General features: G+C 34.7%; 1 protein-coding gene across 2 annotated transcripts; it reads right to left on the bottom strand.

Moving 5' to 3' along the window:
* Nucleotides 1-70,823: 70,823 nt before the first annotated feature.
* Nucleotides 70,824-127,390, bottom strand: LOC123546797 (fibroblast growth factor 18-like). 2 transcript variants are annotated; one of them, XM_045333362.2, is made up of 5 exons: nucleotides 126,219-127,390; nucleotides 103,228-103,282; nucleotides 90,410-90,635; nucleotides 85,616-85,719; nucleotides 70,824-76,369 (listed from the first exon to the last, which is right to left on the bottom strand). In XM_045333362.2, the coding sequence occupies exons 1-5, from the start codon at nucleotides 126,254-126,256 to the stop codon at nucleotides 76,016-76,018; spliced, it is 777 nt and encodes a 258-aa protein (XP_045189297.2). In that variant the 5' UTR covers nucleotides 126,257-127,390; the 3' UTR covers nucleotides 70,824-76,015. The 2 variants fall into 2 exon arrangements, with proteins under 2 accessions (XP_045189297.2, XP_045189296.2); XM_045333361.2 differs by lacking the exon at nucleotides 126,219-127,390 and adding an exon at nucleotides 112,462-113,130.
* Between the last annotated feature and the right edge of the window lie 16,789 nt (nucleotides 127,391-144,179).

Here is a 144,179-nt window from a genome sequence, read left to right as displayed (position 1 = left end):
TTTACCGTACTGCATATTATTCCATTTTGTCTTTACACGATAGAAAAATTTATGAATATATATACTTACTTTTTATTTATCATTCCGCAATATAAGTCATAATATAAAGGATGTTAGTTCAGAAGCACATTTGAAGTAGTTTTTTTTTTATGATTTATCAAAGGTATGGTGCCAAGTATCAAGGTGCTCATCATGCATAATTATGCAGTTAAACTTGAATGACTGGAGCCAAACTCAATGAAAAACTATTTGATTGTGGAGATATTGTCAACCTATGAAATTCTTATTTTTAAGAGCTATAAGATTGTCAAATTAATGTTGAATTTATCTTTGAAATGCTAAAAGGTCAGATCATCTACCTCTTTTTATGATGTACTTGTATAAGTAAATTATCAGGCTCGTACGAATGAATAGATATGCAAACATTTGCAAGTTTTTCTTCCTAGTTTTTTGTCGCTCATTCTGTTATAAAATGTTCATTGGTATCATTCAATTGTAGCTTTTTATTTGTTTTAGGAACAATATACCATAAAGATTTATTTCTCTTTAGAATCCATTTGTAGATTGGTGGATATGGGCCATTCTGAAATTATTCTGCACCACTGCAAATAGGGGTGTTCAAACTTTCCCATGTGGGAACTTTAGAGCAAAGGTTTTTACAAGTGTCATTGCTATTGATTTATTTCTACCAAGTTTGGTCCACGTACCACCCCTAATATTTGTGTCGATGATATTACGTTACAGATCATATTGCAGGACATTGTTGCTGGAAAAATATCTATAGGAAATTTTGGACACATATCTGAATGCATATCACCGAAATTCCAGAAATGTCACGAAAGTCTTGATTAGTTTATACACATACTAAGTTGGTTCGCTTTGCAGAATAATTCGCCACCACTTTTGCCCAAATTGAACTCTTCCGCAAGACGTATTACCATTGCCGGTTCTGCCGCGTATGAACAAAGGAGCGTGACGACCTACCATTTGGCGCCATGCATGCGCGAAGGAACAGTTTTATCATATTTGATATAAACATTAGATAAAAGACATATTAGAATCGAAATAATTTATAGCAAAACCGTGTTTGAACACTATTTATACACGCGGGCGGTTATACGTTGTTCGAAATCATTCCACTCGGGCTGCGCCCTCGTGAAATTATTATGGCCGACCGTGTATAAAAAAAAGTTTTAAAACACAGCTTTACTTTAAATGATTTCTTAATGAAGATTTGATACATTTTACCGTGTGTGTAAAAGGATTTCCATATTATAACTCGATAAACACAACTATTTTGTTAATATTTGAGAGAAATAAATAAATTCACATTTATTTCAATAACGGTAATTACACCGTAAAATATGATTTCACGGTTGGGATGGGGCGTAATTTCTGGTCGATATCGGCAGTATTGAAAAACATTTTCTTCAATGTTTAGTACAGAGATCAGAGAAAATTCAATTTACAAAAACTCGTAAAAAGAGACGTGTGTCTAAACCTAACTGTACCTAATTTTGACAAGCGATACAGTTGTCTAATATTTACTTTAATTACCTACTCTCTGAGGAAGCAAAAACACATACCATGAACAGGGTAACTGAACTCTGGCAACTGTTTATACGATATGTGGCTGATTGCCATTTACGATTACTACTACTGATATTTCTTTGACCAATTTTGTAACCCAAGTAGGTATTATTAGTTTAGACTTGAAATACCACTCCTGAAATCCTTCTCGGGGTACAAAATGAGCAAACACGATATAAGTCTTCTTGCTAGATGAACAATTATGATATTTTCATTTTTCTATTTTTCTTTCAAATTGATTGAATCTAATATTAAAATCCGTAAAAAATCCGTTGGAAGCATAGAATGCAACATAGAAAAATAACAGCAGACTCGGTTTGATTAAGTCTGTTCATGGAAGGTAATGAAATGTGCAACACCTCTAACGCCCCCCTAGCATCGGCTTAAGCGATACTCTATTACACATATGTTGAATGGACTCCATGATCCCAAAGGACCAGAAAATAAAAAATCACTGAATTCAAGTACGGGGATACTTTTTCAAATGCCACTGCCATTGATTTATTACTACCAAGTTTGATCCGCATACTACCCGCGGTATTTTTTATCGATATTATTACGTTACATGTCATACTGCATAAAATTTTATCCACATATTCATAATTTCGTCCCTTATACGCAAAAAAGAAGTTCTTTGTAATTTCATAAAATCAAGCGAACTGTGAAACTATTTCCATGTGAACAACCAAACAAATCAGCAAAGATATACCTTAGCTATATAATAGCTGCAGGGACATCGCTCCATATTATGAGATGTTAGAACGTCCTAAAATCAAAACGATCGGGATTTGAAATCCATGTACCTGCTCCATAAAGCAATTTTAGAACGAAATGGGAACATAGACATGCACTTGCCTCTTAGATACCGATTCCACGTACCGCTTAAAAGTTTGATTTGAACGCCACAACGCTTTAAATCCCAACCATGTTCCTAAATTAGAAAAAAGTACAGGCACACAAGTTCATCATGAAAAACCCATTCAAAGAACGTGGCCGACCGTTCAGAATTCACATGGGAATAGGAATTCACGCAAATGCAAACACGTACACAACGACTGAGAACATGCACACATATACATAAACAAATTTAAAACTTGAAGATATAAACATCAAATGTACCACTGCACTTTAATACAGAAAACATCATTTCAAATAAACTGGCTAATGTATTCACTTTATATAATCCATTTTATATTATGATGTTATTAATCAAGCGATTTCATATTGGCCTTGTTATTTGTCTAAGGGTTGTCGTATTGGACCGAGGACAAATAACTAGGCCAATATGAAATTGCTTGATTAATGATAATTTTAATGCCCCCGAAGGGAGGCATATAGTTTTTGAACCGTCTGTCAGTCTGTCTGTCCGCAATTTTCGTGTCCGGTCCATATCTTTGTCATCGATGGATGGATTTTCAAATAACTTGGCATGAATGTGTACCACAGTAAGACGACTTGTCGCGCGCAAGACCCAGGTCCGTAGCTCAAAGGTCAAGGTCACACTTAGACGTTAAAGGTCATTTTTCATGATAGTGCATTCGTGTCCGGTCCATATCTTTGTCATCCATGGATGGATTTTCAAATTACTTGGCATGAATGTGTACCACAGTAAGACGACGTGTCGCGCGCAAGACCCAGGTCCGTAGGTCAAAGGTCAAGGTCACACTTAGACGTTAAAGGTCATATTTCATGATAGTGCATTGATGGGCGTGTCCGGTCTATATCTTTGTCATTCATGCATGGATTTTAAAATTATTGGGCATGAATGTGTACCACAGTAAGACGACGTGTTGCGCGCAAGACCCAGGTCCGTAGGTCAAAGGTCATAAACTCTAACATCGGCCATAACTATTCATTCAAAGTGCCGTCGGGGGCATGTGTCATCCGATGGAGACAGCTCTTGTATTATTCAACTTTTGAACATTGGCGGTAACACCATAAGAACTTTTGAGTTACCTTACGGCAGTTATACATGTTGACGACAAAAAAAATGTGTTAAAATTTAAGCATTATCATTTTAGCCAGTAAAACAGAACGGATTGAAAGTAGGTATGTGTGAATAATTTTGAGAGATATATGCCTCGACATAATCAGTAATAACTGGAATTTATCGTATCTGTTTTCTCTAGTGGGTGTCTTACCATTTGCGCTGTGATATAAACTGCTTTAAATGTCATTTCTTTGTAGAATGCAGGCAACGAGACACAACATTGTACACATATGTGTTGATCAAGATAATATAACCAACCAATCACATATTATACACCCCCATGCCTCGTTTTATTCTTATCCGAAATCGTTTGCAGTTAACAACTGACATTCGAGTTCGCAACCAATATGATTTATCCATTTATCGCTATCATTATTGCACAAAAAATCCATACTATATAAATGTCTGTTTGAGATAAGTCTCATCCTTTCGATTAATCTCGAGTTTCCGCGTATTTTCTCAATATCTATTTCCTTAAAAATTGTCAGAACTTCTTACAGGAACTTGTTTGTACACAATAACGAATAAGCCGAAGGTATCGTTATTACCTACAAAAAACGTACATCGAAATAATACGTCCGCTCAGTCTTACCAAAGAAGTATATTATTGGCCTTACTTGGTTATTACATGGAATTTTGTCAAAAATGTGAAAACTTATGTAATGTATGATTTTTACGTAAAACAAAATGGCGTCATTTAAAAATCTAACGGAAGTGACCTCTCCGTAGGCCTATTGGCCCTCTCTTTTGAATCAATCAGAAGCTTGAATTCCGTATTGGCCCTGTTTTCTCGTATTGACCCTGCTTTTCCCATATTTGCTCAGTTATGCTTTGTATTAGCTCTACTTGTTTCATATGATGTGCGCAATTGATCTAATACAGTGTGTAATATTGTAAAGTTGAATAATAATAGACATTGTCGGTTTATGTAAAGTCTGATTGTGAACATCGAATGCGGACTGTCTGGGGAGCGTTTCAAAACATATTTATTCATTTATTTGTTTGTTTTGGTAAGCGCCATTTTAACAGTATTTCACTGTTTCAGTTGTGTAACGGCAGACAGTTGGCCTTAAAAGGGTTCCTGGATTGTGTAACCTGTTCTCAGCAAGTAACTGCCAAACTCCTCAAATGAATAAGAGGTGGTGGACGAGTGATTTCAGACGCAGTTTTTAATCAAATCGTCAATGCTAATATATTTTTTCATTGATTGCTTATTGCTAAAGTTGTAACATTTGAAATTAAAAAGAAAGCCCGATATTGATTTAGAAACAATTGTCCATATACCTGTTTCTTTTTGCAAACAATGTCATGAACCAGGCTGTATGGTCTGTTTGGTTGAAATAAGTCTGACTGAAAATGGTCAGTAGTTTCTTGAATTTTGAGCATATATTACTTTTATGAAAACTATGAGACGACTGTTGCTGTTTATTCATGGAAAATGTTAAAATGTTACGAATAGACAATTTTTGAATTGCTTTAACACTGTGATAAGTCACACCCATTAACTATACATACTGAAATTAGACTGACCGGAGATCATGTAATTATAGTTTGGTGATCATTTGATGTTCACTTTAAGTTAGTGTGTTTTTAAACTATCACTATTTGTACGCCTAATGGATGAAACTGGTAGAACCCGTGCATTTCATTTTCAGTGACTAAAATTATGTGCTTAAAGTGCGCAATCCTTAACAAATTATCGTCTTTTTATTTTATATTATTATTTTCTCGACAATCTCTTATACATTAAAGTGCTAGTCAAAGCCCTGGGCGGATCTATCATCATTTTTTTGAGAGATATTTCAACAAAAAGTCCTAAAAGTCACTTGATTTTTTCTCCCTTGATGAGAAAGTTATTTTTTCGGAAATAAAACGGGGAAGTTAATGTTAACTTACAGAAACATATACTGAATACTATGAAACGTATGAACGGTGTTATGTGAACTTTAGTGTAAAAATCACAGGATCATATATCAGTGAAAAATTGTTTAACGGCAGGACACGTACCTAGGTTTGCTACTAATTTTATTCAAACATGATTTTAAGGGTAATAACTCCGGAAACAATATTTCGAGCGAGACGTGCCAATGATATGCTCAACAAGGCTTTATACCAATCACTTCCTACTATCATTGAAATATGGACTAGAATTTTAAAGTGAAGCGTTGACAAAAATCTCTAAAACAGGGTTTTTTCCCCCAATAAACCTACCTCCGGTAAAAGGAGATAATCCCAAAGCAAAAAAGTATGTTTTTTCCTAATTCTAAATTTAAAATTCCCAAGTGAGTGTTACCTTTTAGGAATGTTGTCGTTTTAAAATAGTTTTGCTAATTTGTATGTATTTTCTTGTTTAAAACAACAGTTATACTGTTGAACAATTATTGATATCGATCATTATTATTTTACACAAAACATAACTTTACATAGATTTTGTTTAGTTGCAAACTTTCCCAATTAACGTAAAATCCATAATTTATTAATAATTAGGCCTGCAACTATCATTCCTAAGAAATTTCAGTAAAATCACACAAATAGTATACTAGGAGAAGAAGTCCGAACAAATTTTGTTCAATAAAATCATCGGAATAATGGACATAACTCCGGAAAAATATTATTTCAATCACTCCCGTAAAGCTTCTCTGAAATCTGGGCAGAAGGACTGGAGATGAATTACAGAAAAAAATCTCTTCATAGACTCTATGTATAATAATCAAAGGGTCATAAATCAGTACAAAATCATTTAAATATGAACCCCGTAATACGTGCTCAGCTAGAATTGATGCGGATCATTCCTATGAAATTGTATTGAAATCCTACCAAATATTAAGCAATTCGGACAAATTTTATTCAAAAAATACTTTTATGGGACCATAACTCCACAAAAAAATCCGAGGATACGCACTACAAGGCCTTATACATATCATTTCTAAACCCTAGCAGAGGATTTTGTGAAGCTCGATCAAGCTATATGTAGACAGACAGACATACGGACAGATGACGAAGGCATAAATAAGATGTATCCATTGAAATGGGATACATAATTTATGGAATTTTGTAGATTAACTCTCTTTTTTTAAAGAAAACTTATTCTAAGTATATTTATGAAAAAAAACTTTACCCATGCTTGGTTAAAGTAACTCTTCCATAGAAGCATTGAATATCACCCAGACTCACTTTCATTCAGTGTGTTTATATAATACTTAAATGACGTTCTGACATAACCAAAGTCAGCTACAGTGAATGAAATACAAGTAGAAGACCCCCAGGATTTACAGCACATTCACAGTTCATTGTCTGTATCAGCTTAGGTCGACAGAGTCTAATAAAAAGTATTCGCTTGAAAGTAGAACGCAAAGTATCCGCAGAAACATTTTGCGTGTACACAATAATTATATACCAAACACCAAGAAATTTTGCCGGAGAAACTAAGGTTTTTGTTTTGTTCTTGTGTTACCTCTCCCTCATTTTCCCTAATTATGCCTCATTATTACGTGATGTTCCTAATTTTTAATATAAATTATGAGACTAGTTTTGCTCCTGTACCAACTATATACGACAGACATTGGTTTAAAAAATATTCATTTTCAAAAATGCATTTCATACAAACATATAATGTGAAAGGATTGAGGAGTAAGCTAAAAGTATGTATTAAAACCTCTTTCCTGTAGATTGAGAATAATACATATTTAACAACAAAATTTTCAAATTAATTACAAAATAGTACACATACGATGTAGTAAATAGTATCTCTAACCAGGCAATATAGTACTGTTACAGAAATGTAGAAAATCAAATAAAAATATACAAAAATATATACATCGGTACGGTAAAGAAGGAAGAGAACGATACTAATTGTTGTACTAAAGACAATATAAATATTGTAGCTGCTGATCTTTTCTAACAACAAGTGGATAATAGATTGAGATATTTATTAGAAAAATCAGACATAAATAAATATAAACATATACAACGGTAAAATTCAAGGAAAAACGAGCGGTACTATTTGTTGAACTAGAATTGATTATTTTAATGAAGTACTTTACAATTGACAAGTGAATAATTGATCAAAACTATCAGTCAGGAAAAGGAGGGGACATGGTCACATTCTAACTGAAAATGAAGAAGTAGGTTTGCAATCGATTTTGACACTACTGGTATATTTCAGTGTAATTCAATGACTCATTTAAAAATGGCAGTTGCCTTTGGTTTGTGAATTGTGTGTAGTAAGATTGGATTCATAGAATGGCATAATTTAACCATTCACTGAAACGTTTTGTTTTCTTGATGTATTCTTAGACATACTTGAAGATAAGATTTTTATGCCAGATCCTAAGTTGTTGTCGCCAAATAACAGTGTAAAGAGTGAGACACACAGTAGTTATACGTATGAAACAGTAGAGAACTTCCCGACGATCGGTATCGTTAACAAGCAAAGAAATAGAAAGTGGTTCCGGTGACTTCGCAAAGTGGACTTTGGACGATAATTTTACGGAAGAGATCTTCTTTGAGAGAGCTACACTGTGTTCTAAGTCGTGTGTGCATGATTTGAAGTACCCGATCTCCAGTATAGTAATATTCAGGAATGTTTTGAGTTAAATCTTTGGTCCTGTTTTTGAAAATAGATAGGGACAGTGCATCTTGTACGTCTTGTGGAAGTGAATTCCATTCCCGAATAGAAGAGGGAAGGAAGGAATTTGAATACAGCTGCGTGTTGTAAGGTAAGCTTATAGTATTTTGAGAATTCCTGAGGCTGTAATTAGAAAAGTCACCGACATTAACTGGAACGAGGTTAGAGAGGGAGTGAGTAAGGCGGAGAGAGATTATTTTGCATTTTGTAGAAAAAAATAAGTATGTTTGCGTCGTCTAGATTTTAAGGGTTCTTGTCCAGTTTCTTTGTAAAGGCTCGCAATAGATACCAATTTCGTAGCTCCAGTTACCTCTAACTGGATTGCTTTAAGATGTGATTCTTCATAATTTGTAATATTATCCCAAACAACATCTAAATATTCCAGTAAGGGTCGTATGAAAGACGTATAAATAGTTTCAAAAGATTTCCTGTCAGTTATGAATTTAAGTTTCCTCATTATGTTTATTCGTTGCCATGCTTTCTGCTTTATATTGTCAATATTTTGGTGCAAGGTCCCATCATTAGAAAGTGTTAATCCAAGATGTTTATGTGTGTCGAGGTGGCGTCGAAAGTTAGTATTGGAAAATCGGCGGCTCACAGAATACTGTCGGACTGTTTACAAATGAACCGTGTATTAGCAAGATGGGTGCCGCGTTCGCTGACAACTGAAGAAAAGATCAACCGCGTAAATGCATGACGCAAGTTCTTGTTGCGGTATCGCAGAGATGAACACTTTTTGGACAAAAACAGTAGCATTGATGAAACGTTTTTGCATTATCATGCCGGAATCAAAGCGGGAATCGAACGTGTGGAAAACTCCCGGGACGCCACCACACAAGAAAGCTAAAGTCCATGGGTAAAGTGATGTACATGGTGTTCATAGATAGCAGGGGTGGTAGTGTTGAAGGCGAAAACAGCCCATTCCGTGTATTATTCAAAGGTAATTTATTAGAAATAATTATAATAGTAATAATTAATGATAATAATAAAAATACATGTAATGATAATAAAGATAATACAGTTAGAAAATATATTGAATGTACATGTACTTGTTATACGTTACTAATATTTGTTATTTTCAATGTAGGTGGTGAGGCGTGATCTGATGCATGCAATACCGAAGAAACGTCCAGCGATGGCAGACGATCTAGAAAATGTGGTTTATCATCATGACACTGCTCCTTCCCATTACGCACCAGATACAGAACTTGAATTTGCGATTTTGGGATTTCAACGAGTTGAACACCCGGCATATTCTCCAGATTTGACGCCGCTAGATTTTTCATATTTTCCGCAGTTGAAATCTTATATGCGTGGAATAAAAGTTTGAAAGTGACAGTGACATCAGACGCGCAGTGAATGCATTTAATAGATCTTTAAAGGAAGAATGGATGAAGTCTATTAGAAATGGGTAAAACGCCACGAGAAGTGTATTGCCCACAATGGAAAACGGCGTTGTGACATTTGCGGTAAGTGTCGTTAATAACGTTGCGCGGTGTGCGACGACCATCACTAACACATGTTTATTGTTCTTAATATCTCTCTTATTATTAAACTAACACCTTGGAATGCTGTCTGGCGTTTACTTAAATGTTGTATTAAATGTCCACGTAAGTTAAATTGATTTTAATAATTTTGATATTGCATAAACAATAACGTTCGCTTTTTTCTGGAACAACACTCGTATACCAGTATCATAAGCTAGTCCGATCGAATTTTAAATATTAGTGAGAACCATGGGTAATAAATTAAAAGGGCGATAGAATGTCCCAAACTTTTTGTTGGAAACTCTTATTAATAACATATTTTATAACTGTACAATATGTACAGAAAGAAAAAAGTGACTAGACCATTTTATGACACGAACGGTATTGGCTGATGAACATTAGCGTGAAACTGTTTCAAATCCGGCCAACAGTTTCCGACAAGATAATTTTTCGCATAAATAAATATGTAAACATAGTGGAGGACGGACTGATCACCATAGCTCACTCGGAGCACGATATAATTCCGCCTCGGTAGCTTAATGGTAGAGCGCCCGCTCTGAGTGCGGGAGGTCGTGGGTTCACTCACTGCCCGCGTCATACCAGAGGCTAGTAGCTTCTTCTTTGGCGCTCAGAATTAAGAGGCTAGAATTAGGACTGGTCAGCCCGGTTACAGTATAATGTGACTGGATGTTGTATCTTGTCCCGTGTCACAAAATAATTTTGATCATTCTAGCAATATTTAGCTTGATGGTAACTTACTTTTGCGCAAGGGTGTGACGATCTGTTGAAAGCGGTGTGAAATATAGACTGTATAGTAAATTGTGTGCGCACGCTTGAAAAGAAAAGATGACCAAAAGGAAGCAATACTGTTATCTATAATATAGGGCAAAAATTTAATGTTGTTTAATTTACATTTATATATTGACAAAACGTCTTTCAACCACATTTTGTTTTAGTTCACACCATGCTATTTGATTTGTACTTAAAAACCTGTATGTTGATATTGGTGAATATCTGGACAGGTGTTTGAAAAGATGATAACTTAATCAAAGAAAATAGTTCTTTTATTCGTCAGCGTTTTATCAAAGGCATAAAAATTTGCTTTATGGTAATGCGGTAATTTATTGAAATTTGATTTGGGCATGTTGATATTTTCTCTTTCATATAAAGTAATAAACTCAACACTAGACACGTTTTATATATTCAAAATTTCTTTTATATTTTGGATCATTCGCGCTTGGTATATAAGTTAAATTTAAATAAATACCAGTACTGTTCTTATTCAAAGGTAAATAGTTTACATTCTTTCATACAACAAAGAATGTTTGTTGTCTACCCTTTCTTGGTTCGGATAGAAAATACACACGTAGTTTACTATACTGTAAAACACATGTCACTTTAATAAATTATATACTTACTTACTTACTTATACTTGTTAGTTTTTTTTTTTTTAATTCTTAAATTATAAGTAGTAATTGTTCATATTTTCAAACATGAAATATGGGTCTAGCTTACCTTACGGAAAGTAGATCGCCCTTTATAGGAAGAACGCATGTCCTTTATTTTTTTTATTATAACGTAGGAGCGATTCTGCCACACAACAATATTATTTAGATCTGTTCTTGATTAGTACTGTCCGGGACTAGAAGACCAATGTCAACTTTTATTATATACCTATATTCAAAAAGTCGGATTCTATTTCACAAGTAAGTATGAACAGGCAGAAAAAAATCCGTATTGTACCTTTTGCATTGAATGTTGCCTGAATACTTTCATTGAATATGCATGGCCTGACACATTTATATAAATAGCGCACATAAAACCATCATTCATTTCTTTATAACAGCAACAAAAAATTAAGATTTCGTTCGATTACAAAAAACAACAACAACAATTAAAAACAAAAAGGTGGATGTATATAATTAAAGGGCCATTACAACAGTAGCTAGATCTTTTTCTTTTTGACATATATATATTATTTATTTAGACATACCAATATACCTGTTAAATATACTGACCAACACATAACTTTGAAACTGTAAACAGCGTCATTCAGAAATTTCACTCGGCTTGTGCACAATACACAGGGAGAATAAATTGAACACTTTCATCCATTTAGCAAGACCGATGCATAAATCTTCCGTAGAGCTAAAATACCTATGACACCTTATCAAGCAATCTGACTTGCCAACTTAGTCACATGGCATAGGCCATTGTAGGTTATTAAATCGAGCTTAATACGGCTGCGCCGAAAAAAGGTCAAGAAGCATTAATGAAATGGTTGAGTTTGAAGGGTTGTCCTTGTAGGTCAAACACAGTGTTTTTTTAGTTCTCTATAAATAAACAGAAAAAACTGTTGCGTGGTTGTTACTGCTGTTGTTGCAGTAAAAAACCGTTGCTTATTCCAGTGAGCACACCATACTTTGTCTCAATGTGTGCTGGTCGACAAATTCCTTTACAACTCTTGTTTTTTTTTGTTGTTACCGTTTCATTCGATGACGGCTTTTGTGCTTGAACATCGTATTTGCTTTAACGTTTTTGCAAATACTAGTAGAGTTGACTGTATTTCGAGCGGAAATAACAACACATTTCTAGACGTAATGACTAGAAGAAGTAAAGACTACGCGTCTTTTGAACATTTTTGCAGAACCCGTTTAGTGTACGTGAATATTGCCTATGTTTTAAGTCATTACAGACAAGTATAACAAATCAACGTATCTTATATACACGGGCTGCAAACACCATGTGTTCAAATAGTTACTATAAAACAACTTTTAAATGCCCGACTGCCGTGGACAATAGCCGTTACGATCCAAGTACGAAGATAAATATTACCGGGAAAAATTCAGGACCTTAAACTAATTTCAACATAAAAGTTCATTGATGATTTATAATCTTTAGTTATTTATTCAATTCAGGAAAAAAAGTCCTCAAAAGAAATCCAAGCAAAACAAACTCTGAAAATTATTATTATCACTATTAATGATATTTAAGGGCAGCTTCCTTTAGATTTCGAAGAAACAAAATATTGCAAATTTATCTAAAATAAAATCAATTAAAGGAAAATAATGTATCATTTCTTTATTCACATGAATGTATTACATAATAAAGAAGTAAAAGAAGTATTTTATGAATAACTGCGGTAACTGTTTATGAATTTCAAGCAAATATTGATGTTATCAGTTACCCCACCAATCTGCAATTGCATTGTGAAACGAATCCCCTATTAATATATATTTTTTTGTTATTTCTGACATTAAGAAACATGTTTTGTGTTCAACCTTTTTAACTTAAATTGCCGACGAATTTGTCTTAGAAATATGCATGTATAAATTGGGTTAGAAATACAGTGTAACTTCCGAAAACCGGACCTTCTGAAAACCGGAAACCTTTGAAAACCGCACGAAACTCAAGGTCCCGTTTTTCTTCTGTTCTTATTTCTATATATTTTTAACCTCTGAAAACCGGAACTTCCGAATTCTGAAAACCGGACGATTTTTGAAGCACCGTTTATATTTTAACACTAAAATTGACTTTTGAAAACCGAACAGCAAAATATTTGCTGGATTAAAAGTGTCACCTTATAACCCAGAAACGCTGTCAATATGTTCTTTTCTTTATTTATTAGCGGTGCGCATTTATTTTGACACGCTATATAATCACAATGATCATTTGATGCAAAAGTAAGGAAGTAATTATCGATGATTTTCATTTATATTCAATTGATGAAAACGTGATGAATTAAATAACTTATGTGTTAAAACATTCTTAATGTTTGAACGAAAGAAAGATAGATGTTTTAAATGATTAGTTACATCGATTAAACAATGCATAATCAACATTAATTAAAATTTAATGTTGAGGAACTCGGGACTCCAAAGATGGTAAAACGAAAGTGGAAAATGTTTGCGTAAATGCTATTATCAAAGATCTGCTGTTTCTTTATATATTTGTTATTTATGTATTTATTATCCTTAATGTAAATTGTAAAATTAAAAAGGATAAAAATCTCCTTCAGCCTACGTGTAAGAAAACATAAATCTTGTTCACCACGCGCTACTAACTTTCAAACTTCTGAATTCCGGAAACTTCCAAAAACCGAACTTTTAGGCTGGTCCGGAGGTCGTTCGGTTTTCGGAAGTTACACTGTATTATGTTCTGAATTTTGAGTGCTATATGTCCTGAATTTTGACCTCCCGGTAAAATACTAAACGTAGCCTACCAATTCTTGTTAGAAATCATAAAAATATTTTCCTGACAAACATTTTTAGTATGGTATACCAGTAGTAGAACAACACAGCATATGGTAAACAGCAACGGCCACGTATATGTATTGTCGTCGTTTCTTCGGAAATCCAGATGCAATATCTCACAAAATATGTGCCATAATATTTTTGAGGACTTTTCTCTATGTTTCATTTCCTTACATACTACTTATTTCACACCAGAAAGTTTATGTTGGAATTAGTTCAATCCTTAAAAGTTAAAATGACCTGTCTAATGGCCAGACCACGAACTATAAATTCCGAACGATAAATTCCAATTTCTCCCAGTAATTGTACTAGGGTTTGGCAAAAAGAAATATACATAGCGCTTAATTTGAAGAAAAATATTTTCCAGGCAAATTTTTTTCTTTTCGTTTTCTCATGAATTATGATTAGCGGAGAATAAAAACCCTTAAAATATGTATTTCATACAATAAAGACGCAGTGAACTTTGTTGGCAAATTTAATTCCATTGAATTTTGTAGTTTTATAATCATTAGACCTTTTGTTGACTGCTATATTTTCCTAATAAATATCACTGTGGTTACAGAATAGGCGAATAGGATGAGTCAAATACAATTTATTATAGAAAAAAGAAAGAAATGGCACTCTAAGACTTTATATTATGGATAAGAAAGCATTTTAAGAAGGCAAGCGCGTTGAATATATGTGTGCCGTAATATTGAAACTAAAAGTAACCCAACTTTGAGCTTCAATAATGCAGGCACATGAAATTGTTGACGAAGGTCCGATAAGAGTCACCGTGCTTCAAAAGGACACGGTACGTGTTTGGTACAGGCTTTACACACTCAGCTTATTACTTTAACAAAATACCATACAGTATATATTTTGGCGGCGAAGAACGTTATGATAACCACAAATTATGTACGGTAATTTTGATTTATATACATTAAGTAGCGACAGAATAAGTTTGGAATTTGATCTTTTAACATCCTAATTATGCCACACATAAAGATAGTCATCCGCTTTTGTAACCCAGGGTGTGCGCTTTCTTGGGGCCTCTTATTAAACCTTTCATGCTCAATATCTTTTTATTACCGATCTTGTTTTATAAAGGACCGCAAAATTAATAAAAAAGTCATGTAACTTTCGATTTATACGCTTATTCAACTTGGGAGGTCTCCGTTAAATTATGAACTCAGAAGTTTTATGGCATTTCGTTATAATACTGTCTAAGGTTATGGCCCTTAAATAAGCGTAATTGTGACTTAATAGTAAACAGCTATCGCGACATCTGAAGCAATATCGCATCAAATTAAACTTCGGGGGTGTTTAGGAATTTGGTCAATCATTTTAGTTAATGCAATTTCGTTTATAAAATGTAAAATAAAGAAATGCTGAAACTTTTTTCTATGTCATTTTGTACAATTTTCGTGTTGCGTAGGCCTATGTATCCTCATATAAATTATTGAACTATTTGCATATACTTTGAACTTGTTACAAAGATACCTAATCGGATTGGATTGTAAAATAGCTCTGGGAGAGCTTTTAAATTTGCGTTTTCCTTTCCCCTACCATTTAACACACACGTCTAGAATGCCACGCCTCTACACTCTAAACCCGCTGAATAGGACTCTTAAATCGTTACGCAGTCTGGTGAAATACAATTTTAGGTTTTGTTTTTGTTGTTTACATGATTTAGTTTATGTTCATTTTGAGTATACATTAATTTGGTACACACCCATACATAACTGTTGCTGGATAATGGTTTGTGGAAGCTTTGTGTTTGAAATCTGGCATTTCCTTTTGCATACTTATCATTGACTATGTTTATAAATTAGTTACAACAGACCGAGAGAACGGTTATCGAAAGCAAAGAAGTAAACATGAAAGCAGCATTTACGACTTAAAAACGAGATTAGCAGATACTTACAACGATGCACATTCTTCTTACTATTTTGAGCTAAAATGAGATGTTTTTAATTAACTCTCTATGTTTTAATAGTCGTTACCCACCTTTTCTAATGAAACAAAATAACCGTGATTAATGATTTGGATTGAAATGTAAATTTATAAGATAAGAAATCACTAAAATTCAAATCAATAAACGTCTATCTTTAGAGCAGGAATTTGGATTCATTATAAAGTTATGAATTCCAGACTTAAATCAAATATACTTACTTGAAGTTTTACATCATTTATTATGATGCAAGTTATGTTTTCAATTAATTTATTGAATGAACATGAAGAGCAGTATTCAGTAACGGAAAATTACATTTTGGTTAATAAATTATATATCTATAATGTAAAATGTATTTAGTACTTAATCTTTATTGATCTGCATATCAATTGTAAGTGCCTGCGTAAAAACATTTCTTAATTGATTTTGAATGTTCCTTTTGCAGTAAAGAGGGGCGTGAGTTAGCTGTAGTCGCATCTGCCAGTTAAAAGCAGTGTCAATTACTTGAATCGAATTTTGTGTATTTCATATATTTTCACCCTGTGAGAAGTATATCTGATATGTTTCGTTTTGAAATTATAGCATACATTCCACTCCAAAAGTTCTACCATTCACCTTAAACAGGCTGTTTGTTTTCTTGTTTTTAAATATCTTATAAAATATACAAACACATGATGAGAAACACGGACACGCTTGTGCATTATTATACATTTTCACAAAATAAATGGCGAACATTACGCTACCAGATGACCTTCGTTATCTGCTTACAAAATCGTATTCTGAACGAAGAAGTTTAAAACCCGTAAAATTGAGTTTATATAAAACACCAAGTAGTTTGACATGCTCTCTATTAAAGTGAAAAGTTTTAAGTCGAATCTTTTTCCTTGGTTAGAACTTAATATCTTAGCTCGTTCCTTTCATGTTACCATGTCAGGAACTTGGTCAGCTGTTTTACTAGGACGCAATTTTATTTATGCGTATAACGTATACCCAAAGGTAACGTACACAGTTAATATTTGCTACAAAGAAATACTACAATTTCTGTCAAGAAGAAATCCAGTTAACCAGATTCAATTCAATTGTTCATTGTTTACATAACTAACAAGGCGATCGGTAACACCGACGAATGCCCGTAGCATAAGGGGCTTTTCAGTCACGGATTATTTTTGAAAAAAATCTGACTTGGAATTCGCTTGAAAAAATATTCTGGCTTCAATTTTTGAACAAAAATAATCTGGCAATCAGATCACTAAAAAAATCTGGCTACAGGTCATATTTTTTTGAAAAACAAAAATCAACAACAACAACAAACAAACAAAACAACCAAACAATTCATTACTCTGAAAGCCATATTCTTTACCTTTAATGACACTAGCAGGCGTAGAATGACTTTTTTGCAGGTTGATATTTACCAGGTAAACATAACGGATTCTGACTGGCTGCCTTGGTCTAGAGGCGTAAATATTTTTAATAAGTGTGAATAATGAATAAACTGTTGACTAAATAATACATGAAATTGTACAATGAAGTAGTCTGGTTTGCTGGCAGAAAAACAAGGGAAGTTTATGCTTTGATGAAGGTGGAGCCTAAGGATTTAGTTCATATAATACATTTTCTTTTTTTTCTCAGAATAGAAATTCACAACTTGGTGAAGTGTTTGATGTGATTCAACTCCTTTATTTATGAAGGAAATTGCATAAAAATTGGCAGTCTGTTCTTTTGAAGGGTGTTCTATAAAAGTATATCACAGATTTTTTTTATAAATGAACACATTCTTGATTTATAACACTTTTAATTCATTGGGGAAGGAAACGGATACCCAAAAATAATTGATTTGTTTGTAACTTTTTTTGTGGCAATTTAGGGAAAATGTTTGATATTCTTTGGTTGTTTATGGGCCTCCTATACTGCACACAAAAAAAATGGGCTTATTTGAAGTACCGTTGAGAGATTTGAATCTGTTTGAAGATAACAATTGACTTTTACATATTTTGTTACCTTAAAAAATTCATGATGCATAAAATATTATTAAAATAGTACTATGTATAGTTAAATCTTTCATGCTACACATCATGTTTATTCTTTTGAAATGTGGAGAAATATTATGTTAAAACAGATCACCCCTCTACTCCTGCTAGTGTCCTTAAATAATATCTAAGGGGATGGAGAGCACCATGCTTTGTGTATATATATATTTCCTTCTTACTGATAAGTTTATCCTATTAACTCACTAGAATTCAGCAGTTGGCTTTTGAAGTTTTCAAAATCATCTATTTTATTACTGCCTACAAGGGTCTCGAAACCCGAATAAGAATTCCTTTTTAGTTTGACTATTCGATGTACAGGTAGAGCTATTGTTCTCACTCAATTGTCAGTAACAACTCAGATCCCCTTTCTAAATTCCAGTTTGTTAAGTTTGCCGATTGTTTTCTTGTTTTGGGCAAACACACTATTTTCTGCCCATTGTTGTCTTGTTTAGGGCAAACATATCATTCTAAGTGGGGACGATACGCCGTTTTTTTAAAGAACTGCACACTGTGTATCATTGAATGTAACATGTGCACATGTTGAGTTCTGCTCAACCAGGGCTAGAGAGCGTCCATGAACAGGCTCAATCAAACCGAGCCTGCAACATATTCATTTATGTCATGTTCGGCGACCTATGGTTTTCCACTTTTTATTGTCTGTCGAAGGCGGAGGAATATAGTTTTGGCATTGTCCGTCCGTCCGTCTTTCTGTCGTCCGACGTCATTATCTATGACATGGGTTGGGTATTTGAATAAAAGTTAATTGCTGCAGTGAAATGTCACCACCCTGCAAGTGCCGGTCAGATTGCTTGAGTAACACAAGATTTACGGCCCTTTGTATATTAAAATGCATATATAGTTTTTATTCCATTTTCTGTCCGTCTGGAGTTATACTTCAGACATGGAAGACTTTCAAAAACAAACATGGTAGAAATGTTAACTGTTGCAATTATATACATAGTACATATATAGAATTTTTATTCAATTTGTGTTCGTCAGGAGTCATATCTCAGAATTGGTTGGTAAGATATTAATAAAACATGATAAAATTGTTAACTGATGTGAAGAAATGCGGCCCTGCAAGTTTCAAATTGCATGAGAAAAAACAAACAAACAACAACAAAACAACCCAAACAACGAGACTTGCGACCCTCTATGGCATGTCAAACGTTGCTAAATTATATATGTATGTTATTAATTATTGTATGTTTATTAGTGTTATTCAATGTCGTGTCATTCATATTCTAAAATTTGCTATTGTTATTGTATATGTCGTTATTCTTATTGTCGATTCGATATTCTTATTGTAAAAGTCATTATTGTTATTTTATATTTCGTTATTGTTATTGTAGTGTTTTATTCCATTTTCTGTGTGTCCGGAGCATACCTCAGATATGGTTTAAAGAACTTTAATAAAACATTGTAATAATAATAACTGTTACTTGGAAATGAGGCCCTGCAAGATACAGTCAAATTGCTTTAGGAACACACGTGTTATGGGCCTTAGTACTTATATAATGTTTAATATATAAGGTATATAGGTATGTAACTAATGGCATTTTAGGGTCAATTTTTGCCATGGGATATTGTAACCAAGCATAGTACATATATAGTTTTCTTGGTTTAAAAAATCTATGTACGGTATGCGTTCTGGTCATTGGGGTCGAGGTCAAGGTCATTGTTACTAAAGATATTTTTTCGCTTAATAACTTTAGTAAGGACTAGTTTTTTATCAAGGTCAAGATCACTGTTACTAAAGATAGGAAAAAAGATTTCGTCTGATAACTTCTGTTAGAAATGAGGTAAGCAGACTTAACCTGGTAAAGAGGCAGCTTTTATAGAGACTATTGTTTTGTTTCATTTTAGGTAGGTTGGAACAAGGTCATTCTTACTAGATATAGAAAAATATTTATCCATCAACTATTTAGTAAGGAAAGAGTAGCTTTCAAAGAGACTGAAATTCATTGTCATTTTATAAACAGATAATACTTCTTCAAGGGTGTTCGACTAGTATGTTACCTCAGCAATCAGTTGTGAGAATGGATTCAATCTTTACACTCTTATTTACTCCGATGAACTGACTTGCAATGAACAGATTCAATAACTATTTTGCTTTGATTTACAAAACTATACCTATTTTTCAACTTAGCAATTTTGGGTTAAGACTTTGTATGTAAGGCGGTATCTCAGTATCCATTAACGGAAATGGATTAGTACTTAACACACAGTTGATGAACTGCCAAGTACAGATTATATAACGCATTTTTTACAAAATAATGTTCAATGTTTTTGTATTCATTTTTTTTCTTTCATTGCTGCAATGTTGCTAAATAGTAGAGCGTTGCTCTTGTTTTCCAATTCAAATTTGTCATTAAAAACCTCATACCAATAGTAACTGACACCCATAATTTTAAAGTTGAAATCCGCTAGAATAAACACATTTCAAATTTTTTTAGGGAACACCTCCATACCCCCGCCTACAAAAATGATACATCACTTTCAAAAAGTCAGTTGGCCATTTTATTGAAAACAGCTTTCAAACACGTAGACAAAAATGTAAGTAATGATATTTATAACTTTAAGCTCTTATAGTGAAAACATCAGTTAGAATATAACCTTTTTTGAGGTAAAATACTTGTGAAACTTAAGTTTTTGACAGAAATTTCTTTATTTCAAAACTCAGCAGAATGCAGAATTTAACATTTAAACTACCGAAATTTACTAAGCGGGGTGTGTGTGGTGGTTGGGGGAGGGTGGGGGGGGGGGGGCGTACTCCAACCTGCAGAATGTGTTCCCCTTCCAATAGTCTTTCCCACCTTAGCCCCCAAACCTTGGAAAAAAAAACACATACACTTATGATAAATATACATATACGAGGACTGTCCTATTAAATCGAAGTCATTATGAATAGCATTGAAAATAATTACCATCAGTTTACAAGGTGTTCAGTAATTTAACATGGCATTTAGGATTTACAATAAAATATGTTTCAGAATAATTATTATACACATAGTTTAAGTGGAGCACATAACGGCTACTGGCCCACGTCGTTACGTCATTACCATAAATTACATGTAACATAATTTGCATGCTTTCTCAAAGTACTCTCGCACATCATGCTCAATAAACTTTAAATAGCCGAGGAACCCATCACACACTTATATAAATCTTAGGCATATTTAAAGAGAATTCCTATAGTTTTTTTCCTTTTATAGAATTTTTTTTAATTCACATATATGATAGGAAAATTTGTGCTGAAAACAATGAACAAATAAAAACAATAGGTCACCAAGCTTGTTTTTGTGAAAAATTGTTTTGAACACACCCACTGTTGCTGAAAATGCCAGCGATTTTTCAGCGTTTTCCTAATTTTCTGCTTTTTTTATAAATACCAACCAAAATATACATCAAGACAGCACAATGCGGTTTTTTCTTTTTACAGATTTTATTATATACTTATTTGATATTATAGTCATATTTGTAATACTATATCCTTGCAATAATGGGTACAAATGAAAAAAAAATACTGTTTCATATTTACTATGGTGAACTTTTTTCAATGAAAGATACCCATAGTGAAGAATATTTTTTAAAATTTTGAAAAAACTCTTCCATAGAATTTTTTCCTGTTTTGCTTGTGTATAGATAATTGTATTGTGAGCATAAAAATGGCTAAAAATGTATGGGTCACCAGGCTAAATTTTATGTTAAGACCGCTTGAATGCAACACCTGTTCGGACGGAAATGGCGCGAACCTGGCCAAATTACATGTATGTCTGTTAGAAGTTAAAAAAAAGTTTTAAAAATTCTTAATTCTTTCTATAATTAAATACTAAATAATCTGAAAGGTGATATTGTCTTATCAGTACTAAGTCAATTATCTTACATTATATGAACAACACTGTCTTTGTACTAAAATGCGATGTGGAAACAACCACAAAAATAGCAAGATACCTATCAGGCATGATACTTGTCAATACAACATAAACCAGTATCAACATTTGATTACTGATAAAACTTATCAAACATGTTATTTCATTCGAGATTCCTCATATTTAAGATTGTCTGTAACATGTTTCAACAAATGTTGACTTCAGTTCAGTTTTCCATAGAAAGTGTCGGCTGCGCAGAAAGATGCGCATAAAAACTATAGGAATTCCCTTTAAAGTAGTCGCTGTACAGTTGAACAGTTCCAGTATTTCGGGTACTACTCGCGTTTTGCCCACTGTCGGCGTTTACGACCTGTATTGTTACCATCGTGGCTTTTAAGTCGCTTTTGAGCATAATTTCTGAATGTCCTATAGAGAGTCTGCAATGCCACTTACAAAATATTATCCGCAAAACATTCTGATACCTCTCAACATGTTGTATTTATAGAGGAGTTATTACGTTCAGTATCTGACGCCTTTCTGGTGACTTCTTATAACGTCGCCATTTTTACAGAATTTAGATTAAGGTTTTACATTTATTTCAGTCTCATCTTTACACATTACAATATAATACATACCTGTATATAAAACATCATAACAAAGTGAATAGTTATTCAATAAATTGAATTTTAAGAGACATCTTACAAATAAATAACATTGTACATATTTATACATTCACAGGTTAACCTGAGGAGTAATTGCCAGTTTATGGTGCTAAAAACAAACTAAAATTAAGATACATAAATGTATTAATCAGTTGTTACATTTACAGACGTAAACATTTCTTCTTGTAAACTAAGGAAACAGGTTTATTCTTCTTAGGAAACTATTACCAAAAAAAACCTAAAGTTTATCTGCATGAGTCAATGCAGCAAAATTATTAACAACACTTTCAGTCTGATCAGTAAGGGTATTTCTAAAATAGAAAAAGTGGAAACTCCACAGGTCGCACAACACGACAAAAACGAAAATGTTGCAGGCTCGGTTTGATTGAGCCTGTTGACATTCTAACAACTTCTATTACATGACAGCATGGACAGAGACGCCTATCTAATTGTAAACCTTCATATCGATCAGTCTCAATACGTATCGGTACTACATCGCATCTAAATTTGCTGAAAGCATGACTTAAAGGCAGAATCATTTTAAACTTATCTTTAAACTTGCTATAAGTTCTTAGTTTATTACGGCCTCTACCTGATGAGCCTGTATGTGCATTAACTTTTAAAATCCAATCATTTTTGAAATCGGCTAACCAACATAACAATATTAGCTTTAGAGATTGGTGTGATAATATTACAAAAATGATTCAACTCTAAATCATTAAGCTGTTTATATACCCAGTAATACCAGTATTTGCACTGACCTGACATGGAAGAGGCCCAGATTGCTATCCGTTTGTTTGTTCTTGTTGCGTTAGTACACGAATTGTGTGACCAAAAGTTAATTATCGACTTCCATTGCCTTATATGCATTGGTACCCATCCCATTTCACTGGAGACTGCAACTGTTGGTGTGTATTTCCCAACACCAAGATAGAACCTCACTGCTCGGTGTTGTACGGCAGAAATGAAAGTGTGTGATTTATGCCAGCCAAATTAGCCGCACCGTTTGCAATGACGGGCCAAACAACAGAATCATAAAGCTTGGTAAAAACATTATACGGTAAGCCCCCATTAATTTTACACTTTGCAATGGGCAATCCTAGGGTAGGACTAGTACTTTGAATCACCATGTTAGCAGCCTAATTAAAATCAAGGTGTTCATTAGATATGTATACTAGTCTAAATAACTAATAATATGATCACCGCATGTGAACTTGTGAGATGAACGAATCGTAGATTCTGTACGGAAATGGACAATATTGCATTTATTAGGATTTATAACCATATCAATACGACCATACCAGTTATTCAAAGCATTTAACAATGTTTGTAAACTACGTTCATTTTCAGCTAACAAAACAATATATTCAGATAAATATCTTTTCATCACCAGTATCACTGCCAATGTTCAGAGATTTCAAAAATACAGCTAAGTCATTGATGTACAAATAAAATAACAGAGATGATAAAATACACCCTTGTTTAAGCCCACAATGAACACCAAACCAATCTGTTGTGTGACTATTTATCCTCACAAATGATGAAACTGTTGAGTACAATGATTTTATAGCATTAAACATTTTACCATGAATTCCTGCTAACTGCAGTCTATTCCATAACTTCATTCTGTTTATAAAATCGTAAAATTTATATGATGTGTTTGTTCAGTGGAAGTTAAATATGTATACTGTTCAACAACTAATTATGTTAATTACTTTGTTTGGCAACGTGTCATCAGATCATTATACTCTAACGTCTATATGAACCTTTAGCGGAATCATGCGTTATTATTATAGTTTGAAGACGGATCACAAATTGTGTTGTGCCTTATGGGTTGCGCCGCTCGCGTGTATCAGTCCTATTTTTTTGGATAAAAGTCAGTTATGGTTTCTTGAATATACACGAAATAAACGTTTACCTAAAACAATCGGACGTCAATAAACTTCTAATATTCCAAGAGTGTACGATTTATTTGGGCTTACTGTGAATTCTAATGCACTGTCTGATTCAGGGTTGCAAAACATTAAGCATTTTTGATTGCCTTAAATTCAGACCTATATTCATTTAAGAAGAAATTTTCTGCTCGTTGCACTCGTAGTATATGGCATCAGTGGTATAGTAATAAACCTAAGCCCAGGAGAGACCAGGCGAAAGTGTTACTCACCTATAAAAGACATTTTGCTTCTCCTCCCTTCCTCTACCCACCAGTCTACTCGTAGCTTGCATTAGGTCTAAATAGTTATGACATTAAATTTTGTTTGATCGAAAAGTAATTTTTGTTGAAAAATATAGCTGAACTTTATCAGACATGTTTGCTTGAAAATTAAAATTAACATCAGATAAGCCATATAGGTGTGTATAGGGCAGCCATTGGCATAGTTACCTAGTAAGTCTTGCATGAAATTGACAGGTATAATCTATTATATTGATAATTCCAAAAACGTGTAGAATGAATATTAAAATATACATCAAAAATGTACCAGAGCTGTTCTACCATTCATTTTTTTTTTCAAGGTAAAATGTTCCCGACCCCATTAAGTTGTCACTGAACATACATTTACTGGCTATACGCCATGGTGGCTCATTCATCTTTAAGGTATCAGTCATATATCTATTTATCTGTACATTAATAGCAGATTTGAAAGCATTTGCCTATAGAAGTATATTGCACTGGTCAAATTTAGGAACTATAATTTGAGGCAAATTGCTTCTTATTTAAACATCTAAACAGAGACTTGAATTTGCTGTTGCAAAACAACGCATATTATTCAATAAAAAATGTATATCTTTTTCGTGCTTATTAGTTTTTGAATAACGAAATAGTAAGAAAAGAAGAAACTATAGTTTACTCTGAAAAAAATATTCTGGCCTTCAAGTTCTGAAAAAAATTCTGACTTTCATAAAAAGAAAAAACAAGAATTATTTGCTCCTAGAAAAATCCCAGGCAGTCCTTCAAGTTCAAATGATTGGCCCTTAATTTATTATTTAAAAGCAATGATAAATATCCCAGGGAAAGCATCATTGCAAAACACACACCCATTAATCCGTAAAAAGGTAGTGTGTACTAAGTGTGGATGTATACACGATTGATACACGAGTATAGAAAGAAAAATAGACAAAGTGAATTACATTGTAATTACACAACGAAGTCAAAACAAAGGAAGGAACACAGTAGGGCACCGCCTTGGAAGAAAGGTCAATGGCAAAAAAAAAAAACAATGGGGAGTTTAACTAAACCTAGCTCTTGACCTCCACATGTTCCAAAGTTACACGACAGTGTAAATTAAAATTATCCCTGCCGGGTGAATCATTAACACATGCAGTGGAAACAAAAGAATGCTTGTGTAAAATATAATAAAAGCAAACAAAATGTCAAGTAGAACGATACATGCACTCAACGCCGTTGCACAAGAGAAACGGCTTTATAGTGGCCCGTTGAACCAGGCCATGAAACAAGTTTCAAAGCAGTTAAGTCCCAGTTGGCATTTAAAACTTGAAACCTTTTACCTATTTTATCAGTAAAAATCATGCAAAAGCGTAGCACCCCTCTGTAATTTTTTGTGCTTAAAGGGAATTCCTATAGTCTTTTATGCGCATCTTTCTGCGCAGCCGGCACTATCTATGGGAAATTGAAGTGAAGTCAGCATTTGTTGAAACATGTGACAGACAATCTTGAATATGAGGAATCTTGAATAAAATAACATAATTTTTGATCAGTTTTATCAGTAATCAAATGTTGATACTGGTTTATATTGTATTGACATGAATCATGCCTGACATGTATCTTGCCATGTTTGTGGCTGCGTTTTGACAGCGCATATTAGTACAAAGACAGTGTTGTTCGTATAATGTTAGAAAATTTTGTAGTGATAAAAATATCTCCTTTCAGATTATTTAGTATTCAATTGTAGAAAGAATTAAGAATTTTTAAACTTTTTTTTTAACTTCTAGCAGATAACATCTAATCAGTTTGGTCAGGTTCGCGCCATTTTTCTTCCGAACAGGTGTTGTATTCAAGCGATCGTAACATAAAATTTAGCCTGGTGACCCACACATTTTTAGCCATTTTTATGTTCGCAATAAAATTAATCATACACAAGAAAAACAGGAAAAAGTCTATGAAACAGTTTTTTTTCAAAATTTAAAAAACTATTCTTCACTATGTGTATTTTTCATTGAAAAAAGTTCAAAAAGTGAATATGAAACAAGACTTTTTTTCATTTGTACCCATTATTGTAATGATATAGTATTACAAATATGACTATAATATCAAATACGTATATAACAAAATCTGTAAAAGAATAAACCTTATTGTGCTGTCTTAATGCATATTTTGGTCGGCATTTATAAAAAAGCAGAAAATTATGAAAATGTTGAAAAATCGCTGGCAGTTTCAGCAAAAGTGGGTGTGTTCAAAACAATTTTTCACAAATACAAGCCTGGTGACCCATTGTTTTTATTTGTTCATTGTTTTCAGCACAAATTTTCCTATCATATATGTGAATTTGAAAAAATTCTATGAAAGGAAAAAAAATATAGGAATTCTCTTTAACAACAAAATGTATTGTGTCTCAAAACAAGCGTTCAAAAAGTCTCCAGAACTTCAAAAACTTTTTTTCAGTCCTAGAACGACAACGATATCCCTTGAAAATGCTTTCAGTGGAGCAAATATGTAAGTATACACTCTCTATGGATAACTGTTTCGTACGTGATAACTGACAAGTAATCGTGACTTCATGAGGAGCCGCAGTGAAAATTAAATCTGTAATAAAGTTTGTCCTGACGATCCACGGGTCAAAGATTAAAAGAGACTTTCCTTCCCTAATCCGTGAGGTAGATATGTACCAGGCAAAGGTGTTTCTAAAGGAAAAATGACTGGAACTTTCCAAAAACTTTACTTTATTTTACCTGTCATACAGAAGCAATCAACCGACTTATTCAGGTATATATACATATCTAATGTTCTTCCCTGAATTGCATTTTTGTATGCAGTTTTGAAATTATAAATTTATATATGCCTGTATATTACAGTTTGCTAAGTATATCCAAGAAGATGCTATTGAATTGTATAGCAGATTTTAATAACTTTAGTTTTGTAAATACGCCATTAAATGCCATTCCGATGGCTCAGAGCGAAACTAGTCTAAGTATATATAGAAATAGAAGCAGATAGACTAGTTTCGCTTTGAGCCCTCGATTTAATCTATGTCACCGTATATCTGTATAGTCGAAGGTGTAATTTTTCAACAGTCGTATAATTGCTATAGAGAAAAAAAACCTAAAAGTTTTACCAGCCATTCGGATACTACATTTACTGATATTTTTGTATATGAATAAATTTGATATTCTTGAATTGAGGCGAAGTTTGAAATCTCATATATATACATATCTATTAATGTTTTCTATAATTAACTGAATTCCTAAATTGAAAATGTTGCTATTAAATATTGCTCTAAGTCTAACGAATGTAATTCTGTATAACAAATACTCGTCTTGATTTTGCTATTAACTAAAACGGTGCATTATAATTCAATTGTTTATACTTAACATGTTATGGGCCGGAGGCTTAAATAAAGTTGTAAAGTAATTACTTGATGCGCCTGTTCGTTTGATGCTTTATGGCCCCCATTTTTACGCCTGATTTAAAAAAAACGGACGTATTATTTGATGGCGCGTGTGTCTATCCTTCCGCGTGTCCGTCCGTTATATTTCTTGTCCAGAGCATTCAATAAAAACATTCAAGGTATTAATTTCAAACTTGGCTTATAGGTTGATATGCAGAGCACATGAGCCATGTTGGAAGGTCAGAGACCTTGACCTTTGACATACTGACCTCAAAGTCAATAGGGGTCATCTGCTGGTCATGACCAACCTCCCTATCAACTTCCATGATCCTAGGCCAAAACGTTCTCAAGTTATTGTCCAGAAACCGTTTAACTGTTTCAAATCCCTGTGACCTTGACCTTTAACCTACTGATCTCAAAATCAATAGAGGTTATCTGCAGGTCATGACCAACCTACATAATAATTTTCATAATCCTAGGCCCAATCGTTCTTGAGTTATCATCTGGAAACCGTTCAACTGTTCCGGGTCACTGTGACCTTGGCCTTAGACCTACTTACCTCAAAATCAATAGAGGTCATTTACTGGTCGTGATCAACCTCTATATCAACTTTCATGATCCTAGGCCCAAGCATTCTTGAGTTATCATCCGGAAACCGATTGGTCTACGGACCGACCGACCGACAGGCCAACCGACATAGATCTGCAAAGGAATATACCCCACCTTCTTCGAAGGGGGGCATAATAAGTCATTTCACAAGTCTGACGAGAAGGAAAGTGTTCATGGTAAAGGGAAGCTCATGGTATGTCCAAATAGTTCCAAATCGGGGGATTTTAATTTTGGTCTCAGGTAAAATCTCTCGAAAATACATGACCCGTAGCTTTCTCGTCATTTTATATAAGTTTTAAGATTATTCTTCAAAATCTGTCTGAAATGGACCTAGCAATCTTTGAACAATGTTTATTGCATATCTTATGTATAGAGAATAGGATTAAATACATGCGTTTCTCTGCCTGAAACATATCAGCGCATTTCGACCAAAATGAATCAGAGTTCATGCCCTTACAACTATACTATTACACAGGGTTTTGGCCGAAAGAAGTAACATCCATTTTCCAGTAAGATTAATTAAAAAAACACAATGTAGTGCTGTTTAGACATGAACGTAATTGTAGGCAATACTTATTACTGTTTATAAATCTATATCTATATTGAATGAGGGTAAGTTTCCTATGAAAATGGATGAAAACAGACACAGAAGAAAAGTCCGGCGCTCCTACGTATTGCATTCTGCAGTCGCCGATCCTCTAACTCCTACGTTTTCGGTCAGTTCAGTCGTGAAACGCAGTATGTCGGTCTCCCAATAATTTACTTCGTCATCTGTGGCTGAAACCTGTTACGGGAATGTATCAGGGATATCATGGAAATAGTAATATCGTAATTTTCCGGAGAACGTACTTGAATGATGATTTTCTTTCCTCAGCCACAGCATTGTTTACTTTCGAAAGTTCTCAGAAGTAATTGAAAAAAATTGCTTAGATTTGCTGAAAAATGCATAGCAATGAGTATTCTGCAACGTCGGAAGCACGTCTTGCATTGCATGTCATCATTGACATTAATTTCTAAATAACAGAAATTATCAATTTCCTTTTCCAAAATCACTAAAACCGCCTGATTTGATCACTAATCCAGTTTCTCAAAGTAACGACTGGACACGGTAGGACCGTTGAAATTAATTCTATGGTACACTATAAACCTAGGTTAAACTTACCCTAACCTTTAGTGTATTATACATTCAATGCGTGCTTACATCCAAAAGGTGGGAATTAATGCTAACCCTTACCCCGTTAGGTAGTATATTACACCCATAATGCGTCCGTACATACAATAGGTTGGAATATATGTTTGTGTTTAGCGCAAATTATTAATTGGCGCGATTTACCAAACGCGTAAAGCATATAACCAATCTTTCCATTGGTTATCTGCGCGCCGATTTACCAGCCGTTGCGCTGGATAGATATTTGTCATACCTGCCCTGCGCAATTTACCACACGTGCAGCGCAAATAACAAATGTAACTAGTAAGTAATTTGCTTTGCGCGTTAGGTAGTAGATCGATTTATTAATACATTTCAAATGCTCAATGTCTTGATATATCTTGTCATTCTTGTTATTGAAATTTACAAATATGCTTCTTATTGTTTGCAGGCGACATTGCTTTATTTTCATATTCTAAGGAAAGCCTTCTGTCGTTTCTTAACCAACTGCAAATATATAGTAACAATGGGCTTAACTGTAAATGTTGATGAAATAGTCGTTACGGTGTTTAAGTCAGGGAACAGATTAGAGAATGTGGAATTTGTATTAGAGCAATGAACAAATGAAAGTTGTAAATACACTTACGTATTTAGGCGTTTCGAATGGAAACTATTTTCAAAAATCATTGTCTAATTAGGCAATAAAGGTGTTATATTTTTTGAATATACGGTTTGATAAAGCTGCTTTGAACGTTGTAGAAAAGGTAAAACTTTTCAATTGCATGTTTGTACCAATTCTGTCATACGGATCAGAGATTTGGGGATTCTATAAAGCACCCAATATTGAAAAAGTACATTTCAAATTTTTGACAGATTTTTGGTGTGCGAATGTAATGAATGAAATGTTATTTGCTTGTATGTATATCTATTATGGTAATATATGTACAGCTGATTGTTCATTCCAGCCATACCGTATATGACTCATATTTTTGTGTGATAAGTGTATGTACCGCAACATTGTTATTGGCAGTGAACATGTATTTGCTTTTTTTGCCGAGTAAATTTGATATGGCTTAAAAAAGGGTAATTCTACAGCAACCAGTCACCAAAGTTCAATATCTAATATTTGATACAACATTCAATAAAACCGAAACATGCGTGAATGTGTGATTTTCTTTGGCTAGCACATGTCGGCCTTATGATTATTAAATCTGGTATCTTTTAGGCTATTTTTCTGTTGTTTATTTTTTATCATGTATTATTTCTGCTTTACTAGGGCACACAAAGTTACATTTGATTTTACCAAAGTAGGCATATCCTTTGACGAGCTAACATGCTAAGATAAAAAAAATTAGAAAAAAAAACCCAACAGAAAGCAACAACACTTTCAACACAAACCACACGATACCTGACATGTGCGATTAGAGTGAAAAAAAACTTCAAATGATATTTAAATGAGGGATAATTTTACATTACGTTCAATTAAATCAAAGCGTTCGTGAAGATGTGATCTACCGATGAAATTAAGTGACTTTCACAAAAATATGAAATCCCATATTTATATTTCGTTCTTTTTTCGAAAGTTAATATGTCAAATTATATTAACATATATAAACACTGTCACACTAAGATAACACACCCTATTACCTGAAGTCCCTCACGCCGATTGATGGGTCTGCAATCGAGAACGCCGAGTAGCGGTGTAAGTGTTTTGATCAGCTTTCCATTAAGATATTCTAGTGCAAGCACACGTGTAAATGCCTAAACATATTATACAATAAATCCTGATCGCTATCTTTGCGAATTAAAAAAGAATTCAACTGTTAATATTTGGCGATTACTGAAAATGATATGAAATTTGTATTCAACGCACAGTTCAAAGTGAAAACAATAAACTTTGAACATTTTTACCCTACACGTCAAGCGATCAACCGTTTGGGGATAATCCTGACATGTTTTAAGTCTGTCCGTACTTCTGTACCAACGGTCTGGTCCTCCAAAGAGACTCAGATATTGACACGTACGAAAAACTTTACCGCAGAGGGTCTTTTTTAAATGCTGTCCACCACGCCGAGGAATCAAAATATATGATGCCGTTTACAACAGAGGAGAATTTGATGTAAAACATTGATTCTGGCTGTGTGTTTCGCTTTATAGACCTGGAAGGTCGTGGAATTATTTGTATTATGCATTGTTTACCTACGTTTAATTTTCATTGCCAACTACATCTATAAAACAGTGATAATCAGTGACGGTTGTATTACAGTTCTGCGCAAAATGTAATCAGATTTGTGAAGTCAGTATTCGTCGGAATGTTTTAATATAGGTCTTCAAACTTTGGATATTGAAGGATAATCATCTTTAAAATAAAATTTCGAAATTTTGCCAAATTAAAAGGACAAAAATCGTCATTTACGACTTACATTGCACTTACAAAAGACCATCACAAATACTCCGCGCCTGTGGGCGCGGAGAATAAAAGTATTTTTTAACATAAATGATTTACATATTTAAATTTGACGTAGTTGATTCCATTATATATTCTTAGAGCCTTAAGACTTAAACGTTTCCAAGCATCAAAAGGTTTCTGTATAGTATATTTTGATTTCATTATAATGTGATCCACCTTTGCACCGCTAGGAGTTAACAGCTCCTCAGCTATTGTTAACAGGTTTTACGACTTTCTTAGGCAGCGTAAAAAGGTTATCAAAATTTGCAGTAAGAAAGAAAGCAATATTTACCCCAGATACTGATTTAGAAACATGTTTTGCAGAAATTGCTAATGATGCACGTTCATTTAATTATTTGGAGCTAAAACTAGATGTGTTGTTAATTAACTCTCTATGTTTTAATAGTCGTTAGCCCCCTACCTAATGAAACAAAATAACCGTGATTACTGTTTTGGATTGAAATGTAAATCTATAAGATAAGAAATCACTAAAATATAAACCAATAAACGCCTATTTTTGGAACAGGAATTGGAATTTATTATTAAATTATAGATTCCAGAGTTTCGTGAAATGTACTGTTTACAAATTATATATCGTTTAGCTACAATAATGCATTTTATCTTATCAATTGATTTTGTTGAATGAATATGCATTTTATATACAGAGAAAGAAGAGAATGTTCCCAGTCAGGTTACTGTATAGTGTATCCTCACCTGGAACTGTAGTTTTTGTTGTTGGATTATTAAGCACAAATAAGATGCTTTGTCTTCATGGAATAATTTAATCATAATTGGATGCATTGGATAATGAGGTCTTAACCATGTCAATTATCACTTGCCCATTACCTGTTTGGGTTCAAGCCTCATTCGGGTGTACATATCATTCATGATATATGAGGAAGCCATTCAGCTGGCTTACGGAAGGCCGGCGATTCTACCCATCCGTGCTGAAATAATGCATTGAGGGGCACCTGGGCGGTCTTCCTTCACCATCCATCAAAAGCTGGCAATTTATTTATATATGATATAACCTTTAGAAGCATTGACCACAGAGCATCACACTGCAGAGTAGGCCAACAACAAAATGAAACCGTAGTTTTGTTGTTGTTGTTTTTATGTTGGATTTAACGTCGCATCGACACATGATAGGTCATATGGCAACTTTCCAGCTTGAATGGTGGAGGAAGACCCCAGGTGCCCTTCCGTGCATTATATAATATGCGAGTTGCTTCAAATAAACATAAACAAGTACAGCATTTAAGGTTATTTTCGAGAATCTTTAAAATAACTTATTATAATAACACTTTTGAAATTGTACACATTTAAAAAGATTAATTATTAATAAAATAACAAAGTTGAGACAAAATTGAATAAAACAGTGGCACAATCAAATAATTTCATTTATCTTTATATCTAATAAAATCTGTTGAAGGCATATAATGCAACCAAGCAGAATTATAGCAGACTCGGTTATTGAGAGGTAATGCAAAATGCAACGCCTCTCACGCCCCCTAGCACCGGCTTAAACGGAACTTTATTACACATATATTGAATGGACTCCATGATCCCAAAGGACCAGAAAATATAACAAAACTGAACACTATACCATTTTTGACTAGCAAAATATGAATTAATTTCACATGTACCACCTTCAGTATAGTTCTTCGCATTTTTTATGGTTAATTTGAGATAGTCAAACTTTTGTTTCAAACTGCATTTTTGTAAGTGACAAGCGAACTAATTATTTTGACATGACCGTTTGCCAAGGTCTAAATAATAAGGGAATAACAAACGTTTGAAGGGCAATTAGAATTAAAATTTTCATATGTTTGTCAATTATTTATTGCGGAATCTTACGTCTATTGACATTTTCCTATTGAAGATACTTTCAAAATCAAACTAGGATTATATGAATATTTCCTGGATAGCAATCTAAAATTTATGCGAGTAGTCTTTATGACCAACATTTGTCGGAAATTGACCGACGTTTTATTAAATGTACTCAAAAGTGTAAATACTTAATTTTCTCAGAAATATTCAATTACAGTTGAATGTTTTTATCTTTTAATACTAAGTGTTCAGTATTATTAATGTAATATTTGTGTTTGTATTAATAGTATAAACATGGCTGTGCAATTTCACAAATACTTTTGTTCAATATTAATTCTATTAATCTGCATTTAAGGTCATATCAGTACGTAGCTAAATTACTTGTTTCTAAATCTGTGATATCATATGATGTGATAACTTAGGCACTACATGACTTTCCCTTGGTTATGCTACTAATATCGAGGGCATCTTTTTTTTTATTGTGCTATCCTTGGTATTTGTGTGCATGACATGGTGATTAAAAGTAATGTATATCATTGTTTTTATTATTGATGATATGCAATTTGTTATTGCCATGCTGTGTTCAACATTTGATACTAAGTAAATCTATCTATCTATCTCATAAAAGCCCAATTTTCATTCTAGCTAAAACAAAACATTGGTGTTTATTTATTATTTTTTAGTGAAACTCAAACTTACTTGTTTAGGAAATTCAACAATTTTATGTGTTTATGTGACTTAAAAAATGAGGTGTGGTCGTAACATTAGTCGTACCAGAAGATGGCATGAATGTTTTTAAATAAAATACGACATACAACGTGTGCCAGATTTCAAATATGTACTTCACGTAACGTTTTAGATATTGGTAAAAAACTAAGTGTTGTATTAGAAAATTTCTTAAGTGTATGTTAATATTTTATGCAATTTTTATATGTGCAATGTCTTTCAGTTCACTTTGAAGGAGTGAGTTATATCAGATACGTTACCGCAAACTTGTAGTTATGATTGCTTTTAATTTAAAGTTAAACCTAGTTTGAGTTCATATTAGACAGTTGAATACCTCATAAATTTTATTACTAATAGTGCAAGACATTACAATTATTTGCACTTTGTAATACAATTACTCATGTAGTTACATATTTGAAATAGTTGATACATGTCTGTACAGTTTGGATAAAGCAAAGCTTCACATTCAAGACGAATTGATTCAACTGGTCCAACTTTCGTCCTTGGCTCAACTAATGTTATAATGACGTTTAATTCGTATATTGTTTCCTTCTAATTTCAGTATTTAGAATACAAAAAGATAAGTTCAGAGTAATAAACATCATCATTAGACAAGTAATAAAAACGGTTCTCTAGCTTTAAGAAGCAAGATTAAAGCAAAGATGTTCATCTTTTATGTCACGAGTACGTATAAATCAGGGCTTAATTGTTTAGTTTTCTTAAGCCAGTTTCTATGCAACTACTGTATGGAAATATAAGGAGCTTTGTGTACAAATGGAAAGCAGTGAGACGGAGAACAATAACTAAATGTTAGATAACTGTTTGCTTATTTCTCCTTTTGTACAATATTTTAAGTTTTCGCAAGTATTGACAATTTTCTAATTAATATTCCTTGACATATACTGATAGATGACAAAAAAGGGGAAATGCCTTTTTAAAAGAAGATAACTCTGTCTTTAATATTTATCAACACTCTCTCCCTGACCTTTGTTTCACTGATGTTTTCTGATTTTAAATAGATCTGAGCTGGTTGAATCTTACCTGCTACAATTACAAAGTTACCCATTCGCTGATTTTTTTGTCATTCGCGTTCTATATACTTCATTCTTGTTTGGCACACTTCATAAACTCGTTCAACTTTAAGCACCATGTTATGAAAAACTGAAAATATTTGTGTTATACCATTTCTTTAGTTTAGCAAATTAAACACATCTCAACATTATCTGCTGCCAAAAGATATTAAGGTAAAGGATATACTGAGAACTACGTTTGCAGGAGTTAATTGTAGTTATTACAATTGGCTGCAAGGAGTGGTTGAAGACTTGTACTCTTCAGAATATTTAGGGATTATATTTCGGCATTATCATCTGCATTTATGCTAAAATGATATATATTGTTCGAGGTATAAATGCAGAATAAATCATTGTTTCAAGTATCTATATTGACAGAACATCCTGACATCATTTATTTTTAGTTTAATCATTTCCATTTTGCATTACCCTTGAAGACGGTGTTGTTATACACACAAAAAACCCCACATTGCATCAGAGTATCCATATTTGCATATTTATAGTGTCGTTACTTAATATTAAATCAAGCAAGAAAAAATGTTCTAAGATTAATATTTTCCCAAATATTTAGTGGCCCGATCGTGTGTCTGTCCGTCACTAAATTGTGTACATCTGTATCATTTAAACCCCTATAAAAATGTTAACTGATACTTTATCCACACTCAGGACAAAACTTTCGGTAATTTCCGTTCAAGGTCAAGGTCGCTTTATGAGATCGAATGTCAAATAGATTATTTCTGTCTGCTTTATATTGTTAAAAACCATGAATGAATTCAAAGGTTGACGACCTGTACAGTGCAACATCTGGGGGTCATGTCACTTTAAGGTGAAGGTCGCACAGTGAGGTGAATGGTCGAATAGGGATTATATACTTATGCTCGCTCTGTACACCCTTTGTTTTGAAATTACTTTTCACAAATTGTAACCATTATACGACTACCAGCGGAATGCACAGTTGTGGCATGTCGGTTCAAGGTCAATGTCATAAGGTGAAATGAAAAGTCACATAGAAATTATTCGCGTCCGCTCTTTATCTTTAACCCTTGTAAGAATTTTCAAACGAACTAAAAGGAATGATAATAGTGAGACAATGTGCTGAGCGTTAGTTGATCATGTCAGTTCAAGATACAGGCCACACGTTCGGATAATATTTCAAGGTCGTGCGATGGAAAATGTTACATGCATCATTATATAATGTACTTAAAGAAGGAACGGACAGTAATTTCTGGCAATTTCAGATAGCGGGCTAGCTTTTGCTACATCGTTGTTAAAATGTTGGATTAAGCAGCGCAATAAAATAAATTATGAAATATATTTCAAAAGATGTATAATGACAATGAGTGAGGTTGTTTTGCATGTGCGATGGTATATTTGACAAAGGACTGTTTATTGTCACATTATGACGGAGTGATATTAATGTTAATTGAAAAAAATGGAAATACGGCATAAAAAATGCATGACTTTCAAAATTTTATCCTGCCCACCTGCGACTGCATAGAACGAGACAAGATCTGCAATAAAGATTAGGAAAAGTGAACAATTTTTGATAATTTGCGTTCGTTATAATTACATCAATTCATTTCAAAGTCAGAAAATTCGTTCGTACCTATCGTATATATTAGGCTCATACCATAATAAAACGATTTCTTGTCTGTATATTAAAATTTCAGAGGCACCGAAGTAAAACATTTAGGTAATATATACAACTCATTATCAATAAATTTATAGGCTTTAAATTAATAAAAAAAGTTTTAGATGATATTGTTGCGGAAGACAGATAATCATCTTTGCTTTGTGTTGTCTAGATAAAAAAAAACATCATTTGTAAGTGGTTACCATACATGCATAATAAAAACCCCATCAATAACCGCTATCAACACAGTATTATTTATTGCAAAAAACCCCTGATAATCTGTACAATCAGTCCCAACTTCTTACTAATTCTAAATAATAAAACCTTTATCAAGAAACCATCTACTTCGATCAAAAAAGTAAACCCCACACTTTTAAAAAAAAAATCGGGATGTTGTTAAAAGTAATCGTCATAAAAATATTACAGAATGTTGTAAAAATATAGTGTTTGCATAATTGCAGAACATATACTTTGTACTTTCACAAAGCGTAATTGTTAGACGTTTGAATTATGTCTCTGCGAGACATAAAGCCTTTTTAAACATATACCTTTAAGACTTTTTCATCGTGAATATAAACGTGTGTACAAACGTGCAGAAAAATATATCATTGAAGAAATTGAAAATCCAACCTAGTCCTATATATAAACGAACACACGCTAAGTTACAGGGAAGGTAGTTAAGTCGTTTCTTAGGTAAAGCAACACGTTCAGTTTCAACGTTTCAACTTTATTGGCCTTAAGCAATTTACAATCACAATTAACTTACGGCAAAGACAACTATATACATGAATGTAAACATAAAGACAAAGGTCAAAGAACATAACTGAACGTATGTACAAACGTGCAGAAAAATATACCATTGAAGAAATTGAAAATCCAACCTAGTCAAGAAAACTATATACATGTATGTAAACATAAAGACAAAGGTCAAAGAACATAACAGAGTAATGTTACAAAATCAGAAGAAAAGTAAATTTTCAAGAGTATTTTTTCGTACACTTAATGTGTTTGGACCATATCCAACTGTATCGTAGGCAATATGTAATGAAATGATATTCTGACTCAATGGCGTATAAATTGCATACTTGACACAATATGTTGTCCCTTTCTACATAAACATATCTCAGCATCGTCAGCTTGGTTTTTCTTTCACTCCGTCTATATGTATGCGCGTGGAATTTTTTTGCTAATGGGGAGTCAAATTTCAGCACTTTCTACTTTCTAACGATTTGAAAATACCTGAGCTTTAGCACGACATGTCAGCTTTTTATGCCGCCGAAGGGAGGCATATAGTTTTTGAACAGTCTGTCGGTCTGTCCACAATTTTCGTGTCCGGTCCATATCTTTGTCATCCATGGATGGATTTTCAAATAACTTGGCATGAATGAGTACCACAGTAAGACGACGTGTCGCGCGCAAGACCCAGGTCCGTAGCTCAAAGGTCAAGGTCACACTTAGACGTTAAAGGTCATTTTTCATGACAGTGCATTGATGGGCGTGTTCGGTCCATATCTTTGTCATCCATGGATGTATTTTCAAGTAACTACGCATAAATGTGTGGCACAGTAAGACGACGTGTCGCGCGCAAGACCCAGGTCTGTAGCTCAAAGGTCAATGTCACACTTAGACGTTAAAGGTCATATTTCATGATAGTGCAATGATGGGCGTGTCCGGTCCAAATCTTTGTCATTCTTGCATGGATTTTAAAATAACTACGCATGAATGTGTGGCACAGTAAGACGACGTGTCGCGCGCAAGACCCAGGTCCGTAGGTCAAAGGTCCTAAACTCTAACATCGGCCATAACTATTCATTCAAAGTGCCATCGAGGGCATGTGTCATCCTATGGAGACAGCTCTAGTTATCTACGAAATATTATTTGAACTCGGAATAAACACAAATCCGAAAGGGGTCCATAACGAAGCGAGGGTATATGGAGATTTTTGGAACCTGATGTTGTCTAAAAGTGTCATTATATGCCTCGGATGTTAGATATTTCCGTATTTGAAAGCTGCAGACCTAGAACTCAAAATGAATGTCGTATAATAAATGTTGGTTCTACGGAGGCGTGAAAGGGCCAACAGACGCTATTACGTTTTATTACGTTACGAGCGCGGAAAGGATATATCCAATATCAACCTGATTTGAGTATGGAATCAACATGAGCACTGCATTCTTGAACAAGCTAATCTGTTATCCTTGATTTTCGAAATCAGTACTTCACAATAAAAAAAATAGCAATATCATATTCGAATACCCGAGATGGCCTATAACAGAACTTATTGTACGAAAACGTTCGCCATGAAAAGGACAGATAGGGGTTTGCCTTTTTATATATAATATAAACTTTCGAAAAACAATGTTTATTCTATCTGCCTTTTTATGATTATGAACATCCTGTACTTTACTTCCATATGTTAAGATAGGACCAATTATAGAATCAAACAAAGATAACTTTGTTCTTATTTCGTGGCTAACATAATCAAACATTTAAGAGATTATTATATACTGCAAGGATTTGATCATGCAGTGCTTTAACAGCATTTACCTTACTACAAGTGTAGGTAAAATTAATTCTAACATAAACAAAACTATCAACAATGTCTTCTTTTTTCATTGTCTGTACAAAAGTAAGGATAAAAGAAGTGTTCCTTTTTTTCAACACATATTTTCTTTACTAACACTGAGTTTTATTTCTAAGTTCCACAAAATAATAATGTGTATATCTTTTTATGATGGCAGATAACACAATATTATCAGCAAATAAGAACACATATTTAGAAAAAAAAAGCCAATTTTTCTTCAGTTAACCCATCAAAATCCATACTTTCAAAACATTATTCATGAAAGGTATAAAGAGTAAATATCATATAGAGGATATTTGTTTGTTTCAGTGTTAAATCACGTGAACATCAGGTGCAATATTTTCACGAGTGGTATAGCCACGATTTAAAATGTAAAATATGGCGTTCATGAGTGAAAGATATTCTGATCTTAAACGTAAAATAAACATATTTTCTTTTTATTTCATATTTTGACTTAATGTACCCATTTAATAGTTTCTTATCAGCGAAAAATATATTTGATATTTTTCACTGTGAAAATACCGGATATATTTCACTCTAATATTTCAATAGTTCATTGCAAAACATGTAATAAAATGCTTCACCCTCGTTACATTGAAGAAATACATATTAGACATATTAGTTTTACTTGACATTTTGTCATACTCATATATTGAATCCTATAAAGTATGTCTGATTCTTTCAATTTAGTTTATAGATCATCTCTATTAAGTTTCGAAGGCCCTCTAACAATCAATGAAAATACACCATATTTTTTTACGATAACATTTTTTGTGCGGTAGCATGTAATAAGAAATTAGCATCTGCTGTAGAAGGCCAATCACAAAAACCGAAATGAAAAATACTAAATGATTATATTATCTTATTCATACCAACTACTGATTTAGTTTCTTTATATGAATGATAAAATGATAAATATTTTTCCTATACAACATCTACTAATAAAATACCTTTATAATACGAATGTATATATTAGGCAGTGGAACCAAAAATAAAAAACTTTACATAGGCACTACCCATGTTAGATAGATGTGTAGTTAACTGTATCAAAGTACACGGTATGAAAAATAATTAAAATATCTTTTTGCGAAAAAGAGTTACCTGAATTAAAAAAAAAAATGATCCTGAGTAAAAAATTTGGAAAAATGGAGTCAACTCCACTTAAACTTTATTGTAGGCTTATGTACCCTAGGTTACATCTTATGGGATATATATTTCTCAGTTAATTTGGTTTGCAAGAGCGTGTAGTCATGTTGAGGATTTCAATGAACATAATCAATATATGACAAATAAGCGTCTTCAACAGGGCTGTCGTTATTATAAATTACGTAACTACTTTGCTAATTGTTACTATCGTAATTCAGGTTTGGTTTTAAAATACAATAGCAGTTTAAAGACACTTCTGCGAGAAGGTATATCAAAACCCGTTTTTATGGGGATGTGTTTTACAAACTTCGTAAGATACTGGGTCATGGCAAATTTTCAATTTAGTAAAGTCATTAAACGTTTTATTAAAAGAGGTTATGACCCAACTGTTTTGAGACATACATGTACCGCATGTTTGGTGTTCAGCCCTTTTACAGTTGGACGTTACGAATTCCTCTTTGATTGTGTCTGACGGAACAGGTCTAGCACTCTATGATAGGTAGTTCTTAAAGCCCACCAGGACTGAGCTATTTTGATTTCCTTCTACTAGCCCTTAAGGGTGTTTCCCTTTCAGGTTCTTAAGGATTGCAAACAAGAGCATTTTTGTGTTTCTGTTGCCTTTGCGTATGTTAGGGTTTCACCTGGCGGGGTAACTTTTATTTTCAATGTTCTGTGACTTTGGAACATGGTGGGGATAAGAGTGAGGTTAGGTGCACCATAAACCGGTTTAAGCTCCCCAATGCGTTTTTTAGAACGGGGCTTTCCCTGTTGGATATTCATCCTTGTTTTTCCCCTGTTGGATATTTCCCATTGTTCTTTGCGTATGTTAGGGTTTCACATGGCGGGAATAACTTTTTATTTCCACTGTCCTGTGACTTTGGTAAATGGCTGGGGTAAGAGTGAGGTTAACCATAAACCGGTTTAAGCTCCACAGCGGTAGTTTTGTCACTGACTGTTCCAAGGCGGTGCCCTACTGTGTTCTTTTATATGTTTGTTTTGTCCTGCGTTAACGTTGTGTGTGTGTGTGTGTATGTGTGTTGGTCGTGTGCGCGTCCGCGTGCTGGGTTTACGTTTTGGGAGGCTGCGTTTTTAGAACGTGGTTTTCCCTGTTGGATATTATGATTGTTTTAGGTGACTTTGTACCTAGTATCTCATGCAAACCGTACCATTTTTACCTCTTTTTACCTTATGAAAAAAAAACAAAGAAACAAAAACAACAAAAAAAAAAAAACATGCATAACTCTTACAACTCTCAGCATTTTGAAAAGCGTGATATTTTTAGGTGAAAGTTGTTAAGAAACAGACGATTTTTTAAGTTAAAACCTACAGAATTCCACATGGGAAAATCTATTGGGAAAGCTATTGCTGGAAAGAGAGCAGTCTGTGCTACTCATATATTTTATCAAAGTATGTGAAAATATCTAGAAATACAAGAAAATCAAAGAAAACAATTCCAGGGCTAGGTTTACTTATATAGCTGGTGACACAGATAGCATACTTTTCCACTGCATTGATATAACATGGCCATGAGGGTCTTCTCTATAAACAGATTGTTTCACTTGTGTAAAGAGGACCTAGAGAAATTTTCTATATATATTTCTCATCCGTCTTACATGTTGGAACAATAACTAGCTTATTTTAACAATAACTAGCTTAGGCCATACAAGTTATACACAGTAATCATAAATGAAATACAAAATAGTACATAAATAAAGAGGTATAACATTGTTTGCATAAATGAAGAAGTCAGACGCATTGTTGTCATAGACATAAATTTTGTGTCTGCACAAAGAAGATTTTGTTTTTATTATACTTCTACAAAACTAGTTCTATCAAGATATTCGACATTTGCCGATTCATTACGTTCAGAATGAAATTCATCATCAGTCATGTCCTGACCCTGAGTATTTTACTGATCAACCATTGCTCGCCTCATTTGAACTAGATTGCTTTATATTAGGTATTACAACAAAACATATGGTTCAACTTCTATGTAACTTAAATCATAGATGCTGACCGGGCATTCATGTACAAAACAGGTAATGAAGTGTCGACTTTGACAAAATACAGCCGAAAACGACTCTTTAATTGAAATTAAATGCAGTTTCTACCTTAAACTGCTCCATAATTCTGGCACTAAAATGAGAATTCAGTGAAAGTCCAAAGAACAATTACAACAAATGCCTGCTTAAAACAGGTTAAACGCCTTAAAACTGACTGAGGCTTAAAGCTGTCTTCGTACCGTACCGTACTGAGGTAGAATAGAATAGAACTGAATAAAATTCATTTTACCGTGGCAGTCATAGTGGGTGCATGATTAACTGTTTGAACGATCATCACATCTTCTGAAATTTTGACCCAGTTTACAATGCCTGCTATACATGTACTTAAAATGTATTTCAGCCCCTGTGGTGTAAAGGCAGGATGACGTATAAAGGCAAAATTTACACAGCGAAATAAAGGGATAGTAGCAGGATAAGTAAAACTGCACTTACATTAAAATGTTATCTAGTAATAGCCAATGTTTTACAGCCATTTTATAACCATTCTTTGTTTACTGAATATATTTGTGTAATATTCTTATCCTAACAGACGGAACTGTTATTGTTTCACCTCTAACATGTTTATTCTAGTTTTACATAAATACTGTTTAATAAGAGCATATTTTCAAATATGAAATTTGGACATAATATGTTTCAACTTGCAAATGCAAAATACAAGCAAAAGCTTTTCTGCCAAATATTATTATATTCTAAACAATTTTGTCATTCTTTTCTAAAACATTCTGTAGTAAGTGAAATTTGATTGATTTTAAATCAATTGCCATTTTAGAATATACATATGAAGCCGTTATACTGAGATATTGTCTATTGTCAAACATTGCCTTGCAACACTAAAAATTAAGATGTTTGCCTTTCAGATATTTATATATGATATTTGATAGCTGTCTCTCAGTAGACTGAAGGATCTAAATGTGCGGTTGAGAATCAGGTACAAATACACCAATTTTCAGATTTTCAGATTACTTACACGTTACGGCAGACTGAAATGAAATGAAAGTGTTTATTACATCACATGAAAAGAAATAAACGTGTTTATTAAGACCCGAGCTGGACTAGATTCACTCATTTTTCTCTCAGCCTTCTTTCCTTCGCAATGTCATCATCATCGTATCATTATCAATATCAACATCGTAATCAACATCATCATCATCATCATCATCACCATTAGGTAAGAGACCATCAATTATTTTCCCATAGACTTCCATTATAACATTTTGGCGTGTACGGCTGTCAGAATAGTTTGTATATTTGATATATATTCATAACGTTACACGTCAGCACAGTTTTCATGCTACCATTGCTATAATTATATTTGAATTGCTATAAATAATAAGACTTGGGTTATTTATACGATTTGGGTTAATAACAGTGATAGCAGGATCCCAGCATCACACATTATCTTGTATACAATAGTTAAAGGGAACCAACTATTTCATAGTACCCGTTGTGAAATACTATGTACAGATTTGGACCAATCAGAAACAAGTTCTATCAATAGCACCAATCAAAGCTAATTTCTGCTACGGTATAAATGGGTAGATAAATGGGAGATCATTCTGTATCCAGCGATCGAAGAAGACACATCGAAGATTCAACTAATAATGTATCCCAGTACCTTGATAAGGAAGTTATTGCAACTATCAGGGCGGATAAATTATTAAAAAGAAAACGTTTGAAGTTCATAGACTGAAGTATCAAGAAGGTTTCGAGCTATAGGGCCAGCGCATATAAGTTTTACCTTAACGGTAGTTGAATGCTACAGACGATAGCAAATATAGGCTGAACATCGGAAAGCTGAGACAGAGACCCAGAGTTTAGTAACCTACTGAGATAGTAGGAGAGTTCCAGCTTATAGGCGGTTCAGCGTTACTGGCGAAGTACAGTCAAGGCATCGGGGATATACCTATTTAGCAGTTGAATGCTACATGTGATAGCATATAGGCGCTGAGCATCCAGGAGTCAAGGCAATCATAAAGAGTGGCAATTTCAATTAAGAGGACGGAGGCCGAGCATCTATGCATTAGGACTCGTATGTTGTTGATTCAAACACATCGTCTGACGTGAACTTCAACTAAAAGACCAGTCAAGTATAGAGTTTGAGCTAATTATTATTGATTGAAGATAGTTAGTTTGAAACATAAAGTGATTTGCCTTATCCCTGAAATTATCTAGCTCATAATTGAAATCATTTACGAATCATTGGTACACGAATCATTTAGGCAAGGTAGCCAGAGGAAAATTTATGTATGAGATAATTGGTCTCACCAGCTATATACGTTTTAAGAAAGGACATTCTATATCGTTTGTCAGCTAGTCTAAGACATGGTCACCTTAGCGATTGGACCCATTTCATTGTTCAAGATACTAAAGGCGTAGGCACTTTCCTAGGGGTCATATACTCGTATCCTGACAACGGCCTTCCATAAATCGAAACATTTATATAAAATTACAATTTTAAAGAACTATCGTTCAACAAAAGTAACGAATGAAAAACATTTAAATGGTGATACTTCATTTAAGAATTGTTCACGTGAATGATATGACGTTTGCATAGTGAGAGAAGACCCATGAAACTTTTTTTCAATACCTACCAAATGTAGCAAATATTGTCAAAATGTTCAATAAAATATTTCGAAAAACACGTTTTGTTTTGTCTACATTACTGACCAATCAGAACGGACAAAACTTAACCTTATTCCCATTTATACAATTATCTTATTTACTGTACTTTCTTTAATTGGTGTTCTCTGACTATCATCATAGCCATAGTCAATCATCATCAGTATCATCCGCAGCAGTTTTGGGCTATTCTGCTACAGTTTAATCTTAAGTAACTACTAATCCAAGATCTTAGGAGTGCCTAATCATATACTACAATTTTTGTTTACATACACGATATGTTTTCAAAACAGTTCTACATAAGTCTTGCTGTCAGTGCTTTTCATGCTAGTTGTCTAAAAGATTCACGAGGAGACGTTACCAAAGGTCTTCATACTGAACAAAGTCCTAATCGGCAGTTTTGTTAAACTATACAATTGCATCTGTCTTCAAAATTCAAAAATAATAGAAAAATGTATTAAAATTCCGAATCAATAACGCCTGCGCACAGATTATTCTGTATTTTAGTGCCACTTAGTTTATTTTGTGCATAAGTGCAATCTGCCCATTTAGAATCTTACATTACGATTAGAAAATGTTGCCAATGCTGTTCTATATTACTATAATTCATGTTCATTTGTTGATCTGGGCATTGCAGCGCACCTACAAAGTACTTGTTAAATGGCACAAGCCAAGATGGAAAAAACAATTGATTTCGCATTTCATTTACACCAAAATAAAAAGAATCAAATCTTTTATATAAGATGGAACGACAGAGATTCAGCAAAACCACGTTTTCAGACACTATCATCATGCATTTGGTAAACAGTGGTTCCATTTTTTTAAATACAAAATTGTTCATGATCCACATGGGCCATATAATATATATTACAATACGGAATGACTGAGTACATTTAAATGTTGTTGTTTATTATGATGATACCAATGATGTTTGTTTCTGTGACTTAAATAAAAAGGTTATAATGCCATAGGGTAACACATCCATGTTCATTAATTAAATTGTCCCGTCCCAGTGGTTCGTTCAATGTTAACGTCTATTTTGAGCGCGGGAGGTTGGGTGTTCGATCACTCGCCTCATTCCAAAGATTTGAGAAATCGTACTGGTAGCTACCTTGCTTGGCACTCAGTATTTAAGGGTTTTGCCAAGAGTAAAAATAAGCCTAGGTAACAATCTGTTTCTGGATACCTACATGGTTAAACAAGAGCTTTGCATCTCATGTTGTGTATAGAAGAGGGTGTATAATATATATTATAGTATAATGAGCAGGGATGCGTACCTGTACCTACAACACAATAGTATGTAAGGTAAAACATAGACTTTGGTACATTTGTGGTAGATACATTACTTCTCTTAACGGTACAAATCCAAGAGGTCAATATTGACTAGTGTTGAAGTACTGGTATCAGTCTTTGTATTTTCGAACGACTCTCGAATGCAACACTTGATATGACTTCGTTTAGAGCAAACCTATTACCATAACCATACGCCGTTTTTCACGGAATTGCACTCTTGTGTACCGCCATATGAATACATATGCGGGTGTCTCGAAATTGTATTTTGGTACTTATAACATGTGTAAATGTTGAGTTCTGCTCAACCCGGTGCTAGAGGTCGTGGACGGTAGCGTGCATTTCTACTACCGTCCATGAACAGTCGCTATCAAACCGAGCCCGCAACATTTTCGTTTATGTCGTGTTGAGCGACCTGTGGTTTTCCACTTTTTTATCCTACCCTTATAGTTACAGTCTTTAGTTCCAATGCATAATGAGGGTTTTGTGGAAACAGATGTAACTCCTTTATTTCATATGAGTACCACCGATTCGTACTTTGCCTTCGGTTTACTCGTATCAGTATGTTGTGCCACTGAGATCTAATCAATACGGAAGTTAATGCCATATAATATTTGTAACATTTCTGTAACATTTTAAGGGTGTGTTTTATTTATTAATAAGAAATGACTTATTTTTTTCTTCTTAAATGAGCTCTTCCACACACCTGAAATAAAATGTACTTAAATTTGTTACAAATATTGATTTTGAGCATCAGTGGTTTTCTACAGGGTAAAGCAAAACAAATATATTTGAATTAAACTCATAAACAGACCGTTGAACAAGATGAAAAACTTAAAAGTGGTTTACAGTTTGTTCATTCATAGCAACTACATAACAAACAAAACTTATATATTAATTAGAACATAAGACTTGCCCTGCCATATTCTGCGGGATTTTTCATAAATTTAGACATTGTTTAACAGCAGGACAGAAGTGTATGTGTATATTATAGCTTACAAAGGTGCGTGAGAAACTGCTAACAGAAGTAAGATTAAGCTAACCAAATATTCACCTAAAAAGAGTTTAGACAGACCACATTGTGGGTGAAAGAGCAAAGCCTCAAGAGTAATGCAAGGTCATGCTTATAGGTGTTTGTCATTAGATTCATAACACTGATTCTTTTATTTATAAATTTACATTTTCCAAACAGGTGCGTGATTTGCGAAAATACTTATAGTAGGAAGGGCATTTGAATGTACAGGTGTAATTTTCCTTTCACTAATTTCACATTCAGATAAATGTGCAAACTGGACAAGAATTAAAAGAGTACAATGAGATTACTGTTGCATATATAAGGCGATTTAGTGGCAATGCATCAAAGAAGTGTTGTTTTTTGTAGATACGGGTAATTAAAGGTAGGGACCCGTATATTCTCCGTATGCGTTGTCGGTATCCTCTATTTTTTACAGAAAGTTATGGGTGTAACAAGCGAGGAATGGAGCAAGCATAATGACGGTGTGTATACGCAAAAATAAAGTGTCGTTACAGGTTCACTATCTTAACGATTGGTCAAGATAGTTAGTTTCTTATCAAAGTTATTTAGTTACTTTCACAACTTTCATTGGTTATTAATAACTGTGATTGTTATTTGTTTCTGTTATTGGATATCATTTAAAAACTGAATTTTAGTAAGTTTACTGTAGGTCATCGAAATGATAAACAAAATATACTCTATTACAGCCAGTGACAATTTAACACAATGAACGCTGGTAAATACGTGACATATTTCGTAATGTTATCGAAAATGGACAGCTTGCCGAGAAAGCAGTCTGTCTCACCTCTTATGGTGGACAAAATACATCACGTTATTGTACTCACAACCACAATATTAACAATCAATAATATTCTGAAGATATGTGTTTTTTTTTTCAAACGTCCGGGTTATCATCCATAACATTTTATCACATGGACAAGTTAAGCACTGAAGTATGAAGTATTTAAATATATATCTTATAAAATCTGCCTGACAATGCGTCACGGTTATTATTTTTAGGGCGGGAAAGTTTTGGTTGCGCGTCTTAGACGATCAGATAAATTTAATTTTATGGGAAAGTAAAATCTATAAAAAGAAGAAATAGAAAGTGTTTAAATATTTTAGTTTATTATCGAAGTGTGTTTACAACAAAATAATGGTGGTTGATATTAGAATTTTAGATGTGTTTTAGATTTAGATTTTGTCACAAAGTATTTAATGCATCAAGATCAAAGTTTATCAGACGCTTGTTTCGGATAAAGTTTCAGTTTCGTGATAACCAGATTTCATTTGAACAAACTTAAACTTGCATTCCTTTTAATTTTCCAAATACTTTCAATAGGACAACAAAAGCGTCATCCTGATGAAAAATACAAAACATAGACATCAAAAGAATTAGTTATATTTAACCATTACCCCGCTGAATTTCTATAATGAATGCGTCTCTCTTTCAATTCGGACAATACCATTAACAATTAAAAGGGGTGCTTACCAAAAAGATACTGACTGAATGGCGAACAGTGCAGGTCATGATCAGACTGAGGCTTATCATGATCTGCACTGGTCGCAAATGCAGAATCAATCTTGTGCAGCATTAAAAGGGTTAATTGATGAAGTTATATCGTCTGAGTAAGAGAAAAAAATGCGAATATATATTTTTTTAATCCATCCATTTTCTGTCTGTTAGTACTTATATAATCTTACTATATCGGGTATTTCTTTGCAATTTTAATGTCATTTTAAGGTATATTTTTGCTATGGGATATTGTAATCAAGCTTAATGCATGCAACGATGTCTTGAAAACTGATGTACGGTATGCATATTAGTCACTTGGGTCAAGGTCAATGTCGCTGTTACTAAAAGAAAAAAAATCTGCTCAATACCGTCAGTAAGAAATAGTGTATTGCGGCGTCAAAACTTGGAATTATGGACGCTTTCATGGAGGCCATGGTGAAAACGCCGCAGATGAAAGTCGGAACCACGATGACAGAAATAAGAAATCATGGGTTGAATGATGAAAGCTTTGTCAGATATGGACAAAATAGCTTCTTGGAAAAGTTTACAATTGCCAGAAATTGAAATTTTATTGAATTGATGCCTGTATTAACTCTGTTATCGACAGAATCGTGAAAAAAAATTTAATGCTTAAAACAATTGCAAGGTGAATGCATAATAGTCTGTGTTTTATTGTACTCTTGTGGATAGTCCCTATGATTTGAAAAGTTATGTCTCCATGACGACCTAAATCAATTTGGGAACATTTTGTTTTGTATGGCGATCATCGTGAATTTCAAAATGGCTGTCATATTTTAATAAATATTCCGTTATATATTCAATCTAGCCTTAAAGTAAACCTGTTTTTCTTACTAATATACACACATTTATATTTCTATATGATAAAAACTTTTATTTCTAATGTTTGTATGAAGTTTTAGTCAAATATTGGTATCTAATATATGAAAAACATATTTCTTTAAATGCAAATTAATGTTTTGATTCCATATTCATACATTTAGATACAATATTTAGTGCTCAACACCTTTACACTTGGATGGTGCGCTTTCCATTTTGATTATCCTTAATAGATAGGTGGTTTACTCCATGATATGCAAAACATAAACATGATCTGAAATTCTTTGGAGTTTTCTCTCTGCTTTCAATGTTTTTTCTCTTTCTGCTCTGCCTTCAACAAGGGCCTTGAGTACCCGAGTACATTCTTCATACGTTTTTTACACTTACATGTCAATGTTCTACATGTCTCGCCGTATACGGTTCTCTTCGAAAAATGATCAATATAGCTCATCTTGAGCCTTATTATATGCTTATGGCTTCTTGAGTCTTGAAGGAACTGACCGAATGTAGCTACATATGCATGAATTAAAATCCTGTGATACTCGGATGATTCAAAATGCGAGACGTTTTGGCAAGGTACCATTTTGGCTATATAATTTGTGTATATACGGAATACCCTATGTAAGCAACATGGTTGTCTTGTTTGCACATGAATCTAACCCTTACCCTGCTAGAGATCACTATATCTCATGAATGGAGTTTTCATAGTATGACACACCCTACTAAGCGCTGGTTGTAGGATATGATATGTTTTAACCTTTACCCTGCTAAATTTCTTAAATGGACTGGTCCACCATTCAATTTGGGCAGTACCATTTATTATTCGAAGGGATGTTCACTGAAAATTTACTAGCTGAATAGCGAACAGTGCAGACTATGAGCATGTACACGTGTATGTACGTACATGTGCATGCAGGAAAGTTCTATTAATAAACGGTAAGAGTCTGAATGTCTGACAGATTGTCAATCGGCACAACTATGTACCAAATAAGGCGTTTCGTGAGTTTTGTTTTAAAAGTGTCTATGCATTGATGTGGTTAGAAATTCTTTGTTCTGAATTTGGACACATCGACGCGTATTGACAAAAATGGTAAAAACTTCCTATAAATCTTAAAATATCTTTCTTTTCCGATATTCACAGCAACCTTTGACGTAGTAGTGTACCAAAGTGGAATAATAATTAATTGGCTATATTGACCGCCATATTACGTAGGTTCTGTTATACGTCACTCCAGAAATATCAGATGCAATATCTAAAAAATAGGCCATGGTATTTTGCGGACATCTATGTTTCATCTTAATATATACTATTATTTCCAGACTAAAACGTTTATGTTGGAATTAGTTTAATCTCGAAAGTTCAGATGGTCAGCCTAATGTAGGAAAACTGGCAGTCATATTTGGACGAATCATCCCCAAAAACGTTCCTGCGAAATAATCTTGAAATCGGTCAGGACGTTTCTTTAAGAAGAGTTTTGAATTTTCCACTATATACATGGAGAAAACAAATGCCACGTCCTCTAGCGGAATCGAAAAAAATATGCCAGGTATACTGATGTTACCAGGCCGGTGCGAACGTCCGCCTGTGCATCTGTTGTAACTCGCCAAAGGATGGGTGGATAAAGTTTACTTTTTGTATACAGATATATGATCATAAGATCCAGGTTAAGGATGATTAAGGTCCAGTCTATTGTTATCAAGGTTATAATCCCAATTCAACTTAAAAAGCGTCATTCTGTAGATAGCATAGGAGTGCTAGGGTATAAATAGGTAGGCATTCTGTATTTTGCAATATCCTCCCATTAAAATTTCTAACAGTCTTCTGGACGAGTCACCCATATAGGTTACCGGTGGCGACTATAAATAAGATCAGTGAAGAGCGATTGATGCAGACACATCGGAGGTTCAACTTTTACTTTATCTCAGAACCTTATAGAGAATACTACTGCATTACACTGTCAAGACGGATAAATTATTCAAAAGAAAACATTTGAGCTTCATAGACTAGAGAAGAGTTCCAGTATTGTAACTAAGTTTTGAGCTTAAGGGCCAATGCATTGAACTTATACATTAACGGTAGTCGAATGTTATGGACGATAGCATATGTAGGCTTGTACATTTAGCATGTGTAAATATTGAGTTCTGCTCAACCCGGGGCTAGAGGGCGTGGACGGTAGCATGCATTTCCACTACCGTCCATGAACAGGCTCAATCAAACCGAGCCTGCAACATTTTCGTTTTTGTCGTGTTGAGCGACCTGTGAAGTTTTCACTTTTTTATTTAAGCATTGGAAAGCTGAGACAGAGATAAATATTTTGGTAATCTACTGAGAGTAGGAGATTTTCAACTTATAGACTAGGTTCAGCGTTACTGGCGAAGTACAGCCAAGACATCATACTTAAACCTATATCGTAGTTGGATGCTATATATCATATCATACTGGTACTGGTGCTGAGGCAATGGAGCAACCATATTGAGTTGCAACTTCAATTAAGAAGACATAGACTGAACATCTATGCGACAGGACTCGTATGTTGTTGATTCAAAGATATCGTCTAACGGGAACTTCAACAAAAAGAACAGTCGAGTATAGTACCTTCAGCCTATAGGAGTTTGAGGTGAAATTTATTAGTTGTACGTTGTTAGTTTATAACAATGGGTGATTTGCCTGATCCCTGAAATTATCGAGCTGACAATTCAAATCATTTACAAGTCATTTGGGCACAAATCATTTAGGCGAGGTAGTCAGAGGAAATATTTTTATCTTGCCTCCTACAAGTTTCTTGCATTTCTATTGGTCAATAGACGTCACGTGGAGACAGGATATATTCCATATCCTGCTAGTACATTTCAGATATGAATTTTGATTTAAAAAATGGCTGCCGTTTTGTTAATTTACAAAATATTAGATTATAGCATGTAAGTAAAGGGTAGTCGGCAAGATAAAATCGTTACACTGTTACACTGCTTGTTGGTGACAGGATACGGTATATACGCTGTCTCGAAAATCCATATCAGGCTCGAGCTTCGCTCTCGCCTGATATAGATTTCCTCGACAGCGTATATCCCGTATCCTGTCACCAACAAGCAGTGTAACTAATAATATATGAGATACATAGGCCTCACTAGCTTTACGTTTAAACAAAGGACATTCTACATCGTTTGTCAGCTAGTCTAAGACATATTCACCTTTGCGATTGGTCCTATTTTATTGTAAAGACATAAAAGGCGAAGGCACTTCAAAGGGTCATAGTCAGGATACGAGTTATATGACCCAGGGAAGTGCCTACGCCTTTAGTATCTTGAACAATAAAATGAGTCCAATCGCTAAGGTGGCTATGTCTTAGACTAGCTGACAAACGATGTAGAATGTCCTTTGTTAAAACGTTTAGCTGGTGAGACCATATATCTCATATAAAATTTTCCTCTGGCTACCTTGCCTAAATTATTCGTGTACCAATGATTCGTAAATGATTTCAATTATGAGGTAGATAATTTCAGGGATCAGGCAAAAATCACTCAATGTTTCAACTATCAATCTTCAACTAATGATATCACCTCAAACTCCTATAAGCTGGAAATACTATTCTTGACTGGTCTTTTTGTGGAAGTTCTCGTCAAACTATGTCTTTGAACAACAACGCACGAGTCCTATCGCATATATGCTCAGTCTATGTCCTCTTAATTGAAGCTGTAACTCAATAAGATTGCCCTGACTCCTGGATGCTCAGCGCCTATCATTTATAGCATTCAACTACCATATAGGTATAACCCCGACGCCTTGGCTGTACTTCGCCAACAACGCTGAACCTCGTCTATAAGCTGGAACCTTCCTACTATCTCGGTGGATTACCAAACTCTTGGTCTCTGTCTCAGCTTTCCGATGCTCAGCCTATATTTCCTATCGTCTATAGCATTCAACTACCCATAAGGTAAAACTCCTATGCGCTGGCCCTATAGCTCGAAACCTTGTTGAAGTTCTGCAACTCTTCTTTAGTCTATGAACTTCAAACGTCTTCTTTTTAATAATTTGTCAGCCCTGACAGAGTAATTGCAATAACTTCCTTATCAAGGTACAGGGATATATTATTAGTTGAATCCTCGATGTGTCTTCTTCTATCGCTGGATACAGAATGATCTCTCTGTCATTCATCTACCTATTTATACCTTAGCAGAAGTGAGCTTTGATTGGTGCTGTTTATAGAACTTTTTTGTGATTGGTCAAAATTTGTACATAGTATTTTACAACGGGTTTTGCTTTAACAAATACCTGGTTCCCTTTAACATAATGTGTGATGCTGGGATCCAGCCATCACCACGATCAACCCAAATCGTCTATAAATGACCCAAATCCTATTATTTACAGCAATTCAAGTATAATTATATCAATGGTAGCATAAAAAGGGAGTCAAGCACTGTCTGTACTTATATGTAACAATATCAATATATCAAATATACAAATTATTCTGACATCCATATATTCATTATCTTGGTACAATTCAGTTTTTGGCGGAGTAATGGCCCCTTTCCGACCAAAAGGTCTTGAACGGAAACGGATTGAATTCATTTTAAGGTCATAAAATACAAGCCAAGTTCAAGTTTAATTGCAGTCAAACAATATTTGGCCTTTTTCTGACTATTTATGTGTATTGCTTAGTAGAAAAGCAGTGATAAGTGTTTGCATCGCTTCGCTGGTCGGTAGTGCATTCTACAGTGGTACATCCATATATACATTACTGTAGGATAGGCTATGTTCTTGATACGCTTTCATTATGTCTCTCACCACACAGTGGTGTGGGAGACATATTGATTTACTCCTGTCTGTGTGTCTGTTTGGCACAAAGCTTGTCCGCACTCTAGGTCGAACATTTTTCAACCGATCTTCACCCAAACTTAAATAAAATGTGTTTGACCATAAGTCCTCGGCCAAGTTCGATAACTAGCCAAATCGGCCCAGGCACTTTTGAATTATGGCCCTTGAATTACTGATCGGAACCATTCATCAAAACTATCCAGACTTCCCACACATTACTGATCGGAACCAATCATCCAAACCATCCAGACCTCCCAGACATTACTGATCAGAACCATTCACCCAAACCACCCAAACCACTTTGAATCATTAAATGATTCGGCAGTTGTGGGAGATATGCGCTTTTCTCAACAGCAGCTTTAGCTTCAATTGAATCCGTGTCTTTGTTTTCCGATGTCGACATTAAACACACTCTATGAAGATCCTTTGGACGCATAAAATGCACCAAGCAAAATAATAGGGGGCCGTTTGATTTTCAGTTCCATTTTGTGTCTTGCTGTAAAGTAAAAATTAAGAATATATTTCTGATAGAGATAATCATGTTTTGTTGCATATTTTGTCAGAAGTTTTTACTAATTGCGATAAACCAGACTAGAATATATTCAATCAAAAAGTAATTGCTAATCATATGCATCATTAGCATGGCTTTTTTTCTTCTCGAAACGAGAGATACTGTTTATGTCGTAATTACTCTTCGAAGAAGATGAGTATCATTTTATTCCGATGTGTATTCTTTATGGGTTTGAGATATATTAAGTGTAATGTTTATATACGATTACTGATCTAAAATTTATTTATGAACAAAGTTAAGGTGATAGGATCTATATACCTAGGAAGGAAAGCCAGGTATATGAATTGGCTTAACTTCTTATTGACAGCACGATCCGACGGAATTTTAATGATGAGAATGGTACGGATTCTGATGAAACAAATCGAAATATGAGCATCTTTGAATTTTAGGATATAAAATAAGATAGAGATTGTGAAGTTAAACACATAAAGTTGATGAAAGCATTCAATTCGGAATGCAAAATAGAGTGGTAACAGATAAGCAATCAGTTAGTATTGATGAGAAACAATATAAAATGTATCCTGGGATGATATTAACTAAACAAAAGTCAATGCGCCCCTTTTAACAGAACCAACTTACACTTTTTTAAAGAACAAAATTTTATTTTTGTATTGCCTCTCCATTTGTTTTGGTTTCTGTATAATGAATCCATTTTAGCTATATATTTGGTCAATTCTGCAGAACGGTTATTAGTATTAAAAAGAACACTTTTGAAGGAACCATGGAATTAAACCTGTCAGTTACGCAGTTTCCAATAAAACCTACTTGTCGCTACAAAATTCGTAAAATTATATGTTCTAGAAATAACATGAATTTCATTGGCCGAAACCGCTCATCATCTTTCAAAATATATTTCATGTTTAATGGTTAGTGGGTTTTCCCCATTAAACATTACTTTCTAAAATAGATTGGAAGTTGAACTGACATGTAGCTCTTAGTGGGAAAATCATCAACAAGTGTCACCCCAGCTAATGATAACTGGCCAAATTGCTCAGGTTACAATCAACTACAATACATTTCAGCGATAACTTAAGAAACTGTATACGCACTGAATGATTCCAGGAAATATAAGTGTCTTCATTTAATTAATCTTTAATAAGTTTTCACACAGTTATTGTTACTTTCAAATATTAAATATGTTGCAACAAATACTTGTTACTTATTCATAAACCTGAACCCATATAATAAAACAGTTATTGACTCTAGAGCCATTGGATATGATGTGATATCCAATGGCTCAAGAGTCAATAATTGTATATTGTAAGACTGAAATAACAATATTGAGCGGCGAAAAAAAAATGTGTTCCTTCAGTATAAAATATACACACTGAAAAACGTTGACAGTTGTTGAAATGGCCAGGTTGTATTTGATTTGCAGCATCTTCTACTCTATATTCATGTTTTTGACAACCACTGAGTTGTATTGTTAATTATTGTTAATAAAAATGTTATATAATAAAAACAAAACAAACAAAACAAAACAACTATGCATTGCTTTATTATGCCTTAATATTTTTAACTGGTAAATATGTATATTTAGAGACTCACATAGAAGACTGGTCTTGCCCAAATGTGCAGCCTCATGAAATAAAGTTATTATTATTATTGTTATTAAAAAGAGGTCAATTGGTTCTGTCTGAAGGACCGTTCTGGATTTTATATGGATAATATTATCCTTTGGATTGCGATTTTTGTATAAATGCACAAGCATTATATTTCGCTCTGTTTAATAAGCTACTGTAGGCATATACGCAATTAACAATGGAGGTCTTTTCTTGTTATTTTAGCTCGTTTTTTTCGATAAAATTCATTTCATACCGAATTTTTTCCTGAATCTGGTAGTGACTTCCTTGACCAATGCTGGATAAAACGTAAACTACGTGATATCACTTGCCCCTCACCAATGTGGGTTCGAGCCTCATTATGTGAAGAGCTGGCTTACGGAAGGTCGATGGTTCTATCCAGGTGCACGGCCGTGATACAATAATGCACGGAGGGGCGCTTATGGTCTTCCTCCACCATCAAAGCTGGAAGGTCGCCATAGGACCTCTAAAATGTTTCGGTGCGACGCAACAAAATAAAATAAAATAAAATAAATTTATATTTTTTTTTTATACATGACATGCTATTTATAATTCCCTTATACGATGGCAATAACCTTAGGACGGCCAGCACATATTTATGCAATCTCGCCAGGCATATGTATGTTTTTGACAACACATAAAATGACGTAAGCCGTATTTTGATTCGCAGATAGGGGTCACGCGCAGGGGTCACGCCGTCTAAATATATGCGCGTGCACTTCCTTTTTTTTTTTTTTTGCTATTGGGGAGCCAATTTTCAGTACTTTATTACGAATTGAAATTACCTTGGCTTTATACAGCATGTCAGCTTTTAATCTATGAAAAAATATTTGAGCTCGGGATAAACACAAATCCACAGGGGTCCGTAACGGACCAAGGGTACATTGATAATTTTGGAACTTCATCAAATCGCTCAAAATATCATTTTTGATGTTGTCTGAGAGTGTCAGTATACGCCTCAGATGTAAGATATAACCGTATTTGAGAGCTGCAGACCTAGACATTTCAGAAATATTTTCAAATTAAGTTTCGTGTAATAAATGTTGTTTCTACGGGAGCGTGAAAGGGCCATCAGACGCTAATACGTTTTAGTACGTTAAGGCTGCGGAAAGGATATATAGGTTATATAATAAATTATGTAACATATTTTCAAGAGTTGCAAACATAATACGAATGTATCATCCTTAGTACCCTGTGTAACAAAGATCTGTGTAATAAATGTTGCAGTGCATGTAGGATATTTCATATGCCAACATATCTCTGTAGAGGGTACACAGTACGGGAATTACACACACGTGTTTACGCCAAGGCAGCCATTTGTCTAGAGTGCTCAACAGAAAGGGCAATGTGCCTTTGCAATGAATATTCATTAGCCGGCGCAATGTCCGAGAAACTGCAATCGACGTAGATTTTCGTAGTTATCCCGTGTATAGTTCGTTCGGTTCGATCTGTCAAGCGTGTCTTTTAGGTTCTGTTTGTATTCCGTCTCAAGAAGTGAAGGAATAAAACTGCGAATTGTATATTTTAATTTTGTTACAATTCACGAGAAAAACTGATTTACGACTAATAGGTATGCAAAAATATGTTTCAGTTAAATTAAGTGTCCTACACTATCACCAGCATGTTTGGATGTTAGCTACACAGTTACACTAAATATGAACCTGATTCATGCACACAATTACTTATTTCAGACTCACCATGAGAAAACCAGCATAGTGCTTTTGCGACCAGCATGGATCCAGACCAGTCTGCGCATCCGCACTGTCTGGTCAGGAGGCATGCTGTTCGCTTTCAAAGCCTATTGCAATAAGAGAAACCGTTAGCGAACAACATGGATCCTGACCAGACTGCGCGGATGCAAATGCACTATGTTGGTTTTCTCATGGTGCGGCTCATTTAATACTGCAGACATAAAAGATCGGCAGACTGTTTAATTAAATACCAATATAAAAGTTGTTGTTCAGGTATTGTAAAGGTTGTAAAGCATTAGGCCTATCGTTTTTTTTTACCAATATTTTCTTGGAACGAAACCAACAGGGGATACTCTTTGTGTTCAAAATTAACTACAGTCTTGTTATTCTGTATCTTTTTTTATAAAATATTCATATATTTGTACAGGTTTGTCATTCTGGAAATTCTCTTCAGAGGCAAAATGTTATATAAAAAAGCCGTAATGACTAGGAGAAAGTTCAAGCATTTTCCGGCCGTAGGCCGGTATTTATTTAACCTTGACTTCCTGTAATATCTGGGATGAAGGTCATTTAATAGCTGGTTAAAACTGAACATTTTGATTGGTGGATGATGAAATATTCCACATGTTTTCGAATGGAATAGATAATATTTTCGGATCATGACAGGTGCTACAAAGTCTACACCAATCTCCTTTATGGAGAAGCTAACAGGCACACAGCCGTTACAAAACAGGAGACATGCAAAGGTCCTGCTTCAAGCAGAGAAGTTCCAGTCTTTTCAAGACCATCCCATGAAAGCCAAGCTAGATGGCTACACCAAACCTCGGCTCAAACGTAGCAGCTTCGTTCATGAGGCAAAGAAACTCAACAGGTTCGCAACCAATTACTTATTCATAATTGACTGTATGTCATCTGCACTTTTTTTGAAAAGCAATTTAAGGGCTATTTTTGTGTGTGGTGTTTTAACAGGACCCAATTATGTTCCTGGTGTTAAATTTTGTTTCATGTGTAATCATGTCTTGATACGATTAAAGTTCTAGTAGTACTATGAGTGGATCTGATTTTAAGCATTGGTCATATATCTTGAGGTGCTTTCAGTTCCTTATATAATCTAGTGTAGTATTTTGTTCGGGTGGAATATTTTACTTTTGTGTCAACCATATTGTCTCGATCTGTTCTCTTGCTACCTGTCTGATAATAAATTATGATTTTGTGTTTATTGTAGTTATATCAAATATATTTTACTAACAGATAGAAACATTATGTTGCCTAACCCTTATCATGCTGGACACGATTGATTCTGCATTTGCGACCAGTGTAGATCATGATCAGCTTGCACATCCGTACAGTCTGATCAGGATCTACACTGTTCGCTATTCAGTCAGTATATTTTTAGTAAGCGCCCCTTTTAACTGTTAATGGTACTGTCCAAATTGAAAGGTGGACAAGTTCATTATATAAATTTAGCAGGGTAAGGTTTAAAGATTGCACATCTTAGCGCATGATGCACTTCAAATAAAAACTCTTATATCCAACGTTCGATTTTGAAAATTAAATATCCGCAATGTTTCAAGTCCTAATATCGTACGTTCACTTAGGGCACTGCATTAGCAACTCAACTTCCGGTTCCCCTGCTGAAAGTGTTATAAATGTACTTAACCAGATATCAGCAACTTAAAGTTTACTATTATATAATTGTAAACTTTGAAACCTTAAATAGACATTATAAGGAATAAAAGAAAAAAAATGCATTTTGAATTTTGTTTCGCGTCTTTGTTCTCGCTTGCTGGCTGAGACGCTTCTATCAAACAGATCTCGCTTGCTGGCTGAGACGCTTCTATCAAACAGGCAAAAACATAAGACAAATACATTATCTCTTTGGTAACACAACTGCGACCCTTCCATTCTTATTTCTTTATTTAATTAATTTTATCTTAGATCCTGAAAAAATTACATTGTACTATTACAGTCTAATAAACTGGGACAAAAATGCGAAAAACAGAAACTCAACTTGTGGGAATATCTTCTTGTTTTTTTTTTTCCTGACAGTTGTTACAATGTGACACAGAAATGGCAAATCAGATACATTAACGAAAATGATTAATGCCAACAATATATAGCTCTGAACACACAAATTAGGAATAAGAAATTGTATATTCTCATTATAAAAAAATGTAGGTGTTATAAACGAACTGAACTAAAATAAATAGGCATAAAACGATACGGATTATGTCGCGCAAGACAAAGGTATTCTGTGTGGTGTATTTTATGATGTCCATAATTAATTACCTCCCCGAGGTCACTTTAGGACAAGGACCATGAACGTTGACCGACAAATTCTCATTTGTTTTACTGGTGTCCAGCAGTCCGATTTTGTTGGCTATGACGGACAATATTTCACTACAGCACTTTTTTACATTATTTTATCAAACCCATATTTTATTTATGGCAAAGCTTATTTCATGCTGTGAAAAACTCACCATGAAATATTACTATGATGAATATATAAAATGCCTGGTGTTCGTCGAATCAGAACGAGCAATCTTTTGGAAAATTATAAACAAATTATCAACTACATTCATTCAATTCAAATACATGATATCTTGAAATTCTGTTTATTCATAGTCATTCTTTTCGTTGCACTGCATTGTGAAATAACATAGCGTAGAACACAATCAATTCTCAATATACACTGATTCTATAATTTTCGTTTGTGCTCATCAGTGAAATCAAGAGATCGTAGTTTCAAAAATATGGCAAAATAATTTACTTTCTACGTTGCAATGTTAACAAAGATGCATCAAATTCCACAAAATCGGGTGTTGCATTTTTGCCATGGTCAAATATCTTAAAATGAACATTGTCCTAGTACGAGAAAGTCCAAGAGAGAACTGTGGATGCTGTAACCTTGTCAATTTACATGGGTATCTAAAGTGTAGTGACCTTGCCCAGTACTTTGCTATCCGACGGGCATAAAATGGGTATCTAAAGTGTGGTGACCTTGTCAAGTACTTAGGTATTCGAGATGTAGTAAATTTGTCCAATACATGGGTATCTAACGTGTGGTGACCTTGTCTAGTACTTGGGTATTCAAGGTGTAGTAAATTTTTCCAATACATGGGTATCTAAAGTGTGGTGACCTTGTCAAGTACTTGGGTATTCCAGGTGTAGTAAATTTGTCCAATACATGGGTATCTAAAATTTGGTGACCTTGTCTAGTACTTGGGTATTCGAGGTGTAGTAAATTTGTCCAGTACATGGGTATCTAAAGTGTGGTGACCTTGTCCAGTACTTGGGTATTCGAGGTGTAGTAAATTTGTCCAGTACATGGGTATCTAAAATTTGGTGACCTTGTCCAGTACTTGGGTATTCGAGGTGTAGTAAATTTGTCCAGTACATGGATATCTAAAGTGTGGTGACCTTGTCCAGTACTTGGGTATTCGAGGTGTAGTAAATTTGTCCAATACATGGGTATCTAAAGTGTGGTGACCTTGTCTAGTACTTGGGTATTCGCGGTGTAGTAAATTTATCCTGTACATGGGTATCTAAAGTGTGGTGACCTTGTCCAGTACTTGGGTATTTGAGGTGTAGTAAATTTGTCCTGTACATGGGTATCTAAAGTGTGGTGACCTTGTCCAGTACTTGGGTATTCAAGGTGTAGTAAATTTGTCCAATACATGGGTATCTAAAGTGTGGTGACCTTGTCCAGTACTTGGGTATTCAAGGTGTAGTAAATTTGTCCAATACATGGGTATCTAAAGTGTGGTGACCTTGTCTAGTACTTGGGTATTCAAGGTGTAGTAATTTGCCCACTACATGGGTATCTAAAGTGTGGTGACCTTGTCCAGTACTTGGGTATTCCAGGTGTAGTAAATTTGTCCTGTACATGAGTATCTAAAGTGTGGTGACCTTGTCTAGTACTTGGGTATTCGAGATGTAGCAAATTTGTCCAATACATGGGTATCTAAAGTGTGGTGACCCTGTCAAGTACTTGGGTATTCAAGGTGTAGTAATTTTGTCCTGTACATGGGTATCTAAAGTCTGGTGACCGTGTCTACTCCTTGGGTATTCAAGGTGTAGTAAATTTGTCCAATACATGGGTATCTAAAGTGTGGTTACCTTGTCCAGTACTTGGGTATTCGAGGTGTAGTAAATTTGTCCAATACATGGGTATCTAAAGTGTGGTGACCTTGTCCAGTACTTGGGTATTCGAGGTGTAGTAAATTTGTCCAATACATGGGTATCTAAAGTGTGGTGACCTTGTCTAGTACTTGGGTATTCGAAATGTAGTAAATTTGTCCTGTACATGGGTATTTAAAGTGTGGTGACCTTGTCCAGTACTTGGGTATTCGAGGTGTAGTAAATCTGTCCTGTACATGGGTATCTAAAGTGTGGTGACCTTGTCCAGTACTTGGGTATTCGAGGTGTAGTAAATCTGTCCTGTACATGGGTATCTAAAGTGTGGTGACCTTGTCCAGTACTTGGGTATTCGAGGTGTAGTAAATCTGTCCTGTACATGGGTATCTAAAGTGTGGTGACCTTGTCAAGTACTTGGGCATTCGAGGTGTAGTAAATCTGTCCTGTACATGGGTATCTAAAGTGTGGTGACCTTGTCAAGTACTTGGGCATTCGAGGTGTAGTAAATCTGTCCTGTACATGGGTATCTAAAGTGTGGTGACCTTGTCAAGTACTTGGGCATTCGAGGTGTAGTAAATCTGTCCTGTACATGGATATCTCAAGTGTGGTGACCTTGTCAAGTACTTGGGTATTCGAGGTGTAGTAATTTGTCCTGTACATGGGTATCTCAAGTGTGGTGACCTTGTCAAGTACTTGGGTATTCGAGGTGTAGTAAATTTGTCCAATACATGGGTATCTAAAGTGTGGTGACCTTGTCCAGTACTTGGGTATTCGAGGTGTAGTAAATTTGTCCAATACATGGGTATCTAAAGTGTGGTGACCTTGTCAAGTACTTGGGTATTCGAGGTGTAGTAATTTGTCCTGTACATGGGTATCTCAAGTGTGGTGACCTTGTCAAGTACTTGGGTATTCGAGGTGTAGTAAATTTGTCCTGTACATGGGTATCTAAAGTGTGGTGACCTTGTCCAGTACTTGGGTATTCGAGGTGTAGTAAATCTGTCCTGTACATGGGTATCTAAAGTGTGGTGACCTTGTCCAGTACTTGGGTATTCGAGGTGTAGTAAATCTGTCCTGTACATTGGTATCTAAAGTGTGGTGACCTTGTCAAGTACTTGGGCATTCGAGGTGTAGTAAATTTGTCCTGTACATGGGTATCTAAAGTGTGATGACCTTGTCAAGTACTTGGGTATTCGAGGTGTAATTTGTCCTGTACATGGGTATCTCAAGTGTGGTGACCTTGTCAAGTACTTGGGTATTCGAGGTGTAGTAAATTTGTCCAATACATGGGTATCTAAAGTGTGGTGACCTTGTCCAGTACTTGGGTATTCAAGGTGTAGTAAATTTGTCCAATACATGGGTATCTAAAGTGTGGTGACCTTGTCTAGTACTTGGGTGTTCAAGGTGTAGTAATTTGTCCACTACATGGGTATCTAAAGTGTGGTGACCTTGTCCAGTACTTGGGTATTCGAGGTGTAGTAAATTTGTCCTGTACATGGGTATCTAAAGTGTGGTGACCTTGTCCAGTACTTGGGTATTCGAAGTGAAGTAAATTTGTCCAATACATGGGTATCTAAAGTGTGGTGACCTTGTCTAGTACTTGGGTATTCGAGGTGTAGTAAATTTGTCCTGTACATGGGTATCTAAAGTGTGGTGACCTTGTCTAGTACTTGGGTATTCAAAGTGTAGTAAATTTGTCCAATACATGGGTATCTAAAGTGTGGTGACCTTGTCTAGTACTTGGGTGTTCGAAGTGTTGCAAATTTGTCCAATACATGGGTATCTAAAGTGTGGTGTCCTTGTCCAGTACTTGGGTATTCGAGGTGTAGTAAATTTGTCCAGTACATGGGTATCTAAAGTGTGGTGACCTTGTCTAGTACTTGGGTATTCGAGGTGTTATAAAATTTGTCCTGTACATGGGTATCTAAAGTGTGGTGACCTTGTCCAGTATTTGGGTATTCGAGGTGTAGTAAATCTGTCCAGTACATGGGTATCTAAAGTGTGGTGACCTTGTCCAGTACTTGGGTATTCGAAATGTAGTAAATTTGTCCTGTACATGGGTATCTAAAGTGTGGTGACTTTGTCCAGTACTTGGGTATTCGAGGTGTAGTAAATCTGTCCTGTACATGGGTATCTAAAGTGTGGTGACCTTGTCAAGTACTTGGGCATTCGAGGTGTAGTAAATTTGTCCTGTACATTGGTATCTAAAGTGTGTTGACCTTGTCAAGTACTTGGGTATTCGAGGTGTAGTAATTTGTCCTGTACATGGGTATCTAAAGTGTGGTGACCTTGTCAAGTACTTGGGTATTCGAGGTGTAGTAAATTTGTCCAATACATGGGTATCTAAAATTTGGTTACCTTGTCCAGTTCTTGGGTATTCAAAGTGTAGTAAATTTGTCCAATACATGGGTATCTAAAGTGTGGTGACCTTGTCTAGTACTTGGGTAATTGAGGTGTAGTAATTTGTCCTGTACATGGGTATCTAAAGTGTGGTGACCTTGTCTAGTACTTGGGTATTGAGATGTAGTAAATTGTCCTGTACATGGGTATCTAAAGTGTGTGACCTGTCCATTACTTGGTATTCGAGTGTAGTAAATTTGTCCGTACATGGGTATCTAAAGTGTGTGACCTTGTCTAGTACTTGGGTATTCGGTGTAGTAAATTTGTCCTGTACATGGGTATCTAAAGTGTGGTGACCTTGTCTAGTACTTGGGTATTCGAGGTGTAGTAAATTTGTCCTGTACATGGGTATCTAAAGTGTGGTGACCTTGTCTAGTACTTGGGTATTCCAGGTGTAGTAAATTTGTCCTGTACATGGGTATCTAAAGTGTGGTGACCTTGTCCAGTACTTGGGTATTCAAGGTGTAGTAAATTTGTCCAATACATGGGTATCTAAAGTGTGGTGACCTTGTCCAGTACTTGGGTAATTGAGGTGTAGTAATTTGTCCTGTACATGGGTATCTAAAGTGTGGTGACCTTGTCTAGTACTTGGGTATTCGAGATGTAGTAATTTGTCCTGTACATGGGTATCTAAAGTGTGCTGACCTTGTCCATTACTTGGGTATTCGAGGTGTAGTAAATTGTCCAGTACATGGGTATCTAAAGTGTTGTGACCTTGTCCAGTACTTGGGTATTCGAGATGTAGTAAATTTGTCCTGTATATGGGTATCTAAAGTGTGGTGACCTTGTCTAGTACTTGGGTATTCGAGGTGTAGTAATTTGTCCTGTACATGGGTATCTAAAGTGTGGTGACCTTGTCCATTACTTGAGTATTCGACGTGTAGTAAATTTGTCCAGTACATGGGTATCTAAAGTGTGGTGACCTTGTCCAGTACTTGGGTATTCCAGGTGTAGTAAATTGTCCAGTACATGGGTATCTAAAGTGTGGTGACCTTGTCTTTTACTTGGGTATTCGAGGTGTAGTAATTTGTCCAGTACATTGGTATCTAAAGTGTGGTAACCTTGTCTAGTACTTGAGTATTCGAGATGAAGTAAATTTGTCCTGTACATGGGTATCTAAAGTGTGGTGACCTTGTCTAGTACTTGGGTATTCGAGATGAAGTAAATTTGTCCTGTACATTGGTATCTAAAGTGTGGTGACCTTGTCCAGTACTTGGGTATTCCAGGTGTAGTAAATTTTCCAAAACATGGGTGCCTAAAGTGTAGTGACCTTGTCCAGAAACTGGGAATTCCAGGTATAGTAAATTTGTCCATTACATTGGTATCGAAAGTGTAGTCACCTTGTCCAGTACTTGGGTATTCCAGGTGCAGTAAATTTGTTCAGTACATGGGTATCTAAAGTGTAGTGACCTTGTCCAATACTTGGGTATTCCCTGTGTAGTAAATTTGTCCAGTACATGGGTATCTAAAGTGTAGTGACCTTGTCCAGTAAATGGGTATCCAAGGTGTAATAACCTTGTGCAGTACATGGGTATCCCATGTGTATTACCCTTGTCCAGTTCTTGGGTATCAAAGTTGTAACAAACTTTGAACAGTACATGGGAATTCGAGGTGCAGTAACATTGTCCAGTATTTGGGTATCAAAGGTGTAGTAACCTTATTTAGTACATGGGTATCCGAGATGTAGTAACCTTGTCCAATATTTAGATTTAAAAGGTGTAGTATCTTTGTTTAGTAAATGGGTATCCAGGTGTAGTTACCTTGTCCAGTATTTTGGTATCAAAGTTGTAGTAACCTTGTCGTGTACATGGGTATCCGAGGTGAAGTAACCTTGTCCAGTGCTTTGGTATCCAGGTTTAGTAATCTTGTTTTGTACATGGGTATCCGAGGTATAGTAACCTTGTCTAGTATTTGGGTATTTGGATATCAAAGGTGTAGTAACCTTGTCCATTATTTGGGTATCAAAGGTGTTGTAACCTTGTCCAGTATTTGGGTATCAAAGGTGTAGTAACCTTATCCAGTATTTGGTATTTAAGGTGTAATAACCTTGTCCAGTACTTGGGTATCCAGGTGTAGTAACCTTGTCTAGTACTTGGGTATCCAGGTGTAGTAACCTTGTTTAGTACTTGGGTATCCAAAGTGTAGTAATTTTGTCCAGTATTTGGGTATCAAAGGTGTAATAACCTTGTCCAGTATTTGGATATCAAGGTGTAGTAACCTTGTCTAGTGCATGTGTATCCAGGTGTAGTAACCTTGTACAGTATTTGGGTATCAAAGGTGTAATAACTTTGTCTAGTGCATGTGTATCCAGGTATAATAACCTTGTCCAGTATTTGGGCATCGAGATGTAGTAACCTTGTCCAGTATTTGGGTATCAAGGTGTAGTAACCTTGTCTAGTACATGTGTATCCAAGTGTAGTAACCTTGTCCAGTACTTGAGTATTCAGGTGTAATAACCTTGTCCAGTAATTGGGTATCGAAAGTGTAATAACCTTGTCAAGTACATGTGTACCCGAGGTGTAGTAACCTTGTCCAGTATTTGGTAGCAAAGGTGTAGTAACCTTATCGATAACATTGGTATCTGATGAGATTCTGTACAAAGTTGCTGTAACCCTGCCTAGTGCGGGAAATCCAATGGAGTATTGTAGCATAGACTTTCGCAGATTTTGGTTTATCTATTACCCAGACCGTCTTATGTTTTTTCCGCACTAACAATTCGACCCGTTTCTAGTGGACGTGGAGGATAGCTGCGCATTTCATTGCCTCTCACTGATACACGCAGACAAACAGGTTTCTAGTGGACATGAGGGATAGATGCGCATGTCATTGCCTCTCACTGATACACGCAGACAAACACGTTCCTAGTGGACTTGAGGGATAGATGCGCATTTCATTGCCTCTCACTGATACACCGGACAAACAGGTTCCTAGTGGATGTGAGGGATAGACGCGCATTTTATTATCGCTCACTGGTACACGCAGACAAACAGGTTCCTAGTGAACGTGAGGGATATATGCGCATTTCATTGCCTCTCACTGATACACGCAGACAAACAGGTTCCTAGTGGACGTGAGGGATAGATGCGCATTTCATTGCCTCTCACTGATAAACGCAGACAAACAGGTTCCTAGTGGATGTGAGGGATAGATGCGCATTCAGTTGCCTCTCACTGATACACGCAGACAAACAGGTTCCTAGTGGACGTGGGGGATAGCTGCGCATTTCATTGCCTCTCACTGATACACGCAGACAAACAGGTTCCTAGTGGACGTGAGGGATAGCTGCGCATTTCATTGCCTCTCACTGATACACGCAGACAAACAGGTTCCTAGTGGACGTGAGGGATAGGTGCGCATTTCATTGCCTCTCACTGATACACGCAGACAAACAGGTTCCTAGTGGACGTGAGGGATATCTGCGCATGCCATTGCCTCTCACTGATACACGCAGACAAACAGGTTCCTAGTGGACGTGAGAGATAGATGCGCATTCCATTGCCTCTCACTGATACACGCAGACAAACAGGTTCCTAGTGGACGTGAGGGATAGCTGCGCATTTCATTGCCTCTCACTGATACACGCAGACAAACAGATTCCTAGTGGACGTGAGGGATAGCTGATAAATACGCATTTCATTGCCTCTCACTGATACACGCAGACAAACAGGTTCCTAGTGGACGTGAGAGATAGATGCGCATTTCATTGCCTCTCACTGATATACGCAGACAAACAGGTTCCTAGTGGACGTGGGGGATAGCTGCGCATTTCATTGCCTCTCACTGATACACGCAGACAGACAGGTTGGCTGCGTTCTGTGCTCCCGAGATATCTTGTTTGATTTTTTTAACTATAGGAACAGTAGCCGAAAGTTTCCCCGTATATGAACTAAGTGTTGCTACAGTTTCAGTTAGTTTTTATCTTTGTACGTAGACCATAGGGTATCGCATCTTCGTGAACTACAGGCAATCTCATGGTCACAGCTTCTACTTAGACCGTAGACAATGTCAAGGACACAGGGTATGCGTACACCATAGACATTATCAAAGCGACAACGTATTAGTAGACGATAGGCAATGTGAAAGCGACAACGTGTACGTAGACCATAGACAATGTCAAGTTCACAGAGTTCAAGTGCATCGTAGGCAGTGTCAAAGCGACAGCTTGTACGTACACTATAGGCAATGTCAAGGACAGAGTCCATGTACGCCATAGGCAATGTCAAAGTGACGGCGTGTATAGAGACTACAGGCAATGTCAAGGACACAGAGTACACCATACGTACACCACAGGCAATGACAAAGTGACAGCGTATATGAACACCATAGGCAATGTCAAAGCGGACTAAAGGCAATGTCAAGAACAGAGTCCACGTGCACCATAGGCAATGTCAAGGCTCCAGCGTCTAGTTAAACCATGTGCAATGTCAAGGGTATAATAGGTGTGCCTATCACGTAAGAATAGTAAATAGGATACTTGAAGAGCAATAATTTGTCTCAAAATTAATGACCATAGGAAAATATTTAGGAATTATAGATCGTGCCTGAACCATAGTTTTTGAAGCTGAATTGTTACAGCTATATATTATGTATTTGTTATGCCGAAGACTGAGAAAATGTGATACATGCTAGTTTCGTGTTGCAGGAATAATGCGAAATATTTGCTCAGACTCAAAGATGAATAGGTAATGCTGTGGATTTTTAATAACTATGTTAATTCTATATTTTTGTAAATGGTCGGACTGTCCAGGAATTCTGCACGTTCGGACTATACGATAATGCTGTAAGGAACAAGTAGGTAGGTATTTAAGAAGCTACATACTTGTGTCAACGGATTTGCAAGTACAAAAACAAGAGCATTGGTCAAACAGGAATTATCATGTTTCCGAAAACGTGACTCTACAGCAGTATATGTATGCATGTGTGAATGATTTGCATGTACACAGAAATACAGAGACTTAATGAAACAAGTAGTATACAAGGACAACTTATACATAAGAAGAACGCATTGGGGTATTGCCTTGGAACGTCCAGTGGCAAAATACTTGACATTTTAAAGGACGTTTGGAGTCTGGATTTACAACACAACTATAAATTATAAATATTAAAGTAACAATTTATTTCATTTAGGCGACCAGTGCGCTTTTTCGTGCTTAAATAAGTACACTTTGGGGACAATTAATATATACATCTTGATTCAATAAATATTATCTTTGGCATACACGATGACACTGTACAATACAATACAATATGCATATACCTTTGAAGGATTTAAGCGAAAAAATTTTATTTGCACGTAAATGAAGAGGCTGATAGAATATTTTCGCTTGAACCCATCGACTTAGACTATGTAACATTGTATGCGGATCTATGTACAGTTAAAAATGGAATTGTAATGATATTGCAATGCGTTGAATAGATAAAACAAAAACGTAAAAACAACCAATGTCAACAATAACAATGTCATATGATTTAAATATAACTTACATATATAGCTTCTCATCTGTGTTACAGTATAGATTTGTGTAATGTCCGTAACAGTCAGAAAAGTTGAAATAACAACGTAAATATCTGTAATTTCCGTAACAGTGTGTTAAGTATAATGTTTGGATCAATTCCTTCATAAACTACTTTAGTAATGTTTCTTACAAGGATTTCTTGTTGTTTTATAAAGTACAAAATTAATCTAAAATCAATAGCAACAGAGCATTAATAGAGAAATGCATGTACTATTCATGAAATTCGTTTGACGTCATCAAATACATGTATGTGCACAAATGGAGAAAAAAAAATAGCCAAAAACGATCTAATTATAAGATTAAGTCAAGTCATGCTATCAACACAAAATGACTGCAGGCGTGCTCCTTCTAAGTACCAAAATAATTTGTTGTCTATTAATATATGTGTAATTTAATATTAATAAAGCGATTTTATGAAAGATAATTCAAAACTACATAAATATCACACAAAAATATCAGGAGGTACTCGTTCGCTGGTTATAATTTAAATGCATTTGATATGCATGGTGATATGAGTGAATTTATTTAAGAACTTTTCAAGTGTAACCGTTAAGATAAAAGTTTAAAGTTAGAAATATCAAAGTAATGTAAAATGGTTTGAATAGAAACTACTTGATCAACACTGTATGGAGATGTGTTTTAAACAATATTTAAAACTACATGACATCCCTCGATGGATATGGTTTTGATATGTAATGATACAATGATAGTAACATTAATATGATAAAAAAAGAGAAAGTACAAGGTCAACTCAAGGATGTTTTAATACGGTTAAAGTCTCATTTTTTTTACAGTTTTAATTCCTATCATGCTGGACACGATTGATTTCTGCCTTTGCGACCAGTGTAGATCATGATCAGCCTGCACATCCGTGCAGTCTGGTCAAGATCTGCACTGTTCGTCATTCAGTCAGTATCTTTTTGGTAGGCACCCCTTTTAACAGGTAATGGCACTGTCCAAATTGATAGAAGTTCATTATAAAAATTTAGCAGGGTAAGAGTTAAAACATACATGTATAAATCGTGTTATTACCATGCCTGTAACTTACGTAACAAATAAACCACACACGCGTTTGACAATGTATCTAATCACATAACATACATCTATAATGTAGAAGTTTACCGATATCGCTAAAAAGAATATAAATAGCACGTTCATTACGCTTGAATAGTGTATGGTCTTCAAGTCAGGGCTTTTGGACTGTAGACCGCAGTCAAATTTCATTGCTTCCAAAAATCATGTTTGCCGTTCGCCCTCATCTTTTCGCCTTAAAATTATCATATAGATTCAAGTATCAAAAAGATTCAAATCTTAAATAAGAAAATATACTAGTACACCTCAGTAATGATAAGGACTGAGGTATGAATAATAAGCGAAACTAAAGTTACATAATGAAAAGATGATATGAGCTGAGATTCGAAAAAAAATGATTTTTATAATCATTGACCATAAACGAAACTTTTGTCATGAAATCACGACTGATATCCTTGTCATGTTGTACTTGTAATTTCTAGCCATGCTGTTATTGTAATTGCTTTATCTTTTATAATTGTAATTTCAGGTCATGTTTTATTTGCAAAAATAACTGACACATTTTGTAATCCCTTGTCATGCTGTAATCGTGATTTCAAGTCATGGTGTTATTGTTATATCAGATATGTTATCCCTAAATAAATTATAACTGCAATTTCTAGTCATGTTTTCATAGATATTCATAGAAAAAAAAGTTACTGTTATTTCTACACAGTTTCTAATTCATAGTAATTGCATTGCAATTTCTAAAGACTAAAGTTATAGATGGAAAATTTTTGGTACGTGACAGCCACACTATAAATGTAACTCCTAGTCGTACTGTTTTCGCATACATTGAAGAGTTATGTTACATACGTTACACTGTAAAGTAGTACGTTACAATCGCAGATGAAATTCAGCAATATGATAAAGACAAATGCACGATATTCACTAGTTTCACCACACAACAACGTTTACATGGTAAGCTATAGTATACGACTGAACAACATTCATCCCCATGTCTGTAATGTATAAAACTTCCTTGTAACTGGTAACAATTCTTTTAGATTTTCACTCGGTGCAGTAGATTTCTGGAAACAAAGGCATGGATCAAGTTCTGTTTCATGTTAACAAACAAATGGAAACTGTTTTATAACATATAAGCAGCAACGTTAAAATTGTTAAAGCTATGCCATTGTACAGATTAAAAGTCACTTGATGTGTTGGGAAGCTGGGATCCATAGAAGTACCCTATTCGAGAATCTGTGTAGTGCCTAGGAAATACAACTAGCCAAAGTTCTAATCGGTCACCCTGTAAAATGTGACTTTTTGAAACGGACTTTAGTAGAACGCATAGTTTCTATTGACTTTTGCCGTCAATGTATGTTTGATTTAGCTCGCGTCGCTCGGATTAAGTAGTGTATTCACACAATTAATTCCAATCAGTAATGATGGTCAGCTCTGAAAAGCATAAAAATAGCGAGGAAATCTGTTCAAGAGCGCGCAGTAGGAACTGTTGTGTCAGCTGGTATGAATAAAATACTAGTAAAATACAACTACTTCTTTGCGGATGATGCATGTCAAAATTATGTTATTTATATATTATATTTATTTCTGTATCAGTCTAAGCGGAATTTTCAGTAAACTTTAATCAAAATTAATTTCGTTATTACACTGGAGATTAAAATTTGAAATTTACAAACTCATGTTGACGACATATGAATAAATCCAGGTGACCGATTAAATCTTGTGCTACGTATATACCAGTATGTAATTTACGTAACGGCACGTCCGTTTTTCTCTAGACTTATAATGTAACTCGTATAAAAAGAAAAACTATAACGCAAAATAGTTCGAGAAAAATGAATTAAGTCATACGTGTATGAGGGGTAAATTATAACAATAATGATAATTATTTTAACAAAATATTTCAAAATTTTATCAAAGAAGTTTTTCGTGTTGCTAACTTTAAACAGCGCATATAACCTAGAAAGTAAAGTTGAAAATGAAGACTTTTTTTCAAACAAATATACTTATATACCCCTAACTTTCAAAATTTACTTTAGTTTCAACTCTAACAAACATTGGATATGATTACATGCGTATTAAGAAAGTTGTCATCATGACGTTACTTAGTAACAGATTTACTGCTGGCTAATAGTGCTTCCTTTTATAGACAATGATTTATATCTAATATTAATATTTAATTAAGGCTTCAAAAAAAAAGGAAACATTTAAGCAGTAAAACTCTGGATTTACTCTTGAAAATTAAAAAAAAACTGGAGTATGGTCAACCCTGTAATAAGAAGCCAGTCAATAACAAGACACAATCTGGCTGCTGAAGGCAGATAGCTTATTAAGACGAGTTTAAAGTCGATTTAGAAAGTTAGCTCACTGGTTACTGTAAGCAAGTGGCTGCTTTATATATGGGCTAGGAAATATATTGAAGAGAAAAAACTAAAGATTAAAGATATCTAACGAAATTACATTTACCAAAGAAAACACTTGACCTTTTTCTTACAGATTAAACACGCACCAAAAAAAAACACCGAACAAACGTTGAGAAAAATCAAAATGTTGCTATTAAATCACGTTATTGATTTACTAGCATATATTTAATCCCACTTCCGTTCAGAAAATATTTTTAGACGAGTTGTCTTTTAATAAAAGAGGTAGTATACACTTATTGGATGTTTGACTGTCAATAATTTTGACCATTGAATGGCAAGTCAGTCAGTCAGTAAGTCTTTTATTATACGATATCAGCAATGAATTTCAATTAGTTATATTTTTTTTCAGTTTTGACTTTAGCCCGACAAAATACGGTTTTGAACTTTAAATCGGTCATATATCACAAGCTATGGACCGGTGATTTATAGAAGTAGTCACGTAATAATTTATCGATTTTTTTATAATATGAGCCGCGCCATGAGAAAACCAACAAAGTGGGTTTGCGACCAGCATGGATCCAGACCAGCCTGCGCATCCGCGCAGTCTGGTCAGGATCCATGCTGTTCGCTATTAGTTTCTCTAATTCCAATGGACTTTGAAAGCGAACAGCATGGATCCTGACCAGACTGCGCGGATGCGCAGGCTGGTCTGGATCCATGCTGGTCGCAAACCCACTACGTTGGTTTTCTCATGGCACGGCTCATATGACCATCATGTTAGCTGTTTAACTGTTTCGTTCAAACAAAACTTAACAAAAGTATGACTGTCTGGAAAAAGCTACTGGCCTAGTAACAATTCATTATTTGTAGACATGTACATATATGTCTCATAGTATACAATATAAATGGTGGATGTTTTATAATACATTCATATTAAATTATACACAAATATTACACATAATATCGACTATCAACTCTTCGAAATGCTCCTAGTAACACAACATGTTCAGCACCACTTCAGCACAATCTTTTTTTACACTGACCTCTGACCAGGTCCCTGGTTTATCCATGGTATTAAGGAATTCCGTTTAATCGAAATACTGTATCTCGTAAATGAGTGTGTATTTTCACGTGAACCCGATTCCAAACATGTATCACACTGTTTTAATAGTCACTAGTTACATATTACTGACCAAGAACTGACGTATTGTCTTTGTTGAACACTGCGGTGATAAAATTTGATCACGTGACTTCGAATAAACGCCACGAGCTCGTTGACGTCATCAACTCGTTCACAAATACTTGGGCATTTGGTGCTTATATCACCAATAATTCAATAAATTTCCACTAAATAATGCACTAGACGTTCATCCTTTCCCCCGGCGTTTGTGGTGTTTATTGTCATGACGAACTCTGTTCCTTTTTGGTTTAACCAAGTTCAAAAAATTGTTATCACAGAAATTGACACCCTTAGGTCCATTTCCCTGGCCCGGAGGGCAAACTTGTGTTTCAGAAGTCCGATTTTGATGCAACTTTTGAAATTTGAAACAGTCTTCATTTCTTACATTAAATCTGTTTATATCTGTACCCTTTAGCGGTTTGCCATTTTTCTTAAAGCCTAAATACCAGTCTTTGGTTGTATCCGCTGTTTTGTAATGTGTGTAAAACTTGTCGTCGGAATACTCCTCTTTGAACTGACATAGCTTTGACTTGCCGTTCGTCTGAAAATAGAAAATAAAACACACTTAATACTGATAACCCGAAAACAGTGGTGTCTGCGCTACAAATTATTGCAAATAAGCAGATTGGTCGACTCATGTGTAGAAAGTGGTTCATAGGCCTACACATAATAAATAATACAAAAATATACAATAGACATTGCTGTTTTAAAGAACTGCATTTTTTGCATAAATATTTCGTCAAAAAGAAAAAACAACAACAACAACAACAAACGAACGGCGCAACAAAAATATTAGGAAGATAAGCCAACAAAGAAGTTTAACTGTATATCCTGTTTCAGATTATTGGGTTTAAATGTATTTTTTGTCTACACTTCCCAAATCATCTACTTCATTCAAAACACATGAAGTGTATGTTTGATGAAATATGTATGTGATGCGTGCAAAGTATAGTAACTATATACAGCTACAAGTTTCGGGTATAACACGAGGAATGCGCTCGCGTGATGTTAACAATTTTCCTTGATACTGGGTATAATTTAAAGTGGGTATTGCCTTTTATAAACACATTTTGTATGGTTGAAAATTTTAAATTATTCAACCTTGCTCCTGCCCCAAAAACCAGTGTGGAAAATAACATTTACTTTCACGACCACACGCTTTGAAATTGAGACGCACTCATTTAGGTAAAAAGAAAGTAAGAAATTCCCCCAAGAACTTAACATAAAATAGATAGTTTGCATATGGAAATGGTTCATTTTTCGTTTTGTATTTATACGAGCAAGTCCGTATGACAGAGTGTTGTAAGGGGAAATGATTTATAGTAGGGGAAGGTATATCATATCATCTGTGCAGACAGTCAAAACACTGGATAATATGAACAGGGTAAAAGTTTTCAACAAAACATTGAAAAGGGCTTAACTGGTATTCGATGATAAGCTTTTTTTTGTTTCGTTATTTTCGTTTTATTTAATGTTTTCTTCAATTTTATCACAAATCCGAAATGATGAGGATATTTATACGGTACATGACCGTGATGCAACATCAATATCTTTTCAGGGAGAAAATATTTCAAAACATTAAAGCTAGATGAAAGCTGTAAATCTTTATTGCGTGTTTATAGCATTTTTGTACGAAAGGTATATGTTCTGAAATCTTGATAAAATGTTAAATTTGTTCGTTCACAATTTCGTGTATTCAGCGATGAAATTCAATCTCACTGGCCAAAGTTTTAAGTTTACCATAAACGCTTTTGCGACAATTTGTAATCGGACAATCAAATCAGATAACGGTATTTAAAATGTATTTAACATCTCTAGACACATGTTACATAGCAGTATCAAAGTCGTAAAATATATTAATATAACATCTGTCAATTAAGGTATTTCTGCATGTTTGATAAACTGGAAGTGATGGCGTAACGTCATTTATCCGGACAGGATTCGGCGTCATTTTATGAATTAATGGCAACCCGTAAGTAAATTCATTACATCGACAATGTAACAATCCTTACACGACCCTATCTTTTTTTTATCTGCTGAATTTTCTAGGTATATTCTAAAGTTTTGATAAATCAGGATTTAATCAAATTCTACACTGTAGAAAAAAAATGATCTGAACGTGCAAAACTACCTTAAGGTTAAAGAAGTATTGATATATATGTTACATATAGTAAAAAAAGGAAAAAAAGTCACGAACTAGCTATGTTTGCACAACCTACTTGGAGATAAGAAACTTTATTTAAAACAGAAGAATGCTTTTGATTACACATATTTCAAAACTTGAATCTTTTCGTTAATTTTTGGAAATCGTACTGCGAACAAAAATATTTATTTTCAGAATTGCTGAATGGTCTAGTGGTACAATTTTAAACAATTATATCCTGGTAATATAATATGTTTAATGTAAAAAAGACACTCTTCCATTATGACCAAAACACAATCAAAACTCTTGAGCTTTAATGTAGGAGTGTTTATGGGTATTTACCCGACTTTTAAAATGTCTTTAAACAAAAGTAATGTTTTTATTATTTAATCTTGCACTTCAACAAATGGTCCTGCTAAATTTCAAAAAAAAAAAAAAAAAAAAATACTGACATGAATTCTGTTCAAACAAGAAAATGTCTAAAGATAAACAACTGGCGATACATATTTGATTTCTGACAGGTGTTTGCATTGACAAATTGACAAAACACATGTTTTGACGGCATGGTTAATGTATGCTTTGTGAAAGCGTAATGAAGCGACTTCCACAATAAAACTGTGATAGTCTTTTTCTCTTTTGTTTTGTAGGCCTGAGACCTTCGTTGTATGAAGGTGCACCACAACAACTCTCTTTGACAGCTCGACTTTACAATTTGATCAGTCTATGAACGCCGTGCTCGTCAATTGTTCTTAAATAACACGAAAAGTGTCAAAACTATGCATCTTCTATTTCTATACTAGTATTCAATTAAATACGTATTTTTTTTTTATTCTCGCAGCTGTGAGGATTAAGTATATATACAATTAATACGAAAATCATAAAAAGAATAAGAATGTAAAATTTTAGATGTTAGTAGGATGTGTTTAGCATTTGCCAGGTAACAAGGTAATATGGGAAAATGTTGTTGACAGTTGCCATGGTAACGACATAAGTTGAGTCCATGATGTTGGCAGTTGCAATGGTATAGATATTAGGGGGAGGGAGGGGCTATAGTGTTGGCAGTTGTCATGGTAACGACATTAGAGGGGGCTATGGTGTTGGCAGTTGCTATGGTAATGACATGAGGGGACTATGCTGAAGAACCCATTACAAAAGATTTAAACTAAACATCTGTTCGCTCTGACATGTCAGTATTAAAGGGCAGCGAATTTTTTTTTCAAGTAAGAATGGGGACAACATTACATATATGGTTCATATTGAAATATGAACAAGCCTAAGACTGCTTTTAGGGATCATCATTCAGAGTAAACAACCTAATAAAACAATAACAGAACACTGAATTTCCTTGCTATTGTATAAACATGTAAGTAAACTCCGTTGCCAAACACAAATGCATTTGCAAGATCTTGTAGTTGTATTTGATACACTGTATTGTAAATAATACATCACTTTCATGTTACCATATATGATCAACTAGGACTAAACAAGCCCATAATTTTGCTAAAAAAAGCTTTGTGTCTTTCAGGAAGTTAAGCAAAAACTCTTCCGTTTTACGTATGACAGGTGAAAATATGTATGTTGTATATAGATACTGTTGTCTAAAGACGATGGGTGGGCGATTTCTTTTACCAAAATATATATCGACTTACAGACATGGCAAGTACATTTGTTTGACTGTATGTCTGATTCTGCAATCCTCTGATTAAAGAAGAAATTCTCAAATATTATCACCGCCATAAAACTGAAACTCTAAACGAACAAAAAATACACGAAGATTTTCATTCCTTAAAAACTCTTTGAAACTCCCAAATGAAATGTCTGTGTTCCCCTACCTCGCTCTGTAACAGATGTCAAAGACTCATCTGTTTCAAATTCAAAGTGAGTGAGTGAGTTGGGTTTTACGGCGAACCTACACAAAAAGTGAGATTCTAACTCGTACGTAGGACTTAACTGAAGCAAAACATTATTCATAATCCACTTAGACCGCACATGAATTTTATGAACAATCAAAATAAGCAAATTGTGACGGCAAGTCAAACGCTGTTGAAGTACTAATATGAACTTATACCGTTATCAAAACATGCTAAATGACGTTAAAAGCTTATCAAAGACATTTAAGTATACTGAACAATTTCACGGTGTCGTAAGAAAAATGCTAACAAAAATGTCATTAACGGAAACCTGATAGTATGATTAGGGTGTAATTAACATACTGTCCACAACAATGTCACCTTTTCACAAACCCCGTGAACCCATAAGTTAAAACTATCTGATAATAACGACAGATATGATTTGTACTCTAGTACACACTTTTTATTTAATTGTTTTGTGTATGGAACATATAATTTTACTACAATTTACAGTTGCAGTATATGACAAAAGATACCCATGTCCTTGGCAAGCGATCGACTTGAAGCCATAACAGAGAACATTTTGATATTGAAGTTGAAATTAAATTGTTGTTTTTTTTCATCCGTTATTTTTTGCCTTATCTTGTATAATTTATAGTTCTAAAATTATCAAAGCATTAAATAATGTTTAATTTACAAACTTTAAATGCGTACTTTCAATTAAACAGACTCTTGTAATGACAGTTGTTGTCTTTTAAGGGTTTGAATATAAGTTTTATTTGAATCAAGGAAATGTTTACAGTTTTACACTCTATATAAGGCATTCATTAGGAGAAACAACATTAACGGCAAAGTTACTGATATTCAGCCTGTTCACGAAATGACAATCAGGGTCGTTTATTCATCAACATGAAAGAGCAATGGCTTACATGCGCAAAATAGTGTGTTAACAGATGTTCACATTTTTAAAGATTCATTCGTATCAATTATTTGCCTACCGCCTCCTAACTAAAGGTTTTTCAGTGGACAAAAATTCTATATTGCGACGAAATTTGCATTTTCAAAATATCCATTTTGACACTGACATATTAAGCTCACACGTGTACCGTATTTATTTCATTTTTTTTCTCCAACAAAGCGATTATATTCCTGTACATACATAGAATATACTAAAATGTATTTACAAAAGATATTCTAATCCCGTTTCGCATCTTTACAGTTTATGCACTAAAGTGTTAAACTATAACACCCGAGAAAGCTCGATTAAAAATGATAAGTTGCCACAATATGTGGTCCCCTGCTACGCTTTAATTTGAGACCTAGTCCACAAACAATTACCTGACAAAAGTAAAAATCGCTCTCCACATAAATTAAAATATACTCTGTTGTTAAGTTATAAGCGTATACAAAATAGTCTTTCTGAGAGGCACTGTTTTCTTGCTGATCACAAATGTAACGTTATATTGAACACTGTGTCCAAGACTTCGAGTAACTCACCGCTCTACTAATTTGAGCCTCGGCAGGGCCAATTACCATATAGTTGGTTAAAACCATAACGGCATTTGTCTTTAAATAACGAAGTTAGTGTCCGGTGGGGTGGGGTTTCTTCCTCCATAAAGAGATTGAACATCATTTCAGCAAACATGCATTGAAGAGTATAATACTCTTGCAGGCTTAGGTCAAAGTAACTAGACAGTAAACCTGAAAACATGACCAAAGTGACCTTGTCCATTCACAGGTTCTCAATACCACTTGTATCCGATTTTAAGATTTAGTTTAATCAGCTTAAAGGATTTTAGACGCTCTTGGAATTATAAACTAATTTTCTTATATCACATTATGATAAATTAAGCGTTGAAGTGCCTTAGAACCTGTCCAAAATAATAATTTATAACACTCTCTTGATGGAGTTAAAGCCGCAGAGTGGTCATTGAGATTTATAAATTACTTTTAAATCGAAAGGTTTTTAAAAAGGATATTAAATATTTGCTTTCGTGCGTCAAAAGATTAAACTTTCAATTAAATACGGAAATAATGTTTATTTCATAATACCCAAAGAAAAAATATAGTAAGTGAAAATAGTAATTCATATAACCAGACTAAACGCATCATCTCTACACTAAAATAAATAAATAAATAAATTCGTCCAGAATGTATATTGAACGATGACTTAATGAAAACACGTGTCCTTGAAGAGCGTTCAATTATCTGTCTATCAATTAAACCAATCGTCATAATGGGATTATTTATTCAAGTCACTGTGCTGTGCGAATCAATTATTAATGGAATGCTATTAATTGATCCGACAAGTAAATCTTTAATTCATCCTCAATGAAATCGCATTACTTAAGCTGTTGTCTTGCAGGTTTTGTACCTATTTTGTCAGATTTCAAACGCAAAGCTTGTAACGGCTTACAAGACGTGTACTGAATGATTAGAAATAAACACTCTCCCTGAAAGGTGGGCTATGTATAAATGCAGATGAATTTGGTCTAATTATTCATTCATAACACCAATAGATTTCAAGCCAACTGTTCTGAAGCGCCAAATGATATATTACTTTTTTTTTGCAGTAAATTTGGGTCACCATGACAGGAATATATTTAGGATCAGAGCCTCGCCTGCTGGTATTTTGATCGTTCTCACAGAATGTTAAATTCAGCATGAATTAAGTACCAATTATTAAGTTACGTAAAACGTTTGACCACCCCAAAACGACTGGCCTTTGCAGCTAATTAAAGACTTAAATATGTGTAATGAGTTTGAGGTGTAGAACATACAAAATACACTGTAGTACAACCATTTTTAATGACATAATAAAGGAACCTTTTTTGCTTTCTGTCCTAAAGTATGTATGCCATTTTGAGCGTCACTAAAACCTACATCTTTATTCTCAGTTTAGTATTCTAAACAGATTTAGAGTATATACATTATACTAAAAGTATACAACTGATGAAAACAACATTATGCAAATATGATACAAGATGTCAGTATGAGTTGAAAATGATTTAGGAATACCTGAAACAATTAAAGTTTAAACAAGAGGTTCTTAAGTTCATTATGTCACTATAGTATAAATTTATTTCGAAAAAGACAGTTTATGGTAAGAAAATATTCCAACTTTTAATTACATGCAGCTGATTCTTACCATAGAAGATGTATGCATATTTTAAAAATTTGTTGAAAGAATTTGATGGTTCTTAAGTTCATTATGTCACTATAGTATAAATTTATTTCGAAAAAAAAAAAACAGTTTATGGTAAGAAAATATTCCAACTTTTAATTACATGCAGCTGATTCTTACCATAGAAGATGTATGCATATTTTTAAAATCTGTTGAAAGAATTTGATTTTCTTGCGTAATAATGCCCTGAACGGAATTGCTATTCGAGAACATTTGTTTTCACTTTGTCATTTGTATACTTGGTGAAACTGAAGTCTTTCTCCCTTCTCCTCCTCCTCCTCCCCACTCCCCCTACCCCTGCTCAACGATCGAATGAGCTGGATCCTAAAGCTGTTAAAGCTACTGACAAATTATTATGTTTCTAACGCAACATTTTGTGTCTTTTTTTTACTTTTGCTTAATATGTATGCATGTTACAAATAGCATAAAATAATGCCATATTATTAAATAATAGTATATATTTACTTTCTTTGCAGGGGAGGGCCGATCGCTAATGTTGTAAGAACTTGGGCCCAACCCTTTTGCTTTTCAATCAGAATGTATCGTACATGTTTTATTTCTGTATATACATGTATATATAAGCAATAGAATATGATTAAACTATTCGAATGAGAACGTTATCCTAAACTTATCTTTGTTTATTGATAGAAAAATGAAACGAAACAACAACAACAAAAACAACAGGAAGAAATGGTTTTGCGAATTAAACACGCGTGTGAAAGTACATACCAACCTGTTAAATTGATTGCAATGTTGCAAATAAAAGGGCAATAAAACATTTCTCCTGGCTGTACATCAAACACACATTTGTCAAAATATTCAACGTATGAGCGCTTATTAAATAAATTCATTGATTTACTGTGACACATTAATAGCTGACCAATTTTGATCACTATACATAGACGTACATTACTTTTCAATTTCGCCAAGCGAAACTTTTAACATTATGATTTATATAGATGTTTTGATATCAAAATATGAGCCGTGCCATGAGAAAATCAACATAGTGGCTTTGCGACCAGCATGGATCCAGACCAGCCTGCGCATCCGCGCGCGCAGTCTGGTCAGGATCCATGCTGTTCGCTAACAGTTTCTCTAATTGCAATAAACTTTCAAAGCGGACAGCATGGATCCTGGCCAGACTGCGCGGATGCGCAGGCTGGTCTGGATCCATGCTGGTCGCAAAGCCACTATGTTGGTTTTCTCATGGCGCGGCTCATATGGTCCCCTTTAATAACGTAGTTTCTTCATCTTCGGAGGCCTAGTTCTAAACTACTTTCCAAATTTGTCACATTATAGTACTTTTTAGATTAATATTCAGACATATTTTGAAAATGTATCTTTGAGACACTTTCGGCCTCGTTATGTTTCAATAAACAGTATGAATTTAAGGTTAGAATCAGAAGGTTGTACAGAAATATGACTTAAGGGGACATTTATGAGTTTTTGTGTTTAACTATTAGGTTGGTAGACACTATATATTTAACAGGAGTCTAATATCTATACCGCATGATTGTAAATTATACATTGTGTATATTCTGATTAGATAAAACTCCTTTGATCACATATGGATTATTTATGACACCTAACACAGGATAAATAAAAACAATGATAAAACAAAAATAGCCGAACAAATATTTTAGCTAGTGTAATGAGACGTTTGTCAACGACAGAAAAACAGCGAAATTCTATTACACTAAAAACATATATGATATTCCTAACCCGTCAACAAAATATCCTTAATAAATATTATAAAATACATTATGAAGAAATGATAAGCACTTCATTTAATGCTTTCATGCTTTCGCACCAGTATTCGACCGGTGTTGTTGATGTATTCACATATTTAATGTAGATTTACATTAACGCACTTTCCTTAAAAGATACATATGAACGCTTCAACAGGACTTAAGGACTGATCCAGAAATTTACATGTCCTGTTAATCCCTGAATCCTATTTCAAACAAATACCTGCATTTTGGTATCAGAAAGAGGAATTAGTTTGAACGCTTCCTTGCGTGGAGGATGAATCACCTTTATCTGTATTACATACGAATGGTAAGAGACAGTTCCCCGCCCAACACTTGCTCTATGTGTCACTTGTCATAAGTAAGGTGCTTTCCTTATCCTTGCATACTTTCCAAGTACTTGTAAACCACCATCTTAATTAGGCCGAAATGTTGTTTAATCAGTGTTATATGAGCATCTATATAGGGTGGGACATGTCAGGTCAGCTCGGGTTACATTAGTATAGTATGTAGGTCAAAGTCGTTATTGTAATCATTTACTAACTCGCGGCCGCCTAGCAGAAAGCCATTCAAGTAACAGTCTTGATCTCATCTGAACGGTATTGTTTCACCTTCTTTGTTTTGCTGATGTTTCGTATGATCATATCATATAAATATCAGTTACAAACTTTCGGAAATATTCAAACCATGTCCAAACGCTTAACTGAATGGCAAGAAGGAAACAACCTTGGCCCGCAATTATGATAAAGGCAATTAAGTACAGTTGTGAGTTCATAATTATGGCCCATATTGATACTGTATTATTAATTACACTGAAATGATTACTTTGTACAAAGTTGTAATTACTGTTACCTAAGCTTACCTTTGCTCTTAGTTTCCCTCGTCTGTTGAAGCACAAATGTAATGCCGTATGTTCCCCGTAAATTTTTATGGTCCCACTGGGTGTGGATTCAAATATAAGTTTACCTGGAAAGAAATGAGAAATCATTTATTAAGTGGTCAGTGTGTCAATTTACCATTTACCACATCTTCAGGGTTGATGAAAGCCAGCTGGTACTGGGTTTTGTAACCCGGTCCAGATGTTAATAATTTTTTTATCTAACTTCAAGATTCATTTACCTAAATCTAAATATTACATGTACATGTACTAATCTGGTAGCATAATTCCTTTCTGAAGCTTCCTATATACGAATTTTATTATTTTTAAAAGTATTTCTCAAAAGTCATGACTGAAACGAATGAATATGTATACTTTAATTTCGTTAAGGAATATTTATCTTTATTTTGGACTGACCTATTTAAATTTATGAGAAAATAACCAAAGAAGTTCGCAACAAAATGATGTGTAAAATATAAAACATCCCCGTTGCTTAGGTAAGCATATCTATCTTGTTTCAAGTGACAGATGAAAATGTATATCTTATACCATTCCTTACAATTACAAAGCAGAAAATTGTGATAAATAGCCAAAAGAATTTCTAGCTTTTTAAACCGTTGATCTTTAACCCAGCGAATTTCTTGGGGGCGGCGATATGCTATTAACCCAAAGAGCCTAGAATAATTATTAAACCATTTGCAAATTTTCGTTTTTTAATCCTGTCAGTGCATTAAAGATTGCATAACAGAAGCGAAGATAATAGAGAAAGAAGGTAATATGTTTATAGATCCATGTTAAAAGCTCATAGACTTTGATCTCGGCGATTCCTTGAACGAAAAACAATTTTGCAATTATCTCACGCGATTTACGAGTGTCGTCTGCATTTGCAGAAAACTAATAATGTACGTAATAAATATTTCACCAGAGAATAATGTTATTTTAGTACCATCGTTTATAAATATATGATTACTTGACATTTGCATACTGCTAAAAAGGATGTTCGGTAATTATGAACTGTAATTGTATTTCTTATGTTTTTGGGTTTTTTTTTAACTTTCCTCAATTTTCGTAACTATTCTAGTCTTATAAGGTATGCTTCGACACAGAAGATCGTGTTTAGTACAGCGCTGTTACCCAACAAAGTTGTACTAACGCATTTTAATACTTGGTACCAAAATGCGGCCGAGTTTTTTTGTTAGTGCCAAAATACGCTAAAGACGTACATAGGTTTTGTCAAGGAACATAAAATGAAACGAATTGTGGTATAAATTAATCAGTGTATTTCATGAGTTTCTTTTTAACACATTTACATGAGGTTTGAAGAAAAATATCGTGTTAATAACGGCAACGGTCAGTCGGTGGTCGCAAAAGTTCACATAATCTTTATGTTCTGTGAATGTTCAACACTTTTAGTTTTCTACCAACATCCGATTATCAGTAATACGTGTATACAAACATAAGGCATTTTGGCAGTGATTTCCAGAATCCGTTGAGTCTTACTCATTTTGGTAGTGACTTCTCCAACTCCGCACCAAAAGTCAGTCGTTCAACTTTGTTGCTTAACATTGTGGTATCATTTTGCAAAACAGAATTTTGCGATTCTGTTGATTCAGTCTATACAACCCAATATATTCACATTGTACAACTATAAACTGTACAGGCTTTTCTCATAATGCTAATAGATTTACCGTTTGACATGAGATAATGAGATAATTATGAGGCCCTGCAGGACTACTATTACATGCAAAGTTTTTCATTTGTATTACAACAGCGATGGGCACAATAATGCACTGGATATTTCATTTCAGTCATTTAAATATCAGACGATATATCTAAAACTGATGGTGAAAAAAAATTCCTCTGAATTAAAAAAGACTTATGACAGGAAACGTGCTCTTTCTGCGGGCCTCAAAATTAATTATGGTCAGAAACAGTGTCTAACAGTACATTTGGTGAATTGCCATGCTTTTCTAATTGAACAAAATGATTACTAAAGCGTGATGGATAAAATAATTGTCTAGATAACCAATTTGAATAAAACTTTAATCAACTGATATAGGCCCGGACTTCTCTTATTTTCATTGTATACGTGTTATCTTATCATCTTATATACGATAACGTTTTCCAACAGAACCTACGTTACAATTGTTGGTAACGTATGTAACTATCTTCTCAGAAAAATAAGTAATCTCTTCGGTCCGATAAGCTTACTGACGGATAATTTGGAAAGACCGTAGGGAAAAGCTAAAATACTATATCGAAGCTGCTTTATATACACACCTGAATTGAACTACATTTGTACAGTTTCAACATTTGCATACGTACTCAAATATCTGTTATCATGTCTCACAAATCAGCAGTGACATTTTAGTCTTTTTAACTGACGCTATATATTTTCTCTAACCCTCTCATATACATAATTAAAATCAATATTGATAATATATAAACTATACGAATATATAAATAATGAAGTTTTCCATTGATGTATGATCACTTTTAAGTTACTTATACGGCTTTCTGTGCCTGTCACGTCCAGTCCGGTGATATCACATTAATATTTGTTGTCTCATGGTTACTTTCAAATTGAACGAACTGTTGTTGTTTTTTGTCAATGGTTCAACTCTACTATTTCTTAACATAATACATGTACTATATATTATTCTAACTGATGTCACCTTCAACGTGATTTCATGTTTCTTTTTTTTTTTTTTGTAAAATCATGTTATGTTGCATACACAATCTGAATGAAAGAATGTTAACAAATACAGGTAAAGCAACACTTCTACCTGACAGAGATGCAACAACAATCTATGTTGTGACCTTGACCTTGGATCAGAAAAATCACAAACAGTTACTATATTATGCTGAGGTGATAACCAAGTTTATGTACCTGACCTAGGCGATATCCAGCAAAGCCGATAGGCCTCGCTGAATATCATCTTGGTCAAGTCCACAGACTTTAGCATCTACCGAAATGCTCACACAGTAGGTATTCTATTTAATGCTTAAACTGAAAAAAAAAATGAAGAAAAAAATAGCAGTGTGGTTTGTATCAACAACAAATTGCTAGATTGTAAATAAAGGGTTTAAATACGACCAACTAACCAATACCAACAACTCATAAAAGCTTCCCAGTCATTTTACACAAAATGTTACGGTGAATATCAGTTTCTATTGACCTTCATGTGACCAGTTACCAGCCAAAGAGATAAGTGGAATTTATTGGTCATGTAATATCTTTCTAAAGTAGAATTATGAGATATTACAAACTTTCATGTTTTCTTCAAATTAGACTGCATCAAATATGTACATGTTCACCTGTATTGTAATAGGGATTCTTTTATACGAAATGCAAAAGAACCTTCAATTCTGATAGATGTACAGCTTGTGGTGTTATTTTTGTCCAAAGATCTGAGAGATGCTACACGTTAATCAAGGCTTATCAAAGACTGATCAGGCCTTGTTTTCTTCCCAAGCAAGATTCAGTCAAATCTTCCTTAAACATGCATTGTCTTTGATTTGTTTCTTTTTTCCCCAAGATTACATGCATTTCCTTAGTCAATTAAATATTTAGCGAAGTGGTTTTCAGGAAGAATTGAATGTGTTTTAATAAGCATCAATGGATCATTGACCGCCTTTATTTTTAATGAAACGAAATCCGTCTTCAATAGAGTTTGAACAGACTTTAAAGGCTATGTTTGTTTGATCTACATATTTGTGTTTGGATAGTAAACAATGGTATAAAGTGTATTGAAGTGGATAGATGATCAGAATCAGGACAGCACTGGCGTATCAGGTATCAAGTTTGGTGTACAATGTCCGTCCATGTTTGTATTTCTCACCCTTAATAATGGTCAGCAAAATAATCATAAAACAAACTTTTAAAAGCATTTGAACAGATAACAATCTTAAGTCGGACATTAAATACATTTAAAATGATGTACTATTTCAATATTTAGCCGTGGTCTGCCTTGGGATTAAGGACAATGAAGTTTTGGAGACAGTGGTAAACGTATTGCTAGTCCATATAAGGTCAATGCACAGGTGAATGCATTGAAAATTAAGGTGTTTTATACAACTTTAAAGGCATGTTTAAGAGGCCGTCTGTTTGTTTGGAAAAGCCAAACCTGTGAATTAATTCTACAGCTGCCCATTCTAAACCCGTCAAGTTAATTATAGTTCAGTAAGGTTTCAAATTATGGTCACAGATTTTGTGTTTCTTTTGCATCAATTGTGTTCGACTGAAATGGGCGGCTAAGTAGTTGTGATGAACAAGAGTTGACTACATGATGTCTTAAGAAAACATCCAATTACTTTCAAGACCAATTTAAATCGCCGCTGATGTGGATTTAACATCATTATTAGACGTATGCCAAGTTGGATTGGGATAATAACCAAGGTGTCAACTAGAAAAAACAGATACCTCTTCAAGCAGTAGAGGATGTGTTGCAATACATCAGTAAGCAGGGGATTGTTAATGATATCATTGTTATTCAAAATGTCGCTGTATCATAATTTTCTCCAATATACGGGATTTGTCGAATGAAACTTTTACAATAGCCAGATTTCACACATACCTGGGGTTTGTATTTATTATACCCATATACCAGTGGTGTTTTGCATTACATATTATATTCTTTATAAATTTATGGTTTTTAGTGCGAAAATGCAATGACAAACGCTTTGTAACAACCAATATGTCGGCCACGTTTCACTGAGAGTACATAGTAGGAGTGCTATAAACTCTAAACGAAAACAAAAATGTATTTTCATACTTACTGAAATCCATGTTTTTGCCCTTCCACTTCCCTCTAGCGTTAATTCCTTTGCGTCCCTTTTTAACTATCTTAACTATTCTTTCACTACATAAGTTGTATAACAAATGTTTTCTAAAATGAGTTCCAGTCCCTTCAATAGTTTCACCAACGTTTTGATTGAAGAACTGATCAAATAAGTTCACCTTAACGTCTTTTAGAGGATTAACTCCAAGGCTTGCACCATTGACCTAAAAATATAAAAATAGCACTATAAAAAGTTATTTCTATGAGCTGCAGAGATAAGAACATTTATGATATGAGCCGCGCCATGAGAAAACCAACATAGTGGTTTTGCGACCAGCATGGATCCAGACCAGCCTGCGCATCCGCGCAGTCTGGTCAGGATGCATGCTGTTCGCTAAGTTTCTCTAATTGCTATAGGCTTTGAAAGCAAACAGCATGGATCCTGACCAGACTGCGCGGATGCGCAGGCTGGTCTGGATCCATGCTGGTCGCAAAGCCAATATGTTGGTTTTCTCATGGCGCGGCTCATATTATCTATATGCAACATTCTCTTAAAAAATGTTCGTGGAATTCAAACTCGCTATAATATAAAAGAAATGAAAAGAAGAAATCTCCAAGTGGGGAGCGGTATGTTTTTATGGGCTAATAATGATACGTTCCAGAACGTAAACGGAATGCATAGCCTTATTTGAATGTAATATGTGACATTTTGCTTTTCAAATACTCTACGACAGTCAAAGACTAGGCACTCCCAGGGCCTTTTACGACTAAAAAAATGGTTTCACACTTTTCTACACATAAACAATATGTAGAAAGATCCTTTTTTATTTAGTATGCGAATCCGCCTGTCTGTTATGTAAGGGGTCACAAATGAAATCTATTATACGTTCTGAATCATACTTCAAAATACAAGAAGCCCTATTATAAAGCAGTTCTATGCTATCCACACTTTCCTTATTATTTTGATAACTTTATTTAATTCTAAATGAGTTTTGAACATGTATGTTCCTGAAACCCTCTTCAACAAAAATAATTAATTGATCCCATCAAACTAATAATGCATGTATTCTAAAATCTCTACCGTTCGCGTATATTCAAAAATGTTTAAAATATTTCTGAATTCCAGTGATCACAGTAGATAATTAAAAGAAACAGAGATATTTAGCTGCGGTCTGGCTCTATTCTATGTCGTGCACTGCATGTAATGTTACATATTACATGTAAATAATCGTAAAATAGCACAACCTTTTTTAATTACCTGCTTATCACATGATGATTATACATCATGACTTTAACAACAGAATGCGAGTTGAAAAATGTAAAATTTATTAAACAGGTATGATGAAAATGAACATAAGTTTGCCATTCAATCACAATAATATTACATTAACTTTACATTAACATTTTATGTTCTTTCCTCCAGTCGATTTTATTACTTTATCTCCTGTTTATTAGCCTTTATTTAATTGAAGAGGACGTCGGAAGAAATTAATTTAAAAAGTTTAAATGGTAGAGGGAGTTAACTCATACATAACATCTCTTTTATATAAAAGATAAAACGTGATGATAAAGATACCGGTATTGCAGCAAATGCATTAAGCACAGTAATAAGACAGAAATATCACAGTAGTTTGTAAATGGGAATCCTTTAAAAATCGATGTGTTTAGTATATTGAATGGTGGCTGAAGTACTTGATTTTAACATTTAGCCCGCTAGATTTTTAAAACCGACTAGTCCATTATTCAATTTGAGCAAAACCATTTATTATTTGAAGGGGTGTTCACTGAAAATTTACTGACTGAATAGCGAATAGTGCAGACCATGATCAGACTGCAGGCTGATCTTGGTCAGCACTGGTCGCAAAGCCAGAATCACTTGCCGCCAACAGGATAAGGGTTAATTCGTTCTAAAGGTAAAAGCGTATCATTGCATACTGTGTGTTTGCAGATTTACTTTACAATAAGTTGGGTTTGCGCTTAGATCATGGTCATATTTATACACTCCGCCGTCGGATATTTTCCAAGTTCATTATAGCTGTAAGCAATGTTTTCTGCTTCTCCGAGTGTTATATTGCCCGAGAGTACAGTATTTATCGCATAGGAAAATGTGCTATAAATAATTTATAATATAATATAATAATGAAAAACATGTCCTTCTACGCAAGAACTGTGTTATAATTCCAGATCGGGAAGTGTTGTAGCACGACCTGGGTAAAAGACATTATAAATTTACCATCAAGAAAAACGAAAGAAATAAAATGCACAATAAGCAATATAATACACATTATATAAGAGAATCATACCATTAAATAAATGTTTTCGTTTGTTTTTCTCGAGTATAAGGTTATTATTTAGACTGATGATAAGTTTTTAAAACGAGTTTAATGTAAATGAAAGGTTTATTTTGCCATCAAGTGATATCACTTTCGTTTTTGTTTTAAAGCCACTTTTATTGACATTGATAGATAAAACAAAGGGGATAGACTCGAGCTTTCTGCCGGCATATAAAACATTATAATCACGGTAACATATCGTTATTTCTTATCTGTAAAGTAAATTTGACTAAAAGTTATTTGGACATGGGTCTTATCTAAGTTAAATAGTATGCAACCCAATTATTTGTCGAAGATGCATCATTACCTAAGTTATGCAATAATTTCAGTGTTTAAACTGTTAAACAATTAGATAAAAATTATCTAAAGAAATTATCTTCCTGGTAAAAGAACTATACAAGTGTATTTATCAAAATTTAAAGATTTTCTTTGTAAATATGAGGAGATTAATGTGGCAATTTTGTTCATAGCTACTTAAACTTCGTTCGTAATGTGACAAAAAATAAAGACTGAGGTTATGTCTTAGGTAAAACGATACCCACTGTAATGATGTTTCGCAAATAAAGCTAAATTTATTACATTATGAAAGAAAATGCCTGACATTTGGTTTTTATAAATATAAAAGGTTAGACAAAAATATTACTTAATGTCGCTGTGACCCAGATCCGTTTACCAGAGTTCCAAGCAGATATATTTGTGGATAGTAATGTTTCCTGTTACCGAAAGAACTTTTGATACACTATTTTTGCCAGCTTTCTTTACATACTTTTTAATTATTCGGCTATGCACAATGGATATACCGCCCACGTGAAAATATGAAAAACGATGACTTGCATGTGATGAAGCAATAAACGCAAGTTCATGTTTATCGTACCAGAGTAACAGACACAACAGTCCAATGCAGTTTCAAAGATATTTAGTTTCTTTGTTTACATCGAGTATCTACACAGATTTTTGCAGTTTTGACAAGCTTTGTTAAAGTAGAGACGGATATGTATCGTATCGCTGAGGCTATCAAAGGCTTTGTTGCCTTCAAGATCGACACTGAACCAATCTGCAAGGCTATCAGAGGCTATCTTCAACTAATTAGCACCTTATCAAACCGCCAAGTTTATTTGGAATCCAACCAAATTCACACCACTATCAAATCGTTAGGGGCTTATCAAAAACTTAAGTCGTAATTTCTACAGTCAATGCATTTCGGAAATTGTGCAATAAATGAGTGTTAAGCTGAGATAAGATAAGGAGAGGAATAACCAGGTGGGAAATAAAAACAGATCATGATATGGGCAAAAACCTACTACAATGATAAAGTTTGTAGGTCGAAGGAGGGCGTGATAAATAACCTAGAGAGAAACATAGTCTTTCAAGTCTTTCTGTCCGCCCGTCGGATTGTTTAAAAACTAAACACGTCCAATTCGTTGATAGTACATTGCGCAGTTCGCTGGCTAATATTCAGGCCAACTGCATACAAATATGTCATTCACGAACAGTAAACAGAAATGTATAAAAACTTTTGTCAAGAAGCATTAATTATTGTATGCAGATGCACTTTAAGAGGTAAAGCAAGGTGTTTTGCTGAAACGCAAATGGATATAAAAGTACACAAATACAATTTAGCTCCGGTATGAAATGAGATACTCAGTTTTCCAAAGCCGTAATAGTTACTAATGATGTTTTATCCACCTTGGTGTAGGCTGAATGTTTGTTCTATCTTCGGTTTTGTACCCTCTGCAATGTAAATTAGCTACTGGGTGGTTACACAAAGCGTGCCAAATGGCGGAAACAAATTCGGTAAACATGGTAAGTTCATTACGTAATTAAACCGTCTTCCGACGGATGGACCTCCCAAACACTTACAACATGACGAAAAATCTTTGGTATGGAATTTATGGTAACAAAAATGTAGGTGAAAAAGATATCCCGCTAAACTCTGCATGCATTTGCACGCGAGTACAAATGTTTTTACGAAAAAAAAATCTGCAAGTCGTTTAAGTTCCAAAGGAAATATCACAAAGAAATATACTAATATGCAAAAACTGATTGTCTGTATTATACTTCAGTGTTTGCAAGGGTGGTCTTACGACAAGCGGATGATTATCTCGTATTACATACACGTGCACGTTTATTTCTAGTTAGTCAATGAATAGTTTGTAAGAAGGAATGTGGCGGGACCATAATATCAATAACAGTTAATATCAAAATGCAACCCGAAACCACGAAGGTTAATATTAAATATTCAAAAATGTTTTTTTTTTTTTTTCTTTTTCAAGTATTTTGAACAAGTTTATTACGTCTTTAAGAAGTTCATTGATCGACATTTTCCAGTTAATCCATCACATTAAATACAATTTATATTATATTTTCAAAGAAATAATAAAATTCGCTTTAAAACAAATGACATAACTGTTTTGCGACCCTGAGAACATTTGCAACATTGTAACTGTGTGGTACAGAAAAGACAACATGTGTGAAGCCTGAATGCACGCTCGATTTTAAGAAAATAATAAACAATTATTTTAATGGTTATAAATGTAATGAACTTCTTTTATTACTGTTTTCAATTAACACCGTAGACAATTACAAATTACGTTATTTACTCGCAGTTTTACTGTACTCTCTAACACAAAAGAGTTTGCACTGAGACGTTTAATTTTTATGCAAGCGCCTTTGTTTTAAATCGGTACACTTATGAATAAGCTCAAATATACCCTGAACAAAAGGTAACGCATGACTCAGTACACTGACTACCACTGCTACTGTTTTGAAAGGTTACTGTATTTTTTTTCTCAACAAGCATAGATAACTTTGGCATTCAGATAGGGTATCTATTACTTTACACTAATGACTGCGATGATATATTAATGGGAGACTTCATTCACACAACAGTCGCTACACCGACGTTGCAATGTTATTTTACTCCATCTATCAATGAATAAAACAGAGCTTCCGTGGGCGGAACTAACTTGCCTGATGTTAATCCCTTTTAATGATAAAATATTAATAAGAAATACAGTATTGTGTTTGACAAACCAAATAGATGATATTCATTTAAAGAATAACACACGAATTTCAGATATGAAATTGCATCCAAATGCGCCAATAAATTCACACATCCCCCGTCTTCACAAATTTTCACCGCCTCTGTATTCAGACGTAAACAATTAGTCTAACAGTCATCAGTTACACGCAAATAGCTGACAAATATTCTCTTATTCATCGAGTTCCAAGAAAAAATCTTATTAAAGAAACGTGTGCATTGCCAAAACACTTTTAGTACCCAGAACTCCAGAATTCCCATTGATCTCCTGAAATGAATGAAGTTCACTGGAACGTTGCTAACATATTCAATAACATACCAACATTCTCATTTAGTTCTTTGTAGCGTAAGCCTCCAAGATAAATGTTTTGCCTTTATAATTTTTATGGTTTTAAGCAAGGTTCTATATACATTTTTCCTAAACATTATACAAAAAGTCACATTCTTGACATATAACAGTGTCTGGCGATTTCTGTGGCGTTTGATGATAAAGTAATCAAAGACATTATTTAACTTTTTTTAACAAAATGTACCGATTTTCTTAAGTATATATTGCTTAAGAATCAATATAATTACTTTAATGGACGAACTATTACTGCGCGAACAATGTCGGTTTGGTAAACCTTTGATCTACTGAAAACATGATTTAGCATAAGTAATTGCACCAATAAAACAAAAGTTTCACTCATTAACGGAACTCGTTCATCAGTATCCATTTCAATTTCGACAGTCGGGCATTGCCACGACCGGAGAAGCTGTTTCATGTTACGGTACATTTTCGTATTAGTGTTTTCGTTTTTCAGTGTTGTATGGCGGCCTCCTGTTTGTTTTTGTTTGTTTTCGTTTTGTTGGGAGAGAATGGAGCTATTGCCATTTCATAAAAACACGTTTCTATTATTGAAATTATGTCTAATATATGTTGTTTCTTTTTTTTTTGCGGTTGACATTAGGATTCTTTTCGAAACTGAGGCTGTATTTGATGACAGCGTTTTGTAGAAGGGTTAAAATGATCAGGATGACTTTAAATTGTGTATAGTCTCTGTGGCTAATTATTTGGACACGATGTCTGGTGTACGGCAAAGGTTTTACAAGGACTGTTTATTTTATCATTGACAATGCAAAGTGCAAATACTTGAGGTGAGTTCAAACGGTTAACTGGCGTTCATCGGGTAATTACAGTAGTAGTCTTTGCGCACACAGTCATTTGGTTTAAAGCTATTTACTTGACAGTGATTGTAGAATTAGCAAAATTACAATACTACATAAACGTTCGATAAAGCTTCCTGGGTGGATAACCAGTAGCCCTCTCCCCCACACCCGCCCCCAGTTAGCGAAGTCAGATTCGAACCCGCGCGGTCCATCTGTTAGGAGGTGATACACCACTAAGTTTCCGATATATTATACACTAACGGTTCTTGTGAACTAGTATTTCAACGTGTTTACGACCTATACAATAACATCATGAAATGTCAAATTTGACATATTCTATTTATATACCATTTCTGAAAATCTGTTTGTTTCAAATACAGATTAAGACGATTTTCTATTGTTACTAATATACACAACTGACAGTTTAAAAACATCATTACTGAAATATATATTTTTGCTATTTTGTGGTCGCCTTTATCCTCAAATCTCCTAAGACACATATTTACGGTTAACGTATTTGCTATTTGTGCTCGTTTTTTGAAATAGGATATTGTGTTTAGCAAAGACACTTTATCCCTTTATACATAAAATGTAAGAGTCCAATTAATCAAATCTATAATAGTGGTTTGGTACATGTCTCCAATTTCGTTAAGTATTTGAGTCAAGTTTCAGGTTGTGTATGACAGAAACGCGGATGACTGAAACTGTCAATGAACATTGCTTGCAAGGAATCAGGAAGACTTTTTAACGCCATGAACTCATTCCTATATTCCAGTATAGATGGAAGAAATGTCACCTATAACTGCATTGATAACCATACAACCGATATAGTATGTGTCTAATAATCATAAATTATAATGAAAACATAGTTCTATAGCCATGAAAGAGGAATAACGATTCCATTTAAACAGGTGGCATACAATTTACTTATGTATAAGTGTAATAGATACAATCTAAACTAGGAATTCGTGGAAGTATGTATGAGATGTAGGAATTAGTCTAATATCAAGACAGAAACATCACAAAGAACAATCAATAGACAAAGGTATAACAGAGCTAAGACCAATGAAAGAAAAAAATTTCGACAGAGTTATGTTTACAGTTTATGGATGGGTGTTGGTATCAAAGAGGTGAGTGTGTAAAATAAGTTAAAGTGAAAAAATCAACGGAATTAACACGAGATAATATAGTCGTAACTTAAATACAAACATAAATCTACAAACATAAATCTATTGAAGTAGGTATCATAGAATATCCTACGGAAAACAAAGTACGCGGGCGGCGAAGTAGTCCAAAATCTATAAATCAGAAAAAGTATCAGACAATCAGTGACACCGACCATATGCTAGCAACGTATTTTCCTAAAGTTAATGGCACTCGGGGTCGTGCCCTGCAACTATATTTACCAAATGATGTTTGAAAACCCTCAGGCATGCGGTTCTCAATATCGTCCTTGTTCATATTTAAAACTGAATTTAAACTGAAGACTGTCGAATTTGCATTATAATGAAGACACATGGGAAACTCAATCTGAAGGTCTAAACAGTGAAAAGACTCGTGTTTCTTTGATCTCAAGTGCTTTGACGACATACTCCACAATTAGGATTTTGATTTGCGGCCATTTTAGGCGAGTATTTCGTATCCGGAGACAGTTTATGGTTTCCTAGGATCTATATAGTGTTCCTTAAGTAAGAGGTTTATATACTAGGAATGTTGTATTAGAATATAAAAACAATCGCAATAGTTGCAAATTTTGAACATTTACGTACGTGAAACAAAAGAGCGGAGAGAAATGTCTGGTAGTTTCTTATACGTTTCTTCATTAATTAATACTATGAAGTTAGTGGGCATATCAATAAAGATTTGAAGACAAACAGTATCAGAATAAATAAAACGAATCCATTTCACTTATGTATTAAACAGAAAATCTATATAAAGGAATATTCATTGGTTTTCTTAACTAGACTCAAATCTGATTTTTTCCCCGATCAAACAGATTGATTGAACGCAAGTATTTTTCATTTATATTCTACATCTATACGACAACTACAGTTAAAGGAACATTTTAAGTCGTTATTGCAGACTCATATTTGAATATACATATGTTGCAGATAGCTCCGGATCGAAATATCACAATTATTTTTATTTAAATTGAATTTCCTGAGGGAAACAACAACAACCGTCTTAGTGATAAAGTTAGTTGTTTTGATTGACTTCAAATGTTTTTATTGTCCCTGAAAGCAAAAAAAAATGCTAACTCAGATTTCACAGCATATTTTTGTGGGCCAGAGATTACGCACCTCTCTTAAACAAATAGAATATGAAGCCCTACTTCAGGGTATGAATGCTAATAAATCACATAAAACGCATAATGATAAAAGTAAAGAATTAAACATAAAACACTTTTGATAAATGATCTCTTTTTATTGAGTGAGATCAAGAATTATAGCTCACCAAAATAGAAAGTGAAAACTTTAAAAACAATATCTAGTTAAAAGCAGTGAAACATCAGAGGATATGATCCACCTCAACTTGTCAGATGGTGAAAAGCCCACAGGTGGACCGAGTTAATTTATCAGATGATCATTTGGAAGCACAAGACGTTACCAAGCATAAAAATAACATACTCGCTTTTACTGTGTATGTCCATCAGATGTAATGAAAACTCAAAAGTGTACGCCTAACACCGGTTTATGCGGAATTCTCTACTACAAAACTAGAAATATCGAATGGAATCCATGCCCCCATAGGGCCAGAGAGAACAGTAATATAGAGTCCACGTATAAAGGGACTTACTACTTGTGTCAAAATACATCCTGGACTGGTACACAAGTATAAAGACTGCTGTGTCCTTCATATACACATGAGCTATAGAATCAGCGTTCAGGAAATGCCACCATTGACAAATAAAGAGCATGCAACCAAAACAGATGAATTATCCTTAACTAGATTTATTTGTCGTACTTGAACAAGAATGAATGGAGACCTTCATTGTAAAGCATTGCCTTGAACTGAGCACCAAGAACTTGTTGCAATTAATATAAACAAATTACGTGCCCAAGTTGTTTAGCAACCGTCGCTTAATCTGCATTCATAAAATATGGCAAAAACTGTTATGCAACAGTAAGACCTGCATTTTATCATAATATCATATAACGTCAGTAGGTTTGGATATAAGGCCAAGCCTAATGAAACTACTGGTTGTAGATACAATACACTTGACTCGAATATTATGGAAATTTCATCAATTCAACTTCCCGTTTTATATGGAATAACTTTTCACCGGCCTTTACTTCAATATTTACACTTGGGATAAAAGAACTGTCAGGCATTCTAATAAAATAATAAATCTACACTTAAATTACCAAAGCGTTAATTCAACTGCAGATGGCATACGGATGGCAATCTTTTATTGGTTTGAAAGGACCGTCGTTTATTGAAATACAGGGATACTTTCAATACAAGGACCTTTTTATTACGCGTATCATATCGGTACTTGCGCCATTCTGTTTTGCTTACTCTGTTACTAGACTATCGACGCGTCACTTGCAAGATGATTTCTAGACAAGGACCCTCCTGTTACTGGGATAACATTGACGCAACATTTACGAGAACCGTTCTGTTACCCGCGTGCTATTTAAGGACCGTTGTATTCGGCAGACGTTACCACATCCCATCCTTAACAAAGTTTTTGACCTAAAACTAACTGACGCATTAATATCAGTCGTATCAGCGTGCCAGAATTAATATTATATAGCACAGTGTCCGCTTTGTCGATTTTGCATAAAGGATACATTTTCACATTTCATAAAAAGAGAATGCAAGGTTATAAATATTCACGTAAATCACAGATGAATGCAACATAAACATCGTAGTGTTAACATCAAACCGCTTATTGCAGTTTATTGTCACTCATATCTGTTGCCTACTATATTAATTTTGATATGTGTTTGCTAGCCTATGTCGGTAGCTAGAAACACTAATGAATTTTGGCTTCATTGACAAGTCTTGCTGAATGTAAACTTGACTTTAGCAAACGAAACATTACTGTTGGTACCACGTTTACTTCAGTTATTTAGAACATGACTTTAATTCAGACTCCTGAAACAATATACAAATGTGAACCATTTAAACAAATCACACCACTAAGTTAACGGGTTTCTCGTGAGCTTTCGCGAAGTTCTGAGTTAGATCAGCCATAACAAATGTATGGTATACTGTAGGTCTATATTTAACTTTTACAGAATAACGACGTCATACTTGGCTACTACGTCATACAGCAATACACGGAAGACTGTCGTATCTTTTACAATATCATCATTTCACTCACTTATATAGACCGTTATTACTTTTTTCCCCGACCATTTCTTTAAAGTTAAAAACTGTATTACCAGCACTTTAATCCTTAGCCTGCTGGCGGCAAGTGATTCTGCCTTTGCGACCTCTGTACACCTGTGCAGTCTGACCATGGTATGCACTGTTCGCTATTCAGTCAGTAAATTTTTGGTAAGCAACCCTTTTAACAGTTAATGGTACTGTCCAAATTGAAAGATGGACCAGTCCTCTTTAGAAATTTAGCAGGCTAAGGATTAATATCTTATATACAGCATGAACTCCTCAGTTCAGGATTTCAAGCGGTCGCTGTTATTTGCATATTAAAAATGATGAGTCGCATTTTTAATGTTTTTAAACAACATTCCATTATATGAGTGGTTTACAGAGCCGCGACAAGTTTAAGTGCTAACGTATGATTACCACAAAACACTTTTGCCATAAAATACAAAGCCAAAACGTTCATCGTTGCGTAAATATGTACTTGATGCTCTAAACGCTATTATCATTCTTGCCACATAGTTATAATAATATGCTAATAAGCGGTGACAAAAGATGAAGTCAAAACGGGGCATTATGCCTTCATTATTATAACATCTTCAGGTGAGAAGGTTTCAAAATAGTAAATATTTGAATTTCGACATTTTTCAACAATAAAAATTGTATCCTAATACAGATAGACAGAAATAGAGCGACATGTGGTTTAGCTAATTATATATGCGAGCGTTTATTATATGAAATAAGTCCAATTCTAATTGAAAATCCTCTTTAAACATTTGTTTAAGAAACAATGAAACTATGGCAACGAGCAATATATTAAGTCCTGTATTAAGTCCTGTATTGCGAGCAGTGATTTTTCTTCTTTACCTAGATACCAATAGTTTTTATAGCCGTTTTTTCCTTTTATGTTAACTAAATGGACAAACAAAATTATCTTTAAGGCTTTATTTGATCAAAAATAATACAGCGAGACTACTGATATTAAGAGATACAAAAAACGAAGGAACAAACTTATTTTGTGAATTTAAGCGGAATAAAACATCTCGCATAACTTACAATTATTGCATTTGATAAATGCAAATATTTTAAGAATTTCATATTTTCCGACACAGTTGAAATAGCGCCGAAACGAATAGGATCGTTTTTAATTAAAATCAGTTCAAACATATAATTTTATCAAAAGACCGGTGTGTGAATGGGGGTTCGGCTATTTGAATTTTGATTAAATCAAACACTGATATCTATATAATTAGTGAATAGAGTAGGTGGGAATTGAACACGATAGGTGTAAGTCTGTGTATATCTACAAATGATCTCTGTGTCTTTTTTACAAACTTAATTATTGTACTCTTTCATAAAATCTTACAATATTTTTAAAAAGAGGAACGCAAGTCATGAAAGAAAACATATTAGAAGGCGTTGTCTGAACATCGAACCGTCTCCTGTATCCCTTGTTCAAGTGCGAGTGAGGTCGATTTTCAATTCTTTAATCTTTTTTTTTTAAAGAAAGTTGTGCACATCAGAAAAAAGCTAAACCCGCAGGTGTCATAAAACGAAGTGCAGTTCCAACGCTGGTAAATAAAATGTATAAGTATGTTGGCTAAATCGCGACATTTTGTTCTTCGTGTTTTACTTTTACAACAAACAGAACAGTACTCTAGTTATATAATCATCTAACTATCTCGCAATGTTTCCTTTTGGCAAGGCGGGTTGTCTTTCATGGTTCACAACATGACGAGAATGGCATCCGGTCTTAACCCACATTATACTGGACACGATTGATTTTGCCTTTGCGACCAGTGTGGATCATGATCAGCCTGCACATCCGTGATCGCACTGTCTGCCATTCAATCAGTATATTTTTGGTAAGCACCCCTTTTAACAGTCGTTATGACACTGTCCAAATTGAAAGACAGACAAGTGCATTATAGAAATATAGAAGGGCAAGGGTTAAAGACTTACCTGATTAGCAGCGCTTCCCACTCCTACCAGCACAATTAGCAGCAGCGTCAACAACCTGCAAGATTAGAGAAAAATCAATTAATAAACAACTAAACACACAGTGAATGTCTATTTTAATAGTATTACCCACACACCTTCACGTTCATATACAAAAGATAAAACTGTTTCTATTTTTTACAAGTACCGCTTACATAATTCAAATGCAGACGTCTTCTTGCACTATTTTTATATGAACAACAGTAATTTCTTTAGTAGGATTAGAAGGGACATAAATAGTGACGTCATGTGCCTTCGGTTTACTTGAACATATTTGATGATCCAATTTATTCCCGTGTCTGGTTGTGGACGGATCTACACTCGTAAAAAAAACTTTAAAATGTAAAAAGAATACCCCGGTATCTAATTAAACAGTTTTTGCGAAGCGTATTCCTGTGCTTAACAAGAGTTTTAACACAAAAAGCCACAATACCTTAAAACTGATAATTTTTTATGGGAAAAAACAGACAGGCCGTATTCCAGGCCGTGTTCTTACAGTTAAAACGGGTCAAAAATTAAGATGCGCTAACACACAAAATACTTCTTATTATGAAAGAGAATTACAACTTTTGAGTTTGACCCTGAATAAATATAATGTCACATTGTGTAACGTTTAAAATTAACCTTATACTATGAAATTCATGTAACAGATTACAGCAAGCAATGTGACAGCTGCCTGATTTACGTCTCTATGCTTCGGACACATTGGCATGTCGCGTATTCAAAGCTCATCATAGTGTGCACATTATGCTTAGATTAACACGACACATTAATAACTAGTAGTGCAATATGCACATTCCGTGCGGAAACTTTTATGGTTTGATTTTCATGAATTCTTGTGGTTTTCATAACTGTTTCATTTTAATCGTATAAAAACTGTAGTATTAAAGAGGAAATAGTTATCTACAGGGAGCGTTCGGTAGGTTTGATTCTACTGCAAAAGACATATTTGACAACATTGTATTTACAATCTATAAAGGATATGAATGAGGTGTATTTGACGGAATTTATGAAATGACATGCTTTAGTAAATGCCCATCTTAAGAAACAGGAAACATTTTAGTGCACCATACACTTTGTCTTTTTTACTGCAAGTATTTATCATCATTTCCCGCTTTTTAAACTGCAAGGTTACAGCAGGTAAAATGTGTCAGATTAGTTATTTTATATGGCATTTTCAGTGACTTTAGCACGTATAAAAACAAGTACTTGCTACATTTTAACGAAACCATGTGAAAAATAAACATATACATATTAATGTTTATGTCAGACGGTGTAACGATAAAATTCGTGTAAATGTCAGCTTCCAGCGAGTGGTTTTGCAGACGACAGTTTTTTTACTACTGAACATGCTTGACAATTTCTTAAGTCGGCGAAAAATATACGAGTTTATCGTCGATCTTAGCAACCATGCACCGGTGTGTTACAGATAACAGCCGCTGGAATATTTGTTTTGTTTGCATTGTTTTGCATTCTGTTTAATGCAGTTGTAAACTTTTTCTCGATTTAAGACGTTATGAAACTGTATCATTGTTTCGTTTGTTCGTTTGATATGGCTTCACTTTCATCATTTTTTTCAGTTATGAAATGGTTGTAAGATATATTATGCGATCTCCCCTTAAGTTAAATGTCACTTTTGAATTTCATACTTCAAAGATTACTTTTTTCATACTTTATATGCCAGACTTTTCGGTGCATGTTTCAAAAAATCCTTTTACAGAGGTAACATATGTTATGCTCTATATAACATATACTTCGATTGTCTGTGGTCTAAATGTATCACTACATGGCTCCTTATATTGGCTTGTTCCTATAAGTCCGCTGTAAACTCGATACAATCATTTTTGCTGCGCAAAAGTAAAAATAATATATTTCTAATCCAACATACCATTGAACGGCTTGCCGGTCAAACGTCAAAAATATTTGCCTTCGGACCTTGTGTAACATTTCTGACTATTGACCCGCAAGTCATTCGAATAAGCGTATACAATTTCTATTTTACCTTACATTTCCTTTATTTGTGTGTATACTAATTGTGAATTTAACGAATAATGCTAGCTAATGGAAACAATTACTTACATACCAGTTACTCTCATTTAATGATATGTTTCACTTAGTGGGTGGGTCTAGACTTTCAAATTGTGTGATTTCAATTAAAATGCGCGAACAAAGACATCTCCGTTCGTTTTAACTTGACGAGAAAGGCTTTCAAGTGGTAAAATATGCACTTTTCAAAAATACAAAAATGTCTCTGTATTCAGTGAGCTCTCAAATATCAAAAAAGGGTATGATTCATTTTTATGAATACAATAGTAAGGTTACAATAATATAAAATATTTATTTGAAACGGAATTTATTTTTATCAACTTTTATAATAACGTTCTCTCTAGTTTCAAGCGATAGTAGTGTTCTTATTTCATATACAGAACAACTGCAATTCAAAACTGAAATATCTGAAGCAAAAAGCAATAAAATGGTTATTTTCTAAATGTTCTGTTGCATGTGGTTACTATAAAAAGTTCAAATCAAACTTCAGATTGCTTAATTTGACACAAATTATTCATAATCTTAAAGTGCATTTATAAGACGGTTATGGATATTTTTACGAATGTCTGCCTTTTTATAACCGAAAAGCAATAAATAAATAAATGAAAATCCCTGTGAATACGATAAGACATCCAGTAAAAAAAAAACAGGGAAGAATTTTGCATTCAGTGTTCAAGTTATGCAGGTATAGTTAAGTACCGTCATTAAATGCATGAGAATTAAATATACTGCGGACAAATATGTGTGACCAGAGCCTTGGGTTACACAATGAATCACTTCCCAGAAAACTGGACAAACGTCAAGTATTCAAGTTGCTATGACAGTTTAAAGCAGACCTTAAGGGTTTTGTCAATGTGGAGCGCTAGGTCAGAAAGCAGAGCGAGAAAGCATCATTAATATATTGTACAAATATTTACAATTTCTTTTCCATAGGATAGCTCAGTAATATTTCTAAAATGATGTTTAAAAAAACAAAACTTGCTTTCTTTGAAGTTTTCACTCAATAAAGTATGTAAATATACAGAAAGAATTCAACTGGACTTTAAAATGAATCGGTCTTTTGGGAGCTAGGTACCAAAGTGTTTGATCTGTAGATTAGGCGTGTAATTTACACAGTTTACTTGTAAAGTGTGATGTCAAACGACATTAAGAATGTCTGATTTTTAAAAAGCGATCAGAGGATCATTTACACTGCTATAAATTAAGCAGACGACAGTGTGATAAACATAGAAAATATTGCTATATTTCGAATATTGCAGAAGCTATAGTTTAATTTAAATTGTTCATTGCGGTAAACCACAACATACCGTATTAAGAGTTAAATGAATAAATCATTTTATTACATAAAAGCTCGCGTCTGCGCTTTGAAAGGAAACTTCAATCAAAATGACTAGAAGAATATCGTCATATTTTTATGTTTTTTCTTCTTCTCAAAACCAGTTGCAGATGTACCTTTAATATTCTATTACAATTGCCCTCCAATGTTATATATACTTCCTTAACATATGCACTTACGAAGATTCTATGTACAATACAATATACTAAACATCTAACCTTGGTCGCAGTTCCATTTTTGCTTAAACATTTTTGAACGTATACCTCGAATTCACTTAAATATTTAACTTTCCTTGAACTTCGGAACATGGTTGAGATTAAAGGTCTAAACTCTCCATTGCCTTTTTTTTTGTCACTGACGGTTCCAAGGCGGTGTCCTAATCTTTTCCTTTTATGTGTTTGTTATATCCTGCTTGTCTTACTGTTTTACTCTGTCCGTGTAATTGTAATTATAAATCTCATTCATTAGAACATCCACACACTCATAGCAGCTTGGGGTTTCGGTTCAGGGAGTTTGCTTTCTTTTATCTTAAGTGATCGAAACGTAGGATTTATAATATAGGTAATATCATATTACACACTAAATTGAATATTCATCGGTAAAACAAGCGACCATTCTCATACCCGAGGACAGAATTATAAATTCAAACATTTCGTTATGAAAAGAAACTGTGTACCTTTTAGCAAAACATTATCGTAATTCATTCATTCAGTTATCTAAAAATACGGAAAGGAATGTGTTTTACAATGATGAGGATAAAAGCTGTTAATGCCAACGAACATTCAAATTAATAAATGAGCCGTGCCATGGGAAAACCAACATAGTGGCTTTGCGACCAGCATTGATCCAGACCAGCCTGACCGCCCGCTTAGCTCAGTAGGTAGAGCGTCGGTCTACGGATCGCGGGGTCCTGAGTTCGATCCTCGGGCGGGGCGTATGTTCTCCGTGACTATTTGATAAACGACATTGTGTCTGAAATCATTAGTCCTCCACCTCTGATTCATGTGGGGAAGTTGGCAGTTACTTGCGGAGAACAGGTTTGTACTGGTACAGAATCCAGGAACACTGGTTAGGTTAACTGCCCGCCGTTACATGACTGAAATACTGTTGAAAAACGGCGTTAAACCCAAAACAAACAAAAGACCAGCCTGCGCATCCGCGCAGTCTGGTCAGGATCCATGCTGTTCGCTTTTAAAGCCTACTGCAATTAGAGAAACCGTTAGTGAACAGCATGGATCCTGACCAGACTGCGCGGATGCGCAGGCTGGTCTGGATCCATGCTGGTCACAAAGCCACTATGTTGGTTTTCTCATGGCACGGCTCAAATAGTTTACGTATAATTCGAATTAAATGTTCACTAGACCTTAAGTACGGAATTAAGTTAATTATGCACCTGCTTTAAACAGCCTCACATTCCATGCATAAAATAGTCCGCATATTTGTTTATAATGACCGTTGCGCGCATGTGATGCAAAAAGCGCGTAGGACGAAAATGTTTTTATAAAACCCGAAAATATATCTAATGTTAAAGAAATAAATACAAATTTTAAACCGCGGTTTGCTAATATGAAAACAGTTTCTGACAGTACATAAAGTATAAAACGTTTACGATGTATTTGACAGGCGATTGGAGGACTTTTAAGTAAGAAATTTAAGAAATAAAACAGCAATAATATTGTTATAAGGACACATTGTTTAAGAATGACGGAGCATGGCTTAATATAGTAAATATTTTCCTGTTGTATATATTTGGTCATAGTTTCATATTTCGTAGGATATGTCTCTTAACAGTTACTAATCAAACTGGAAAAGTGCAAAGTCTGCTTATGCAATTGTGCTCTTGTATGTCAACATTTGCTTCGAAACTTAGTCTGGTAAAGATAAACGAAATTATTTTTTTTCCTACAAATATTTTAAAAGTTTAGTAACTTAGCGCCTTTCCGGTATCAAGCTTGAATACAAAACAAAAATCCTAAAATAACTTTTTACATATACAAAAGGAAATACTGTAGTATATAATCTGGAATAATACTGGTCCACTCTGCCTGTAAATATCCTCAGAAGAATAATTATTATACATTATGGGCACCTATAACAGAACAGAGCGAGGTAATTACCGAAAAACTTGAGAAAAAAAATCTTGTGCAAAAGAAGAGAGTGACGTCATCATTGACTGTTCTGTGATCGATTCCCGCCAATTTCAGCAGTTCTGGACATGTTAAATGTCCAAGCTTCAACGATTTTCTGTCTTTCATGTCTAGGAATTGTAGACAGAGTAACGATTTGGCCGCCAAATTTAGCCAGCCAGACCTGCGAATCCAGTTGAAATGGTACAATAATAAAGTCAATCTATTTCCAGTGTAGGTAATTTTAGTGTACGAATGTGATCTCTGACATACCAGGGTACCAATTAATCGACTCTTTAACGTCGCTCAAGTACGATCAAGACTACTTATTTAAGGCCAAGTTTAACTTGACATGAAGTCTGACACACCTGTCAAGCTACATTTAAGCACAGAAGAAGGTGAGAATTCATCTGTATATATGAAAATGAACCCTGCAAGAAACTGCTTCGGATGTACGCGTAACTCTGTCGCCCGCAAAACTGAAATTTACGTCTACCTTCACGTGAATTTACTTTAGTATATATCTTACATTTAAAATTGATGTGCCTCGTTCAACCCTGAATTATCATTATGACATATCAAATGTAAAATGTATGCCACTGTTTAGTGAATATCATAGTGCCTATATATGAAAACGCTTGTTTAATGTCAAGCGTTTGATTGATCTGCGTTATTTAATAGTAATCTGTTATTTAAACCAAACTGCATGTTACATTTCGAGAACAGGAATTCCTCAAATAAAACATAAAACATACATTTCAAACAAGCACTTTTTGGGCTAATGACATTTAACAAACAGTAAACCGTCATGGGTGTTTTTTCCTGTTTAAGTTGAACAACCTTTCATTTTGAACAGTTTTTGCTGACGTTATGCAGCCAACTATTTGTTAAATGCGCCCAAGCATTATCATCATCTAAGTATAACTAATGCCCAATTAATTACAAGGCAACTAACGTACAGAATGTGCATGATTCCAAATGTCGTTTTAGCGATTTAAGCATTTTTCTTCATTACAAAGCAGCGATGTGCAATAAACGTCTCTTAAATTGTTTCTTGACAGTGTATACTGTTTAACATGATACACAGGAACGCTATAAATAAAAAGCCAAGAAGAATTAGATAGAAAAAAACCCTGCCACTGTATTCATTTGTCATAAAAACGTACAATAATTATTTTCATCATTAAGTTACCAATTTGCATTTAAAGGTCACATTTTGAAAACAACGCGACATATCCTTGGTTGCAACATTGCAGAAAAAGTTATGCTCGTTTTTCGTTTTTTTTTTAACCCACATGAATTAGCAAAACTAGACTACCTAGAGTTTTATAACGTTTTGGTTTTACAAAAAAAATGAAACTAAATACGGAGGAAGAAATTCCATTAATAATTGTAGGTACAGTCTCGAATAGTTTCGTTTTTCTCGAGGATATGCCACACTAAAAGAGTTATTAAACAGGTTTTTCAACGTCTAGTACAGAGGTCGAAAGGTCACGATCAAGCTCAGTAGGAAGATTCGAGTCAGTTTAAAGCTTTTCCTCACTATCGATCTTAAATACAGCAGTATCACCGTCAACTAACAAGATATAATGTATGACCGCCACGATATCTACGTACCTCATCTAGTTTATCACAACCTAGTTTGTCTGCTGTCTCATCACCACGTTTTTATGCAGTTTTTATTTCTAAATAAATCTTACATCCTTTGTAACTTAATAACGTTTTTGAAACAAATCTACACATTGTATACTTTGTTGATAAACTGGTTATTAAAGTGAATGTAGAAAAGACGGCTGCTACAGCAAGATTTTTGTATTTTTTAAGATTTTAGAAATAACAATCTTCATGTTTGATAGTTTATACATCGTTCACACTCAAGTCGCTTTTCTAATCAAATTACTAAAATTGTACCAGTAAAATGGGTATAACTTTTTAAATTTAGAAGAAGAAAAACCCCAAACGCCTCAGAGTCTTTAAACTGAGGACAGAAGATATGATTTCAGCTGACTAGTAGACAATTTTGAAATAATAATAACCCATCTTTATTTACATGTCTATCGTCTAACATTCTTCGTTCAGCCCTTAGTCGTGAAAAGCCTGTGGCATCTGCTGGGCCTCGCTGGGAAACATACTTCATTCGTTAAGTAGCTGACTACGGGACATGTTTTGCATATCGCATAACTGCGAAGAAACATTAAAATTTTATCAACAAAATCGACATTTTAGAAATTTCTCAAATTATACCCGAATATCATTTTTCACAGATTGACAATAAAGAAAAGCTAGCGGACTGTTTAAGCCAAATAGATACTTTATACAATGGATAAACAGCTTCATTGTAAAGTTTTATACGAGCAAACTATAGGTTTGTTTTCGATTTAAATACTCAGCCCAGCTTTAGCGTTCATTTCCCTATTAGGACATTGAATATATTTGATATGAAATGCGATAATCTGTTTTAATATGCCTGTATTATGATCATTTTTGTCGTTCAGCATATCAATTTATAGTAGAAAATTATTCACTTTTCACATTATAAAAAGATCGTTGCCATGGTTTTTTGTTAATAAAACATGCATATGAATGCTTTGGTTAAGTTCATTTTCGGGAGAAAGCCTTTGTATTTGATAAATAAAATGTTTGTCACTATTTCAAATAGTATTAAAAACTATCAAGTGTACAATATCATTATTTTGATTTTGATGTAATATGGATATAGAGACGCTTTATAAAATTTTACACGTGTTTCACGCTCATTTTACAGGCTTTTTAGATGATTGACATATTCAATATGTCAGATTTTTGATGACTTCAACCATACATCTGTTGCCTGAATTAGAAGTATGGTCAAAATCAGATACGGTCAGAATAGGTGGTCAATATTTGAAATAGAATGTGTGAGGTCAATTATTACGGGTCATCTAAATTGTCAACTTATCACTCGGGACATCACCTCCGCGCTATTAAACCAGCCGGTATCAGCCCTTCGCACCACGTGACACTCTTCTACCCATTATGTGTGTGGTAAAATGAACGCCCGCATTGGCCTGCTTTCGTTTGTATTCAGAGGTATGTACTCGTATTAGAGGCCAATTTTGCGAGAGTATCAAGATTTCAAACGATTGTATGATACAAAGTGTACAAACTTTATTCCTTTGAGGTACAGAGCGAGTGTCACAATTTCAATGTTATCGATCGAAAATATGTGTTATACTTACAAAAAGGGCTGTCATTCACTTTGACGGGAAATTTAATGAAATGTGCCAACTCTGTATAATCAATTCACGAGAAGTTCATGGCAAGAATTTTACCAAAGAATACAACCTCAGCATGTGGAATTCTACGTCCCAATTCGTTAAATTGTTTATAACTTTTACCTTCGTATTTTGTTTGTTTGCAGAATCAATAAGAATGAAGAAAAATCGGCACGTTCTATCTAAATCACTGCTTGCGAAAAGTCGAAAGAATGCAGTACTTATTCGAATAATTTTGAGGTAGAAGATGAACATTGCGTTAGAACTGATACATTTACACTTTGTAACGAAACTATTAAAGCAAATTATGAACGACAGAACGCCATGTTTGTTTAAACTGCATAATTGCAATAGCCAAGGCTGTAAATGTCAGTCAGTAGACAGGAAAAGATATAAACAGAGATGATAAACTTGTAAAGGGAGATAATTAACATACCTTGTCTTACACGCAATATTCCATGGTGTATCTGGCCATCTATCCTTTACAAACTGTCTATCCATACATGGACATAAAGTAAGTATTTCTTCTCTATTTCCTTATAAATTTTACTACTATTTTAAACTATTTAACGTCGGATTCATTTATATAGCTCTTAAATACCTTTACACTATACACGCCAGATTTTATGCCTTTTAGATTTAAAATGTTCTTTCAAACACCTGTGCCTTGATGCGGCCCATCTGTAGCAACCTTTTTTTGCTTAAACAATCTAATTAAGGAAAGAGTCCGAAAAAACCTTTCTTCCGTCTTTGTTACATATAGATGTCGCGGCGTAATCTTGAAAACGTTCATTCAGACTATGTATGTCTGTTTATATTGTCTATATGTACACCATTCTCCGCCTATCTTCGTGACATCTGATTATAAATTGACATGTCTATCCAAAATATGCGATCCCGTCCATGCTTTAATCCCTGCTAAAATAATTTCTATAGCACAAAATGTAGTACTTGATTTTATATAAGGTATATCATAAGCCCCTGCTGACAACTCAAATCTTTTTCTGATGAGCCGCAATATGTTAAACTTATCCATAAAACCATCAAGTATATGGACAGGATAGGAATTTATACCCCAAATACCTAGAGTGCATAAAACAGTGATCACAGTCACCGATCCTTGCACTGACATAAATTATTCTTTAGTCGTAACCGCTAATTTGAACATTTGGAAATACAGTTAACGTTAATCATCATCTTGCACAGTCATTTCCATGTTTTATAAACTATGAGCCAAAACATTTGATGTGATCAATTTGTTCAAAAGGAAGTTGTTTTTTTTTTAATTCAGACAATATGCATTTAAACAGTTTAAGATGCATGAGTCATAAAACAATAAAAGAATGTTTTAAAACAAAGTTCGAGTGTTTTAATTAATAATCGCGGCGAGAGCTCTGGCCGCTTTCCATCTGATATAAGACTATAATACTCACTACCTGTTGCAATAGGTAATTAAGCATCATTAGAAACAAATGTTGTTCCTGGTAGGATGTTTAAATATATCAGGTACATTATATAACTACTCATACTATGCAAAAAACAATGTCGAAATCAATGCACTACTCATCGGCATTAAGGTTAAGGAGATCCGATTGATTTCACTTGGAAACGTAGCACCGGTTTGTGAAATTACTGCACTTAATGAAACTATTCTTGTTTGATGACGTTAACGCAAAAGACCCATTCGATGTTAGAAAGCTATCTACTGTACTGGAGTAATCAATTTCATACCTCGCCTTTTCACAACATTATACTATTAAAATTCCTGGATGAACGCAGTGCGCATATTAATTCAACAGCTTTTAATGCATTCCGATGCAATAATGTACCAATATATGCACACAAATATAACATGATATGTTTATTTAAATACATGAATAATTTGATATACCAACTTAAATTTTGCAATTGTGTCATCTATGTCACATGGAACGTTGACAAAAATGTAAACCAGATTACGTAACAAAGATCTGCCCGAAAAAAAAAAGACAGTGACAGAGAACAAAAACGCTGACAGAATGTTTTACTTTAAGGTTGTTGCCCATGTTGCTGTGAAAAAGTAGGACTTATGTCACTCTAAACTTCTCGTATCAGTGCACGAATGTAAGTGATTTATCAAGTCGTATGTCATTTCACAAATATTAATCATTGAACGAATTAAGGAATAAGTCGGAATAAAGACCTATAAGCGATTTATTTAACAGATACAGACGACCACAGAATATTGCTTGACATCTTAACAAGATAATTTTTGAGTTGATCATATTTATGATATACCGAATGCCTTGTGTTAAAAAGTAATCTGACTAAATTGAATTTACTGCATGCAAGGTATGTAAAATGCATATGTACACCAAGACTTAACAGTACAAAGCAGACAACAACTGCAAAGTCAGCCGTATGCGAATTTCACGATAATACCGCAAATGTTTATTGTACATAAAATGATATAGGTTTTGCTGAACTATGTAGAAAGACTTTGTAATCCCATGCACTTACTTAAAGAAACATAATTCTTTACTAATAATTGCTGTAATCATTTTATGCTGTATCTTTTTATCCACCGATTGTAAGGAATTCGTATGAATGCGTTACAAGTAAGCTGTACCTTGAATTCCAGCTTAGTTTCCTATGATGTATATGTGAAGGATCCTTAAAGCATTTGTTCAATGTCAAATGTGACGGTTTTAACAACATTAAAAACGGTGCTTGCAGTATATTGTAATGAAATTCAATAGGGTTTATGCGCTTTAAATCCCCTTATTATACTTAGGAGCCTCCTTAGCCGAGTGGTTAATGTCCTTGAGACCCTAATTACTTGCCCCACACTGCTGTGTGCCCGAAACCTCGCGTGGGTGTAGAATTCTTTTATTTTCTATTTGAGAACGCCATAAAATGGGCTTACGGACCCCCGGTGGTTCTATCCAGATGCCCAGTCGTGCTTGCGTTAATGCCTAGAGGAGCAACTAGGGTCTTCCTCCACCATCTAAAGCTGGAAGAACATCCTTAAGTTGCTAAAATGACCACAGGGTTCAAGCTAACAAGATATCCCGCTAGTACTTGTTTTTGCCGAAAAATAACCACCGGATTCATCTACATCTGGAGAAGCTGTGTTAAAAGGTTTTACACTCGATTTTAGACATTAACAGAAATGTTTCATATACAATGATATAAAGTTTTTTTCCTCTTTTTCACTTACGTTAACAAGTATGTATACACAGACGGAACAATGCAGGCCCCACACATTGCTGACATGACATAATGCCTTTACCGCTGTCATCTTAGATATGAATTACCTCAAATATATGAAATCTTCTTTTCAGGAAAAAAGGGAGGGAATATTCATGACAATTTTTTAATAATCAAAAGATCTGAAATGGCCGTGACACGTTTTACACTAGCAACTGACACTTAAAACCTGCCAAAGCATTTCATTTCAGTAAGGCAATACAAAAGGAATATTCTTTACATCAAAATTACTGGTATCATATTGAAACAAATCTCTCTCTAGCGAAATGAAGGTTGATGAAGCCATGTTGACATGAATACACTCGACAATCTACTCGAATTGCAATGATATCTTTACATCATCTGTGTGTATATATATATATATTAAAATTTGAAATAAAGACATACTAAAGTTTTCTCTTTACTCTGATTATTTTCTGACTAGCATTCTTTTCAAAAGTGTTAATATCATAGAGTTATTGGTGTCTGCTATCAATTTCTATAACTGAGACATGTAATGTAACTTTAGATCGAATCAAGCTAAACCTGGAAGTTACTGGAAATAAGCTCAATATATCTAATTTGGTCTTCTTCAAGGATAGGCTATTCCAATTACCTTCCTAATTCCGGTGTTGTTACTGTGCATTCTGACAAAATATGACCTTTCATTTTTTCTGTTTTACTTCCTTTTAGTATATTAAGCCTAAATCTTAGAAGTCGGGAAAAGAATATAAATAGAATCTATACTTAAGTAGTATATTTCACTTGTTAAAAGAATAGACCGCCTCCATCGTAAATTTCCACCTCCTTATGTCATTTAGCAATAAGTAAACAATCTTACTGAGGCGTTCGTTTATATGTACGCTAACAGTAATAGAACACACAGGTAACACGACGGAAAGGTACTGGTGGCAGTCTTTGTAGCAATTACAACTCGTAGGAATTACACTGCGTAACCCTTCACAACAAAGTAACAAAATTCGTGGATAATTTAAGAGGAATTCATAGCAATAATTCAGTATACGATTGAATGGGCTTTATATCAGATAGATGAACATTAACACATGACGTCACGTATATTAGAAAAATATATGACTAGTGGTTGAACTGAATTATTATACATTCATCACCGTTTTATACAGACTACAAAACTAACGACACCTTGATGTGTTAGTACAAACCACAGTAGTTATCTACCGACCCTATATGAATGAAGACTTAGCGGGTAACCATTTATAGTATATGATTGATATACTTAAAATGCAAAACTTCACAATTCTAATTTTTCAAAAAGACCTCGTTTGCTTTCTAAACCACAAAAAAAGCAGAAATTGCACTTTAACGCAGACACCTATCATCATGGCTTTATGCAGATTTGAAAATTAAAAAATGAGTACAATTAATTTTTACTTGATATTTAATATTCATAAAATATGCAACGAGATAAAATATTCCACAAAAGATAAACAAATACATATACTGTCTAGATAAGCGGATCTTACGTAGAAACTGTATTAGTGTCAACTGTTTAAGTAGCTGTTTAATCGAAAAATGTCCTATCAAACTGAGAATTTTGTTCAGCGAAGTCACAAATGAGCTTCCTATTGTAGCACTTATTGAACTAAATCATATCTACTCGTTATTCACAACTAGGAACGTCATCAACGTACAAAAAAAATCGGTTGCAATTTTTATACTTTTTGGAAACTAGATTTCTAAAGTATGTGTATATCGCTTCTCGGCGTTGAAGTACCCACGGATGACGTCATACGAGCCAAAGTGTATAAATATGCAGTGAGTTACAACGCATTCTCTGATTCGCGATATCATAGTTGAGTGTTCTATTAAATAGCAGTATCCAACTGCATTCCGGAAAAAAGAGTCACGAATTGCTTACGCCGCTGTCCATTTATTACGTTATACCGACGCCACAGATACTGAATACGTGGACAAGCCTTTGTTTTAAAACATACATGAATAATTATGAAGCAGAGGCGTTTTTCATCAATATTTATGGGAAGCAGAGCCTATAATAACTATCATGCACCCCCCCCCCCCCCCACACACACACACCCTGTAATATTTTAAAGTACAATATCACTATATTTCACTATTAGCGTTTATTATTAAAACCTCAACCCTCAATTAAAACAAATATGATTTGTGATATATGGAATTTTATTCATCTATAGAAATGTCAAAGCTAATATTAAAGATAAAAGATTGATTTTGAGAGATACAAATAGATAATTAAAATCCAGCATATTCTTGTCTTAAATGCCAGTATATTTTTGTCTTAAATGCCAGCTTATTTTTATTCTTACCAGCCTGTACTTCTTTTAATGAACCGTTTTATTAATTTTCCCGTTAAAAGTAGCTAGTTAAGCAGAACATAGCGAATACTGAACACACAATGATATTTGTTAATAACTATAATAAACTGCCGACGACGTTGAACAGCAGAAAGGTAAAATTCCTAGCAAAATAATTACAAGTTCTTACAAAACAAAAGTATATAAATATGCAGTGTGTTACAACGCATTCTCTGATTCGCGATATCATAGTTGAGTGTTCTATTAAATAGCAGTATCCAACTGCATTCCGGAAAAAGAGTCACGAACTGCTTACGCCGCTGTCCATTTATTACGAAATGTTATGAGAGTATGGAATAGAGAAAATGTATCATGTTTAGCAACATTTATAACACAGTAAATTACTTGCTTGCAATTACTGGTGGCATGCTTTTTATGTATCCAGTGACACATTATGATTTTCGCGAATATATGATCAACCCTAATCTATTAACAGTTAACTGTATTTTCAAACAGCTGGCTAAATATCTCTGTAGATTGTACGATTTCAATGCCTACTCTCAATTTTCGTACGAAATGCATCAAATTATAACATTAAATCTAAGGAACTGTTTGTCATGACAGGAACGATTTAGCAAAAATTTGTCTTCTAATCGCTTAAAATGATTTTTATTGTTGTAAATCTCGTATTAATCATGTGAAAAATTATTATACGACAACTGAACAATATTACAAAGGTTTTATATTCATGCTATACCCATGAATGTTGAGATTATTACACAGTCGTAAATTATATGACTTTGTTAAGGTTCAATCGAGGTCATGGATCTAACGATTATCTCAACTTACTGAATTAAGGGTATTAAAAAACGAAGACGTGTTCAAAAGACCAATAACGATTACCCGGTGGTCTAGATAATTATGTATGTATCAAACAGAATAAAAAAAGTTACGTTTAAGATTATTACATTTTTGTCTTATTCTAAAAACTCCACCGACGTTTATTTTTCTTTGGAAATTTCAACATCATGCTGAGGTTGTGCCAGATACTCAAAGTACAAAAACACGAGTTAAATGACACCGTAAATTCTTATCATTATGTTAAATGTAACACTATACATGTCCATAAATAAGTTATATTTTTCGTGTATATAAGCAACAAGTTATTAAATCATTTACATACAAGTTCCATCAATATTACACAGGTTTGTTCACTTCAAGCTGTGATTTTATTTAGCCTATTTATGCTTGTATGCGGATGTATCCTCATGTAGTCTATGTTTATATATTGAAATAAACCATGTATAAATATACCCTGAAATAGCACGTATAAGTATAGCATATGTATATATTCTTTTTTATTCGACATACATACTTAATACATACTTAAAATACTGCAGTGGAGACTTCCGTGGCCAAGTGGTTAAGGTCGCAAACATTAAATCACCTGCACCTAACCGATGTAGGTTCGAGTCTCACACGGGGCATTGAATTCTACATATGTGGAAGCCATCTAGCTGGTTTACGGAAGGTCGTTGGTTCTACCCAGGTGCCCGTCCGTTATGAAAAAATGCACGGAGGGGCACCTAGGGTCTTCCTCCGCCATCAAAAGCTGGACCGTAGCCATATGACCTATATTTTTTCGGTGTCACGTTAAAGCCAACTAAACAAACAAATCAATACAGTAGTATCGATGTAATTTTACATTTTTATAGACAGCCTGCGACTGCCCGATCATAAATAAGTTCCATACATAGCTTCAAAGTATCAGCACACAATGAGACTTTGTCCCCTTTGAAATGACTTCTTAGATTTAGCTTGTTTGTGAAGGAAATTATTTTAAATCTCTCTTGATTTCCCTTCACTACTAGTATTTCTGCTATTTTAGGAGACCAAGCTTTCCTTGAAGAAAAGAAAGACTGCGTTGACATTTGACATACTTCGATAGATAAATAACATCACGTTTTGTCACAATTCTTTGACTTGCCTCTATGAATTTATCTACGAATTTACAGTGTACGTAATGACATTACCACCATGTCAAGATATGATCCTACTTTACTATATCCCTCTGATATTAGTTCCAGTGGTAAATGTAAATGTATGATGTCATATGCGTTCATCAAAGAATTCCATTACGCACCGTGCTTCAGTTTTTTATCTTCTTTTTTCATTTCAATCTCTTTAGTATTTCTTGAGGAGCAAGTTTGTCATCAGTATTTATCTAAAGTTATTTCAAAAATGATTTTGTATAAACTGAGAACATCCCTGACACGGTTATGAAATATTTCGACATATCACAGTATTTAAAAATGAGGACATATTTGCAACAGGTTTCAATATCTGTTTAGCCTAGTGTATTTGGCGACGGCCTAACCTGCATGGGGTCCAAAACTCGAAGGCAAAAATGACATAAATGTGTTTTTCGAGATACCAAACAGGATGAACACGGAACGAAAAGGATATATTTGTTGGCAAGTCTTAACCGGAGATAGTACGTTCTTACACCATGCTTTCTAATTAATTCTTAGTGTATGTTACTGTTCAAATAGAGTCTGTTTGGACAGAATACCCTATTTGCCATTCGGCGAGTTGAAAACAATTGAAATGTCTTGAACGGCGTGGGGTACCAAACACTTCAACACAACGTTCCTGGGATGTTCTCCTGCCACGCGGTGAATCTGTCAACAGTTTCAGTACGTTGTAGTACAAATCGTGCGGCGGATTAGCCTCATGTGATGTGGCTGTCGTTAAATAAATATGCCACAAAAATTTCATCATGGAGAAAGGAATTTAAACGAGTTGGCTACTTCTCAGCAAACTGATAAAAGAAATATATGTCCACGGGCCAAGGAAGAATGTATTCATATCCAAGGGCCGATGTAGAATGTGTTGACAGGGCAATTCTTAGCCAAGTTGTTTGCCAAATGAATGTAGACGACAAAACCTATAAATGTACAGCTTATTCACCATTTGACTGATGACCATACAGAATAGTTTCATGCAAGTTTACAATAGTTTTATTGGTAAAGTGACGTCACACCTTGACCTGATACAATACACAATAATGGTCATCGTTTTGTATTTACACAAGTAATGTCCAGTTACGGTTAGTCTGCAGATCATACCATTACATGGGGTACGCGATATACGCTGTCTTGGATAAAGGAGCGATCCGGTCACCAACAAACGATTTTATTAATAATACTATGATGATCTGATTGTAATGAAGCTCGTCCTATTTTATATGACTTTATATTTTATGGTGAAAACAAACCCAATCATTCAATGTAGCGCCAAACTGACTAGTAAACAAGAATATTCTAAGTATTGTGCGGTCCGCTTTATTTTGTAATAGGAGCGGAAAAATGTGCAGCCCGATACAGGACTCGAACCTGCGACCTTCTGCTTGCAAGTCAGATGCTCTACCAACTGAGCTAATCGGACAATTGATATCATAGACTAATTATATACATTATATACACACTGCTACATTCCTCCCTCCTTTTTTCAAAGACAAACTCAGATTCTTTTGACTAACCCAGCCATTGCTTCACCCTGGCTCTAGGATTCCAAGGCTAGCCACCACACTCACGGCACCAATGTAATAGGAGCGGAAAAATGTGCAGCCCGATACAGGACTCGAACCTGCGACCATCTGACTTGCAAGCAGAAGGTCGCAGGTTCGAGTCCTGTATCGGGCTGCACATTTTTCCGCTCCTATTACAATTTGAAGGAATTCCGGTTTTCCACACTTTTTTGTGACATACATTTTCTGCTCAATTACAATAGCAAACAAAATCAATTCTTGTCTTCCCAAAATAAAACTATTTTATCCGTATCCTGTAGAAATTATCAATTTAGATCAACTCGTTACATACCGTTTATATTTTGTTTTATTCTTTTTTTCTGTGAGATACGAAGTCCATGATTTATCAGTTAACGTTATATGAATGACATAACTTAAATATTTTCAAAGAAACTTCGCACAATCATGAATGAACCTTCATTAACCCTTACTCTGCTAAACTCCTATAATGGACTGGTCCATCATTCAAATTGGGCCATACCACTTATTATTCAAAGGGGTGTTCACTGAAATTTACTGACTGAATAGCGAACAGTGCAGACCATGATCAGACTGCACGGATGTGCAGGCTGATCTTGGTCTGCACTGGTCGCAAAGGCAGAATCGATTGTCGACAGCAGGCTAAAGGTTAAAAAAATATGAATAAAATAATCTCACTGATTTTAGATAACAATTACGATAGAAACCGAAAAATAACTGTAATTGCAGTTATACTTCTTATTTTGCAAGCTAGATGATTGATAACTGTATCTGAAATCTCAGAGAAGTCTAGCTAGTAGGCATTTTAACGCAGTTCATTGTGAAATAATGACTTAAAATCGAAGATAACTGATAAATAAACTTGTATACGCGCATTATGCTAGATGTAAAGAGACACCTGTCGAGATGGTTAATCAGATTTTTTTTGTAAAAACGATACTGATACGACATAATCTCAAAGAATTAAATAACGTTTAATTAATTAATTGATACGTTTAATGAATGAACGAACGAACGAACGAACGAACGACTGATTGATCAATCGATCGGTTGATTGATTGACTGACCAAACGATTAGCCTTATTGAACAAACAAGTGCACGACCGAATACTTAAAGGCCGGTGGATCATTCAATACATAATTAATTGATTAATTAATTACAGATCATTGATTAAAGACATGTGACGAGAAAAAAGTAGACACATACTTGTGGTATAACGCTAATTATAGTAGACATTTTTGGTGGCGTATTGGTCGATTGATCCGGGGGTGTTGCCGAATACCAATACTTATGCCGGTGGTTTTTATGTCAAATAATATTATATAACTGATGATGATTATGATGATGGTGACATTGTATAATTTAATTTTCATTTGTATTGACAACACCGTTACTATTTTATGATATTGTGGAATTTTAGTGCAAAAAATATATGAAACACGGAAATCGGGATGCTGTATGGACGGCGTTAAACAGTGTTCAATACAACACATTTAGAATGGGCAAAACTTACATTATACAATATTATGTTGATGTAGTGTTTATATGATCTCTTTCATATATTGTAAAGATAAAGAGTAAGATAGGCATTTCTTTGAAAAACTTGTGAAGTAGACATCTTAAAATGATATCTTTCACTTAAAAATGTTTTGCATTCAAACAGCATAATATTAAAGTATTTAACATAAATATATTGTAAAACTACCTCGAAAGTGATGGGTAAACTAAAATGCTGCATAAAAACGTTGCATATTTTATTATGAATATGATAAAGAGAGATATTTAACAACTGTTGCACATAAGGACGGCGTTTACTTATTTATTGCTTTATTTTCGTATAAATTTTATCTTTCCCTTATGATTAAAGTCATTTACGCTGAACAAAACTCTCTCGTCCCTAAACATCAAACAAATATAAAGCTTGGGAATTTATGATATGTCATTATATAGGTATAACACAAGACCTAGGACTTTTTAAACCCAAAGTATAGAGAAAAGTAAAGCATTTGAAAAATGAAGTAATGTCATACTATATGCGATTTTCCGCAAGATATACCTTGCTTGATCTGTTTGACATGTGATAGAACGTTGATATTGATATATTTAAACTGTAAGAGACTTTTTTGTGTTGATCAATATGTTCTGATGAGCAAGTGAGCTATCAAAGTTCCGCGGTTTTAAAAGCAAGTACTTCAAAATGAACATGTCTTTTTAAAAAGGCAGCGTGTCATCTTGCGATATTGTTGAACATTTTGAAAAATTTAGCCGTATTTGTCTGAACTGAAGGTAAATATTTACATTTAGACAACATTTTCAAGTGTATTATCCGTCAATTTTTCAATAGGATTCATTTTCCTTAGATTCTGAACTAAAATATATATTTAACCCATGTAAATAAATAGATTATGCACGAAAAAGCATTTCCCAGGCCGAGAGTTAACGTGCATTCCAGAGAAGGTATCAAAAATATAGTCGTATGAACTGGTGTAATAAATATATTGGAGAAACCTGTTTAAACATACTCAAGGAAAATGCAGTCGGGTCTTTGTACTAAGTGCTATGTAGACCTTTTGGTTCAGACAAGTATGTTAAGTACATCAGTATTCATTTATAAATAAAACAACGTTGTAAGTGCGTTATCGAGAAACATAATTCATTTGTGATTAGAAAGAAATTACGCGAATAATTTGCATATTTCTGTGATAAAATCTGACAATTTCAGCCAGCTTCGAGGTCACTGTTTGTATTAACAATGTGAAGACTACACAACAAATGAAAAACAATAATCTGACATTTGTTAATTTGTTATCATCTTCTAAAACCTCAGTATATGTCGGTGACACAAAAACTGCTATCTCGCCACGTTATCACCTTTAATGTACAACTAGCAGATAACACAAGGCATATGGAAAGGCATATCATAGGTTAAATGATAACATCTTCACGTAATGCTCTAAATATAAAGATACTTTTTGTTTGTAGCTTTGTGTTCTTGATAAAAATATTATTATTGTTTGTTCCTTATGTAAATATTATATCACCGAAAGACAGAAGTTTGTAAATACGCTGTAACTTCTCTTGACGGAGTTACAGACATGTTATAATGTAAAATGTAAATATTATGTAAGTGCAAGACAGCAGCTCATTTATAGTATTTTAATGTTATTAATGATCCGGATATTGACAAGTAATTTTGTAAATATTATTTTAGAGAAAGGCAGATACATGATGTGAACACAAAGCCCGAGCGGTCTATATGGGACAACAGTATTTTAGGTTTAATACAAAGTAATGTTGCATATGAGAAAAGTTTTTGACAGATGCATGATAAACACGAAGGCCACGTTTTACATGGGTTGAAATTATTTCGGAGTAATCAGGAGTAATTGGTCTCTGCAGGAGAGTTTACAGTCAAAGAGAACCGAATAATTTATATATCTGGCGTACTCTCAGTTGCATCAAACGCAGCTGCAAATTGCCCATTTGCGGTTACACATCTGATAATCACATTTCGTCACGAAATTTCCGAGAGCTGGCATCGGTTTTGGGCTCCAAAGACTAAATACGATATAGTAGAATTCCTACACCTCTCTAGTTAATTAACTGCCTAATTTTTTATGCCATTAGATCCATTTTGGCTGGATTTCCTAGATTATCATTAGCATTTACTTTTATAGTATTTCATTGTTAATGTGATTACAAATACAAGTAGTTACTGGGCCACAATCAGAGAAAGGTCCTTTTCTTAATGAAGAACCGAATCTATAGCTCAATATGGCCAGTCTTTGAATGATCTTAAAATTATTCGAATCTGTTACATATTGTTACTGGTAATGTAGAAACAGTTATTTAGAAAGCGAAATAATTAGAGAAAGAATGCGTTCCCAATTAAATTCTTTATAATGATTAATATGTATTGTAAAAGTCGTACAATTAAAGTGCTTCATAAACGTAGGAGCATAACAGAAGAATTTCAGTAATGATATAAAATAATTGAAACTATATATCCTAAAAAAAACAGTAATACTGTTCATTAACTTTTTGTCATAGAATGCTTAAACAGTCCTTTCTAGCAAAAAAAAAAAAAAAAAAAAAAAAGAATAAAAGAAAAAAAATGGACAAACAAAAACGAGAAACATTCTTAAACGGGGTCTGAGCCCCGGACATCGTCGTCTCCTTACTTAACAGGTCATCCTCTAGACACACAGCATTTTTATAATTGAGATAATCAGCTCAAACATCTATTATTCTTTCATAATATATTTTGTTATGTAGATCTATCCTTTCCATCTAAACTCCAAAACATGTCCCTAAAGTCTGCCAGGTATTTATGGTTTTGAAAACTAATTTTCTATGATAGTAGAAAAACTTTGAATAGACAGCATCTTCTAAGGAAATACGAGAATATCTGGAATTATATCTGTACTGTATCTTTATTTGGAATTATTGTGAAAGAAAAAAAACTACCGCCGTTTATAAACATGTAATAATGTCACGTGCAAGTTTAGAGGAAAGTATACTGATGCTATTCTGCACGTGTCTTTCTTTTGGATATGTTACTACTTAAGGGTATATCTTCAGGCATGCATAAAACCAATGAAAATAATGTAATAAAACATGAGCAAAATGCCTGTGCTTTGTGCGCAGTTAGTGAATTACTTCTTTATCAGTATTAACAAAAACTATCAAAATTTTTTCTATCAAAATTTTTTAATATGACAAAAGGCGGTAAAAGCAACTTCCACCGTCCAAGTTCATAAAACATCCGGATTCTAGTAAATATATGACTTTTGGATTCAGCCCGCCGTCGGTGAACCTAAAAAAACGCGAACGTATGCACTTTTGTTTATTGAATCCCTGCTCGAGAGCAATATCAGTTCTTTTGCAAATAAAAATTAATGATGCAAACTTTGCACACCCCACGAATTTAAAAAACAAACTTGCAAACATTGCAAATTGCTTTTAATAACGTCTGTGTAAAATTCTTGACGTGCATGAGGTCCGTGCGCGTGCTAGTCCTTAAAAATAAGCCACCATTATACAGTGAAAATACGGCTGAAATGGAAAAAGTACCTATTATTTACCTGCATATGGTAAGTCTTCTAGGCTCACTCTTCTTCATACTGCATCGAGAGCTAAGGGATGTGTGCTATTGGCCATTATAAAAAATGTCCAATATACTGCACACTTGTAATTCCCGCCCGTATAGAGAATCAACGGTCTCTCGCTCTCCCTGTTCACAACAAGGTGAGGTCGAGAGGTAGCCCACGCTTAAAATCCAATAAAAATCACTTCAGTTAATATAAAACGATAATTTTGTTAAGTTTCTCCTTTTAAAGTCTTATCTAAATATGTCAAGTCTGCTCTTTTGCGATCACATATCAAAGATGCACTTAAAATAAACATACAACTCCCCAAAACTGCACAGCTTTAAATTATACTGAAATTTACATCAGTCAATATACGCATAAATAATTTTCTCAAATATGATTTTCTGATATATTTATGAAAATTCTTTGGACGAAAACGCATGCAAGCTTTCTTTTCTTTTGAGCAGTCAATCTGTCAAAATTTCGAAAATTACATATTGTTTTCAATTGATAAACTTTAACCCTAGACAATGTTTGAAACGAAAATTATTTTTTTCCTGCTAAATATCTACTTACAAAGACAATATCAAATTTCACTGAAAGACAACACGTGTTATACCATCTCTGATCAGACAACACCATGACTGCCTATAAATTTCTACTGATATATCAAAATATAGCAGACTTTTGAAATATCTTGCATCTTAGGTGCTTTCATCACAGTATCCGCAGGAATGTGTTCCTTTCGCTCCTTAAATATTAGCGTTTCAGCGACAGAAAACCACAAATATACGACTCCGCACGGAAAATAAGGAAAATCCAATTCGAATCTTTGCAGAAATATCGGGTGTAAGGTTTTCACACGAAAGGTATTTTTACGCTAGGTAGATTTCAGTATTTTATTTTAAACCTGCCTTGTAAATTGCATTTGCTTATCAAAAACCTTGTAAATCCAATTTTTACACTTTATCAGGTAGTTTAATTTCGGTAAACAAAACGCCGGTTTAAATTGTCAAATCAGATAATCCATTTAATTAATTCCCTCGTTTTCATATAATCCTCTATCTATTTTATCACTTATATATATTCCCTTTTTGCAAGTTATTTTTTACAGCGACAGAGAACACATTCGTTTTTGTAATGAAATAGTTAACCAAGCGTCCCAGTACGTTTGTAAAATGACAAGCCATTCGGTGATACGGATCACCGATGGAAAGATTCGCCTTCGTGATTGGTCAATCAGAAACGATTGTCAACATTTGGGACGGAGATAATTCGACGATTTTAGATACTTGTGACTTATACATTAAACCTACACGTATTAAGTGAACGATTTTGGTTCAAATAAGGTTGCAGGACTAAGTTATTTACAATAAATACTTTAACATTGATATATAAAGAAACTTCGAGTACGGGAGAAAACTCATTTGTTAAACACAATGGTTTAATTAACATCTTTTACCCCCCCTACTTCAAATGCAAATAATTTTCTCACCGGAGTTAAAAAAAAAAGCAAGACCATTTTATCCCTCTCATCTAATTAACAAGACAAATATATAAAGGATAGGTAATATTTTCTACGGAGTCGCACTAATTGTAGACAAAGTATTGTAAATTATCCAATGAAAATATTTACAAGTAGATCAAATTAGAAAATCAAGTCTCTCCGATATATAGCTTAAAGGAATTAGATCGAGACAAAATAAACAAAAGATGTATGGCTCAAAGACCTTCAATGACATTTCAAAATTTGGAGTATCTCAACAACCTAAGGATAGGTATTCGATCTCGAACTATATTCGTCCATAGTACATGGTTAGATAAAATACAGGATATACTAAATACCTAAACTCATCATTGTTTACATAATTGTCATTGTTTAAATTCTTCAAGCACGACTTTTATTCGCAGAATTTATGAGTTTTGCCACGAAGGAAACGCTCCCAATTTGTAAGTCATGTTGACAATTCTAGAGTTTAATATTTTAGATTTTATTGGACGTTTAAGTAATTAAGATACCAACAAAGCCTGCGGTCTATATGTTTTACTTCGATTATTCAGTATTTGATTAGAAGAAATCCCTGTTATTGTCTGTAATTTGTGTCGTGATGGATTTGTGGTGCTTTGATATTCTACCAAGATCGCGACAAAAATATCTAAAGAAACAACTAGATTAACTTTCATAATTTTTTAGGCATTAATATACAGTCTTTTATTGAAATGAATCTCAATAAACCTAGCGTAGGTTACATTAATTCAGGAATATTAGTTATGTGGTTTAAAGGATACAAGGAAAGTGTACTGAAAAGGTTATAATAGTAAAACGACTGAGCATAAGTGACTTCGTCTTAAATCTCATGTCCTAAATCGGGGGCTTAGTGCGAAACTAGTCCATCTGACATTTTTTTCCAAGATCCACTTTTTTACACTTTCAAACATCTTTGTCAAGTTTACATTACGTGTAACAAAAAGCAGACTTATAATGTGAATAATAACTTGGAAAAACACATAACTGTCCAAACATCGTTCAGTGCGAAACTAGTCTATTTGCAGAAAACATTTCTCTGGCTAACATACGGTACAGTTTAATTCCTATTCGTAGTCAGAAATACCAGGATTTAATTATTCTGTGTGCTTCAGGCATCATTCCAGGGCCTCACCACTTTTTACATACTTTTTCCACATGAATAAACAAAACTTGTGTGATATTTTGACTACTGGCAATCAAGCAGTTAAATAAGCTGGGCAGATTTTAAGGAGACTCCCAAATCTTGCACAAATATAAAAAAACTAGAGACTTTTGATTGCCATAAGCTGAATCTTGGGTTATACATCCTATTTATATGTTCAGAAACTTTCAGGACCCCAATGCTCAAAACGCAAAAGCAGTGGATGTGTTAACCATAGGCAAATTTTCAAGGCCATGCCTCTACAATCCTAGGGACCAAACATGTCCAGTGACTGTATTCAGTATAAATAATGTGATTTTATGTTTCTTAACTTTAAACAAAGATATTATTTCTTACTTGATTTATCTCCTTACTTCGATCGTTGGTATTTTCAGAGAACAGAAAATTACCTAATTTAGATGACCTGATTTACTTACTGATATCAACTTTACGTGTTTTATCACTGTTATAGCATACACACGATTGCTGACGGTGCGGTCTCTGCATGACCTTGAACAGCAAGCAAGCGGTGCCTTAAAATAACTTTGAATGAGCATATCTTGGTTACTATCTGCTATTTAGAGATGTTTCTGTAAAAAAATTGAAGAAAAATGAATACACGGGCTAGGATCCAGGGTGGTGGACCCGGTGCAAGCCCCGTTTTAGTTTAGTTTTGATTATTTCAAAATACTACAGACTGACATCAAACCCGCCATAGTTTATAAAGTGTATGAAAACAATTCGCACAGACTTAAAAGAGATATAATAGCTAACATACGGACAAGATCTAGACCCTTATAGACTTAAGGTATTAGACCCCTAATAGTAATGTTTCAAAAATAGCATTTGCTTGGTATATTCTTACAGTTGACCATGCTTCGCACTTTGTTGCAAATTTTTGAAAACTTTTACTGTGCCGTTTTTTATAAATTTTGTGTAATTTATGGTATTTCCTCGAGCTCAAGTAGAGACAAATTTCAAAGTGGCGGCCTTTATCCAAAACGTTTGCAGAGAATTCATTATATCATTATTTTTATGAAAGAATCATCAAACTATTGGTAAACAATTATAAAACTAAAACATAAAAGTGTCAGTATCATTTTTTCTAGGGTGCCTCAAGTAAACGGATTTAATGAGACAGAATTCTATCTCCAACATTGAAAAATTAAGGTCGAATCCTGCTGGTCTGTTTTGAATTTTGCTCACTTCATTCAAAAGTAACTGTGGGGCAGAGGTAAAACCTACCTACATTCTTCCACAATATGTAATCTAAAGAATGAAGGCAAAATAGAGAACTTTTACTATACGTAACTCAGTATTTTTAAAGATATCTAACTGTACCCATTCTATTTCAGAGGTAAATTCACTTTGAACAGCAAGAAATCGCTTATCAAAAGAATATTTTTCACTTTTGTACAATAAATCAATAACAAGTCTTGAAAGAAGTAAAAACTTACTAGAAAAGAAAAGAAAAATAAGGAAACAAAACTTTGGTCCCAGTAGGGCTTGAACCTACGCCCCGCTGGAAATTGCAGTCAAAGTAGGTTTATGGTAAACACTGATTACTCTTCAGAAAAGAGATACTCTATTATGGGCCTAATACCTTAACAGGAGACTTATGTGTAAACTCATAATGTCATTCCATAATTATTTGTCTCACGTTGTAACAAAATGTTCTATTAGTACTGTAATCTTTTTCACTGAATTAGATACAATCCTTACAAACAATTACATGCTTAATGAAAAAATGTTTCGCATTACGGAAATACCGATCTGTTGCGGCTCTCATATGATAACATTATAGACTGTTTGCTTTTGATGTCAGATAGTCAGAATACTGAAAAGCCAGTAAAAATGACAAGGAAGAGCAGTAGAACACAGAACCTTCCCGATATTTATTCTCAAATGATATAGTATTATATATTAAGGCATTTTTGTTGTCATCATGATTGTATATATTACCTTTGTACTTTGATATACATGTTTGTTTAAATTAAATTATGTTTGTAATATGCAACTGGCAATCTCCCGGGTAGAGGAAATAAAGAATCAGAATACGCAACGTAGTCTTCCTGCCTCTAGCTAATAATATCTAGGTATTCACAATTTAGATCCAAACATGCGCCAGAGACCAACATATCATACCTGAATTTCAAAAATTTCGGATACCTTTTAGGAATTTTACATACAGGAGTTGATATTAAAGAGTAACTATATTTAAACATCAACTATTCAAAGATTTACTGAGAAACAGGCTGTTTTTGGATGGACTTATTCTTGGGAGCATGAAGCGGGGAGCTTTACGGTTCTGACCTCAGATGGTGTGTGTGTGTCTGAACTATAATTCTAGGCCAGCTCTATAATAATTTGTTTTGATTTCGCACATATTTTAATACTGAATGCCAATATTTACAAAGTCCGTTTTAGATATGCACTTAACTCTGGACGTCACTTTAATGTCCGTTATTTTTACGTTGTAAAGACAAATTCACGACACTTGAATCTTGATATCTGCTTTGCCTCACCGTGCAATGGCTGAAAAAAATTAAAAAAAAAAAGAATGTTTGTCAGCTTCAGATATCGTGACAGTTTCGTTTTTTTGACCATGAGATTATAAGAATAGCTTATGTTTTACATCTTTCGGGCTTAGCAGAAAGGTTCGGATGTTTTGAGGCTAAAAGAGCCCGGACGATACGAGAGCGTCGTGTTGAAAAGCACGAAGAACGCTATCAGTCACAACACATCAAGTGGTGTGAGTCATTTTATCTCTGCTTCTAATCTCTTTCATTGTGATACTAACCGTTCGTCCGTACGAGCAGATCAAAATCAGTGGGTAATGTAAATATTTGCGTTGACAAATGTGGGTCAAATTAGGTCACATCATGTCTGAAATCAAAAGTCCCACATGCAACGCTTGTTTCCACTTGAGAGATAGCATATCACTAATTGAACAAGAGGAAGACAAAATAGATTAACCAAAACAAACTTTTGCTACAATCCCCTGTATTTTTATGTGATAAAAGCTGAATTCCTAGAAAATGTTTGAGATTTTTTACCTGAAAAAAAAAAAAAAACTTCAATAAGGAAAATCATAGAACACATATTTATTGGTTTCTCTTACATTTACTAGTACCCTATGAGCAAACTCGAATATAGTCACAAAAGAAACATTTACATACATTTTTAAGTGAATTTCGAAATAATTAATACATTCGTAGTTGTGTCCGGAGACGTCTTTGCCCGCTGATATTGTCATGGCAAGATCCTGCTTCCTCATGGCAAGACCCTACTTCCCCATGGCAAGATCCTACTTCCCCATGACAAGATCCTACTTCCCCACTATGTATACGAGTGTGATCTGGCCTCAGTATTTTGATAAATGTTGCAATATTAATGAAACATTCTTATTTGATTCTCACAAAATATGAATGCTGTAAGATACAATGAATAGTTCAACAATAACTAGCTGTATCATGTCTTATATTTCTAGTGTTTTTCTATGAAATGAAAATGATATGAAAGATACATTGACTTTATGGATGCCTTTCACAGACAAAGTTAAACAGACAGACAGGGAGCAAAGACAAAGTGAACAAATAAATGAGCCGTGCCATGAGAAAACCAACATAGTGGCTTTGCGACCAGCACGGACCCAGACCAGTCTGCGCATCCGCGCAGTCTGGTCAGGCTCCATGCTGTTCGCTTTCAAAGCCTATTGCAATTAGAGAAACTGTTAGCGAACAGCATGGATCCTGACCAGACTGCGCGGATGCGCAGGCTAGTCTGGATCCATGCTGTACGCAAATGCACTATGCTGGTTTTCTCATGGTGCGGCTCAAATGAACACTGTATGGTACCACATTCAAAAGGCCAGTGGCAAAAAACATCACAAATCCAAGCTTTTGCTTCCTCTAGCCTATAAGAAGCCTCCCTTAGCGAATAGCGAATAGTGCAGGCCATGATCAGCTTGCATGGATGTGCAGGCCTATCTTGGTCTGCACTGGTCGCAAAGGCAAAATCACTTGCCGCCAGCAGGCTAAAGATTAGGACATTTCATTCATATGGCTTGCGGACTGGTGGTTGTTCTACTACACCGAGACAGGCGCCTGTTGTTTAATCATGTTAGTCGACATAATAACCTAAACTATGCTGATTGGGTTAGACCCATTGATAACAAACAACTACATTTCTATATCATGACTGATATCCGAGCTGCTAGTACGAAAGACACGCTTATTGTTTTACGTATTAAAACAGTTGTTAAGGATTAATACCAATATGCTAATCTCTTAAGCAAACAATTTCTGTAACAAAATACCAAGTACCAAAGTGAACACAACATATATATGTTACTTCCTTCGAAGATGCCTTTCATTATTAGTCACTTCCTTGATCAAGCAAGGACGTTCGATGTAATATTTATCAAAGGAAATGAAATAAGATGAGTTGTACAGCGGACATTTTGTTATCTTACCTATCGTTCAAATATGTTATAGAAATACTATGTTTAAACTGTAAGTATCACTAATATGCCTTGAAACCAGCATAGCGGTCTTTTCTTCATACTCGTAATCCTGTTGACTTTTATACCATTAAAAACTAGCAGAATACGTACAAACAAAACTGTTACATTTGCCTTCTGACTCTTCTCGATGTATTATGAGACATTAATGTTTGCTTTTTCCATGTTTGACCACAGTGCGACACTGACCTTGACCTTGAAGAGTTGTCATAGTAATTTGCAGAGCTCTACAATAAGTACACTGACAACATTCTTCGTGTAGTGCTTACATTATCATAGAAGAAAACGGAAATGTATCTTTTTGTTTAGTAAGAAACTAGTACTTCTGTTTATTGAACTTTATATTTTTACTTAAGATTCCAAACTTAACGCTCTTTCATACAATGTGGAACGTTCTACTGAAAATGTGCTAGTACTTTGGAATGGTGACAGACAATACAACACTATATACAAAAAACAACAACAACAAAAAAACAATATTGGCTCCATAAGTAAGACATATTTTTTGTATCGGATACATTTCAAGAGCCGTGTACAACCATCCCAGATTTCAATGTTTCGGCAACACAAACTTGCCCAAGTTAATGACAACGAAATCGCGCGGTAGCTGCTCAAGTGTCTCTAATTAGAATGTTTGTAACCACCAGATATCGTAATAAGCTTGCAGTATGGTTGTATGAAACAAATTTTTACAGACTTTGATCATGGTTTGGACATGTTATTCGAAGATCGCTACGAATATTTTTCGTGAAATGCTTTTGAGATACCAATCTAGTTTTATGCAGAACAACATTACTGTTTTACAAAATTTTATCCTACATTTGAGATATCTTGTCCAAATATATTCTTAACAATGTCCTGGTATTAACGATAAATTACGTCACTGCTTACGTCAAGAGGGGAACATGCTATCAGTCGTTCTCAGGACATGAACATATTTCCTGCTTTTTCTTAAATATCCATTTCATATTACGAAATGTTTTCTCGTTTTATCATAACATTAGATGTTAGATCTATACTTTCCATAATGACTTGTTTCAAGAAATATGCGCCACGTCCTGCAGTGTTTATAGGGACACCGTATTGTGCCACGTCCTGCAGTGTTTATAGGGGCACCGTATTGTGCCACGTCCTGCAATGTTTATAGGGACACCGTATTGCTCCACGCCCTGCAGTGTTTATAGGGGCACCGTATTGAGCCACATCCTGCAATGTTTATAGGGACACCATATTGTTCCACGTCTTGTAGCGTTTATAGGGACACCGTATTGCTCCACGCCCTGCAGTGTTATAGGGGCACCGTATTGTGCTACGTCCTGCAGTGTTTATAGGGGCACCATATTGCTCCACGTCTTGCAGCGTTTATAGGGACACCGTATTACTCCACGTCCTGCAGTGTTTATAGGGGCACCATATTGCTCCACGTCTTGCAGCGTTTATAGGGACACCGTATTGCTCCACGTCCTGCAGTGTTTATAGGGGCACCGTATTGTGCTACGTCCTGCAGTGTTTAAAGGGGCACCGTATTGCTCCACGTCCTGCAGCGTTTATAGGGGCACCGTATTGCTCCACGGCCTGCAGTGTTTAAAGGGGCACCGTGTTGCTCCACGTCCTGCAGTGTTATAGGGGAACCGCATTGAGCCACGTCCTGCAGTGTTTATAGGGGCACCATATTGCTCCACGTCTTGCAGCGTTTATAGGGGCTACGTATTGCTCCATGTCCTGCAGTGTTTAAAGGGGCACCGTATTGCTCCACGTCCTGCAATGTTTATAGGGGCACTGTATTGCTCCACGCCCTGCAGTGTTTATAGGGGCATCGTATTGAGCCACATCCTGCAATGTTTATAGGGACACCATATTGTTCCACGTCTTGTAGCGTTTATAGGGACACCGTCCTGCAGTGTTTACAGGGGCACCGTGTTTATCCACGTCCTGCAGTGTTTAAAGGGGCACCGTGTTGCTCCACGTCCTGCAATGTTTACAGGGGCACCGTATTGCTCCACGGCCTGCAGTGTTTAGAGGGGCACCATATTGCTCCACGTCTTGCAGCGTTTATAGGGGCACCGTATTGCTCCATGTCCTGCAGTGTTTAAAGGGGCACCGTATTGCTCCACGTCCTGCAGCGTTTATAGGGGCACTGTATTGTTCCACGTCCTGCAATGTTTATAGGGGCACCGTATTGCTCCACGTCCTGCAGTGTTTACAGGGGCACCGTGTTGCTCCACGTCCTGCAGTGTTTAAAGGGGCACCGTGTTGCTCCACGTCCTGCAATGTTTACAGGGGCACCGTATTGCTCCACGGCCTGCAGTGTTTAGAGGGGCACCGTATTGCTCCACGTCCTGCAGTGTTTAAAGGGGCACCGTGTTGCTCCACGTCCTGCAATGTTTATAGGGGCACCGTATTGCTCCACGTCCTGCAGTGTTTATAGGGGCACAGTATTGCTCCACGTCCTGCAGTGTTTATAGGGGCACCGTGTTGCTCCGCGTCCGTCCTGCAGTGTTTATAGGGGCACCGTATTGCTCCGCGTCCTGCAGTGTTTATAGAGGCACCGTATTGTGCCATGTCCTGCAGTGTTTATAGGGGCACCGTATTGCTCCACGTCTTGCAGCGTTTATAGGGACACCGTATTGCTCCACGTCCTGCAGTGTTTAAAGGGGCACCGTATTGCTCAACGTCCTGCAGCGTTTATAGGGGCACCGTATTGCTCCACGTCCTGCAGGGTTTAAAGGGGCACCGTGTTGCTCCACGTCCTGCAATGTTTATAGGGGCACCGTATTGCTCCACGTCCTGCAGTGTTTACAGGGGTACCGTGTTTATCCACGTCCTGCAGTGTTTAAAGGGGCACCGTGTTGCTCCACGTCCTGCAATGTTTACAGAGGCACCGTATTGGCTCACGGCCTGCAGTGTTTAGAGGGGCACCATATTGCTCCACGTCTTGCAGCGTTTATAGGGGCACCGTATTGCTCCATGTCCTGCAGTGTTTAAAGGGGCACCGTATTGCTCCACGTCCTGCAGCGTTTATAGGGGCACCGTATTGCTCCACGTCCTGCAATGTTTATAGGGGCACCGTATTGCTCCACGTCCTGCAGTGTTTACAGGGGCACCGTGTTTCTCCACGTCCTGCAGTGTTTAAAGGGGCACCGTGTTGCTCCACGTCCTGCAATGTTTACAGGGGCACCGTATTGCTCCACGGCCTGCAGTGTTTAGAGGGGCACCGTGTTGCTCCACGTCCTGCAATGTTTATAGGGGCACCGTATTGCTCCACGTCCTGCAGTGTTTAGAGGGGCACCGTGTTGCTCCACGTCCTGCAATGTTTATAGGGGCACCGTATTGCTCCACGTCCTGCAGTGTTTATAGGGGCACCGTATTGCTCCGCGTCCGTCCTGCAGTGTTTATAGGGGCACCGTATTGCTCCACGTCCTGCAGTGTTTATAGGGGCACCGTATTGCTCCGCGTCCTGCAGTGTTTATAGAGGCACCGTATTGCTCCACGTCCTGCAGAGTTTATAGGGGCACCGTATTGCTCCGCGTCCTGCAGTGTTTATAGGGGCACCGTATTACTCAATGAAAGAAAGAGAAACGAAGCTAATATTATCTTTTTATTACATACGCATTTGAACTGAATACAGTTGCACAATCTGTGTTGAAGCTTACACGTCAGTTATGTATGCATGTTGGTATACAGAGCTTTTTTGTATGTTTTTAATATTGATGCATACCGACAAACAAGGTCAATTAAACATGAAGTCACACTAACTATACACTAAGCAATACTGCAGACTAAGACACAGTGAATTGGACTGAAGTTCAGACGAATTTCATTCTATGTTGTTTCATTTTAGTTTTAATTTTGATGTGCAAAATTTATATCTCAATTGTTATATTTATATATTTTGCTTGCAATACGAGTAAATACGTGACGCGCAACGGCAGTCAACGAGTTTGACGAATCACTTACAGTAAACAGCGTTGTCTTATGTAGGTTACGTCAAAAGGCTGATTTATCGGGCAGTTATTTACGATCACGTGGGTTTGTAATCGTCACGTGATTTGACCGGATCTCTCAATTTTCCTGCGCGGACTGCTGGCATATCTTCATCTAACAATTTATTGATCGATACTGAATGATTAGTCGTCTTAAATGCTATATCCCAACTGTAAGACTTTTATTTCTTATATTCTTTTATATTTTTTATATTCTTGCTTTTTATCTTGGTTACAAACTGCTATTTAAATTTCATTGAAAGAAATCAATCTACATTTTCATTGATAAAATTAAAGAAATTTCCGAATGGGACTTGGGAAAAATCGATATGTAATATGTAGCACGTGCTCGAGGACTGTTTTCAAAACATGCATTATTCATTCAAAATATTTTGAAAAGAGTGCTGTCAAAACACTCGGTGATGCACCTCAATTCTGGTATTTTGCCCCCTATAGCGCAATACCAGGCGAGACGTAGATGTGGTGACATTTAAATTTTTCAAACATGATTTTATCTACGTTGATTAATTATAAGGATAAAGATTATCGAGAAAGATAATTTTTTTGTGTTTTGCATATAGGTCACATGTTCTTTTACATCTGCTGTCATATTTGAAAATGTGCCAGTTACAAATAGTTAGACTTGATAAGTTACTCAAAACTTTTCTATCAATTTATGACCTCTCATATCTTTATTATTTCCTTCCTCAAAACTTAACACTCAGTGATGAACACGCAATAAACAGCACAGTATTCAAAAAAAAAATACTGGTTGCTTAGTACTGATACCCTAGAATAGGACTAACGTTGATTGAAGATATTTGAAAGACATAAATCGATCTTTACAAGATATACTGTTTGGGTCTTGGCACCTGTATTTTCATTTTGTTTTTTGTGACGTATCAAGTTTTTAACTGCTTTAGATGGGGTAAAATTCGCGATGTTTTTATTTTTGCTAATCCTCGCGAATAATACCACTCGCGAATTTAAAATATTCGTTGGTATTAATCTGCATCATGTCCTAAAAAACAGGTATAATAGACCTTTAAATATAAATGCTCCGCTACAGAAATTGCGAAGCTATTGTGAGCGTTTGTTCTGCTGATTGGTAAAAATAACTGCGTGTGTACAACTTTTTTTATAATAAAAATGAATAAAACACCAAAAGCTCTATAAAAATGATGTAAAAAAACTTTAGGCTACAATGATTTCCTTAAATAATGGACATTGTATATTGTTTTGGAGAAATCCACAGAAAAACACACATAGCAGACAGCGATATTATTCAGTCCCTAAAATATTGTAGAAACCAATAGACTCGAAAATAATAAAACAATGACGACTTTGTGTGTAACTAAGTTTGTTATGCAATATACAGTACACTGTAAACTGCACGAGAGTTAGGATAGTACATTAACCTTTAGCCTGCTGGTGGCAAGTAATTCAGTCAGTAAATTTTCAGTGAATACCCCTTTGAATAATAAGTGGTGCTGCCCAAATTGAATAACGGACCAGTCCATTATAGAAATTTAGCCGGGTAAAGGTTAAACAGAAAGTAAATGTACTTATAGGTCTGCTAATATATAACCTGCGCAAAAATAACTCAGTCTACAGTAACTGAAGGACAGTTTACCTCTATATTGTTTACTAGCCTCGTTTCGAAAAGATAAAAACTGTTAAATATTTGCTAGACATATCTAGATTTTAATTTATGTTAGTTTGTCTTCTGCTTCCTCGAGGGAAGTAGACACTGACAAAAACATTGCATATTTTGATAAACGTTTTGGCAACTAGGAAGCAATGGCCTAAAGGGAATTTTGTTGAACATTCCTGAACCTTGGTCCCGGATACGCGCTTACTGCACAATGTAAACAAAGTGCATTTTTGATATAAACAATGTCAATGATTTTCAAATTCAGTCTAGATTAGAAATTCGAAAGTGAAACGAATGTCTGTTTGTCAATTAACAGTTTCTTTAAATAGCACATTTATGGAATTTGTGAAAGAAAGCCGACCTCGCATGAATTACATCGTGAGTGGGGCACCGTCCCTGTTAGGGTGTACGTTATATACGGAGGAAAATACGGTTTAAAAGTAACACAAGAGTTTGAAATGACACTATGAAACATGGCTTTCCATTTGGTCCTCTATGCTGCATTTACACTTAGCCACGATGTCCACGATTTGAGAGAAGCGTAATGAGCGTGGGGGCTCGTGGGATCGAATCGTGGTGATCTTGAGGGAACTTGGTGGAACTGGGATGATCGTAAGGATCGTGACAAAATTTTTGACAGTCAAAAATGTTGCCACGATTATCCCGATTTATCTTAAATCTTGAGAGAGCGTGACGGAACGTGGAAATCGCTGTAGAGCGTAATGCAGCTTAACAGACCTTAACGTGGCGCATCAGACCTTGATGCTCCATCGTATGGGGATCTTGGTGAACTTGGAAACACGATTCTAAGTTCGACTAGATCTGGAGGCATCCTAATATTGACGTTGGAGCCAACATCTTCACGCCTGAGTTCTGTGTTGAAAAGTTGAGAGTATTGTCCCAGTCGGTGCCTTCAGTTTCCACTTAACCGTGGTCTCACCCACCAGGTCTTAGGCTTTCTATTTCTTCTTCTCATTTCTCTCTTTTATATCATACCCTATTCCTTCCCTTGTTGCTGCTGCCGACGAGTAACTATTATAGGCATACACGAGAAATGCAAATTCAGCATCTTGTTCAGCAGTTTGATGCATAGCTCGTTCCTCTTTGGAATTTCTTGAGAGAATGAGAGGATGACCCATAACTCCTATTTATACTCCAATCGTGCTCAAAACGTGACAATCTTGATCAAATCGTGGCCATAAATCGTAGGAGAGCTTAACAAAACTTGATAACGTGAGGGATCTAAACAGAACGTGACAAAGCGTGATAGCATATCGTGGTAATCGTAAGAGAACTTGAGAGAACGTGATGAAAATCGTGGCAGATCTCGACCAGAATCGTGTTGGTTTCGTAATAAAACGCTGCAGGTAGTAACAAAACGTACTGAGAGCGTAAGAAAGCGTAGGAAAGCGTAGTAATACAAAATTCGTGCAATAAATCGTGGAGCTCCGAGCTTTTCTTTAAATCGTGGACATCGTGGATATCGTGGCTAAGTGTAAACGCAGCATTACCATCTAAGGGATTATCACTTGAGCAGATAATATTGGCATACTACTAGTGTAGAAAAACAAGTTAATATTGGCTTCTTTGTCTATATGCCTGTTTCATTTTGTAACATTTTTAAAGGTATGATCTTTCGCACATTCTCGCTCAGGGCTTTATAAAAATGTCTAGGCCTTAAGCTGTTAAAATTGAGAAAATATCAATTTTTTGTCCACATAACTTCAACACTCGGAAACTAATACAGTTCCGATGAATTCACTTCGTTATTGGCCAATCCAGCATTACGTAAATCACAATCGTAATATCAACGTCATGCACTGAACTATATAGGCAACTAATACAGAAACATTCGATTACCCACAGAGTGATGAACTCGAGAAAACTTTAGTGATATGTATGTTTGGAATACGAAAGCCTGCTCTTTATTGAAAGTCGATGTTAGAAGTTTTTCAAGATCAGTAATAAGTAACTTAACCTGTATAAAGTCAATCCTTTCACATAACATTTCATTTTAAAATTGAAATATAATCTAATGTTTTTAAATGTCAAAGGAACTACATCAATGTATTAATTTGTTCATTGTTCTCAAAACATTCATGCTTGAGAATTCGACCATGCAAATAATGGAAACTTTCATTTAAATGCTAAAATACCATACAGAAACGTACCCGTAAGACTTCTTTTGAATGATGAGTCATCAGTCAAATGTATACTTTCTGGACTTTTAAAAATAAAATTTCCTGTGGTACTGAGAACCTTTTTTATGAAAGCAACTAATTTATTGCAACATCTGTTTAAAGGTCAAAACTCCACATGGAATAGCTGAAAGGTGTATGTATGTATGTATGTATGTATGTATGTGTACAATATACACAAAAAGACTTCGACATACAAATCATTACTTGGATAAAAAGAGGGACATAGTGGCCCTAAGTCACTCACCTGACCTTGACTATTTAAACTGCAATATTTGTATGACAAACTGAATCATGAATGGTAACAACTATGTTTAGCATTTCTTAAGAAGTCGTTTTTTTCTCTCTATGTTTAGCTCTATCGGCCCCTAAAAGGGGACAATCATTACCACTAATAAATTTGGAAGATGACCGTATAATGATGCTACATACCAGGTTTGATAAAAATCCATCAAGAAGTCAAAGTTTTTTATCTTCTATTTTTAGCTCTATCAGCTCCTAAAAGGGGCCAAGTGGAACCATCTGGACAAATTTGAAAGGACAATGCCAGATGCTATAGACAAAAGTCGGAGTAATTCTGAACAGAAGTTTCGAAGAAGAATGTGTTTAAGTAAAAATGTTAACCGCGACGACTGAAGACGGACCACCCAACATAATAACAGCTCGGGTGAGCTAAAACAAAAACGAAGCACAGGTATCACAAACTGTTTCAGACCGAAAGAGCTATATATTCACATGATTCAGATTGTAAGAACTTTATTGCACATTTGTACTCTTTACGTCATCTGTCATACAATGTATCTTGATGCAAAAGTAATGTCATACAATGTTGCATATGTCATACAATGTATCTTGATGTAAAAGTAATGTCTTGATGCAAAAGTTATGTCATACAATGTATATTGATGCAAATGTAATGTCTTGATGCATAAGTAATGTCATACAAATTATCTTGATGCAAAAGTAATGTCTTGATGCAAAAGAAATGTCATACAGTGTATCTTGATGCAAAAGTAATGTCATACAATGTATCTTGATGCAAAAGTAATGTCTTGATGCAAAAGTAGTGTCATACAATGTATCTTGATGCAAAAGTAATGTCATACGTATTTGCATTGAATGATATATAATCACACAACCAATATAGAAGTCAACACGTTAATCTGTATGGTATATAACAAGGATTGAAAATGCTTATGTAATTATGACGTATTTATATCAAACAAGTCACACATATATATATTGTTATCTAATAGTTTTACTTTGTCTATGCACCCTTGTGTAAGTGAAAATATTTTCACACCAATACACACGATGCTGTAGAGGTTTGTTCAGGGGAAACTGCGCTTAAATCCTCTTTTAATGTTTTGCTAATGACTGTAATATTACAATTTATCATTACCCTGCTAAATTTCTATAACGAATTTGTCCATCTTTCAATTTGGACCTACCATTAATTGACTGAATGGCGAACAGTGCAGTTAATGATCAGACTGCGCGGATGTGCAGGCTGATCATGATCTACACTGGTCGCAAAGGCAGAATCAATGGTGTCCAACATGATAAGGGTTAAACAAGTATTGCATTTTATACCATATTGTGCAAGATTGGACGATTTTACACGAATTCCAAACGTAAGATTTAGGTTACTTGATTTGATACAACATTTTTCTTCATTTTTGATCTTCTTTAAAGGTCCAATACTAAGGAAAGTGAACATTTTAATTTCTTTTAAAAAGCACAGAAACTATTTCATTTTATTGGAAAATGAAAGTTGGTATGTAGAAATTCGAAATAAATCGCAGTATATGTACAATTATTTTTCTATGAAGTATGAAGAAAGTTAAAAAGACCTGGGGGTCATTCTGTCGATTCACTGAAATTTCAACATAATACACATACATTTCTTTGAGTTCCAAAGACCCTGCTGTAAATTTTGACCGGCCAATCTTCATTATTTAGTGTCTTGCAGAAGTCTATGCACTGGCTATAAAAAAAACCTGCCAACTCACTTTCCCTTAGTAATGGACCTTTAATTGGTAGCATGTCATTCTAAATTTATTTGAAAAGAAAGAGGAATTATTTCTTGACCTCAGTATCAACGTTACACGTTCATGTTTTATCACTGTTTTCGAATACATTCAATTACAGACTAAACATATCTCTGACACGATTGCTAACGAAGAGGTCTCTAACCTTGAACCTTAAACAGGCGGTGTCTTCATAAAATAGCTTTTAATGAAAAATATCTTGGTTACAAACTGCATTTTAAATTTCATTGAAAGATATCAATCTACATTTTCATTGATAAAATTAAAGAAATTTCTGAATGGGACTTGAAGAGAGTGAAAGCCATATGTAATACGTAGCATGTGTTCGAGGACTGTTTTTCAAAACATGCATTATTCATTCAAAATATTTTGAAAAGAGTGCTGTCAAAACACTCGGTGATGCACCCCAATTCTGGTATTTTGCCCCCTATAGCGCAATACCAGGCGAGACGTAGATGTAATGACATTTGAATTTTTGCAAACATAATTTTTATCTACGTTGATTAATTATAAGGATTAAGATTGTCGAAAAAGATAAAAAGTTGTATTGCATTTAGGTCATATGCTTTTCCCACATCTGCTGTTAAGCTTACGATGCAAGATTTAAAATGTGCTTTTTGTTAAAAGATAAATTTCTTTCTCTTTCTCTTTCCTATCACAAAACTTCGCACCCCGTCTGAAAAAAATAATAGATAAATAAATAAATAAAACTTTCACTGTTTTAAGAATAACACGTTTTGCTAAATTAAGATATCATAGAATAAAACTGCAGTAGAAACAGGGTATTTTTTATTACTTGTAAATTGCATACAGGCAGCACTAAGTTGGGTCTTTACACCAGTAGGTTCGAACAAACGAATTGTTGGATACCTAGCAAG

Source organism: Mercenaria mercenaria, chromosome 9, assembly GCF_021730395.1.
Source record: "Mercenaria mercenaria strain notata chromosome 9, MADL_Memer_1, whole genome shotgun sequence".
NCBI classification, from domain to species: Eukaryota; Metazoa; Mollusca; class Bivalvia; order Venerida; family Veneridae; genus Mercenaria; species Mercenaria mercenaria.
Note: the sequence above shows the minus strand (reverse complement) of the source record. Positions and strands in the feature narration are given on the sequence as shown.

What these genes read in the sequence shown, in the direction of transcription:
- LOC123546797 (XM_045333361.2), bottom strand. Translation starts at nt 112,526, where the DNA reads ATGGATAGACAGTTTGTAAAGGATAGATGGCCAGATACACCATGGAAT. An exon ending in GGGCAAAAACATGGATTTCA is followed by an intron (nt 85,720 to 90,409) that starts GTAAGTATGAAA and finishes ATTTCTTTCCAG; the next exon opens with GTAAACTTATATTTGAATCC. An exon ending in GAGGGAAACTAAGAGCAAAG is followed by an intron (nt 76,370 to 85,615) that starts GTAAGCTTAGGT and finishes TTCTATTTTCAG; the next exon opens with ACGAACGGCAAGTCAAAGCT.